At 41.4% G+C, this 121,896-nt stretch overlaps 1 protein-coding gene across 2 annotated transcripts; it reads left to right on the top strand.

Annotated features, from left to right (window-relative positions):
* Positions 1-496: 496 nt before the first annotated feature.
* Positions 497-65,867, top strand: IRS1 (insulin receptor substrate 1; the record flags this gene model as incomplete). 2 transcript variants are annotated; one of them, XR_013996258.1, is made up of 4 exons in its annotated part: positions 497-1,491; positions 3,191-3,303; positions 3,702-3,795; positions 64,841-65,865. XR_013996258.1 is itself a non-coding variant. In XM_081096364.1 (2 exons), one exon carries the CDS (start codon positions 9,183-9,185, stop codon positions 12,876-12,878), a length of 3,696 nt encoding a protein of 1,231 aa, XP_080952490.1. In that variant the 3' UTR covers positions 12,879-12,899; positions 64,841-65,867. The 2 variants fall into 2 exon arrangements, 1 of the variants encoding a protein (XP_080952490.1); XM_081096364.1 differs by lacking the exons at positions 497-1,491; positions 3,191-3,303; positions 3,702-3,795 and adding an exon at positions 9,183-12,899 and having other exon boundaries at positions 64,841-65,867.
* Between the last annotated feature and the right edge of the window lie 56,029 nt (positions 65,868-121,896).

Genomic DNA, 121,896 nt, shown 5'->3' with positions numbered 1-121,896 from the left:
CCACTTCTTATAGTGGCTATTATGATGGTTTCCAGGTTCTGAATGCTTCAGACAGGACACATGTTCCCTCTGCTCCAGTCCACATGGAATACGTGCTTTTCTTCATGACTTCCCCACCATCACTCATATAGTCCCAGGCCTGGAATGGTTTCTTCTTCTTTTTTATATATTTTTTATTGATTTCAGAGAGGAAGGGAGAGCGAAAGAGAGAAGAAACATTAATGATGAGAGAGAATCATGGATCGGCTGCCTCCTGCATGCTCCCTACTGAGGATCAAGCCCACAACCTGGGCAAGTGTCCTGACTGGGAATCAAACTGTGACCTCTGGTTCATGGGTCATCACTCAACCACTGACTCACGCCGGCCGGGCTGGAATGGTTTCTTTCTTTAACACATATTTATTGCTTACCCCAAAGCAGTGGTCAATGTCACATCAATTCTCTTCTTTCTGAGAACAAATGTAAAATGCATCTGGTAATATAAAAAGAATAAAGTAGATTAAGAGGTCAAACTGACTCTTCATTCTTGAAGGATGAAATTTCTGTGCTCCTCACCACTGTATGGACTGTATGCTAGCACCTGTTTTGCAGTGTGGTGGGGGAGATGAGGAGTGAAGGGACTAATACCATTCAAAACACATGGTTGAGAACAACAATCATGATGATGGCTAATATTTATTAAGTGCTCAAAATATAATCAGTATCCATTTAAAACCTTACACTGATTAATGGAGATACTATTATTCCCCTGGTATTGATACTTGAGACATGAGGGAGGTTAAGTTGTCAACATTTGCAGTGATAATATATGGCAGATCCGACTGAACCAAGGCAGTTCAGTTCTAAGGCCTACTAGTAAACCAATCACCATTCCATGATTTGACCCACAGGATACCAAGGTGCACTTAACAAAAGATGGAATAAATGAGTGATGGTTAGATGTCCAACAGATTTTCATGTCAATTACCTCCCTGCCGCCAATCTCTTCTCCTGTAAGTCCATCCTCCAAAAATACACGAGTGATTTATTCAACATGAAAGTCCAACTTTGTCATTATTCTGACTAAATAAGTCAATGGCTCCCACTACTGGAGAGAGAAACCACCATTATACATTGCTTTGCAATGAAATTTATGAGGTGGTGTGTCAGTTTAAGAAATCTTCTACACCACATCTAAACACCTGGTATAGGAGGAAAAGTTTGTTTTGTGAGTTGTTGTATTAGCCATTATGAAGAGAATCCTTATTGGATGTCATTGACAGATGGTTGCATGAATATTTAGTTTTTATGCCCAGAAATCTGCCTTTGGGGAGGCATTACAACGAAGTCAGGGAAGCTCACGGGGGGAGGGGCAAAGGGAGAACGGTTAAACACAAGGGCTTAGGAGCCAGAGTTTGCAGGACTGAGTTCCAGCTGCCTTGCCTACAGCAACCTCAAGTGCAACTGGAGGAAAACATCTTCCTCGCGGGATTGCTGTGAGGACTGAACGAGGTAACGTATTAAAGAGCTTAAAACAATGTCTACACAGAAATTTCTAAGAAAGTGATAATATTTATATATCATTAAAGTTTTCATTGTTCTATACTTTAGTTATATTTATAGTGGTTTACATAGTAATATGTGAATGCAGTTTTCAAAAACAAGAAATATAAGAGAATATGGGAAAAATAAAAGATGATCTTCTCCTAGGGAAAGCATTGCTGAGATTTCTCATTTGCCCTTCTAGGATTTTCTGTGTATATAAAAATATACACGTGCTTTTATTTAAAATAAAAACATAAAAGATAGCATTTATGGTAGTTTCTCAGCTTGCCTTTTTTTCTGTGAAGATTGTTCCATAGATCTACTAAATTATCTTTAATGGCTATGCAGTATGTCAACATGTAAATGTGGTAAACTTACTTAACAAGTTCTCTATTGGTGGACATGTATGTTATTTTCAGTCATTCTCTGTGACAACATTCATTTCTATGAATATGCTTGTATGATTATTTCTATAGAATCCATTTCCAGAAGTGGAATTGCTAGGTACATTGCATATGCATTTGAAAGTTTTATAGCTCTTGTTCAACTGCCTTCTGAAGAGGCGGAGAGAATTTATATTCCTACTCAGTTGTAATATAGAGAAGTTATTTAAATATATATTCTATAAGCCACTCAATTTTCTTAGGCCAATTTTCTCTCTGTCCCAGAAAACTCCAAGCTATGTTCCTGCCTCCTTGCCTATAATCTTGTTTTATTCTGAACCTGAAATTACCCCCTTTTTTTTTCATTTGTCTATCTCCAAGGGTGGGGAACCTTTTTATCTGGCAAGGGCCATTTGGATATTTATAGCATCATTCACGGGCCATATAAAATCATCAACTTAAAAATTAGCCTGATATATTTGGTCAAACATTTAATTAACTCAGCCCTAATGCCTTTGCAGGGGCAGACCAAATGATTTATCGGACCTTACATGGCCCTGATTCTAAGCCCTACCTATCTGCATTAGTAGAACATACTCAACTGCAAGTAAAACTCAAATGAAACTAGCTGAAGGAAAATTAAAAGGGGAATTGAGAATAGTTATTGAAAGGGTTCTAGGTAATCATAGAATTGAAAGATGAGCTACAGATTCCATGGCAGTTCTAAGGACCTAGGACTGGAACCCACACATACACCTTCCAATTCCCTATTTCCAACTCTTCATATCTCTATATGACCTAATTCTCTTATGTGCTAGATTGATAGGTCCCAAAGCTGTCAAAAATGTGAAAGTTTACATAAAAGGTATCAAATTATAAACATGAAATGTGTTTTGCACCGGCAACGTCTAGCTGTCCCTACTTTTGTTGTCGTCTCATGCGTCATTACATGGAATTCAATGAAGATCAGAAAGCACTGGCTGAATGTCCAGAAAAATCATTCCTTCCAAATACCAGGGAGTCAAAATTCCACTGTTATTCTTTATAATTATATCCTTTAAGTGGAAATTGTCCAGCAACAATTCTGGGGCCATCTCTTCCCTACCTCCCTGACTAGAATGCTTTGGAAGTGCCCCTTCCTCGCGCTCTCCGTGGTCCTGAACCACCCCCTAGTAGTGCCTCTAGTAGTGGCAGAGAAAATGTGATGGGGTGGGAGGGCGAGGATTAGGGAATCTGTTCAGGGAACAAAGAAAAGATTTTATTCTTAAACCTTTATTTTTCAGTACTCTCAGTTGCCAACAACAACAACAACAAACCAAAAACAACACAATCAACCTTGGCCAACAGAGAGAGCAAGAAATTTTGTGGGAGGCAAATGTTCCTGTGTACAAACAAGGTCAGTTGGGGGAGTGGACAGGTCACCACTGGGCAGAGACAGAATGGGTCATCTGCCATTTGCAGTTGACATGCAAAAAATTGTACATGGATTTTATTTATTGTAACTTATATCATGATGGAAAAATTTCTAAATTAAAGCAATAATAAAATCTCACAGTTCATAGAGACATGCTTAAGTATATTTTGTAGTTCTAGAAATATTCCAAGAGTTACAGTTTTCACTCTTTGGCAAATTGTGTATCTACTAATGATGTAGCCATTTCTATTTTACATAATTATGCTGTTGGGTGTTGATTTATTTTACATAAGATTTTATTTCTTGTTTTCTAGCTTAAGACTAAGTGAGTAGTATGGATATTTGTCCTTTGAATGCACTCAGCTACTTTCCATTCACAGAGTTTAAGAAAAAAACAGCTCTTCACACTTGTCAGAAGAGAGATTTGATACCTGTGATTGAAAAGAGAGAAGTCCCAATGCAAGGATGCCTCAGGTAAGTAGAGCTTTTATTGCTGCTCTTCTCATTGTATGTACACATGTAACACTAAAATGTACAGACCCTGCTTGTGTGTCACAGCACCATCTTACTCTGCCTTTGAACTAATCTAGAGCTCTGCTACTGATGGTGGTCCCCACCCCCACCCAGCAGATTCAGCATCACCTGATATGTGTTAAAAATGCAGACCCTCCGCCTGCCCTAGGTCTTGGGAACCAGAATCTGAATGTTAACAAGATCTGCAGATCTAAGAAGCATTGACCAAGCAGATTCTCAAGCCAAATGTGACATCCTAGCTCATTTTTAATTTCATTATTTCACATTTTTTAATCTAAAAGCAAGAAAAATTTAATCACAAGGGGAAACAAGGTTATCAGAGGGAAAGACATCTTTGGGCTCTCCTATTGTACTGTCTGTGATCAATGATTTTAAATCAGAAGGAAGTTGATTGTTTTGGGGTCTCATTTGCCTTGTGCCTACTTTTCTCATCAAAGAGATCACAGCACTCTGTATTATCTAGTCTTACATCTTGACTGAAAGCTTCCTGTGGGCAGGGCCGTGTCTTAGATATCGAAATCCTCAGTGTCTAACCTAATGCCTAACACAAGAAGGTGCTCCAAAACACTGGAATGGCAACACATAAGCAAATAGATAACCAATCACTTACCTGGGTTACATCCACCCTTCAAGTTCAAGCTTACAACTCCTCTCCTTCATAAATATTTCTTCAGTTATTTCATCCACCATGCTCTCCACCTGCATAAGTAAATATCACTTATTTGAGATTTAACACACACACACACACATACACACACACACACAAATGACTTTAATTGTCAATTATCTTTATTTTGTATCTCTCTTATTACCCCATCCAAGCTGTAAAAAGGTATCTCTTTTGATATATTTTATATTGCCTTGCAGAGTAGGCATTTGAATATTTGTTATGCTTGAACTATCTTAAAATAAAAATAGACATTAACATGAGAAAATCTACAAGCTTTGATTTTCCTTCAAGCATAATTCTCAATTGCCAAAATTAATTCTAGAGATGACAATATTTAAACAGCTCCTCCAGCTGTGACCTATTTATCTTAAGTAAAGCATCTGTTTTGATATATGAAATACTTTCTAATTTTTAAATGGTTGGTTACATCTTTAGCCAACTCAATTCTTATTTCTGTTATGACAGTAGTTTATGATTCTCTATGCTTCTCTATGTTGACCATAGTTAAATTGGTTAATAAAAGTTTATAACTAGAGATCATTTTAAAGATATATGTAATAATTTATAAAGTTTGCATGATGTCCCTGATGGCACCACACAGACCGATATTTCCATTTTGAAACTAACTGTAGAGATATTGCTCAATAGTGCACCCATGGCATGGAAGGTTTTAATGCCTGGAATTATAACTACATTTGTGAATATCAACATAGCTGCTCCGGTACACCTTAGTCTATTACACAAATCATCTCTAAGTGTCCTATAGATGGCAGCATTGAGCAATATATTTGGTACTAGGTGGCATTTTGGTTTCTGTAAATTTTCAGTTAGGAGTAAATTTTTCAAATAGTGTATATCATTATAGTATACCACAAGACTAATTTAGTGTAAGGTGACAGGATGATACTTGTACTTGCTTAAATTACTTCACTTAGATTCCACAAAAAACATCTCTTTCTATTTGTATATAAAATGCAGCAATGTTTATTTCCAGAATTATCACAACCCATTAATAAAAAAAAAAATGTAGAGAACAAATGGATTTACTATTGTACAATTATAATAAATTTTAACCACCTTTAACATTGATAGTAAAACATCAGCAACCAGGAAGAAATGGCAGTACCTAGTATCTGATGATCAGTGATTATCTTCCACATGAAACCCATTGGTCTGACCAGAATTTGTCATAGCAATCTGGCTTATTTCATGATTTCTAGCCAATAAGTTAGCCACTGACGTTGAGTTTTTAAAGCAGAAACCCTTTCCCACTGAGACATTTTTTAAAAACCTTTTTAATAATTTTTCTTATATGATCAAAATCCTAACCTTTCTGTGAAGGTTATTGTAGAATATTTGAAAATTAAATTGATCTTCCTGCCCTCTCCTTTTAGGAAAGAGTTCAATATTTTGTTTTCCATAGAGGTGTGTTCCTTTTATTTAGCTTTTCCTTATTTCTTTTTTTTTTTGGAGGGGGGGGGGTCATTTAAAAAGTAAAATTCTTGGGATTTAGATAGTCTTCCTATAAAATATGAAATAACCCCACCCTGCGCTAAACGTCAAAACCGTAAAAAGCCCTTTGGCCTTAGATTACATTGTTACTAGTAAACAACCCTTTATCTTTTTTCTTGCCAAGGGTGAAACCCCATTCAGTTACACTTTACTACTAACTTCATGCTTCCCTGCTCCACCCACCCCTCCCCTGCTCCGCATCAAGCAAGCTATACCCTCAGAATCTCGGCCACTGTTATTGCCGCCTATTACCAGTTCCAAATACGTATATGCTATTTATAGCTCTGCCGTAGTGGGCACGTGTGCCCACATAGCCAAGCTGTCAGAAGGAAAGAGGGCGGGCTTTCAATTCAACAGTGTGTACACAAATTACAGATTAACCAGGTTCAGATGAGGCTGCATGATGGCAGGGAACAAAAAGGTGAAAGGAGAAATGAGAAGCTCCCGGGCTTCGCTTGGGATCGCCCTTTTGCAGATGCCGAGTCCCCGGAATTCACGTATCACACGCTGCTGAATGGCGTTTACCGTTCTTTAAAAAAAAAAAAAAAAAAAAATTTCCCCTACGCTTCGCAACCTACCTTGGTACCCCTACCATCTCTCCCTACCTCCCCTCCTGTCAGGCAAAACTTGAAAGACAGGGAACCCCACCAATCAGCAGGCTTCTCCGAGAAACTCCCCCCACCCCTCACCCTGCCTGAAGGCCCAGCGCCTCGACGCTGCGTTTTCCCCGCCAGCATCCCGCAGTGCCTGAGAGCTGGCAGCAGACCAGCGTCTCCCGCGGAAAGAGGAGACGGAAACCCCGAGCGGACCAGGAATGGGGTGTAAAAATAAGACAGCATTAAACCGAAGGCCAAACGTCATCTGCGTAGGGTCTTTAATACCAGCGGGGCAAGTAGGGGACAAGCTGCCCGTTTACAGGTCAGCTTAAAAATACATAGAAACTTCGGGGAGCGTTTGCTTGTGGTGACTGATCCCGCAAGGTCAACTAAGAGTCTCTCGAAGTAGACCCAGGCTGCTGACCTGTTCTCGCGAAGTACCCATGTTCCTGTACAGTCGAGCTGGCACCATCCTTGTTTTCTCCCCATTATCCCTGCGGTCAAGGGTAAAGATTTTATGGGGTAGTTCAATGGGTGTGGAAGCTATGTGTGAAACAAACACTTCAGCCAATGTTTACACAGTAGGCCTCAGGAGTCCTCTGTAGGTCCCTAACATATTTTTTTTTTTAAATCGCAAATAGATTTCGGAATATGATAAGGGGCATCTCATTTTCTCCCCTTGCCTTCACCTCTAAATGTGAATCCCCGCCCCTCGCTAGGATGGGGGAAGAGGAGAAGCCGAGAGATTTAAATGTTCTTCCTAATTAATCAGCAGCTAACCTCACTGCGACGGGCACAGGGTGCTTCCCAGGAATTCCCTCTTCCCCTTTTTGGAGTGACCAGAGGGCCCCATCTCTGCCCTTGGGCGACCCTCTGCTCCTTCGAGATAGCTCCCAGCCGCAAATGCGGTGTTTGCGAGGAGCAGGCTGGCCCACAAGTTCCTTAGAAAATCGTATAAAAATCCAGATCTCACCACAGCCTATCACCCCGAAACTGAAATGCAGCTTTTCTATTCCCTGGAGAAGAAAGCCCTGACCAGAAACCTACCTCCCGAGGGGTTCATTTTACCTGTTAGGTAAGATGCAGCCCGGCTCCGGCGCCCCCTCCTCTCCCGGCGGCCCTCCCACTCCGGGCTCTCCAGCCGCAGTGCACCCCCGCCGCCCCCCACCCTCACTCCTGCGTCTTCCCGAACTCGCCCCCACCCCGCGCCGTTTTCCCAGACTCCCTTCGTGCTTTCGGGTGACCACCCAAACACCCCAGCCCGCGCCCGCGCCGGGGATTCCTGCGGGCCGGGGGCGCCCTGGGTGGCGCGCGGGGAGGAAGGCGCTGCGCCCAGGCTGGCGGCCGCGCAGGGGCGCTGGCTGAGCGCAGCGCGGAGGCCTGGAGCGGGCGCCGCTGCGGCACTGCCGGAGGGAGAGGGGGGCGGAGAGGGGCGGGCGCGGGGCGGGCTCGGCCGGGAATGTAGGGACCCAGGCGGGAGCCTCCCGGCGGCGGCGGCGGCAGCCGGGCTGCGGAGCGCGGAGGCTCCGTCACGTGTTTTTCTCCTCCGAGTGAGACGGCGGCGCGGTCGGTCGGAGGGGGCCGGCGCGCGGAGCCAGACGCCGCCGCTTGTTTTGGTTGGGGCTCTCGGCAACTCTCCGAGGAGGAGGAGGGAGGAGGGGAGAAGTAACTGCAGAGGCAGCGCCTCCCGGGAAGAGGCGTCTTCCCCGACTCCTTCCCAAACCTCCTCCCTCGCCGCCCGCCCTTGTCCCCTCCTCTCCTCCCCTGCCGACTGGAGCGAGGGGCAGGGATGTGCCTGTCCCTCCGGCGCGTCCCCAGCTCTCCCGGTTGCCTAGTAGCGTTTCGCGTGGAAAAGCCACTTTCTCCGCCTGCCGAGATGGGCCCGAATGGGGGCTGCAGAGGACGCGACTGCGGGTGGCGGCAGCAGCAGCAACAGCCGCAGCGCCGCGGTCTCTGCGATTGAGCTGGTATTTGGGCGGCTGGTGGCGGCGGGGACTGTTGGGGGGTGGGAGGAGGCGGAGGAGGAGGCGGAGGAGGAGGAGGAGGGAGAACCCCGTGCAACGTTGAGACTTGGCAGCTCGCCTCCCCCTGCCCAAGGATATTTAATTTGCCTCGGGAATCGCTACTTCCAGAGGGGAACTCGGGAGGGAAGGCGCGCGCGCCTGGAGGGGCAACCTGGGGACGCCTGGCCGCTGTCGCCTGCCTGCTCGGGACTCCGGCTCGGGCGGGGAGAGATGCATCTACACTCCTTCCCAGAGACTTGGCTCTGTGAGGATCCGGGCTGCACACCCGCCGGACGCACTGCCTCTCCCCCGGGTGTTTGCATGAAACGCCCGTAAACTCTGGCCGGGGCTCTCTCCTCGTCGTAGCCGCAGCGTCCTGCTTGGGCTGCCCTTTCCCAGCGCGGGGGGGCGGCGTGGATTTCGGAGTCGGGGTTTTGGCCGCCTCCAGCCCTGTTTGCATGCGCGGGGCCTCGGCGAGGAGCCTCCGCCCCCCACCGGGTGGCTTTTCGGCGCCTCCCTCCGCTCGGCGGAGGTGGTGGCGGCAGCATGGCGAGCCCTACGGAGACCGAGGGCTTCTCGGACGTGCGCAAGGTGGGCTACCTGCGCAAACCCAAGAGCATGCACAAGCGCTTCTTCGTGCTGCGGGCGGCCAGCGAGGCGGGGGGCCCGGCGCGCCTGGAGTACTACGAGAACGAGAAGAAGTGGCGGCACAAGTCGAGCGCCCCCAAACGCTCGATCCCCCTCGAGAGCTGTTTCAACATCAACAAGCGGGCTGACTCCAAGAATAAGCACCTGGTGGCCCTCTACACCCGGGACGAGCACTTTGCGATCGCAGCGGACAGCGAGGCCGAGCAGGACAGCTGGTACCAGGCCCTCCTGCAGCTGCATAACCGCGCCAAGAGCCACCACGACGGGGCTTCGGCCCCCGGGACAGGAGGCGGCGGGGGCAGCTGCAGTGGCAGCTCTGGCGTTGGCGAGGCTGGGGAGGACCTGAGCTTCGGGGACAGCAACCCAGGGCCCGCCTTCAAAGAGGTCTGGCAGGTGGTCTTGAAACCCAAGGGCCTGGGTCAGACAAAGAACCTGATTGGTATCTACCGCCTCTGCCTGACCAGCAAGACCATCAGCTTCGTGAAGCTGAACACAGACGCGGCCGCAGTGGTGCTGCAGCTGATGAACATCCGGCGCTGTGGCCACTCGGAGAACTTCTTCTTCATCGAAGTGGGCCGTTCCGCAGTGACCGGCCCCGGGGAGTTCTGGATGCAGGTGGAGGACTCGGTGGTGGCCCAGAGCATGCACGAGACCATCCTGGAGGCCATGCGGGCGATGAGCGATGAATTCCGGCCTCGCAGCAAGAGCCAGTCTTCCTCCAACTGCTCCAACCCCATCAGCGTCCCGCTGCGCCGGCACCACCTCAACAACCCTCCGCCCAGCCAGGTGGGGCTGACCCGCCGCTCACGCACCGAGAGCATCACGGCCACCTCTCCCGCCAGCCTGGTGGGCGGGAAGCAGGGCTCCTTCCGTGTCCGCGCCTCCAGCGACGGGGAAGGCACCATGTCCCGCCCGGCCTCGGTGGACGGCAGCCCCGTGAGTCCTAGCACCAACAGGACCCACGCCCACCGGCATCGGGGCTGCTCGCGGCTGCACCCCCCACTCAACCACAGCCGATCCATCCCCATGCCTTCTTCTCGCTGCTCGCCTTCGGCCACTAGCCCTGTCAGTCTGTCGTCCAGCAGCACCAGTGGCCATGGCTCCACCTCTGACTGTCTTTTCCCGCGGAGATCTAGTGCTTCTGTGTCTGGTTCCCCTAGTGATGGCGGCTTCATCTCTTCCGATGAGTATGGCTCCAGTCCCTGCGATTTCCGAAGTTCCTTCCGCAGTGTCACCCCAGATTCCCTGGGCCACACCCCACCGGCCCGCGGGGAGGAGGAGCTGAGCAACTACATCTGCATGGGAGGCAAGGGGGCCTCCACTCTCGCCGCCCCCAATGGTCACTACATTTTGCCTCGGGGTGGCAATGGTCACCGCTACCTCCCAGCCACGGGCTTGGGCACGAACTCGGCTCTGGCCGGGGATGAAGCAGCCAGCGCTGCAGATCTGGATAATCGGTTTCGCAAGCGGACTCACTCAGCTGGCACCTCCCCCACCATTTCCCACCAGAAGACGCCATCGCAGTCCTCCGTGGCTTCCATTGAGGAATATACAGAGATGATGCCTGCCTGCCCACCAGGAGGTGGCAGTGGAGGCCGACTGCCCGGCTACCGCCACTCCGCCTTCCTGCCCACCCAGTCCTACCCTGAGGAGGGTCTGGAAATGCACCCCCTGGAGCGCCGCGGAGGCCACAGCCGCCCAGACTCCTCCACCCTCCACACGGATGATGGCTACATGCCCATGACCCCAGGAGTGGCCCCAGTGCCTGGCAGCCGGAAAGGCAGTGGGGACTACATGCCTATGAGCCCCAAGAGTGTGTCTTCCCCGCAGCAGATCATCAACCCCCTCAGACGCCATCCCCAGAGAGTGGACCCCAATGGCTACATGATGATGTCCCCAAGTGGCAGCAGCTCCCCCGATACTGGGGGTGGGCCCAGCAGCAGCAACAGTGCTGCCCCTTCTAGGAATAGCTATGGGAAGCTGTGGACAAATGGGGTTGGGGGCCACCACTCCCACCCCCTGCCACCCTCCAAACCACCCTCGGAGAGCAGTGGTGGGAAGCTCTTGCCTTGTACAGGTGACTACATGAACATGTCACCGGTGGGGGACTCCAACACCAGCAGCCCCTCTGACTGCTACTGCGGCCCTGAGGACCCCCAGCACAAGTCAGTTCTCTCCTACTGCTCATTGCCAAGGTCCTTTAAGCACACCCAGCGCCCGGGGGACCTGGAGGAGACCGCCCGGCACCAGCACCTCCGCCTTTCCTCCAGCTCTGGTCGCCTTCTCTATGCTGCAGCAGCCGAAGATTCCTCCTCCTCCACCAGCAACGACAGCCTGGGTGGGGGATACTGTGGGGTGAGGCCCGAGCCCAGCCTCCCGCATCATCTCCACCATCAGGTCCTGCAGTCCCATCTGCCTCGAAAGGTGGACTCAGCTGCGCAGACCAACAGCCGCCTGGCTCGGCCCACGAGGCTTTCCCTGGGGGACCCCAAGGCCAGCACCTTACCTCGGGCTCGAGAGCAGCAGCAGCCGGCCCTACTGCTTCCTCCAGAGCCCAAGAGCCCAGGGGAATATGTGAATATCGAATTTGGGAGTGATCAGCCTGGCTACTTATCTGGTCCCGTGGCATCCCACAGCTTGCCTTCTGTCAGGTGTCCATCCCAGCTCCAGCCAGCTCCCAGGGAGGAAGAGTCTGGCACTGAAGAGTACATGAACATGGACCTGGGGCCTGGCCGGAGGGCTACCTGGCAGGAGAGCCCCGTGGTCCAGCCGAGCAGAGTGGGTCCTGCACCTCCAGGGACTGCCAGCACATGCAGGCCTACCCGGGCAGTGCCCAGCACTAGCACTCGGGGTGACTACATGACCATGCAGATGGGTTGTCCCCATCAGAGCTACGTGGACACCTCTCCAGTTGCCCCCGTCAGCTATGCTGATATTCGGACAGGCATTGTGGAGGAGGCGAGCCTTCCCGGGGCTATAGCGGCTGCTCCCTCCTCATCCTCCACAGCCTCTGCTCCCCCCACTGCGCCTCAAGGAGCAGGGGAGCTGGTGGCCCCGCAGGGGTCCGGGGGCACGAGTGCCTTCACCCGGGTGAACCTCAGTCCCAGTGGCAACCAGAGTGCCAAAGTGATCCGTGCAGACCCGCAAGGGTGCCGGAGGCGGCATAGCTCCGAGACCTTCTCCTCCATGTCTAGTACCCCCCGGGCCGGCAACACGGTGCCCTCAGGGGGGGCTGCAGTAGGGGGCGGCAGTGGTGGCAGCAGCAGCATTGAGGATGTGAAACGTCACAGCTCTGCTTCATTTGAGAACGTGTGGCTGAGGCCTGGGGAGCTCGGGGGAGCACCCAAAGAGCAGGCTCAAGTGTGTGGGGCTGCAGGGGGTTTGGAGAATGGTCTGAACTACATAGACCTGGATTTGGTCAAGGACTTCAAACAGCACCTCCAGGAGCACCCCCCTCAAGTGCAGCATCCCCAGCCCCCAACCCTTCGTCATCCTCCGGGCAGCAGTGAGAACAGCTCTACCAGCCGCTCCAGGGAGGATGTAAGCGCCTATGCCAGCATCAGTTTTCAGAAGCAGCCAGAGGACCTCCAGTAGCTCAACTGAACATCACAGCAGGTGCGTTTCATGGTGACAAAGTCAGAGACAAATGTACTCTAACCTTGTGCTTGAATTCTGTTTCTCTTTGCTTCTGCCCCTTCCCTCTCTTTCATGTTTCTTCCTTAAGGAGTGCACTCAGGAGGGGGGTGGGAGAGGTTAGGGCACATAAGATGCTCACCCCACAGTGACACCTGGCTGATAGTCTCTAGTCAGTTATATAAACCGGTAGGAGCAGCCACACAGGAGAGCTGTTTCATTGGAGGTTCCTGACTGTAGTATTTCTAAGACATGTATTCTATCATGGCAGTTCTGAGGTTTGTGAAGTTCATATATAAGAACTTTTATCTCCTCATAGAAGTTTACTTTTGACTGTATATTTTGACTGGAACAGACAATTCTTCTACAAAAATAGTTGTTAGAACAGGGCTAAACCTTCGTTTAAAATCATTTCTCAGAGCTCTTAGTTTGATCTTGATAAGTTGTTCTGTATACTTTAGTTCTGTGATTACACAATACCAAGGTAACAAGAATAGCAGTAGGAAACATCAGTTTTTATTCACGCTCTCCTAAAATGATTCAGGAGTAAGAGATTGTTTAGGCTTACATATTTAGAAAGAAATACCTCTCTACCTGTGACCCTTTAGAAAGTAATCATGGGTGATGCTTCCTTTTGGTTCCTGAACCAGGATTTATGAAATATTCACACACGGACCCACCACCTCACAGGCATGGCTGCTTTTATACAGGGTATACAGTGAAGTCTGCAGACGTCTGGGACCCATTATTAGTTAAGAGTTATGGTAATTCAACCCAGTGTGTCTGCCTCACAGTTGTTTATTCTTGCAAAGGCCTGCACAGAGACATCACACAGATCATTTGGGGGCTCCTGTGCATCGTCTGTAAAATTACTTAACATTTTTATGTTGAAAGAAGGCGTACTAAGTCAGGGAAATGGAGGGGTTTATCCTGTACTCTTCATTTTTTGGCTATTTATTGTTTGCCTTTAAGTTCCAGAATAGATAACCTCATGAAATGTTGAAAGGTGGCTTTCGGTCTTCTGTGGGTAAAGCTGTATTGAAAATGAAAAGCACTTGTAATAGAAATTAGCTCGCCCTTCCTTCTGTTGAGCCTATTTTCTGGTGGTCATCATTGTGGGAAGAAGAGAGGAGTATAATTCACAAATAATGTGATGAGTTGGCAAATGCAGAAGTTTCCAGCATTTGGAAGCACTTTATTCTGACAAAGAGTTTATCTTGTGATAGTCTTTTTATATATGCCTCACAGAATGAGCTTTTAGAGTATTATTCTTAATATGTGTCCATTCATAAGAAATTAATTTGTGCATTGGGTTCCTAGTGATAGGTATTTATGTGGTCACAGCTCCTTGGTTCTAACAGTTTCCAGTATTTGAGCCATATTATTTTCTGTTTTGTACAACAAGGTGTAAGTATATGAACAAATTAAGATTTTTGGTGATAGCATATAATATAAAAAGCAGCTGTTTGATCAATATTCAGTATTTCTTTTCATGATTCACTAGAAGAGACTTAATTTTGTTTATCAACATGAGCAATAAAAATCTTTGAAGGTTTTTTGAGGAATGTGAATCCTTCTAACACTTTAATCATTTGCGGTGCAAAGTCTTTCATTTATAAAGTAATGACCGTTTGAAGAAAAAATCCCCAGCAGAACTTAAATTTTTGTTGTAAAGGAGATGAAAGAAGAGGCTAAGAAAAAAGTTTTCCTCACCTTTTTCTTAATTTGAAGTTTTCTTTTTATAGAGTAAAATAAATAATATTTGCTCTGAAGGAAATTTATGATCAAATTGAGTTTTCATTTTTAAAAAGGACTTAAATTCCTCCATTATGTGGAAGATACATCAAAAACCAACCAAACAAACAAAATAACCTTCTATTCTTAGTTTTCTTAGGGAAAATATAACATTCTGAAATAATCATAGAATCATTTCCCTAATAATCCTGGGATAGCAGTAGACCATGCTTTAACAGACCATGCCAGACAGTTCTACAATGTTTATTTGTAAGATGTAAATGGAGAGAGATGAGGGGTGTGTGTGTGTGTGTGTGTGTGTGTGTGTGTACCAAATGCTACTTGGCTCATGTACACCCTGAATTGTGCTCGCTTGCCTTTGCCCTGTTGAGCTTAAAGATGTGATTTGATAGTCATTTACATACTGAAACAAAAAGAAATCAAACCTGCCCTTGGCAAACAACTTTTCCTAGAAATACGTCACTTTGTGAAAACATTGTCTTTGTAACTTCCTGAGCAACTACTGTCTTTGCCTCTCGTTCCCATTTCGCAGGTAAAACCTGAAACAGGGAAGGGAACGAGGTGCTTGCTCTGGGGAGTGTGCTCATGTCTCCTAACCCCTCATCTTAAACATCTGCGCTTGTCTAATGATTTTTGCTGTCTATGAAAGGAGAACATTTGTGAGGCATTTTGCTCAGGTGCCCTTTGCTTCACCTCCCGTGCAGCCAGCCACCTTTCTGGTAGGCCTGTGTGTGTCTCTCTAACTTGGCTCTGACCTGATAGCCCCTCTTCCATTCCCTTTGTTTCCTGCCTATGTTCCTGGCATTGCCTCCCCCCCCCCCCCCTTTTTTCTCCATTCTAGAATTCCACAGTACTTGTGGCCTACTCTCTGCAGAGAGTAAATTGAGGGCCCAAGGAGGGCAAAAAGGACACAGCAGCCCAGCTGCCTTTAACCAGCGTTTACCCCAAATTCTCTTTTTCGTTTTGAAACTGCAGCTGGGCAGATAGAGCAGGCTTTGGCAAAGGCACAGACCCAAGCCATCTTTTTAGGTCCTTTTTTTTTTTTTTTTTTTTTGGTCAAAGATTCTCTACACCCATCTCCCTCCTTACAGGTCCCCTCGCTGTCTGTGTGACCTTTTTGTCTGGCTCAAACCGTGTAGGCTCTGGCACTTTCCCTTTTCCAGGGTCACCTCCGCTTCCTGCATTCCTCCCTATTTATTTGGCGCTTGGCTCCCTCTCTCTCCTAGCCCCCTTTTGCCCAGACTTGAGGATTTGGCCTCAGCCGCCCTCGGAAGTCTGCCACCCCGCCCATCCCCAGTGGCCCCAGGGCACCGATGTGGCCTGGGCCCCTTCCGCAGCCCCAGTGGTGGGCGAGCCCATGCCCTTGAGGCCTCGGGGAGCACAGACTGGCTCTGAGGGGGCGGGGCGGACGCGAGTTGATTGGTCTCCCGCCAGAGCCAATCAGCGGGAGGATCAGCCTAGTTGTGCGGGTGGGAGGTGGGGCCAGGGATGGCCGGGGTCCCGCAGTGACCCGGGGGCCTGGGGCCCAGGGCGGCCTTTCCCCACCCCTCTCCCTCCACCCCTCCCCTCCAGAGCGGGCAGAACTGAGCCAAACGCGCGGCCCTCCCTCCCCCTCCCAGAGGATGCGCGCATTCAGACTGGAATCCTAAGAATGAGAAATTCCAAGCAGCCCACTTGACCGAGACACACACTTCCTCTTATTTTTAATTGAGAAAAATCCGGGCCCTGGCCATGTGACGTGCCCCATTTTGTTTCCCTCCTCTGGATACTACAGTTTACTAAGAGGCCGTGTTCCTTCATCTTCCTGTCTTAAAATCTGGGAGCTGGAGGGAGCTACAGCACATGGTTGTGGGATTGATGGGGTTGGCTCCGGTCTCACATTTACATCCCTAACTAAGGGGAGGGAAGAGAAAAAAGGACAGAGAAGGGTTAGGGACAATGGGGAAAAAATAACTTGTCTAGAAATTGTATTAGGGTCAACACTGTATTGAGTGCCCACAGTTTGCAAGGCATGGACAAAAGCTGACCCTTCTAGGCCAAAGGAGCTCACAGTGAAATGAAAATGTCTGATAGGAGCTTGCAAATCTTGAGTATTTAGCGATCCATTGCAAGGGCTCGGATCAGATTCCTTTCTGAGGTTGAAGGAAATAGTGCTTAAGCTCTCAAAACCAGATTTTATTTTTGACCACTGACCGCCCACGTGAAAGCCCCTGGGGACAGCCTGGGCGACCCGGTGTTTGAAACCTGCTAGATTTGTGTTGTGCTCCCTCAAATAATCAAAATGATGTAAGACATGTTACTAGATGGGGCGGAAACTTTGATGAAATTTGTCCTTCCTAAAATAAAGAAGGAAAATGAGAAAGGGAAATACGATGGAAGTATTTTTTCCTCCCCCTCACCTCAGCCCTCTCAACTATGCATTTCTTACCAGCAAAGTCCCTGAATCATAAGCAAAGGCCACAGTTTTCCTTAGGTGATGATAAAAACATCCCAAGTGAACTTGTAAGAAAGAAGGACTGCCCTGGTGTAAGTGCTATGCCCTGATACTGCTTCTGAGCTGTGGAAAAGACTTTCTCTGTTGTTCCAGAAAACTTTGGACATCTAACAATCTTCTTTATTTCTGCCATTGTTTAGATGGCTTTATAGTAAATAAATAAATAAATAAATCCATAAAAATTTCCATATATAATTTATCTGATTGCACCCTCCCCCCCCGCGCCCCCCCCCCCAATAAATACTGTCTCCAGTATTGCCATACAGTAAGGGACTTAGAATTCAAAAGTATATGTGTCTCCTCCCCTCCGCCCCCCCTTTTTTTCCCTTTTTTGGTTTATTAAGATTCCTGGAAATGGCTTTATGCTATCTTTTTTTTTTTTAAATATATTTTATTGAGTTTTTTACAGAGAGGAAGGGAGAGGGATAGAGAGTTAGGAACATCGATCAGCTGCCTTCTGCACACCCCCTACTGGGGATGTGCCCGAAACCAAGGTACATGCCCTTGACCGGAATCGAACCTGGGACCCTGCAGTCTGCAGGCTGACGCTCTATCCACTGAGCCAAACCGGTTAGGGCGGCTTTATGCTATCTTGACTGATGCAATGGAAAAGCAGCTCCTTGGAGCCAGAGACCTTGCTTTGTAACAGCCAGTGCCCTTCATTAGCTGAGTGACCTTGGACAAGTCACTTAAGTTCTCTGGACCTATTTCTTCATGGGTAACTTGAGAATTTTGTTCTAAATTATTCTAACCTCCTTTGCAGCTCTAAACATAGGACTGTTTTGTCAAAAATGACTGATAGTATTTAATGGGTCAGTTGTCATGAGGATTCATTTTGAGGAAGCTGCTGATGGGGTCACAGTGAAGTGCATTAGAATATTCTGTTTTGTACTATCCCGCAGACACTCTTTATGGTTTGATTAAGGACGATTTTAACCTTTCTTGTTTGGAGGGAGCATATGCAGGTTTTAACACACTTTAAGACAGACCCTCCTGACTGAACAGGTCTAAATTTTTGGAACTTAATCTAGATTGGATTAGGCTCCTCCTCCCCCCACCCCCCTTCCTTTTTAAATTGGAATGTGTGAGGGAATTCAAGTCACCTGCTGGTCCTGCATTCTAAGGTCAACTATTGGAAGCATCCCTCCCCAACCCACAGGTCAAGCTTTAACCAATCCATTTCTATGACATTATTCTGCTTATTCTGTTGGAAATCGCTTCTTGAACTGGTGGTCTGTTTATGGATAATGTTTTTTATTTGTACCATCAGCATCCTACAGTGAGGTGTCCACTTGAGTGAATGGGAAAGATATCTGAGAGGTCAATTGGGGACTATAGGAAATCTTCCATAATTTTTTGTTTAGTTTCCATCTTCTCTGTTAGATGTGTGAAAAAGCTCAACATTTTTCCTGCTGGCAAAATGATTGTCATCCAGCTTTTTTGTGCTTTGGATTTTCGATTAGTTGAGCTATACACGGCTTTGCTGACCCAGTGTTATCTTGGCTGTTGAGTTGGCAGTGTATTCAGAAGTTCCGATCCTTTGGGCATCTCCATGTGGATTTCATAAATCATTAGAATAGTTTGTTGACTCTTTAATTCAGAACATCATTGACTTATCTTTTCCTCCTGCTATAATCAGACTAGAGGCCCAGTGCGCAAAAATTTGTGCTCTCGGAGGGGGGTCCCTCAGCCCGGCCTGTGCCCCCTCGCAGTCTGGGACCCCTTGGGGGATGACCACCTGCTGGCTGAGGCCTGCTCCCCGGGGGAATGGGCCTAAGCTGGCAATCAGACATCCCTCTGGCAGCCCGGCAGCCCTCGGGGGATGTCCACTTGCCAGTGGGGAGCAGACCTAAGCTGCAGTCGGACATCCTTAGCGCTGCTGAGGAGGCAGGAGAGGCTTCCACCACCACCGCTGTACTGGCAGCCATCAGCCTGGCTTGTGGCTGAGCAGAGCTCCTCCCATGTGAGAGCGCCCTGACCACAAGAGGGCAGCTCCTGCATTGAGCGTCTGCCCCCTGGTGGTCAGTGTGTGTCATAGTGACCAGTCATTCCCAGTCTTCCTGCTGTTAGGGTCAGTTTGCATATTGCCCTTTTACTATATAGAATAGAGGCCTGGTGCATGGGTGGGGCCAGCTGGTTTGCCCTGAAGGGTGTCCCGGATCAGGGTGGGTGTCCCGCTGGGGTGCCTGGCCAGCCTGGGTGAGGGGCTGATGGCTGTTTGCAGCTGGTCACACCCCCTTCAGGGTGGGAGTCCCCACTGGGGTGCCTGGCCAGTCTGGGTGAGGGAATGAGGGCCATTTTCAGGCTGGCCGGCGACTGAAGCTCCCAGCCTCTCCTTTTTTTCTTTTCTTTTTTTATCCTGGGATTTATTTACCTTCTATAGTTGAAACTTTGTTGCCATCACTGGAACTGAGAGCCGGGCTCCTGCTCACTCCAGCTCTGTGGCCACGGCCGGCTGAAAGCAGGTATCTGGGGTTTGTTTAGCTTCTATAATTGAAACTTTGTTGCTTTCGGAGCTCAGAGCCAGGCCGCGGCAGGCGGGGAACCTTGGCTTTCTCCATCACTGGAGCAAGCAAGCCTCCTGCTTGCTTCAGCTGCGTGGCTGCCGGCCACCCTCTTGGTTGGGTTAATTTGCGTATCTCGCTGATTAGCCAATGGGAGGCATAGTGAAGGTATAGTCAATTACCATGTTTGTCTATTATTAGATAGGATATATTTCTTAGCTGTATAGGATATAAATGGTTCTTTTTATTTAGTGGGTTGGTAATTTAGGATAATGGAACATTTCACAATGTTAAGGTTTTGTTTTGCTTTGTTTTAAAGGAAGCCATTTCCTCAATTATTTCCTCATGTTGCAGAGTTACTAGAAATTGTATTCAAGGAAAATAGCTTCTTGTGAATTCAGTTTGAAGTCAGTTTCACACTAAAGATTCCGTAACTTGTTTTTATTAATACATTTTGTGTTTAATAGATACTCTCTCTACCACATTTATAATTGTGTAATTATTTTATTTCATTACCTTATGAGTCCATAACTATGTGGCAAACTTCATACTCTGTTTTTAATGTTATTGCAATATGTTCAGAAGTTGTAATCACACTGAATGTTAAATTAACAGAATTATATTTTAATATTAGTATGGCATAATAGCATACAAATTTCATACTAATTTCAAACTAATATGAAAGAAATAGTTACAAAAAGTTACCGTAAAGCTTTCTAAAATATCATCAATTTACTTCTAATCTTGTTTTACATTATGGAATAAATCTCTCTCATTCTTAATTGACAGAAAAGGGGGGGCCTGGATTAGATAAATGTACAAAGGGCAAAGGAAACTTTTCCATTTTACTAATATCTTGCTGCAGGCTCTGCTATAATCTGTTCAAGTAAATTTGGTTGGATGTTATTTGTGCTTCTTCAATGAGTTGGTAATCTTTGAATAACAGAGCTTTTAAAAATAATGTGTTTGTGTTGAAAGGCTGCTTTTCTTTTTCAACTCCTTTCTGCATTTTCATGAATGATGGCAGCAGAATTGGATTTGTGGGTCAGACTGTAACTCCAATCATTTCTATCTTCAAGCGGAGAGGAGATTTTGTGGCTCTTGCCCCTCCCTGAATGTTTTATTTAGTAAGCTGAGCTGCGTGCCTTGTTTTTTCCTTTTGTCATTCCCTGTTTGTTTTCCCCACTCTGTGTCACCTTTTCACCATACCATCTACCCCTGACCTGGCCCAGCTAGTGAGCAGTAATTGGTTGGCCTGAAGAAGATACCAGAGAAACCTCAGTTGTGGTAAGGGAAAAAGACGGATAAACTCCCCTCCCCCCCTTTTTTTTTCTGTTGACCAAAATATACTTTGATGTCAGTTTTCTGATCCTCCTTGACACATTTAGGTCATGTTGCTGAACAGTATCACTTAATCTTGAGAAGTTGATAGTTATATTTGTTGAAATGATCAAGGAGGCATTCTTTTATTTTTCTTTATTTTTTTTCGTCTTCAAATATATATTTCGTTGGGTGGCAAACAAACTATACTTTGTAAAGAAAGTCATGATTCTTTTAAGAAGGTTGTGATTTAAGTGAGCCAGGCAAAATTTTAAAAATATATGAAAACATAGCAGTTAATGGAAAGTGAAATATTCAGTAATTACGATGTCTTCAACCATTACTCACTTGATATTCTTTAATGATCACTTCCCTGTTCATTTAAAATTTGTTTGAAGGGCTCTATGGGATATGATAAGTAATCACACTTACCCTTGAATGTCAGGGATTGTGGGAAAAATAAGAAGAACTTAAGCATCTCCAGTGCAGGTTTAGAAGCCACCCACCTCCCAACCCCAACATAGATGATCTGACCTTGACTGCTAAACCACTGGTTCCCTCAACCCCCTTTCCTCTGTAAACATCATGGAGCACCTGTTGTGTTCCAAATGGCACATATTTTGTTGAAAGAGGATGGGGGTGGATATGTGGAGGAAAAAAAATGGGAGTGAGGAAGGTTCATCCAAGAGATTACCAAATTTCTTATGGCACAATTTATCTGGATTCAGATAAATCAAGATTCAGAGCATGCAATCCATGGAAGTCAGCATGTTCATGCTCTGACAGGGCAAAAGTGCCTCCCCCCACAGCATCATCCTAACCGTGCTGCTTGCCTCGCAGTGACACAGGTGCACTTACACAGTTTATAAGTCAGTTGAGACTCTCACTGGGGAGAGTGGTCTATTTTCAGATATTCAGCTTGTAAACACAATATTGGCAAGAAGCTAGAAAAAGATATCTTTTGGATCTTTTGTCCAAGGGAAGCAGCCAGGAGAGGGGTCCAGGTGTTAGATGAGCAGGAGTTCAGTGAGTATTTGTTAAGGGTTGATCAGGGTTAGGAAACGTGGGGAGAGGGGGCCTGCAAAAGAAAGTGTCAAGTCTTTTCTTTTGGTTTTAGAAGCTCCATTCTTCAAGGACTCCCCTACCCCCTCACCCCCCTGTTCAGTGGGTGGCTTTTCTTTTAGTGGTGAAAGGCTCTAACCCTCCGACCTCTGGTTCCTGCGCTTGCTTCTGGCTGGAAGTCGAAGCTCCTTTGAGAATATGTCATTGCTCTCTCTTAAGTGTGCGCACACACTCTCTTTCTCTCTGTTTTGATGATGTGAGTCATGTTTATTTTGAAGTTTATACTAGTTCCATCCAGAAACATAAAAAGCATTTTGTTAAGAGCACCACGTTTTGTGATTGCTTGCTGGGCCAATCATACTAATTTTTTCCCTTAAATTTTTCTAGTATAGGCAATAGATGTGCATCCTATAAATTTCAAGTAATTTAAAACTTTTTTTTAAAATGTAGAGAGTGAAAAAGTGGTCCCCTCTCACTGTTGTCGCCCAGCTTCTCTTCTCATAGGCCACCATCAATGCTGGGTTTTTTGTTTTTGTTTTGTTTATCTTTCCAGAGATGAACTGCTTGTAATTTTTGAAGCTTAGTAATAAAAAGTTGATTAAATGTCCTTTGCTCAAAGTCCCAAGTTTCTGCACTAAAGGAACACAGCATACAGTATACCTCTTACAATAGACTCACTGCTTTTTCTGTTAAAAGGAAGAAGAAATGTACTCTTTACTTTCCATGCCTCTTTTGAGTTTTGTGTTTGTACAAACTGATTTTTTTCCCCCTGTTCACTTCCATAGTAGTACTCAGGCTCACCTTTTCCCCCCTCCTCTCCCTTCCTCACTTAATGAATAACTAGTTCTTAATATAGTATAGTAGGATTAAATATAAAGGTTAAGGATCCTTTTAAAGACTTTCTGAACACCAACTTCTCATGGTTTTGAGAGTTCAAAAGAATTAATGCTTTTTATTGGAGTGGCCTTTCACCATTTCCAACTTTGGGAGCAGTTTATTTTAACATAATATTACATAGAGTAATAAAATAAATTCCTTTACTCTCATTTTCTTCAAAGTTATTAATACTTTGGAGAAAATGAGTGGAATATAGAGAACCTATTACATCTCCTAAGGAAGATATATGTATTACTGAGAGCATTTCTCCTTTGAACCAAAGAGAAACTCTCTAATGTTTAAAAAAAATTACGACTGATGCCCTGGTGTTCTTGCTAATTGTGGTCCAGGTAGAGTCTGAATAGAATGGGATTAGTTCTTGTTACAAAACAGAATATGATATTCAAGAATATGATAACAGATAACATTTAAATCAGGATGATCAGCATTTTATCATTTTTGATGACTTGTCCATAAGAATATGCTAAAAGTAAAAATATCAATTTTCTTCCAGATCATTTAGAGTAAGGAGGAATGAAATTCACTAACCTGAAGGAACTTTTTAAAAACCTGTTAAAAAGTTTAGTCTATGAACAGTAGTTCTCAACCTTCCTAATGCCGCAACCCTTTAATACAGTTCCTCATGTTGTGGTGACCCCCAATTTCATTGTTACAAATTGAACATAATTAAAGCATAGTGATTAATCACAAAAACAATATGTAATTATATATGTGTTTTCCGATGGTCTTAGGCGACCCCTGTGAAAGGGTCGTTCAAGCCCCCAAAGGGCTCGCGACCCACAGGTTGAGAACCGCTGGTCTATGAAGCTATGTAGTTTTTTAGGTGTGTGCATTGTTTAGCTTTGAAGTGTGATAAACCATCCCAAAACGGATTGCCTCACTGGGGTGGGAGAGAGAGAGAGAGAGAGAGAGAGAGAGAGAGAGAGAGAGAGAGAGAGAGAAACATGGATCGGTTGCTTCCCATATACGCCCTGACCTAGAATCGAACCTGCAACCTTTTGGTGCATGGGCCCATGCTCCAACCAACTGAGCAACAGTGGCCAGAGCCTCTCAATACATCTTTCATTTGTATTTGATGAGTGAGGGCTGGAAGCTCACCTCTAGGAAAAATGTAAAAAATGATACTGAGGCTTCTGGTACCCATGGATGAAGTGCCACTGGTGGTTGGCAGCACTACTTATGCTGTTTGTTCTAGACTAGAGGATTATACCCTCTAACACCCTCAGGTGCACCCTTAGGCTTAGAGATCAGTGAGTACTGGAGGGAACCCAGAGCCAGAGGACATTAGGCATCTTGTACTATCCTGTTCTGCCCCGTAACCAAGACTGCCCTTTCCCCAGGTTCATGAGCTGGGAACTCTCTCAGAGATCTAGACCCTTCCTGGGTGAGGTGGGAGCACTGGCCCGAAATGGAGTCACAGACTTTTTGGTGGTTTGAAAGAAGTTTTCCCACAGGAGCACAAATCCAGATCTTGGTGATGCAGAGTTGTTAATGATGGGAAAACAAATGTGAACGGTTGTGTGGATGCATCCCAGTCAAAGGCCAGGCCATACTTTTTGTTAACTCCTTGCCGCAGATCTCCTACCTGGCAGTTGACAGTTTTCTTTTACCAGAATCTTGAATGCCTTAAACATTCCTGAGGTTACAGGACAAAATCACAGGGGCACAGAATAAAATATGTTGTGGTAGGGGCAGGGGAGGGAGGCCCCTCGCATCTTTTGAGGGGTTGGTAGAGTGTGTATTTTTATCCTGATCTGGACAATTTCCCCCCGACTCCTCCCTCGCTTTCCCTCGCTGCCCTCCCTTCCCAATTCCAGCGCACACTTTGATCCACAGCTAAACAATAACTTCCTTTCAAAAGCTGATCCATTCCCTCTGGTTGGATTAAGGAATATAAATATTACATTTGTTTAAAGAATGGGTAATGACTTAATTTCTGAAAATATTTTACTTCCACTAGTTAGGTACCCTGGAAGTTATTGAGATTACAGTGAAAACTTCCTCTTTTGCCTAACTTGACCACTTTACTCTGTGTGTGTGTGTGTGTGTGTGTGTGTGTGTGTGTGTGTGTTTGGAGGAGGTGGGACAGCAGAGGGTTAGGGGGTGGAAACTACAGTCCAATAAAAAGGGTTATATTCCTAACACTAGGTCTTTAAAAATATTTTGCAGCCTGAGCCGTTGGTCCCTCACAAGCCCCTACAAGGGACGACCTTCAGAAAGTGTGCAGGCTTATTGTTTCTCAGGTCTTTGAACTGGGTGAGGAATGTGGCTCAATAGGGAAAAATGAATGGCTGGTGCTTTTAGCCTCCAGCCTGAAACTCGCTGGAGGAATGTGATTGTGTCTTCAAAGCCTGCGTCCCACCAGGCTGTATTTGATGGGCTCTTGAAAAGCGCCTTAGCATTATCAAGTACACAACAAAAACCCTGCCACCCAATTCGATCTAATTCACTGGCTACTTTACACAGATTTTAAATTAATGTCCCTTCTCTAAGAATAGAGTCCCCATGCACCCTTCCCTCCGACCCCAACTGAGATGATTCATTTTTTCTCACTAGATAGGAAACTCCAGGCTTTTTGGGGAATAGCGTGGGGGGCAGGGTGTTGGGGAATATTATTTTTAAAAATAGTGGCAGGAGGTATTTAGGAAGGTAGAAGAGTTCAGAATGGATTCCCACTATAAGTTAGTAACATTGCATTTGCAGTGTAAAATCAATGCTTTTAAATGATCAGAGGAAATAAAAGTATTTTGTTTATTGGGTATAGTGTACCTAGCGCCCTGCCTCTCTTCTTTCAGAGAGTTTACCCCTTCCTGAGAGATGGTGGAGACCCCTGTTCTGGTTCCAGTTACTGTTTTCATATCACTCTCTCCCACTGACAATTGTGAGCTATTTCAGAGTAGGCCTACTATTTGTTCATCAAGGCTCCAGTATCTGAGGAGGTACTCCTAAAACGCGTGCCACGTGGCAGACTTGTTTATCAATAGTTCAGGAGAAAGTTGTTGAATCAGGGGAGAGAATGGCTTTAGAAATATCCCAAACAAAAGCCATACTGTGGGGAGATTATATTTACATACATATATATATATAATTTTTTTTTTACTACCTCAAGCCATTTCGTTTGCCAAATATTAATTACAATTGCATCATCCCTATTTCTGAAATCCTTGGATGCTTCCTCTGTTCCCCAAACTGTTCTTTTAAAGATTGACAGAAACTTTGCTTTATTTTGACAAGATTTATTTCTCTGCTTTCAACAGTAGTTCATCAACTTTCATTCTACTAATAAAGTTCTTCTGATGTTAATTGTAGCTTACTGATCTAGGTCATAGCATAGCATTTTTACTGAGGTTTAAAAATATCAAAAGCAATGAGAAAATTATCTGAAAAACAATTATTATATTATAGTTACCTCTATTTTTAAAAGGAGGTCAGTTATTAAGTATGTGATTCATAGAGTCCCCTTCAAATTTGTCCCTATGCTCTTTCCTTTTCTTCATCTTGGGTTTATTGTTGCTAATTAATCCCTCTGTTAAAAGAGGGGTAAGGTCTGAGAAGAGGAATGAAAGTTAAACAAGACCATTTTTGCTGGCATGGTGCTTGTTAGCTACTCTGCTAAAAAGGTAGCTTGGCCTGGAAAATTGAACCTAATTACCACGATATGAGATTTTCCCCTTTCATTTTGTTTCCACTACTAGATTGAGGCTGGGCTAGTTTGATGACCATCATAATAGAACTAGAGGCCCAGTGCACAAATTCGTGCACAGGTGGGGTCTGGCCAGCCCGCCCTGATTGATCGGGGCTGATCAGGCTGGGCCAGCCGGGGGGAGGGGCTGCAGGCAGTTGGCCAGCTGACCAGCCCCCCCTGGTCGAACTCCTGGTCAAACTCCTGGGCGAGGGGACAATTTACATATTAGCTTTTTATTATATGGGATGTGTACTCTAGTTTGTCAGCTACTATAGCAATCCGTTATACACATTGCTTGAGATTTCAAGTATTAAGCTAAAATGTGAATTCAAGCAATTTTACATAGAGCAAAACATGTATCATACTTCAATATAAAACCCTGCAACTCCTCAAGATCTGTAATATAAATGTATTCTGTTTTATTGTAAATAGGACTTCATTTTCCTTGGCACTGCATAGTCATTTGACACTCATGTTACTTTCCAACAGGTATGTGTCTGGTATTGAGCAAGGAGGCTGTTTCTCTCTCTGCCAGTGTGGTTGACCAGGTTCAGATGTGTAGTGCAATGAGCCTGGCATTTGGTAGATACTATTTGTTGTAGATACTGAGTGAATGGATGTGAGACCATATGTTTGTAAACCACAGTATGGGAAATATGCCAGCGTCTCCTATATCTGTAGACCAGAATCATATTCTAATCAGGAGGTCAGAGTTTTTCTTTTTCTTTTTTTTTTTTAAAACATGTTGAATTAGGCAATGCGTTTATTTATTTATTTTTTAATATATATTTCTTTATTGATTTCAGAGAGGGAGACATAGAGAGATAGAAACATCAATGATGAGGGAGAATCACCGATTGGCTGCCTCCTGCATGCCCCTTCTAGGGGGGATTGGGTCTGCAACCTAGGCATGTGCCCTTGGTGGGAATCGAACCTGGGACCCGTTAGTTCCCAGACCAACCCTCTACTAACTGAGCCAAACAGGTGAGGGCAAGACAGAGTTTTTCTTAACTCCTTTACTACTACCTGGCACTTGTCTTAAAGTTTTCTATCCATTCCATAATTAAGTTGTAGTAATTACTGAACCTGGACATTTGAAGAAATAATAACTGGTCATGAAGATAGCAGTGGGGAATTGCTGAAGAATCAAATGTTTGTAGACCAGACAGGAGAGAATGCTCTGGTTAAATTAATACAGCAAGGAATTAGTGAGTTTCTACTGAGTGGCAGCATTTTCCTATGTTCTTGAGTTACAACTGTAGAGAAAAACAGATAAATATTCAGGCCTTTGCAGAGCTTTTTTTCTTGAGGACAAGTTGAGTGAGTCAGCTTCCCCTAGGCCAGTGGTTCTCAACCTTCTGGCCCTTTAAATACAGTTCCTCATGTTGTGACTCAACCATAAAATTATTTTTGTTGCTACTTCATAACTGTAATGTTGCTACTGTTATGAATCATAATGTAAATATCTGATATGAATCATAATGTAAATATCTGATATGCAGGATGGTCTTAGGTGACCCCTGTGAAAGGGTCGTTTGACCGCCAAAGGGGTCGCGACCCACAGGCTGAGAACCGCTGCCCTAGGGGGACAAATGAGACCCTCTGAGAGAAGTAACTGGACTTCTGGCTCCTTTTATGGACTTGAGGGGTTGACAGCGTTGATTTGTACATGGAGTTTCACTAAAATCTCATGATGTCCTTTTGCCTAGATGTAAGTATATGGCTGACACTCCTTGTGGCATCTGAGGTTACCCTGTGAACTCACAAATGAAGCAAAGTCAGATTTTTCTGATGTAGTAGGGCAGGATATGAAAGAAAAGAAAGGAAGAAAGGAAGAGTTGAAGTTGATGTGCGTCTGCTTGGGAGAGATTGTCTTACACATAAGGCAAGATCTGGCACAGGCGGCAACCAGGGGAAGGATGTGAGAAGTGTGTGACATCAATGGAGGGCCCTGGGGAAAGACTGGGACTGGCCAGTGTGCCCACCAATGTGTATTGGGTCACGTGCAAGTGCTGATGTCATGAACCATAGCCTGTGTTGTAGGGTTGGCTGCTAGTACTTTTCATTGGGGATTCAGAGTTTCCTTTTTAAGACTATTATGCAAAACTGGTAATGTATGTATATGCTAACCCTTCTTTTCTGAAATTATGTTTGAAAATCCTGTTGGAAAAATATTTAATATGTTTACTTTTATCTACATTTATTCTTTGTATAAAATGTTTGGGAGGAAAAGACTAATGTCTTGAAACTCTTTATTAAAAAAGCTGTTATTGTGATATTATTATGTATTTTACAAGTAAGGATCTTTGGGCATATTCCTGTTAGATCCACACATCACAGGAGGAAATCTCACAGTTTTGAGATAACCTTTTCACATGGTGAACAGCTTTTGTGGTGAGGAAATTCCTTTATAGCTAACTTAAATCCACCATTCTCAAATGAGCACATTTTCTTCATTCTGAATTTGGCAGTGGTGACAAGGTATGGCCCCTGTCTTTTTTTTTTTTTTTTTAATTGAGGGTATAAATTTCATTTTTATCAGAAGATTTAAGCTGATATAATACAAAAATCTACAGTAGGGCCCAGGAAGATTATAAAAACACATTAAAAATAAAACACAATGAATGCACTTAAGTGTGCAGAAGATAAACCAGAACATCCTAACAACCTTGGTACTGTACCTAATTAGTTTGCTAAAGAGGGACTAAAACTGGAAATGAATTTAAACAGAAATTCTTAGAAGAAAATAGTCATAAACAAAGTGTTTCATAAGTGATTAGTCAATGCTAATTAAACTGAATATGACTTTCTGGGTTTCTAATATAATATATATTCATTTGCTGAAATTTAATTATAGAGTCAATTTCCTCTGAAAGAAATTTTGCATCCAACTTTTTAATAAAAAAAACAGTAATTCATCAAATACAGTTTACAGTTTGGAGGTCTTTAAAGAGGCCAGGGGATTTAAAGGTACGTATTTGAAAACCATTTAGAGAGCAGAATACATCAATCTATATATATAAAAGCCCAGTGACCATTATGGCTGAACGACTGGAGCAACCAGAATGACTGGTTGCTATGACGTGCACTGACCACCAGAGGGCAGATGCTCAATGCAGGAGCTGCCCCCTGGTAGTCAGTGTGCTCCCACAGCAAGAGTGCCACTCAGCCAGAAGCTGGGCTACTGCTGCTGCGCTCCCCGGTAGCTGGCCCCTCTCCCGCCTCTGCGGCAGCGCTAAGGAGCGGCGAGCCAAGCTGTAAGGAGAGAGCAGGCAGATGGTAAGGTGCAAGCAGGCAGGCGGTTAGGAGCGAGGGGTCCCAGATTGAGAGAGAGCACAGGCTGGGCTGAGGGACCCTTCCTGCGCCCCCCCCCCCATGCACTAATTTCATGCATCGTGCCTCTAGTATTTAAATAATTACCTAAATCTGTCTTATCACTCATTTTTAATCCAGTAGCTTTTTTAAAAAAAGTGCCGCCTTACTTTCTGACACTGCAGATGCCACAGGATCATCTTGTTTAATTCCTGCCCCCGTCCTAGAATCACTGGTCCTCCAAGGAGCCCTGGTTCCTTTTGTTGGAAAATCACATTACAAACCCCAGAATATTGGCACTGGATGAGTTTGTTGTACGGGGGTGTCATTTCTTTTATGCCTTCTTGGCTTTCAGAGCAAGGAAATGCATGTGTTTATACTAATCCATATATATAAACATTTCGATAAATATTTCTATATGTAGCTGTTTGTATACCAAGCTAAGCATGAGTTCGTACTGATGTCTCTTAGTACTAATCAATTTCCATATGGATCATGGTAGCCTCTTCCCCTGCTTATCTGTCACTTCCTACTCCAGCAGTGAGAAAACTGGCTGTCACCATCCTTCATCCATCTACTTGTTCCATTCCACTACATATATGTACACAACAGTGTCAGAATCATTAATTCATGCCACTACAGGAAACAACTTTATCAACCAAAGTACAGTGCTTATGTACAGTTTTAGTTTGCTTTGTTTTTGCCTGTAGTCTTATAGACTCACTCACTCCATTTCCAAAGTTACTCAGGTCATTTCCCCACCCCCTGCAATGAGATTTTTGTGTGCATGTGTAATACATTTAGATTCTTTTAGATTCTTCTGCCACATTCTGAATTCACCCGGGTTAACTGATCTCTTAAGGAATTTTTTAAAATTTGCATATATTAAGGTTTACTATTGATGCTATGAAGTTCTATGGGTTTTGACAAATGCTTGATATCATGTATTTATTAATAGTGTCATGCAGAATAGTTTCACTGTCCTAAAAATCCCCTGTGCTTCCCTATTCAACCATCTTCTTCCTCTCCCCAATTTCTGGCAACCACTCATCTGTTTATCTTGGTAATTTTGCCTCTTCCAGAATGTCATATAATTAGAATCGTATAATACGTACAATTATCTGATTGGCTTCTTTTACTTAGCAGATGCACTTAATATTCACCCATGTCTTTTTTGTGGCTTGATATTTTATTTCTCTTTATTACTGAATAATATTCCCTTGTATGGATATACCACTGTTTGGATATCCAGCCCATAGACCTTTTATGGGATACTTCCCCACATGTCTTTGAAGACCTTTCCGAAGTCAGCTCTCAGTCTTCCCTTAATATTAACCATTTTCGAGAACCAAGATGGCGGCATAGGTTAACGCTGGAGTTTGCTGCTTTGAACAACTACTTCAAAAGTGAAACTAAAAGACGGATCGGACATCACCCAAAACCACTGGAACGCTGGCTGAATGGAAGTCCTACAACTAGGAGGAAAGAGAAACGCATACGGACACTCAGAGGAGGCGCAGTGCTGAAGTCAAATTCTGAGGTGCGGAGTGCGCGGAGCGGGCTGGCGGCAGAGGGCGAGGTTGGCGTTTTCAATCGGGAGGGAGTCACAGACTCTGAGCTCCAGATCCGGGCGAGTCTTTAGGCACCCAGACTCAAACGGGAGAAGCGGGACTGCCTGGTTTCGGTCAGAGCCAGAGCAGCTTTCTCTCTGAGCTTTGCAGCGGGTGCTGGGACTCAGAGAGGCAGAGCCCCTGGGGACAGGATTGAGAGTCGCCATAACTGCTCTCTCCGGCCCACCCTGTTGATCCTGTGCGACCCGCCCCGCCCAAGCCCTGCACAGAGGCATTTGCCGGATAGCCTCAGGCAAAGGTCAGATTAGCACCTCCCTAGAGGACAGAAGTTCTCTCACTGCTGACACAGCTGATTCTCATAGCCACTTGGCCTGGAGGTCAAACCCTCCCTGGAATTAGCTACAACAATCAAGATTTAACTATAAAACCACGAACAAAGACCACTAGGGGGTGCACCAAGGAAGCATAACAAAATGCGGAGACAAAGAAACAGGACAAAATTGTCAATGGAAGATCTAGAGTTCAGAACCACACTTTTAAGGTCTCTCAAGAACTGTTTAGAAGCCGCCGATAAACTTAATGAGATCTACAAGAAAACTAATGAGACCCTCGATGTTATATTGGGGAACCAACTAGAAATTAAGCATACACTGACTGAAATAAAGAATATTATACAGACTCCCGACAGCAGAACAGAGGAGCTCAAGAATCAAGTCAATGATTTGAAATGCGAGGAAGCAAAAAACACCCAACCGGAAAAGCAAAATGAAAAAAGAATCCAAAAATGCGAGGATAGTGTAAGGAGCCTCTGGGACAGCTTCAGGCGTACCAACATCAGAATTATAGCGGTGCCAGAAGATGAGAGAGAGCAAGATATTGAAAACCTATTTGAAGAAATAATGACAGAAAACTTCCCTCACCTGGTGAAAGAAATGGACTTACAGGTCCAAGAAGCGCGGAGAACCCCAAACAAAAGGAATCCAAAGAGGACCACACCAAGACACATCATAATTAAAATGCCAAGAGCAAAAGATAAAGAGAGAATCTTAAAAACAGCAAGAGAAAGAAACTCAGTTACCTACAAGGGAATACCCATACGACTGTCAGCTGATTTCTCAACAGAAACTTTGCAGGCCAGGAGGGAGTGGCAAGAAATATTCAAAGTGATGAATACCAAGAACCTACAACCAAGATTACTTTATCCAGCAAAGCTATCATTCAGAATTGAAGGTCAGATAAAGAGCTTCACAGATAAGGAAAAGCTAAAGGAGTTCATCACCACCAAACCAGGATTATATGAAATGCTGAAAGGTATCCTTTAAGAAGAGGAAGAGGAAGAAAAAGGTAAAGATACAAAATATGAACAACAAATATGCATCTATCAACAAGTGAATCTAAGAATCGAGTGAATAAATAATCCGATGAACAGAATGAACTGGTGATTATAATAGAATCAGGGACATAGAAAGGGAATGGACTGACTATTCTTGCGGGGGAAAGGGGTGTGGGAGATGCGGGAAGAGACTGGACAAAAATCGTGCACCTATGGATGAGGACAGTGGGTGGGGAGTGAGGGCGGATGGTGGGGCGGGAACTGGGAGGAGGGGAGTAATGGGGGAAAAAAGAGGAACAAATGTAATAATCTGAACAATAAAGATTTAATTTAAAAAAAAAATATTAACCATTTTCACATTTTTTCATCATTCTGATTTCTCAAACCTGCAATCAATTTTTTGGTTCTTTCCAAAACCTATAAAGAATTTCACATCTTTTTCCTGCCCAGAATTGGCCAACATTCTCCATGTTCTCCCCATTTTAATCTGCTTTGTGTCTGTGTTTATTTGTTCAATGACAGCAGAATATTATAGATTTTTGTACCACCTTGGAGCCACTGTGATCATCAGAGCCTTCTTAAACTCTCTTCTTTGAAGGACCTAGCTATTTGGATTTTTGAACAGTTATTTGAAACCTTCTACTGGTAGTCTTAAAACAAACTTCATAGGCCCTGGCCAAGTAGCTCAGTTGATTAGAGCATTGTCCTGAAACATCAAGCTTGCGGGTTTGATCCTCGGTTGGGGCAAGTATAAGAATCAACCAATGAATGCATAAATAAGTGGAACAAATTGATGTGTTGTTGTTTTTTTCTTCTCTCCCTTCCTCTTTCTCTCTAAAATTAATTTAAAAAACTAAAATAAGTACTTTATAATTTGGACTCAGTATAGGTATTTATAAAATCTTCATTTTTTCCCCCCTTATATAATTGGTTCCCAGGTCTCAGGAAATCAAGTTAAGTTAATTTGAAGTTGGTCGTCATCAATTCTGGGTGTCCACTGGGAACCTGGAACTGGCCACATACTTCTGCCTGGTCTGGGCATGGAATGGTTCCTGCAAGGCAGCCACGAGGTCCATCCCAGTCTGGATTCATAGTCTGGGGACAAACTTTCCCTGCTGGACTGCAAGGGGCTTGTTCCTGGCCTTATGAAGGGACCACTCTGTGGTGGGTGAATGGGAGCTAGTCATCCTCGTGTGAAGAAATTCAGCTACTTAGTAACTGGCTAAAGGGCTTGAAGATCATATTTATACAGTCTTTCAACACTCAACAAATTAGTTTTGAGCATTTACTACATACAGAGCGGAATCACCCTAAGGCTACTCTTCTGGGTTGGGTGCCTTTGACCAAGTTAAACCTCTTATCCCCGAAGGTGCTGTGGGGCAGGTAATCAGAGCAGGGAGTGATAGGGGGCCACAAAGGCACAGATGCTTTGTTCAAATACCAGGACACAGAAGAAAAATAATAAAATACCAGGCCGTTTATGCTCTGTAGTCCCATTCCATCCCCCCCCCGCCCCCCCCGCTTTAAAAACACAGGCATTGATTTTTTTTTCTCTCTCTCTCTCTCTGAAATTGTCTCAGCTTGTTGTGTAATTCTGGCAATAGAATTCCTGACATACTAGATCATAAAGATTAGAGCTAGGCGTCTTTTATACTTCTCTGTGTGTGTGTTTTCTCCATATATTTAACCTTGGGTTACATGTGTAATTTTTCAAACACATTCCCTTATAATCAGTTTTGTTGTCTGTACTTGTTGACAATGAAAGCATGTGGAAGAGTTGTTTAAAATATAAGACCCAGGGGTTTCTTTAAACATGCCCTTTTCACCAAAATGAATCTCTGAATAAAAGTTGTTTTTCTTTTTTCTTTTATATCAATATATTTTTATTGATTTCAGAGAGAGGAAGGGAGAGGGAGAGAGAAACATCAATGATAAAAATCATTGATTTGCTGCCTGCTGCACGCCCCCTACTGGGGATTGAGCCTGAAACCAGGGCATGTGCCCTGACCAGGAGTCAAACTGGGACCTCTTGGTTCATAGGTTGACACTCAACTACAAGCCACACTGGCTCAGAAAAGTTGTTTTTAAAACTGTGTAAAAAGTAATTGACCAGAAATAAATCTCACATTCTCTTGTGAACCGTATATTAAAAATAGAAATATATATTTGGTAATGGCTTTTGTTTCCAAATTTCCAGATATATCCAAATTGAGTTCTTAGGTCATGGACTAGAGACATTCACAGTATCCTCTATAGAATACTGGAGCTGTTTAATTCTGCACATTTCAGATTGTCACCTAAGTCTAGAAGGAATGGGTATGACTGGACTGTATTTGCATTTAGAGTGTTAGCGAACCCTCCAGAGTGCATATGCTGGGCTATTTATGAAACAACTTCAGCTGACAGCTGAAGATCAGAAGATTCTATTTTGGGAAGTGTCCTAAATGTGAGGTTCTGTGGTTAAAAAAAATTTAGAGTCCTACAGATAAGAATACTTAAAACAGGAAGCAGTGGTAATTTATTGCTTCCTGTAGAAGTATTCTTATCAGTATGATAAGCTTTAGGTTTTAGTTCTGCTTTCCTGCTCTGCTTTTCTTTTTTTTTGTACTCAGCTTCTGTAAGAGGATTAAAAATTGAAAAAAATTATATATATATATATATTTTAGGGAGAAAAAAAGAATTTACTGGCATCACTTTTTTCTGTCTTGATAAGATTCTCTCATTTCCTACAACTCCAATGGTATTTGCTCAACTAAGAGAAAAACTATGCTACTGTTCACTCATTCCATTGGTATATCTATTGTGTGTGTACATATAGTTGATTCTATATGTATTGTAATTCAAGGCTAGGTTGACTATTATACGTGAAGGGTCAAATGATAAAATAGAACCAGCATGGACAGAAAAGAACTGTGAATTTTTTTCCTGATTTTGTCACTTCCTGGAATCCATCATTCTTCAACCTAATTTTCTGGTCCATTAAATTGGAGTTAGTGCTATTTCCCCAATGGCTCCTATAGTGTTGTTCTGAGGATCAAGTGAAAGAATAGATGGAAGTGCAGTTGTCAACTATGAATTGCCTTTCAAATCTAAGGTTTGTCTTGGGTTAAGTCCCATCACCCCTTTTGTCCTTAGAACACAGGGGCTTTTGGTTTATGTCCCTTCCTTATTAAAAATAGTTTCCAAACTCAGTCAGCTTCCTAGATTACTTGGCTGGAAGAGTGTGTCATGGTTGAATGCTTGAAAAGATGCATCAACATTGATCCTGTAGCTCAGATATTTGTTTCATGAAGTATGAGTATTGTACAGTTAAATTCTAGGAAACTGGGTTGCATTTATTAGCTTGGCAGAGAACAAACAAAGTTCTACATGTGGCCTAAATTATTTTATAAGCTATAAGTATAAATCAGGATTAAAGACTGAAATGTATTTATTAAATTTTAAAAGGCAATACATACATGCATTTTGTAATTCCTATGGATTTAATTATATACTAAGTGTGGAAAGTAAAAGTATTACTGGATAGCACTGAATGTTTTCTTCAACCAAACCCTTGTTGATACATATCTCTGCTCTTGAGTGTCAGTACTCTTTGCCAGAGGAGTCTGGTGTTACGCGCTGAGCCAGGCAGAAGAGATGATCAGCTTGAAGAGATGGGTAAAGGAAAAACAGCAGCCTGACTCAGAAGTAGTACGGGAATTAGACCAACTCTTTGAGGTTGGTAATAGGTCCTAATTGATGCAATTTATTTGTCCCAAAGAAAGGAAGCTCTGGAGAGTGAGAACTAGCTAACTCTTTTCTTGACTTTTCACACTTGCTATTCTAGAATGACTTTGGTAGTGTTGGCGGTGTTGTGATTTTAAAGGTTACCATGTTTTTATGGGGAACAGTGGATATTTAGATGTGAGCTCATTCTTGGCCCTCACTTGTCTTTGTCAAGATCACAGATTTGTGAGAAGGATAATGTCGATAAGGTACATGGGGCTGTAGAGGAGTTTACAGCTGGGTTCCTGTGCTTGAGTGCATGGTATTAGTCAGCTATCCAGAACAATAATTTCAGTGGCTCACTAGACTCATTTATGTTCCCAGATAATTTCAGAGTATTTGGCTCCATCAATCAAGGACAAAGAAAACAGAAAATGAGAAGAACAAAGGGGTAGGTTAAAGGAGGGGTTAAATTCATATGACAGTTTTATATATAGCCATTGATCATAGCTAGTGATTTATAATTACCCAGGGATCAGGAGTTAGAATTTCAGTTACTTGCTATTTTGTTTTCCATGTAGAGTAGATTATGGAAACTGTTATGAGTCTCTTGAATTTATTGAGAAAAATATTAGGGCTGAAAGTAACCTTAAAGGTGATAAAGCTTAAAATGTTCATTCTATAGCCCTAGCTGGTTTGGCTCAGTGGATAGAGTGTCGGACTGTGGACCAAAGGGTCCCGGGTTCGATTCCGGTCAGGGGCACATGCCTGGGTTTCTGGCTCGATCCCCAGTTGGGGGTGTGCGGGAGGCAGCCAATCAATGATTCTCTCTCATCATGTCTCTCTCCCTCTCCCTTCCTCTCTGAAATCAATAAAAATATATTAAAAAAAAGTTCATTCTATAGATAAACTCAGGCCCAGAGAAGTTAAGTCACACAAGGTAATACAGCTGTCTCATGGTAAAGTCAGCAACCCCCTTCCCATGTATTATCTTCATGATGCTTTCCCCCTATGCCAGTGGTTCTCAACCTTCCTAATGCCCTTTAATACAGTTCCTCATGTTGTGGTGACCCCCAATTTCATTGTTACAAATTGAACATAATTAAAGCATAGTGATTAATCACAAAAACAATATGTAATTATATATGTGTTTTCCGATGGTCTTAGGCGACCCCTGTGAAAGGGTCGTTCGACCCCCAAAGGGGTCGCGACCCACAGGTTGAGAACCACTGCCCTATACTACACTACATAAAGATGTACATGTGTATAACGCTTTGTCTATAATATATATTATATGTTACATGTTACATATTCACATATGTATAGTGTTTTAGATTTAATTGTTCTTTTATTAGTTTCTCATATGTTTATAATTGGGAAATAAGACTTAATTTTTGCACTCATAGAATTTATATGTTAGTAGGAGAAACAGAAAATAAGCATAAAAACTTATTTCAGATAGTGGTAAGTACTCTTAAGAAACATCAACTAGTGTAGAGGAGTTTATGGCACAATACATGATCATAAATTTATCAAAGAATCTAAGTAGACCACTCTCAAATTTAGTTTTAACTTATTATTTATGAAGTTTGTTTTGTTTTGTTTTGTTTTTTAAATTCTATTGGGCAAGAAACATTCTGATTTTTGAAGATATGTTTGGGAAAAATTGTGATTAATGAAAATAATTAAAGGATTTAAAAGATAGCTTGTTATATGAAGTTTCCTTTTTATATTGATTGATTATTTGCCCTACTTGAAAATCATTTATGAACATTGGTAATGAACTGTCTGTATCTATGACTCAGTGAACCCTTACCATAGAGTTTTAAAAATGAATTTATGACTGCTTGAACTTTATTAGTGCTTTTTAAAAAAACCTCCTATTTCTTTTCTGGGAAAGGAATGGATTTCCCAGCACCTGCAGTGCTCATCAAGTAGGAGAGCCCTGAAACTGTGATGCTGTATTTTATATTACTTGAAAGGCCACACCTTATTAATAGTAAGACCATCAGTGGATGCTATGTCTTAACTAAGATAAACCTATGCTTGTTATCAATGAATGGACCAGGTTCATTCAGAGAAGTTGAAGAACTTCAGTCCATAGATTTGTGGCTTATTTTTATATGTTCCTGTTTTCTCAGAATCATAGATACAAAGTCTTGGGGAAATAATGACCAGAGGAATGCTCCCTCATTATTTCCCTTATTTCCACTAAAATGATAACTTTGTTAAACTATAGTTCACTCTTGACAATGTGGTGGTTTGGGGCTCCAACCCCCATGCAATAGAAAATCCATGTATATCTTTTGATTCTCCAAAAATTTAACTACTAATAGCCTACTGTTGACTAGAAGACTTACTGATAACGTAGTCGGTAACATATTTGGTATGCTATATGTATTATGTACTGTATTCTTACAATATAGTAAGTGAGAGAAAAGAAAATGTTATTAAGAAAATTTGAAGGGAGAGAAAATATATTTACAGTATTTTTAACCCACATATAAATAGCTCCTTGCAGTTTAAACCCATATTGTTTTAGGGCCAATGGTGCTTTGATGTTATAATGATGAGCTGATAAGTTTCTGCCTTTAAAATGGAAGGAAAGTCTCTAGCCTCCTGTGAAACTCTTTAGAAGCCTAAAATGACAGGTCATGCATGCCTAGGTCTTCCATTCATGGACTGGTTGGCTAGGAGGACAGGCCCAGAAATGCCTCTCTGGTTCCTTACAAGGTACACCTAATCTGGTTTCTTTAAAGCCAGATCACAATTATTCTATAAAGAATGGCAAAGGGCACAGCTGGAATGGCTTAGTTGGTTGAGCATCATCCTGTGCACGGAAACATTGCAGGTTCAATTCCCAGTCAGGACACATACCTAAATTTCAGGTTTAATCCTCACTTGGGATACATATGGAATGCAACCGATTGACGTTCCTCTCTCATATTGATGTCCTCCCCCCTCTTCCTGTCTCTAAGCAGGTCCGTGGGTAAGGATTAAAAAAAAAAAGAAAAGAATGGCAAAGGCCCTTCCCTCTGGGTAGGAATCTTGATTTAAGCCTCCAACAAGCATTCTAGCTGTAAATAATTTAATCCAGGTTTTATACATCTTGATTTGGTCATTTTTGTTTTGGAATCCATGTCACCTGACATGACCCGTTTTCACATTGGCCCTATTAGTCCTTGAACTTATTTCAGCACTCTTTTCATCTTAAGTGGTTTTTTTAGGTTATGAGATCCAAATTTAGACTTGCTGATAACACTTGGCTGCTAGTTGACTGGCACTGGGTGGAAGTCTGTATGTTTTAGGAAGTATAGTATTAGGTCATTTTAATCCTTTAATCTTCCTGTATGCTAGATACTGGTCTGCTCTAACACCTACCTTTCAGAGCATTGTTTTCTGTGACTTTTAAAACCAATAATGGGAACATATGGCACCAATCAAGTGTAGAGGGTTAGATTTAACTTTCATTGCCATTTAAAAGATTGGACCTTACCTACTTCCTGGAAAATGTTGGCCGAGTTAACTTTTAGTGATGTTTTGGATATGCCATTTGCTTCTAGGTGTTAATTCTGTGATCATTCTTGTTTTGAGCTGCTCTGGACAGCTGTCTCTAGTGGTTTCATGGGGACATGCTAGTGGGTTGATGAAAACCTAGATAGGTGGGTGGCGGGGAGGATGGTGTTGAGAGAGTGATCTTCATTATCTGAGTTCCTGCAATGATAAGGTTTTAGTAGGGAAGTAGAAGCTATAAAAATATTCACTAATGAACTAACCACTTCTATGCTCCCTCCTAGCTATTATCTCTTTATACTTAATACCAGGGACTGCTCCTCCATCAGTTTTATTCAACATTGAAAATGAACATATTGCAAAAGCTGTAGGATTTCATGAAATTAGTGAAAGTGATGTGGAAGAACTACTGAGGTTCACAAGGAGTCAATGGCAAGGGAGGATCTGGCAGGATTAGATGAAGGAACTGTTGAAGAAACCAAATATAATGACTCCTTTAGTGCTTCTAAAGTCCAAAATAAAAATACCTGATTAAGAGCGGCCCTTGGGGAAATTGATGGAGCCTTGGGATATTTTTATAAAAGTGATCCTTTTTATGATTGTTCTGTGGAAACCAAACAGAAGTCAGAAATGAAACACGAAGAAAAAAAATATCGATCACATTTAGTTCATTCTAACACTTGGCCAGTAGAAGCAACTAAGACATATTTGGTTTAACATAAGGTAAAATGGCTTTCCCCCATATATTTTCATTTCAACCTTTCCAATATTTTTATTTTCCAATATGAAATTCCATTTAAATAGTTGCTTGCTATAAAAATTAGATCTCTGTTGTAATTGGATTTTACTTTCTGAAGTGGTCTTCTGGTTCCAGTTATGTTCAGCCTGTATAGATGTCTTGAATGTTGTAGTAAAACCAGTTAGGCAGCTGCTTGGTTTCTGATATGCTCACGTGTAGATGAGCACTGAGACCTTGACAAAGCAGATGAACCGCAGGGGCAGTCCTGTACAGAGATGGTGCTGAGATCGACACCTCCGTGATCTGCTTTTACTCTTTTTTCTAGGATTCAAAACTGCATCCTCATTTAATCTCTCTTTTTCCTGGTCTTCATGTACTTTCCATAGCAATTTTAAATCCACATTTCAAAATCTGACTCTTTGTCACATTCCTTTGGCGATCCTTTGTTATTGCCAAAGGTACTCTTTTATTAGTGCAGTAAAAGCAAAAGCAAAATATTATTTAGAAAATGTGGTGTGGGGAGAAATCATAAAACTTATTTTCAGATGGAATAGACATGGTATTGGAGTGTGTGCTGTTAAAGGTTACCCAGTTTTCATCATTTGACAAGAAGTACAGAGTTATATATAGGGATTTTCACTTTATTCGTATTTGGAGTTCATTTACTGCGTACCATTGATACAAACGAAGTTATTAAGTGATTGCTTAGTGATTGGCACAGAGATTGTTATAATGAGTAGGCCATTGTAATACCCTGAGAGTCGTTGTTGGTATTGACAGTGAAGAAAGGGTAGTTTTAGCATGGCTAAAGAGAAATTTGATTCAAAAGTCAAAGTTTTTGTGAATGGAGGATTTATGTAGGGTGTTTTTTGTTGGCATTTAAAGTTTATTTGGAACTGTTGTGAGGATAATAAATAATTCCTGCTGTAATAAAGCTTATATAGTAGAAACCAAGAGAGCAAGAACACAAAAAATGTTGACATGTTGGCCATTGCAAATCACATGCACTATAATCTAATATTTTGGATTGCTGGTGCTAGAAAAGGAGAAAATGCTATCTGCTGCTGTTTTGTGTTTGGAAAGCAGATGGCATCTTTTTAAAAATACCCTTGAAATTTAAGCTCTCCGGGTTGGTCATTTCATTCTCATGTTGGTATTCAGAGGGGGTAACCACCAGGATCTGAGATGTGGCATCCATGACACTTTTTGTGGATTTTGTTTGTAATATTTTTGTCATAAATGTAGACAGTAGTCTTCCCAGAGAACCTTAATACAGGACTCTCCGAATCTTGCATAATTTCAGGATTGAAGAAACCACAACATGGTATAAAAAGAAAAAACCCCAAAAATGTAGTAGTTTGAATAAAAAGAAACCCAAAATAGGATGGCAGGGAAATGTTTAGGGAATGGTAAGGTAAAACTAATGAGACCCTCCAGTATAAGGCTGTCAGCAATGCATTCTCTCCAGTTTTTCTGTTCCTTCTACTCATAATCTTTCCTCTTGACTTTGAAGGTAACTGTGAGCAGATTTTTTTCTCTCCTCTTATGTTTTCATTCAGAAAATTACTGTACATCTATAATAATAAAAGCATAATGTGCAAATCGACCAAATGGCTGAACAGCAGACCGACCATCCGGCTGACCACGCTATGACACGCACTGGTGCCAGGCCAGCCAAGGCGGGTGCAATGCAATTGGTTGGGAGCCTACCATCACCCCACGATCTCCCCACAGAGGGAGGCCAGGCCATCCGCTGCGGGGCAATCAATCAGGAGGCTCCGTGGAACCAGGTGGGGGAGGGTGTGTGGTACCAGGCCAAGACTGGTACAGGTGGGGGGCGGGGCTGAGAGGTAGCAGGGGCTGTGAGGGCCCACCCTGGCACAAATTTCATGCATCAGGCCTCTAGTTTTTATTATAAAAGCACTTACAGGTAGATAATGATAGAATGTTCTGAAATTAGTCTTGTTTTCTTCTGAATGCCCAAAATAGTATAATATTTTGTAAGAATAACAAATGCATATTTATATACTTTGATAAACCACTTGTTTGCTATTTTCTTTACTGGATACCATGCATTAGAAAAGTATTTTCTATATGGAGGGTTGTTATTCTTAGCTGTTGTGGTTTTCATATTCTTTCCCTTCTGTATTCTTATTCCTAATTTCCAATGAAATGTGTAGTTTTGCTCTATCACACTAGATCAGGAGTCCACAAACTGGAGCCCATGGCCCTATATCTGGCTGTCACCTGTTTCTATAATTTCATGGGGACATAACCACACCCATTTAAAAATTTATGTTTTTATTGATATGAAAGAGGGAAAGAAGAAGAAGAGAAAGAGAGAGAGAGAGAGAGAGAGAGAGAGAGAGAGAGAGAGAGAGAGACATCAATGTGAGAGAGAGAGACATTGATCTGTTGCCTCTCGTACACACTCCACACTCCAACTGGGGATTGAGCCCTTAACCTGGGTATATTCCCTGACCAGGAATTGAACCGGCAACCTTTTGGTGCATGGGATGATGCTCAACCAACTGAGCCACACTGGCCAGGGCCATCCATTTCTTGATATAATGTCTGCAGCTGTTTTTGAGCTATAAAAGCAGAGTTGAGTCACTGCTGTAGAGGTTGGAGGTAGAGATGGGAGGTAACACTGTGTCTTTTTGCTCTTTGTCTTTTTTTTTTTTTTTTACATTTCTATGGTCTCAGAGCATTTTAGATGGTTATATCACAGGAGGCATGAGTTGTATCTTCAGCTGTCAGTACAATATAACATATATAATGACCTCCCAAAGAATTCTGGGCCGTGATTCTAATGCAGGAGGCCACATTTACATGGTGATGGTGAATATTTATATTCATTAAGAGCAAGATTTTTGAAACATAACTAAATTAATACATCAAACTATTTGAATTATGTTTTTCTGGAAAACGATTGCCAGTTATTGGAGGAAAGTGAACCTTAGGGAGCCTTTTAATTTTATTTAGAATGCTTCTGTAATGAGCAAGGCCTGTGTACAGGTTAGTCACTTGAGCCCTGTCTTACATGCTTTTCGGGTAATAAGAATGAAGTACCCACCTATGCATCTAGTAACCAGGGGTCTTAGCTGAAAATAATGAGAAACTTTAATTTTCGTACAGTTTACAATGGAAAGTAATGCCACTTGGCAACTGCTGTTACCCATGAACATGCTTATGGCTTTGTCATGATTTCCAAAGTACATTCATGAAGCAGTCATTCACGTTTCAAGATTCACAATCTGTGGCTTCCTTGGGTGGATTGGAGCATTTCAGGGTTATTGAAGTACCTATAAAATCCTAGGTCTGTTCAAATGTTGGAACCTGTATTATTTATAATCTAGGATTCTTGTTGGGAAGAAGAAAGCTCTTTGAAACTTCAGCTAGCCTTTATTCAGTATGAGGTTTGATAAAAAGCAAAATTTTGTCACTGTGAATGACAGTTGGCCGGCGTGGAAAAGGTGGCTAGGAAGAATTACATAGGAAGATATCAGGGATAAATGAATATTTCCCTAGCATTTTTCTGAGGTACAGTTCTTGGTAACTGAATTAGAATGACTTAGCAAAACCCACAACCATGGGATTATGTTCACACAGGCAATGGTGTAAATAGCGCCCCCTGTGGTTGTCCTGTGAAACCTCAGTTATAACAAAAGCCAAATTTAATACCAAAACACATTCCAGAGTAATTATATGTTGTTGCTGTCGTAAATTATCTAGAGAGTTGGATTTTATTGCTCTGCTTTGCTCGTTAAAACCAATAGTTCAGAAATGGAATTGTCTCTCTTTTCACATTCCTGCCCACAGAGAGTTAGGGGGTGTAGCTCAATATAGAACCCAGCTTGATGTCTAAGTTTAGCTTCACATCATGAGCCAGCAGTGAAACCCAGAAGTATTGGTTTTCATGGCAGCAGCGTGGAAAACCTCAGCAATCCCTGAGTCTGCTGAAACGCACATGGGCGAGTCTGCTGCTCTGAGCAGAGTTGCGGGGTTAGGTTTCGCAATGCTACTTTCACAAGATTGGCTTTAGCATTACGCACATTTGCTCCCAAGGCTTCGGGTGACGGTAAAAGACAGCACCTTGGACTTCAGACAGCTTTGATGGCAGGTTTTCAAGCTTTGTTCTTGCAATATCTTTTCAACAAGGAATTGTTTGATATCTGATAATAGTACAGAATTCAATTGAAAAAGCACACAACTCATTTCCTTGCTAGCTTCATATAAAAAGTGGAAAGAAGAGGGTGCTGGAGGTTAGCCATGTGTATGCACACACATAAGTGGGCTCCTTTATACGTGCTTGGATCCCCACCAGCTGTGTACTTGTTCATCTTCCACAGGGGATGAGGGCTCTCTCCTGACGTGGAGACATTCCAGATGGACAAGAGTGTAAATGCCAGGTTGCATTTGTAGGGGCTTACTAATGGAGCCACAGCAGATTAAGATGGGGTGAGGGGGGGGAGTACAGCAGCATATATAGGGTGTCCCCCAAAAATGTATACACACTTGAACAGCTGATAGCTTAATTTTGAAAATGAAATGTATTTTAATAAACACTGCCCTTATAATTATTCAGAATATGTGTATACATTTTTTGGGGACACCCTATATTTGTAGTGTGGCCCAGACACCATTAGATGTGCCATTCATGAGCTCCTCTCTTGACATATTTTATTAAACTAATTGGGTATTTTCACCTCTTTCGAAGGAGTAGAAAGGAGATCCTTAATGGCTCCTTTTGTTAAAATAATATTTCAGGCAACATTTTAGTAAAGCCACTTACTGGATCTTGGTTTTAAAATTAATTTTTAATCTTGTTTTAGGGCAAACAATGCCAAAAAAAAAAAACACCCACCCAAATTTAATTTATGCACATAAAAAAAAAACTTGTTTGGAGGGTGGGCTTATTCTATGTGTGATTTTTCTTTCTCACCTAAGCCTGTGCACATGTTTTAGCAGAGTTCTTGAAGACAAAGCATTTTGTTTCACAAACGATTGGATTTTTGTGACTTCGTTATTCATGGCACTGGTGCAATGTGTGTGTTTTATTGTGACTTTTGATTCTGTTTCATTTTCTTTAGTGTAAAGAAAGGGCCATGTTTGAAATTATTTCCAAAAAGTCTTTTTTATTTGTCTTCGCATGAATTTTGGAAACAAAAAAAGGTTTCTGTGTTGTTTTACATTCAGTTTTTACATACACATGAAAGTATATATTTGGTTTGGTCCTAACAGCTCTTCTCTGCTCATATGATCTTCATTCGGCCTCTGTGAAGGAACACATTTCACTGCATGTCAACATTTTACTGTATTATAGGGACTGCTGCACATTTCTGAAAGGCGACTTGCTTCGGCTGCTGTTTGGTGGGTCATGGTCCAGGACATGTGCCAGCTGCCATGCTTTGCTGGCCGTGTCAAACCTTTGTAACATCAGACTCAAGAAACCGGTACTTATTTGCCCCTTTATTAAATGCAGGTACCGTGTTTAGAAGTTCATTGGCTCCAGACCTGCATAAAAGTTTTTTTCTGGACAAAATGTTTTGCTTTGTAGAAAGGACTTTTTCATTTACCAACATGGCATCATAAAAATACAGAGACTCTATCTCACATTTATAAACAAGCATTTGGATTTGGCTTTCAAAACCACGTGGATGCCTAATGACTATTACTTGGTAGTTGTGACTTTTATTTGTGCTTTGAGTGTTGCATAATGTTCGTGTCCCCCCGACACAGGCAGATTTGGATAGCAGGACTTATTCTTTTTATTATCCCCCATTGGGCCTCTGTGAGTCATATTCTGGGCATGAACAGAAGTAAACGTATAATGGCACAGCCTCTCTTTGTCCACAGTAACTGGACAAAATAATTTGTAACATGCATTGAACATTTTTGCTAAAGGATTTGCAAAATTGCCTGCAAAACCAGTCCCTGGCCCTAGCTGGTGTGGTTGGAGCATCGCCCTGGGCACCAAAAGGTTGTGGGTTTGATTCCCGGTCGGGGCACATATGGGAGGCAACTGATCTCTCTCTCTCTCTCTCTCTCTCTCTCTCTCTCTCTCTCTCTCTCTCTCTCTCTCTCTCTCCTTCTCTCCCTCTCCCTTCCTGTCTCTCTAAAAAAACCCCAAAAGATAAAAATTCCCTATATCTATTTATAGATCCTCAAAAATTCTAGTTCCTTGCATATTATAGGAATATTAGGTCGGATTGTGTTCTATCTGGCTAATTGTGAGTTTCTTACCATTTGCATCTGATGATTTAACTTCATCTCTTCCCTAATTTATGTTTACACCCTATAAAAATGATGCTCTTTATGTCTTATTAGAGGCCTGGTGCACGAATTTGTGCACGGATGGGGTCCCTCAGGGTGGACTGCAGGGATGGGGCCGAAACCTGCAGTCCAACGCTGCTTGCTGCTCCCGCTCATCCCAGTCCTGCTGCACATACCGAGGCTCGCACTGCCACAGAGACGCTCGCCAGCCATGAGCCCTGCATCTGGCGCCCATGCGATCTGCCCTGCAGGCTGGTGGTGGTGGGATGCCCTTGATGGTTGGCCAGGGATCTGGATCCATTCCGCTGACATTGGCGCTGTGTTTCGGGAGCCACCTGGCGGTTGCTTTTATATCGTTTCTTCCTTGCAGAGCGAGTAGGGAGGGAAAGTGGCCAAGGTGCCCCAGGCTGATTTCCAGGAAGGCAGGGGGGGGGGGTGGGGGCACTGTTGGGATTGTGCTGGGGGCACCAGTTCATTGGTGCCTGGCCCATTCTCCAGAGATTGGACCTGCAGGACTACTGAGGAAGTGAGTGGCTGCCTCCGGGCTGGTGGGCTGCCCTGACTGGTCGGTCAGCTGAGCAATGCTCCCGCTGTGGGAGCGCACTGACCACCGGGGGCAGCTTCTGTGTTGAGCATCTGCCCCCTGGTGGTCAGTGTGCATCATAGCGACTGGTCCTTCAGTTGTTCGGTCACTTAGGCTTTTACATATATAGATTTCTGTATTTCTGTCACTACATAAATTATATGCATGAAGATATCTTAGAAAATTTTGGAAAACAAGAAAAGAATCAAAGTAATAGTCTGATTGGTTATTTCTATATTACATCAAATTATTTTTATATTTCTATATTACATCAAAGTTTAAGCACATTATGATGTTAGGAGGGGGAGATTCATGCTCTTATGATCAGTTTGTATTGGATTAGTGTTTTATGTTTGAAGACAACAATAGAAATAAATGGTTGTTGAGTTGGGACCACCCAGTTTTCTAAGCCTGCATATAAATAACCATGCTGACAAGTATTTATGGGTGGCATTAATTGCTAGAGAGAGAGGTATTCAGGGCAAGGAAAAGGAAGGAAGGGGGAAAGATGGGAATGAAGGGACAGAGTGCCCCACCCCCAGGAATTGCATCCAGTGTCATCCAGGCCTGGAGCCACCCAAGTTCACCTTGAAAAAGCTTGTTTGGATTATATTGATTTATTAAACCAGTTGCATCCTGTATCTTACAATAGGGAAGGTTCACTCAAACTGCATAGCATGTTGAAGGTTAAGTATATATTTTAGAGTTTTCTGAAGACTCTGAGATGAACAGAATTAGAGTTCCCCATTTGAGCCATTCAGATCCTTTGGCAGCCAACTAGAACAGTGCACATAACTCAGCTCTGTTTCTGTGTACACTGTATAATATCTTAAAGCTAACGTCATTGTTTTCGCCTCCTCAGAGTTCAGCCTGTTTTGATCTACAGAGCGAGTATTTTTAAAAAGTGGATGTCTAAGAATGTAAACAATTGGGAAGGGTGAGGCCACTGCGTATGGTTGGCTTTTAATCTTCTGTTCTCTCCTGACTTCTAATGGCCAAGCACTTCTCTCCACCTATTATAGCACATGGCTCAGGACTCCGTAAGTGGACTTCTTCTGGGTTTTATTTTGGCTTTCTAAATTAAGGGCGGAAAGAAAAGTTGCTGGGTAAAAATATCCCGGAGCGTACAAGATCTTGCCCTGGTCCTAGAGCGAAAGGGTTTCTGTTTTATGGGGCCAATAAATGTCAGGCCTCCTGCTTTACCTTTTGGCTCAGTTTGTGTTTGTTTGTCAGAATCTATTAGTCACACCCAGTTGCCTGACTCTTCAAGAAATGACAGATTTCACATTTAGTGTTTTTGCAGGAGGGCACACAATAAGGGATAAGAGGGGGCTTTTATGATGGCAATCTCTTTTGCAGGCTGTTTCCAGAAGGGAAGGCATTTCTGATAGCCAGGTGCCTATTCTGTGAAATGTTGTTTTAGCTGAGTTAGTTTAGATTTATCAGAATGGCATTTCACTGTGTAATTTCTCATTACCCTTTGTAAACATGAAGCTTACCCCCTGTTTCCTTTTATAAAAAGAACTTTGTATATGCCAGTGGGCTCTATTTAGATGAGAGGTTTAACAGCACTTCCACCCCTGCTTTTTATAGCATTGTCTGTACATTGTGGTCAAGAGCATGGGTTTTGAATCCCATTTGCCATATTTACTAGTTTTGAGATCCTTGGGAATTTACTCATCCTTTCTGAACCGTGGTGTCCTGGTCTTTAAAACAGGAATACTAAGAAAATCTCAAGGTGGTTATGAGGATTAAATGAAATAATGCACATTAAAACCTGTAAGTAGAACCTGACATGTAACAACTGTTGGCATTATTATTGATGGAGAATGTGTGTGTGTGTGTGTGTGTGTGTGTGTGTGTGTGTGTGTGTGAGAGAGAGAGAGAGAGAGAGAGAGAGAGAGAGAGAGATTGACATCAGGAGTGGAGGACACAAATATTATTTGAAAACAATTAAAATCAGTATTAAAATGGCTTTATTTTGTTAGTCATGTTATTGAATCTGTAGCATTAAAAATTAGGTTGAGTTTTCTTTTTATATTTATCAAAAGGAGGAGATAACACTTTTAAAAGGTTAGCGAATGTCCTCTACTTCACTCACTGCCCAGTGTGAGAAAAACTTCACAAAAACTTAAGAGCCCATTTTCTGTGTGGTTGAAATTACCCTTCATCAAGCCGTTTGGGCCTTAGAATATGTGCATGAATACATACAATTTTCGTATAGACACTTTTTGAGACAGTATAAACAGTTTTTATTGAGAGCCAATTATGTCTAAAACACTATGATAAACTGAGTTGAAAGTTAGAAATAAGAAACCTCAAGAACTATTGGGTAAGGGATGTTCATCAAATGAAAATTCCATCTCATGAAATTAAATTTCATGGCATAGAGTATGGCATGATTCATGCCTAGTTATAATTTTACCTTTCAGTGAATGAAGTTTAAAAATTCAGATGACAGAAATTTAGGGTGCTTTATAATTGCTAAGAATGATCCATTTTAAACAATGGATCAACTATTAAAATGATAAGTTCAAAGCAAAGTAGGAAGCACTGTCATACCCAGGGATAAAATAGTGACTCGGACGGAATTCCACGTGATGAGTGTCATTGTTGGGGTTTTTATGACACCATTTTTGGGGTGCTCCTTTCTGCAGACACATCAGCAGTATTGCAAAGAGCAGAGAGCATTAATGTCAAGCACCTTCCTTCCCCTTTCAGTTCCCCTTTCTGCCTGTCTCCTCCCATTATGGTTTCTGGTGGCTACCGAATACAGTGAATTAATTGTTCTATAAATGCTTAATTGTGGGAGCCTGTGCCTTGAGTTTTACAGTCACTATCTCGTTTAATCTTCATGCCAACCCAATGAGTTGGGCACTTTTAGCACCATTTTACCAGGAAACTTCAGCTCAGTGCCAGTAAGTGGTGCTGGGGGAGCAAGGGTCTCACCACTGTCTGGTGGCCGCATGGATCCCACAGTTAGTGTCTGGCGGGTGATTTCCATTCCTGTTGCATCCCATAGCCCTTGATGAAATGTGTTCTCACTCTGTCCCAACTGGTTAGGAAATCAACTCATGTGAATTGAGTGTGAATTGCACTGCACAGGGGTTTGGGAATTGGCTCTTGGGGAGTATCTCTGGCCACATCATCATTTTCCTATCATTTTCTAAAATGATTAGCAAGGTATGCTTGCCTTGCCTGGGCTTCTTTTCCAGACAAGTAATGCTGCAGCTCCTGGTCAGAGCATAGGGTCAGGCCTACTAGTGAATGAAATTTCCATCAAATAGTAAGGCCTGTGCACTGCTGCAACACTTCATTGATAGAGAAAATGGAGTCTGGTATTTTTTTCAATGAATACTGTCAATGTATTTTCTCTTTCTTACGATTTTTTAAATAATATTTTCTTTTCTCTAGCTTACTTTATTGTAATAACACAGTACAATACACATAATATACAGAATATGTGTTAATCAATTGTTTATGTTATTGGTAAGGCTTCAAGTCAACAATAGGCTACTAATAGTTAACATTTTGGGCAGTCAAAAGTTGTATGTGAACTTCGGACTGCATGGGGGTCGGTGCCCCTAACTCCCGGGTTGTTCAAGGGTCAACTGTAAATGATGTATATTCCTTATTTACAATGAATTTGTAGTCGGCAGAAACTTCTGGGAGTCTTTGTTTGCTCTTTGTTTACCCCATCACCTATAGAGGCCCCCATTTTGTAGTGGAATGAGTTGGCTGCTAGAACCTTTGCATTTATACTGAATATCACCCTGTTTTTCTTTTATTAGGATCATTTTACTTTTCTAAATAGTTGGGGCCATTAAGATTTTAAAGACTCATGGTTAGAAAGAATGTTACTTTGGGGTGAGGTGACCTCCTGGTCTCACCTCAGTGCTACTACTAACTAGTTTCATGAGCTTAGAATGATGATTCTAACCCTAAACAATAACCGGATGATCAAGGAAGTTCTAATACCAGGCCTGGTTCTGCTTTGGTTGTTCTGTTCATAGTCATCCATGAACTCTTTCTGTGGTAACTTGGTCTTATAGTGGAGGTCACTTATAAAAACGAGAATGGAGCATCTAAAACAGAAATTGGAATAATTATCATCCAGATGTATATTTTGGTTAGCCATTGTACCATCATCCTTACCACTTTCATAGACTCTCAGGTGGAAAAAACTTCCTGTGCTGAATTTTGGTTAAGTTCTCTTTTCATTTCTTGGGTCTCTCCCTGGAAGAAATGCCAGTAAACCACTAAATGGCCAATGCCAGGGACAAAGGCCACCATGGTGAAGGGTCTCTGCTTATTTACTTAAGTCAAATGTTCTCAAGTCACCTTCCTATTGACTTTCTCTGGGTCTGCATTAGAATGAGAAATTGACAAGGATCTGGTTGCTTTCAATCCTCAGACCCCTGTTTGAAAGACTTTGTTTCTACTGAAGTCCTCTAGGGAGGCTCTGAGAAGAAATGATGTGGAACAACTCAGTGGCTATGTGTATCGGCCCCATTGGGTACTGCGAATGGTTTGGGAGTGAGGAGGACTCTGAGAGTCGGGGACAGGAAGACGGAGGAGCCTCTCAGAAGAACTAAGGTCTGACGTGAACATTTTGTAGTCACGCTGTGCCTTATATTGTTATGGCAGGAAAGAATGGAGAGACCAAATGAACAGGTAGGCAGGCCATTGCCCATTTGTGACATGGCTTTACGGGAAAAATCTAAGGCAATTTTTTTTTTTTTAGTATAATTAAACAAAGTTCATCATAGGGCTGCTGATTAAGTGTTAATTATAGTCTGTCTCTGTTAGATAGTAATGGTGAAATTGTGTGGTTGGGTTTTATTTTGAAGGCATTTTGTCAGCATCTCAGGCTATGGTGTAGAACGAATAGAACCTATTGTTTTCTTTGTGTAGTTTAGGGCCACAACAGCTTCCGTAGTTATATTTAAGGAGGTTCTGTTCTTATTGCCATTACATTAGGGTTCAATCTGCAAATTTTGTTTCTAACCACCAGGAAATCAACTTGTTTTTTCTGTTCATTGCCTGATTTTTAGAATTTAGAACACTGTGTACTCTCATTGATGATAGTATATGAGCCCTTCCCCCTACCCTGCTATTTTTCTTTAAGTTTAAGTTTAGGGAGAACAGACCTAAAAGTGTCTTCCTGAGAAGACATCTTATATTTAGAAACAGCAACTGGAATTTCTATCTTAGTCTCTGTTTTCTGTTGTTGTTGTTGTTGTTTTGTTTTGTGGTATTTTGTTTTGTTTTTTTTGTAATAAATTGGGTATTTCATAGAGTAAAAACAAAACAAAACAAAACAAAAAACACCTCTAGGAAACAGTATTCTGACTTAGGAGTAACCACTTAGAGAGCAAAGTTAGTGCAATAATTGTTAAAATTTGACTAATTCTGGAACAGAAGAGACCTGTTTCTTGATTTTTAAATTTATTTCCACTCCCAGATATTTGAGGGCAATGAGCATGACTAACAGTCACTAGTAATATCAGTAAAGTGTTTCTTATTCATAGTGTCCTTTTTTCACTGAGTTTAAGGATCTTGAATACTAGATATTTTCTCCATTTTATTAAATTGTGCAGGCAAATGAGGTCAAATGACTTGTCCAAGACCATATGGAAACTACTGGCTGCATTGGGTGAAGATACCAACCTGGGAGCAATTAAATGCATTCTCCATGGAACTGCTTTTTTTCATGGTCCAGACAAAGGCAGCATCTCCATGCTACTCTTCCTCAGATGAGTGCCTGATAGTCTCTGCTTTCTAGTAATTGCTTTTCCACTGCATCCAGAAGGTTCCTGTTTTCCTTTGCAGGGGTGACATATGAAAATACAGGCCAGGACTGGTTCACCACATTGACTGAACACTGCAGAGGGAAAGGCTGTGAGCCTGGGGAGGCGCCCACTAGGATTCTGAACCCATGGGTGACAGTTAGAAATCAAGGATAACCTCAGAACAGGAATGCCTCTCCCCTCACTCCTCCCTGGAACTATCATGAACCCCAGAAACAGTGGACAAGCATGTTGGGTGGCTTCAGTGGACAAGCATGTTGGGTGGCTTCAGTGGACAAGCATGTTGGGTGGCTTCAGTGGACAAGCATGTTTTAGTGGCTTCTTCTATTTCTTCAGCTGAAGGCATGGTTTCCCAACCTTAGCACCATGGATACTTTGGGGCCAGATAATTCCTTGTTGCAGGTGGCCTTCTGTGCATTGTAGGATGCAGTGGTATCCCTGGTCTCTACCCACTGGGTGCCAGTAACATCCCTCCCCCCTCACTCCAACCCTGGTTGTGACAACCAAAAATGTTTCCAGGCATTGCCTTGAGGGGAGACATTGTTGTTACACCTGCAAATTGAGATTTAGTGAAATCCTCTAGAGCAGCGGTTCTCAACCTGTGGGTTGCGACCCCTTTGGTGGTCGAACGACCCTTTCACAGGGGTCGCCTAAGACCATCCTGCATATAAGATATTTACATTATGATTCATAACAGTAGCAACATTACATTCATTCATATGAAGTAGCAATGAAAATAATTTTATGGTTGGGTCACAACATGAGGAACTGTATTTAAAGGGCCAGAAGGTTGAGAATCACTGCTCTAGAGATTTAGTGAAATGCTTGGAGGCGGGATGAGCACTGTTCAGCTGAGATCCAGGTGGCTCCTGCCTGGCGCTCCAGTGAGCCTGAGGGTCACCTTCACAGTTCCCATTTCTTTCCCTGGGGACTGTGATGCCCTCAGGATCATTGATAAATATTCCCAGTAAGGATCCCTTGGTTAAGAGTTGTCACCACCTCTAGATTAAGAATTTAGCACAACTGTCTTCAGCTGCTTCTAGGGAAGCCAGGCAACCTGCTCAGCACCCGACAACATGATGCATTTTAATTCAGTATGCTTAATTCAGTAAATTAGGGAACTTTCCAGAAAATGCCACTCTTCAAATTAAAACGTAAAGGTCTGAGATGGTAGATAATGGAGAAGAGAGAGAAGAACAAGAGTAAAGTAAAAATGAGACTTGAACCAGCTGGTGTGGCTCAATAGTTGTCCCATGCAATAAGAGGTCACCCGGTTCCATTCCTGGTCAGGGCACATGCCCGGGTTGTGGGCAGGAGCCCCAGTAGGGGGCTTGCAGAAGGCAGCCAATTGATGTTTCTCTCTCATCAATGTTTCTATCTCCCTCTCCCTTCCTCTCTAAAATCAATAAAAACATACTTAAAGAAGAAATAAAGAAAGTGAGACTTGAGAGATGAAAGCAAGGGACCAAGAGCTTTGGGGTCAGCAGGTGAAAGGTCAAGCCCCTTTGTCAACTAGAAGAATTTTGACTCCTTACTTGAGACAATAAAGAAGTGTTTGCAGTTAGTTAGAAATCTACCCCATTGTCTGCTTCAAAGACCTTAGAAATGCATGCAGTGTATACATTGTCTATTATTTCAGATTATCTTTGCGATTTTTCCCCTCCTTATCCAGCTGCCAACCATTAGACGTGTGCATCTGGCAGCAATTTCAGTATTTCGTCAAGTTACTTAGGCGGCATTGACTGGCTGTGTCACACTCCTGTTCAGTTTCTTCAGATGAGAGATTGGGAAAAGAATTCGGAAACAAAAGCCACCCAGTTCCTCCCCCAACAATTAGAAACATGCTTTAGAGCTTGGAAATGGTGCACAAGAATCTCATTGAACTTCCATTTAAGCCTAGTCATGAGAATTCTTTGTAAATTATTTCATGTAGCATCATAAGTCTTTCGTTAGCTACTTAGAAAGGGTGTGTGGGGAGGGGGGCTTCAAGCATCTAATTTCTTCTGGGAAAGCAATCGAAATGGCTTTTCCACGGTGCCTCTGTAGAAAGCATACATTTAAGAGCTGCACAAAGATATGCTCATGCTGTCTATCCTAATAGTCAATTCGTGCTGGTTTCTTTGTAGTTAGGTAAATCTTTTTCTAAAATTGTATCACACGATTATATTTTTAGCTTTGTTAACCACCACTTTTTCTTTTTGTTCTGGCATTTTCTCCATACCTACTTTCTCTCTGAAATAACTTTGTCTCTCTTCCCAAGTCATGGTCTCATCTTGACTTCAGCTTCAGTCATCTGGTTTGTGGTGTTCTTTTTGCTTGCTAGTTCTACCAGGGCATTTTTGGCTGGTATGTATTCAGGTATCCAGAGAAGATAGGAGATCTAAGGATTTCTCCTTTTTTAAAAAAATATATTTTTATTGATTTTAGAGAGGAAGGGAGAAGGAGAGGAAGACAGAAACATCAATGATGGGAGAGGATCATTGATTGGCTGCCTCCTGCAAACCCCCACTGGGGGGTTGAGCCCAACCTGGGCAGGTGCCCTGACCTTGAATTGAACTGTGACCTCCTGGTTCACAGGTCGACACTCAACTACTGAGACACACTGTCTGGGCAGGATTTCTCCTTAATAAGTATAGTTACAATAAGAGCTGATGCTTGAGGACTTGTTATTTATCAAGCACGATGACAAGAACTTTTCATGTATTTCACCTCAGTGATAACCCCATGAAATGGATACTTTTACCCCCACATAACAAATGAAAACATTGAAATTTAGTAAGGTTAGTCACTTGCCTAAAATGACAAAGAAGAAAACAGTGAGAGGAGAGATCGTCTAATTATCTTAGTCTCATTTTAAATTCTCACTTGGAAATAAGTTTTGAGTCAAAATTGATCAGTCTTTATAAAGCATAACAACCATGAAATAGTTCCATCTTCATTCTCAAAAATAACATGTGTTGGGTTGTTTTCTAAATTGCATTTTAGAAATCAAAATTGCATACAGGTTACTCATATATCACTTGGGTAGTGGCAACTCAAGGGAAGCACACATTTATTGCAATACTTTATTGCAAGCAACATTATAGCTTGTCTTTAATGTAACCCAGTTAAATAGAGGTCCCACCTGTAATATAGGATGGTTGGTACAGTTTTTCATCCTATTTAACATTGACTTTTGTTTAAGAATTGCTCTCATAGACCAGAAATCTTTATGACTTGCATTTCTTTAACAAGAATTCTTAAGGCAAAACAAATGAATCCTGTGGGTTGAATACATTTGAAACATACTACCCTATACTTATCTATTTGTGAGCAGTTTCAGTTGGTTTCAAAGAGTGTTCTTTTATTATTTAGACAATTTACAAATAAAAGAAAGAACTTAACTTCAAAGACTCCTGGATTAAAATTTTTCCCAACATTTTCCTCTTGGTAACTCAAAGCAAGAAGAAAGAAATAGGCTAAAACGTTTTTGTTTGTGATTTATGATAATGGTTTCCAGGAGAAGTTAATTAGGTGTGTGTAGTAGGGAACGTCTTCTACTGAGCTTGAACTTCCTAGGAACAATTGGGAATGATTCTATCCTCTGTTAAGCCAGTTTAATGACCAAAAAACCTACAGCAGGGTGAGCAGGGCCACACTGCTGAGGTACCTCGTGATTCCTTGTAAAGATGCTTGTTCAGTTCAGTACATTTTTCTTGCATTACCAAATTCTTCCATAAAGTCAACCACAGCCCATATTATCTGTGACTCCAGCTAAAACTTGTGGTGAGTAGGAAATAGATTAAACATAGGTTTTCCCTTTTCCCCAGCTGCCAAAAGTGATGTCAGTGGTGTTAACGATCCTTACCTCAGCCTGCTGCAGACCCTGGGCCTCTGTGCAAATGCTGTTCTCTCCTGTAGTTCCCGTGCCATCACTGAAAAGTTGTTGATAGTTGATAAGAAACGATTGGATAGCAAGACCATTACTCAAATGTAAAGTCAGGCACTTGCTTTCTTGAAGCAATTTGTGATATGACTCCAGGGAGTGGGCAAAGAATGCAAAACCTCTTTAGTGTTTAACAGAAAAAGTAAAGGCAGTGGTCGCAGATCTGCTGGGTTACCTTTTGCCTAATTACAGAATCGGTGTTGCAAACACTTTTTACCATCTTGACATCCCATTGTAAACTAAGTTGTGATCTGAATTTCAATCCACTGGTTTGTATCCAAGCCAGACCGATAAAAACCTGTATCCTGTATTGCTGAACATTACAATAAAAAACTGATGTGAAATGACAATATAAACCTTCAGAAATGGAATGTAATTCCTCTGAGGGAAAATACTACAGAAATAGCTGCCGTGAAAGCAGAAGAAACACTGACTTTTATGACTTTCTTACTCAGGTAGGGAAGATCATATCTTATTATCTTCGTGTCTTTGAGTAACAGGTTTATTTGGGTTGAGCTCTGTGAAAACTAAAGCTCCCTGTCCCACAGCGCATGTGGTCTGACTTGAAGTGTGGAGGGATTGTTTTTCCGAGTTCCTCTACCTTGACCATTGTGTACATGGGGATATATGATCATTTTGATAGAAGAGAGATTTGATCTATTTTGATTTACCTCTGGAGGGGCTGTTATGGTGTTGAACCCTATCTGCTTTATCTTTAAATTATCTTCTGCTTGATCAGCATGCTCTCAGTTAATAAAAAGAATGGGCAACTAACGTGAATATTCTTTGGCTTAAAAGATTTCTGGATGTTTGCTCAGGTTTCCTTAATCTATCATTGACAGAATACATTTAGTTGTTGAGAACCATATGTTGTTGTTGCTGTTGTAATCTGCCTTCTCCATAAGCCCCTAACCCTCTTGAAACGTTTCCAGACCCTCCCCCTGCCCTCGGTTGCCGAGGAAGGAGAAACACACATGCTGACAGAAGTCACCCCAGTGGACCACAGCGGGAGCCCACAAGCTTGGTGTTGATGGTCTCTCTTCGGTCACTCCCTCTCTTTTTTCTTTTCCATAATACGTGTGCCTTTCTTCATTGGTGGTCTCCTGAAGTCACCAGCCCTGCCAGAAGGTCTTTCAGTGGGACAAAGGAGGAACTGGAGCGAGATGGCCTCTCACATGTTGGCAGCTCTGTCTGAATTTTCTTCCTTGGCAACCCTGCACGCTGGAGGGGCCGGCCAGCAACCTTGTTATTTCCACCGTTCCCCTCCCATGTGACTCGCACCAGGCAAAAGTGCTATTTAAGCAGCTCTGCTGGCTTGGCTGGTCTGTTAGCCTTTGCCATTTACGACCATGAAACCAAGTCTTTCCAGCTCAGTTCTGGCCTGTTTTTTTTTTTTTTTTAAAAAAAATGTTGGTTTCCTTTCGTTAGCTAAAATGACTTTCTCCTTTCAACAGAAGTAGCAAACATGTTGGTCTCACCTCTAACTTTAGGTCTTTAGTTCAATCCTATATATATATATATATATGTAAAAACTTATATATATAAAATTGTGAGTGGTTATGGTCTTAAGGCCCTAAATCAGAATGCTTTAAAAAAAGAAAGCAATGCTTTTTCAGGATTTAGGTCTGTCCTTTCCCAAAGTCTCAGCTTCTCACACCTCCCAGCTGTACCTTGTGTAAAGCAGAGATTCTCCCCTTGTCCCAAACTTGAAGCTCTTCTTTCCCTTCACCTTGGTTGATGTCCACAGCTACCTGAGTTGTGCTGATCATGCTGCTTTCTCCCTAGGTGCTATCATCCAATCCACATGGTGGAACCCAAGTTCTTAGCCAGGAATTCCTTTAATAAGGGGTTTCACAGTCCATCAGATGGATCAGTGGTCTGGTTTGTCCACCTGAGATTGCAAGGCTGTGAATGTTAAAATGAGGAACACCTTTGCACTCCCAAATCATACATATATTTTTAATAAGATGATTTAAAATAAAAACAAACCAACTGGGCCCATTGGCCAGATTTCAGGTATGCTTAAAAAACAGAGTACTTTTGCAGTGTTTAACAAGGTGTTTTATTAATATGTAAGCATTCCAAAATACTTGATCAGCTCTAAATGAGTGGTACCATGAATTAATTGCATCGGCATCAGTGAGGGAGCTGGAGAAATGAATTGTGGTCATGGTACCAGTTTGCAGTTGATTATAATTGTGTGAAATAAGAAATAAGCAGACCTGGGAAGATAAGCTATAGAGAGATGTCCCAGGTGCCATGCTCAGCACCCTGCAAAGGACAGAGTGACCCATGGACGTCTGCTCTCATTCCTTCCCACTTTTTCTCCCCTCCTGGTTCTTGCAAATACGAAGCCTGTGCCATTCCCCTAAGGACTTAGGCTCTTGGAAACTAAAGCCAGGAAGCCAAAGGCTGTATCTACTGTCAATCACCATACTTCTGCCCCTGCACAATGGATTGGGAGCATGAGAAAGGGATAGACTACCTAGAGGACTTAAAAAGTTGGTTAACATTCCATAGATTTTCTCATCACAGAATTCTTTTTTAAGAATGGGAAAGACCTAAACATGATCAAAATATTATTTTCCTCCCTATTTAAACATTTATTATTATGCTATAACTTATACTCAAGAATTTTTCTGTATTATACTCAAGAATGTTGTTTAAGTCACAGCTGTTTATATTAAGAAAAAAGAAATATGCTGCTTTAACACATTTCTTTAAGAGGAGGAATTTATACTAATTTTTCTGGTTGAATCAACAATGTAAAATTTCAAACAATGATCTCCTTTGAAGAAAAGTCTTTACTGTAGTCATCTTTTTTCAAGCACAGTTGGATGATGAAGAGTTACTTTCTGATTAAATTTTAGTATATGACAATAGCCAAGTAGCTTATAATATTTTACTCCATTTTCGTGGTAAAAGTAGAAACTGTTAGTAATGCTCTAACCAGGTATTTGTAACAGTGTTACACTTGACCCAGCAAATTGGCAGGATGTTTCAATACATCTAAATACAAGATAAAAGCTGTTAATCAATGGCTTTGACTAAAAATGCATTGATGAAAGAAGGCTGATCACTCCATTGTACTTATAGGCATAACCTTGAGCTGTTTTCAGCTGCTTTCACAGTGAAGACTCATGGGTAGGCTGACAGTGTGAAAGGCAGCTGAGGCTTTGTTTGTTTTTCAGCTGTAGTAGGCATGGTTGAAGTGGGTCCGTCCAGAATATGTAAATTCCTACCGGATGCACTAATGCAATAAGCCATAGGTCTCAAGTAGCATTGCTCAAGTGTTGACTTATTTGATCATACTTCAGAAATTACATTTTTCATTACTGGCAATAGGATTGAGTGGGTTTTATCTTACAAGAAGACACACGGAAGGATACAGTCGATGCTGGCGTGGTTGTCAGAATGTAATTTCCAGCCACTAAATCTCATGACAGGTGCTTCATATTTCTGGGCTCCCGAGTTATTCCCCAATGATGTAACTAGAGAGGATGTATCATAGGAGCATCACCATTTGCTATTTGCACAGCTCTTCTGCAAGGAAACATTTTGCTTTTTTATGTCCAGTTTATGAGTGTCACAAATGAGTTTTTGGATTTGTAAAACGTCGTGGTGATATTTGCCTTGTATGGTTGGTGTGAGTCAGTTGGGGTTGTATATATAAAGTGCATTAAATATACACATACCAATATTTTGCTTTTTAGTATATATCATCATCCTTATCATTGCATTTTTATTTATCACACAACAGATGTTTGCTGAATTAAATGACTGCAGGAGCCTAGTATGGGTATTGTGTGTGTGTGTTTTCTTTTTAAGCAAATTCCTAAATTACAAAAATGCATGATCTACATGTTTGCCTCTGTTCAAGTGAGTTCCTTTAGTCAAGCTCAGCCCTTCTTGATTACGTGTGTGTAGGGCCAGGGATATCGGCAGCTGAATTTAAGTCCGTGAAGCACATGCTAAGGTCTGCCTGTAATGTTATGAGAGTTCCTTTCCAACAAAACTATCAGGGCAATTGTGAACAGCTCTGTTTTGGGAACTTCAGTTTTGGAGTCCTTTGGCTTTAGATAATACCTCTCTGGGAACCATTACCCAGCTTAATCAGCCCCTTTATTCACAATATTTGGCTCTCAAAGCTTTTTGGCTGTCTCCAAAGATCAAATAGGCCTTTGAAGGACAAGACTGGCTGCTATAGAGACCATTCAAAAGAATATACCCAAGGCTGAGAAGGCAGTCGCAGAAAAAGAAATGGGAACTTGAGAAGGCATTCCAAAAATGCCCCGAACAATGGCTGCTTGATTGAAATAAGTATGACCCGAAGGTGGCCGCAGTGAAAGGCAGTTCCCACTGAGGGATGTCTGTTAAAAATCCATGTCTTTACTCTGTAGCTAAACTTTATGTATATTTACACACACACACACACACACACACACACACACACACACACACACCCTTGTACGAAGATAAACAGATGTGAACTTCAGACATTCCCTGTAATGTCTCCTGATCTCTATGGCCTGTTTATAGCCCTCCATTCCCCTTCCCTCCTAGTCAGGATTACCTGTCAGGTGCTTTCACTTTTACATAGACTCCTGAGTTGATGGCACCAGTAGGTACCATTAGTGACTGAGACATGTGTTCAGGATTCATGATAAAGGGCTTTGAAAACAGTATGCTAAGACTTTGGAGGAAAGGAAGATAGTGGAATTGATATATCCTTTTATTTCCTGTTCTTTGAACAGACACGCTGGTGGGAAATTACAGGGATGGGTTCAGAGTGCCCCAAAGCAGCAGATTCCCACCGCTGGTGATGCTGTAGATTTCTCTCTTCTCATCGGGCTCCCAGTCTCCTCCTTTCTGCATCCATGCAAATATGGCCCATGTGATGATAAGACTGGATGGATACATTTTGTTCCTGTGCTAAACTGTTCATTCAGCCATTCTGGAGGAGAGCCAGATATAAAAGCAACACATGACCTTCACTTGTCCTTCATTTCACACACTTTAATAAATTGTGGCCTTCCTACCTCATTTTCAGCCCAGCACTGTGAAACTGTGTTAGTTAAGCTGTACCTAGATACTCTGGTAGGAACAATCTGATAGATCACAATATAAGTTCAGGAGAGACTTGAAACTAACTAAGAGATCTGTAGACCATTCTCTGAGGGTTGTGAGAGGATGGGTTAGCCTTTCACTTGTAGAAACCATGCAAAGTCAATCCTGTTTCTCTGGCAATTAATGGATACCCTGGAATGCCTTTTTGTCATGTGTTGTCTGCTTGTCAAGTCTTTATAATAGGCCATTTCCCTATTGTTTAGGGGTAGAGTTAATATTTTAAAATAAATAGAAATCTCATAATACTGAGGTCTCATTTGGTAAATTTCAACCTACCTGAGCCACTATATAAATAGTGAATGCTGACTGATCTCAGCCATACCCTCCTTCAAGAGGAAAGAGAAAAAAACAAAACAGCTATATTGCTCAACATTTTCATTGTGTGAGTTTTAAAAGCCATTACTGTCCTTGCAGCTGACATTGGTTATCACCCCTGCACTTTGATCATATCACAGAGTATGTCCTTGTTATCCATAGACTTAGATAAAGGTGTCTTGACCTGCCAATCAAGGCTCTTCCCCATCTATCCCAATCTGCATTTGTAGACTTAACTCCTTCTACCCCTTTTCAGGTGCCTCGTGCTCCAATGAAGTCACATTCTTGACTGGACCTGTCGATCCATGGCTGGGCCTTGTTTCATTATGTGCTTTCAATAGAGTGTGCTTTGTCTCTATCATTCATTCAGCTCATATTTAGTGAGTACCTGATATGTGCCAGCCCTTGTGCTAAGCTCTGGAGGTGCAACTGGAAGCAACATAAACATAATCCCTCTGTCCACATCCCCAAAATGTTTTTGTCTTCCAAACCAAACCAAGTGTGTTAACGAGGTACTTACCTTCTATTCCTAGCTAAAGCATTCTTTCCCTCCTCGGTGCACCTAGAGCTTTCTTCCTGTGCATCTACTGTGGAATTCACCCCTTTCTACTCTGCATTCTATCTCTTTGTGAATGGAGCTTCCTTTCTAGAATTTCTAGAAAGCAGGGCCTGTAGCACAATTCAGCTTTGTAGTCTCCATAGTATTTAATGCAACCATTTTACTAATTCAACAAGTTTTTATTAATTAACTGCTCTATTTAGGACATTCTATAAATGTTGATATTTATAGAGAACTTTAGAATAATTAAAAATATATATGCCAGAAAGACTCTCTAATGTTGATACCTGAGAACCTAAGAAACTTTTATGAGGTTGAAAAGGTGGATCCACTCACTGGAGGGGAGGGGATAATGCCCCTTGGGGTCTGCCTTCTTGAATTGCAGAAAAGAAATGTGCTTCCACCAGAATAATTTATTCTATTCGACCTAAATCAGAATCTTTTTTTAAAATTTAATGATTAACTTGGTCTGTTTTGCTTGGGTTTCCTTTTGTGTCTAAAATGCTCATGTCAAACAACAGCAAGTTAAAACCTGATTTCAGATTTTGTAATGTTAAGCCTTGTGATTTCAAACTCTAAAATTTGCAGGTGACTTTTAACCAAAAGAAGATTCAGCATAGCCTCACTGTTACCTGCTTGCCCTATTTTGTTGTAGTTTTCCACAATAACTGTAGTGTACATTTTTGTTTTGATCATAAGAACATCAAAGCACTGTGTATTTTTGTGTTGCTAAGCCTCTGGAACCTCCAAATCACATTGATTTGTTTGCTGACTTAATATTGACTACTTTGAGTTTGTGATTGCTTTGGACTCTTGCATTTTGAGAGAAAAAAAGAAGTTAAATACAGTTTGTTGATTTTATTTAAGCACACAGTACTGTTTGTGCCTGTGACTTCAGTTCATCTGATATGATAGGCCTTCTTTTTAAAGCAAAACCCTAACAACTGCAGGGTTTCATAGGACAATCCTAAAAGACCAGATGAGCTGGCTCCTTAACATGTACTGCAAAGGATGAGAATGGGACCCTGCAGGCCCGACACGTCACCAATGGGTGGTGTGGCAGTGGAGCAGGTGGTTTTTTAAGCTTGGCTTGGTGGTGGTGGTGGTGGTGGGGGGGCGGGGGCGGTAAAAAGAAACTGATCTCCAGAGTATGATGTTACAGAGAAAAGAGAAATGATTTGGCCTTATTTGTATTCCCAGGTTTCTCCCAATAAGTCATCCCAGATTTATCCCAACCACCCTGGAGCTGAGTGTTCGGCCAAGGTGAAGGGAACCATTAGCATGGTCTCCTGGAAAGAGCTCTGGGCCTTGGAAATAGGAACCCGAGTTCTAGGGTTGATTGTGACTGACTTTGCCTCTCTATCCAGGTTGACTTATTCTCTAGTAGTAAGTGATGTCCAGGTGCCCAGGTGATGAATTCTTTTCTTTTCCTTTTCAGAATGAAGACCTAAATGACCTCAGCAAATCCTCCTCTAACTCATGGGTACCCAGACTCGAACTATTTCATGATTCACAACCAGGACCTCACATCTTCCTCCTCTGTAGATGGTACGATGCATCCATTTCAGTTTGTTTACTTTCCAAATCCTCAGGAGTCCGTTGACTGAACTGCACGTTCTTTATTGTGCCAAGCAAAAAAAGCACTGTGACACCGGGACAATGAGTCTGCATAAATTTCATCTTCAACCTTCAGGACTTAGCTGGCCACATGAGCTGCTGTGCCCCGCACCATGCTGCGAGAGAATGGGTTTCCTCTCATCACCATCTACACGATACATTTCATCTGCTGCTGAAACTGTGCGACAGAGCATCGTTGTAAATTATTTCACACAAAACGGTTCACGTTGGGTGGAGAGAGTGTTAAATATTTAACATAGGTTTTGATTTATATGTGTAATTTTTTTAATTAAAATGTAACTTTTCTTACAGCGCACATTTTTTTTTTTTTGGATGTGGAACTGAGGTATGCAATGTTCTGTTGTAAAGAGTGGAGCAAACGCTTAAAACAAGGCTAACAAGAGTAGACTAGGGTACAGCCCTTGTTTTAAGATTGTAACTCAGAAAAATAATATAAGAATCATAGTGCCATAGGTGGTTCTCAATTGTATAGTTATATTTGCTGATACTATCTCTTGTATTATAGCCCTGGTGTTGAGTTGAGATCCTTACAAGAATTGATCTTAATTTTATATTTTTCCTGTAAGGCAATAGGCCATGTTAATTGAACTGAAGAAGGGTATATAGTCTACTGGGTATTTTCGAGTGTCAGCTTAACATTGGCAATTGAATGGAAGCCGAAAGATAAGAAAAGGAAATCAAAGTCTTCCATTGTACATACTGTACAGAGAAGGAGACATGGGCAATCCCTTCAAATCAAAAGCTTTCTTTGGAATGAACAATGTGGGTGTTTGTAAATTCTGGAAATTTCTGTCTATTCATAATAAACTAGAGACTGTTGATCTTTTCTTCTCCCCTCCCCCCACTTCTGTAAGCTTCCTGCTACATTGCACCATTTTCTTCTGTGCACACATTAGGATGTTTCATTTCCTATACTGTCTCAAGAAAGATACTAAGACAAGTGAGTACTTGTCTTTAATTTCTAACCAGAAATTAAAATTCCAGAAACTTTTATTTTTTAATTTTTTTTGTCATGACCAGAGCTACATGTCACTTTCTTTAAGAGCTTATCTCATGCTTTCTGAGAACTTCCAGTGTTTCATGACTTAATTGAATGTAATTTGGCCCATTTGCCCTTGTGGGTACTAGGCTATTAGTGATTAGTTAATAAAACCCAGTGTACAGAGAGCCCATCAAAGCTGAATGACCAGCTATTGAAATATCTAGCCAGCAGTGAAAATGTTAATCCTTTTCTTCTTTGGAAAGTACTCATATCTTGGAATTTTTCCTTTGGAAATAGAAAATGGCAATGAACTTAAAGGTATTGCCTACAAAGTTTTTAACCTTTTTACCAGGAAACTTCCTACAAGTTAAGTGAGTAATGCCAATATCAGGCTCCCTCGGCGTCTATGTAAACTCCATATCAGAAATTCCCAGCCCTACTGTTGATGGAGCAACATTTTATTTTTCTGTAGGATTGTGCTCCCTGGGCAGGGGTGGGCTAAAGGAAGGGGCCAGGGTTGGGGGTACTGTACTCAAAAGGAAGGGGCGATAAATGGAACCCCTCACACTGTTGAGGCCCCATGTTACTGCTAATTCAACTGGATGGCCTGTACCTCACAGACTGTTGTACAATGTTCATTGTTGCAGATTCTAATCATTTGCATGCTCATCAATTTCTAAGATAAATAGGTCTGTAGTCATAAGAATCCATTGTTTTCAAGGAACTTGCTGAATTACATCATTTCCTATTAGGAGAAAACACTACCAATTATAAAAATCTGATAAGAGCTTTTTTTTAACTCTTTTATGAAAAACACTTTGTTGGTCAAACTAACTTTCATTTTTCAAGTATTCTGACTCATAGTCTTACTAGTGTAGGAGACGTGTTGGCTATCCTGCTCCTTCCAAACAGAAACCAATGAACTAAGTCAGCCCCGATCGTTTTCCTGTCAAGCTAGTTATTTCTCAAGGAACCTAAACTTTGATTATTACCGAGATACCTCTGCATGTGGAATTATCAACCAATTCTGGGTCAGAATAGAAATGAACAGACTGGAAAACTCCATCTCGTGGTGTCTAGTTCTCTGTTTTGTTCAGTTAAATAGCATAAAGGTAGACATTCTTATCTAAGGTGCTCCTAGTGGTCCCTAAGCTGGGTTTGAAAGTGGTATCGAATTTCACTGTTTTGAAACTGGAAGTTGCTGGTATTTGAGGGGGGGGGGGGGGGAGAAGGGTTGATCTTGAGCAGCTGCTGAGTCCCTGTGTTCAGTTCCTGTTGGGGAGACTTGACTTTTATCCGTTTCAAAGTATTTGTAGGCCAGCTAGGGGCTCACGTTAATGGGGATTCAGGTGGCCTCTGTTTAACTCTAAGTTACTGGCTTTTTCTTCATGAGACCACTTTCATAGCATTCTTTTTTAGAGACTTTGGCAGAGTTTTAAAATTTTTCCTTTGTGGACAGAACAAATGTATTTCATGACTTTGATGATATCTTCGTTCTGGGCAACAATAAAAAAGAAAAGGTCCTAGAACCAGCTAGAAGTGAAGAGAATCCATTAATAATCAACCGCCTGAGTCAATACTGTACTGATGTTACATTGGTGGCTATTTCTTGCTCACTTTCAAAGGTCAGGGACTCTCTTGACTAATCTAGGTTGGCTGCAAATGTTCATTTACTAAAAATCATCTAGCCAGAGGTGAAGTAAAAATCATCTAGCCAGAGGTGGAGTAAAAATCATCTAGCCAGAGGTAGAGATTTCTAACTTCTCCTTCCCTGACTATTGTCTCCTAGCCAGTTATCTTGTAAGTGTGAGACAGAGCGTTAAGAAACAACTGTACTATACTGTAAGAAGCAGGAGTGCGCAATCCTGAAGCTCTGTTATGTTCCTGAATGCAATGTGCCATGTAGTTGAAAATTTTAGTTTTATTTACTAGGGGTGGTTGAAGTCGGGGGAAAAGAGCTCATTGTCCACTGACACAAAAGAGCCATGAGAAATGGGATGGCTGTGAAGTGCTCCAAATGCTTTGGCAGAGCTCTGTGGGTCAGTCCATCACATGAGGAGGTGTTGAAGCCCCAGACACTGTGGGAATTAAGACCTTGATTGGGGAGAGACAGAACCCTTTGGAAGGCATGTGAAGGAGGATGGATGGAAGCCAAATATGAAATCGCTTCTTTGCAATGACTTGACAGGGGAGTTGAGTGTTCCTAGGACACGGCGAACGTTGGTTGGCGGTGATGCTGCATTCACATAGGCTGCTGAGAAACTGGAGAGAAAAAAGCATGAGCTGCTAGGGATAGGAAGAAATGTGACATTGCCAATACCAAGGAAAGACCTCTAGTCTGTGAGCTTTGCTCTGGAGAGCATAAACAACCTTCTTGTAGTTAGGAGAACATCAAGGGTTAAATGCTGGTGCCTGTGGTCATTTCCAAAACCAAGACAGAGAAGACCTTGGAGGTCCTCCCATAGCTCCATAATCCAGCCCCCCAATTGCAGATAGAGAAAATGTGCATCAGGTGGCATGTTGAGGTGTCCCTCACTCCTTGTAACCAGAACATCATGTAAGTGCTGGGAGGAAGTAGGATATTGAAGGTGTTTCACCCTAATCTTAAGGAATTTCAGTAATAAGGAGCTTATTATCAGCTTATAAGATTAGAAAACGTATGACTTAGCTGGGGAGTTGTCTTCCTTTCCTGGTTTGTTGATGACTTGGCATGTGTGATGTATATTCCAAGAGATCTGGTGTTTTAGACTTTTGCCATTCACCCTGCATTTCAGTTTCTCTCTTTGCTTAAGTGATTAATTTCCCCAATGTTAACCAATATACCACATGATAGGACAAATACGGTGAACAGGAAAACTTGCCTGTATTTGTATAGACATTTTTAGTGCTAGGGCTTTTGTTATTGTTTTAGAACTTTTCTACTGGATTAAGAATGTAGTTCCTGGGACAATTTTTCTTGCAAAGCTCTTTCCTTACACCTCTTGGCTACAGGGTGGGCCAAATTAAATACATATATATTTTTTTCATTTCATGTATGTGCAGTTTGGTTTATCATCTGAAGATGGTGGTGCTGCTCATGGTGCTACTTCATCTGTGTACAAAAGGACCAAGCATGGTCTGTATTGCTACCAAAACATTTATTGTATATATGTGTATAACATGCATTATGTATATATGTAACGGGTACCAGGCCAGGTATATATTTTTATTTAGAAGTGTTTCACTTTTCCAAGTTTTCTTTAGAGTGTTATGCTTATTTTCAGTCCCCCCCCGCCCCCTCCCCGATTCTGTCTGGTACTTAGAACTGTAGTGTCTTCATCGTTAATTAAAGAAAACTGTCTAAATGAATTCTCAGATGTGAATGCTAGTGATCCTTAATGTCTTTGATTATGGGACATAAAACAGAAACTGCCAATTACATGTTGCTGGGGTGTTTGGGTCAGAGCAGTGTACACTGTTAACATACTTTAATAAATGATTTTGAAACAGATAGGTTGCCTTCACCCTATCCCTCTTCAGTTGGCTTTCAGTGGCCAACAGTATAAAGAAAATGACCCTGAAAATACGTGAAGCTACTTGTGTTGCTGGTGGTGCAATGGGAAGAGGGAGGGGGAGGAAAGATGTGTTCTGTTGAGAGGCACTAGAAAGACCTTGTCGACCTTCAATGTGCAGAGATCCCCAAGAATTGATCAAACACAGATGGCCACTGAGGGGACCTGGGGTGGGCGGGGCCTACCTTTCTGACCCTCTCTCAGGTCCCCAGTGCTGCTCATCCATGTCAGCTGATGGCACTGAGTAGCAAGGCAGGGAAACAGCATTGCTCAGCCCTGGCTATGTGTCTGCGTCGTCTGGGTAGCTTTAAAGAATTCAGTGGCCAGGCGACTTCAGAGATGCTGATTTACTTTGGGGTGGGGCCTGGGCATCCATCATTGCTGCTGCCCTTGGTGCCTCTAGAAGATTCTAGTACAAGCCCAGGGCTGAGAACCACTGCTAGGAAGCATTGCCCTGTCTGATTACTAGAGCCACTTACTAGAAATGCTGGTTCCCTGAGCTGTCTGAGAACGGGTATTTCTACAGCTGACTCAAGGTATGGTTGGAAAATTTGGATAATTCTGATTTCTGTACAAGGGGAGCCTTTTAGATTCTGTCACCATTAAAAGGTATAAGATATCTCTAATTTTTTAAATTTAATTTACTGGGGCGATGATTTTTGAAAATAATCAACCATGTTGGAGCCAATTCCGGAGCCCACTCCTCCCAAATTGTGCTTTCTTGCCTAAATAATTTAAAAGAGATGATTGACAAATCCTAAGTTGTTCAGACAAATGCAACTGATTGAACGTTTTGGAAACATTCAAGATTTTTTTTATGTGCTTCATGCCCCACTCTTTTCCACCCTAATCTGGCAGAGATCTTCCTTCTGCCTGGCATCATGGATGAGTTTCTCATTGTTAAGAAGCAGCACATAACGTGACTGAATAACACTTGAAGTAAATATTTCATCTTCACTTTCTATTAGCTTCCTCCATTTTTATTCTTAAAAAAACAACACTTGACTTTCTTCCCCCCAGTGGTATTACAAAGCAAACATGCTAACCTCTATTGAAATGACACATAAACATCATTAATTAGTATTAATTTGAGGGCAGTCTAGTTGAAATGAATTAATGGTATAATTTATAACATAATTGTCTTATTACCTTTACAGAATACAGAAACAAACTAGAGCAAGTACAACACTGTCAATAAAAGGTCTGCGAGAATTTAATAGTCATCTAGAGTTGTAATTACCTTCCTGGTTCTATCATAAACAACAGCAACACTCACTCTGCATTCGTTCCAGGTTCGCCACCAGGATTTACATCAATGATCTCAGTGTATCCTTCCAGCAACTCAGAGGTAGACTATCATTACCCCTGTTTCCCAGATGTGCAAGCAGAGGAGAGAAGGGGTTTGTCTGCGGCCAAGTTTGTATTCTCACAGACACCACTGCAAGTCTCTGATTTCTAAGTACTTTTAAAAAATTATGGCCTCTACATTAAAAACTATCACCCCAGCTGCCTTATGTTATTCATTTGCTGAGCAAATATGACTAATCTCCCATGAGCCTGAGAGTAAATCTCTGTCCAACTGGTAACTTCCACCCTGCAAAGTATCAGGGCCTTATTCCATTTGTTTCCATTCTTTATATTTCTGTCTAACTTAGATCATTCGGGTCCAAAGTCATGTTCTGGTTCCCTATTGTTTTTTTCAGTAAGTGCATCTTGCTTTAGCAACAGACTAGAAAGAGCTTTATTTTAGGAACACACAAGGGTAGTGGGTGAAATGGGAAAGCCACTCTAAATCCAAATGCCTGTGTTTTTAGACATCAGGTTTTACACTTTAATTATCTCCTGTAAACTCTTGGAAAGCAGAACTTACATTCTCTGTTCGAGATACTATTGATTAGACAAATGACCAAATTGGCAATAACAAAAATGTGGAAGGCAGGGACATTGTTGTCTAGTTGGAGCATGAGCCTTCACATGGAGTGAAAGGATATATAGGAATCTCCTATCTGATACACTGCCCTGTAGGGGAGGGAGAAGTGTTTGCCACCCTCTTAGGGTGCCTGACTGGGTCTGAAAATTAAACTGACCAACAGATTCACAGGAGAAAAGCATATCAAGGTATTGAGCATAAAATTTACATGACACAGGAGCCTCGTGAAGAAATGAAGGTCTGAAGAAATAGTTGGACATGAGTATTCTCATGCGAAGTTGGATCAAGAGGGGACACACGTGTACAGGCATGCTAGGTTAAGGAGCATGAGGTAAGTGTAGTCAACTGGGGGAAACTTAGCAAGTCATGTTTGTTGTTTGTTCAGATTCTTTGTCTTCCGAGATAAGGATGCTCATTTCCTCTGGGTGTGGGGAGGACGGTTCTCACATCATGGTTTTATGACCTGTGTCTGGGGGAAGGGGAAGGGGAAGGGGAAGGGGAAGGGAAAGGTCAGCTGTGACCTCCCTCCTTCTGCTATTTTCTCAAATTCCTTAGCTGAAAGTATTCAAAAGTCAAGGCACCATATTTTGGTGTAGCATTTCCTGAGACCTGCCAACCTCCAGGGCTGCTCAAAGCTTGGACTGTGCATGAACCATACAGAATTTCCCGAAGGGCTTGTATGGGTTTTAACAGGGGCCTAAGGAAATTATATCAGTAACAAGTTTGTTTCCCCAACACACACACACACACACACACACCTGCTCTCCAGGGTTATTACACACCCTGACCTGTGAGAAACGAGCTGGTGGGGTTCACTCCCTTATGTAAGTTCCTTCAGATCGCAAGCACCAGAGAGAAGAGATTATATTACTGAAGCTCCTCACGGGTCCTGAAAAAAAAATAATCAAACAATCTACTAGAAATTGGTAAAATTAAGTCAAACTTATGTTGCAAATAGCATAAAAATATGAGAATTAAGTAAATTTGCACTTACAATAATATACAGCATTGCCCTGACTCTATAAAACAAAAGCCCAAACAAAACAAAATACTAAGAAGGAGTATGTCTGATGGCATTATGAATAATTTGTATTTTTTCTATTTTTCTCTACATTTTTACAATGACCATATCTTATTTTCATAATGAGAGAGAAAACAAAATATAAAAAGCACAAAGGGGATTGATGGGAATCTTAGTAAGTTCCTACATGTTGACGTTACCAAGTATCACACCACTCCATGGTTGATAAATCAGGGGTCAGCCAACTATGGCCTGTGAGCCAAACTCAGCCTAGCTGCCTGTTTTTGTAAATAAAGTTTTATTGGCACATGGCTGTGCTCATGCATTCAGGTATTGCCTGTGGCACCACAACAACAGAGTTGAGTAGCTGTTGCAAAGACCAATGGCTCCAAGAGTTAAATACCTACTAGGGATCCTTTATAGGAAATGTTTGCTGACATCCCACTCCCCCAGTGATAGATGTTTTTTAAGGGAAAGTTTTGGCAGAGGCAAAGTCCCTTGCCCTGGGCTTCTGAATTCTGGACCTGCTAAAGGAGCATCTTGGAACTCTGTGGCCACCATTATCATGCTGTTGGGCAGAGTTTACAGTCTTTTAATTCCTGTGCACTGATTATTGAAGTGCTCAAAGGACTTCTTTCAGTTTTGTCTACAAACATTAAAATACTTTTATAGATAGGCATGTAGAGCTGAATTAGAGTGCTACATCTAGGGTGACAATTCTTTTCTTGGCACTTCAGTTTTTCTAGATTAAATGCCAAAAAAAGGTAGTAGAAAACAGTAACAGGTTGTCTTGTTCAAATAGGGGTTGGATTTTCTCAAGAAATTCCAAAGGAAGCCGAGACCATGGACAGGCATCCTTCTGCAGCTCCTTTTCTGACTTCTCATCAATGCAGTGCTGATAATGAGCACCAGTGGCATGTGGAAGTTCTTGGTTTAAAGTCCTAATATTCCAAATACTACCTGTATCCCCTCCCCCACTGCCACCTCCCCAGTCCAACTTTCTTCTCTAGTGCTTTTAGGGAATTCTGGGTAAGCTGGGGGTGACAGTGCTGCTTCACTGTCTCATTAACCTTTGAAAGCTCAACTGTTAACTAAGGGCTTTTCCTCACCGGGTCAAATGCTGCTTCCCATTTGCTTTTCACAGAAGATAGCAGCCAAATGCACATACACATACACACATGCACACACACACCACTTCACCCATCCATACACATGCACACATACCACATTACCCATACATACCCATGTACACTCATACCACATCACCCATATGTACACACATGTACACACATATGCACATCCCACCACTCATCTGCATAGACATATATATTCATATCACAGCACAACATCCTACCTACACAATTCAAGGAGGAAATGTTAATGATGCATCTAAGACAGCCAACACCGGTTTTTTGGTGTGTGTGTTTTTTTCACATCAGCAGCATGTTTCTGGTTTAAGTTCAAATTGTTCATTTAATTTGGCATTCCCCTCTCACCCCACCACACACTGACTCCTATTAGCAGAGTTCCATGCCCCATATGTTAAAAAAAATGGTAGAGTTCTGAATCTGGTTTACTTCATCTGTTGAAAAATATAATAAGTTTGGCTGAACTAAACAAACTTCTTCCTGAAGAGAGCAACCGACTATTTGTGTTTGCTGAAATGTTTGACAGATGGGAATCTGATGGGGGTCGGGGGATTATTTCTCTTAATGATTGTGTGACTGCTTCAGTTCTCATCTTTGCTTTGTCACCAACTAAGAAACTTTGCACAAAACAAGCCTCTCTGGCCTTCTGCTTCTTTGTTTATAAAATACGAAGGTTATCTGATCTTAACCTGGGGTCTAGAAATGTGTCAACCCTAACATTTCATGCACTGTTTTCCATGGAGAGAGAAAAAAAGTGACTTTAGTGAATTCGACAAAGCCTCCAAACAGAGAGAAATAGCTTCTTATAATAATAGAATTTCATGATTTTTATGATTCCCTGGCAAGTTTTATAGAATTAGGGACTGGCCTAGGGCAAAACTATTAGGTCAGCAAAATTTGTCCTAACTTTTGTACACATTCGTTGAGGTTGGTATTTCCCTTTGCAAATGCTTCTATAGGACCCAGGATCTTTCTGTTGTGGAGAAAACACATATGATAACTAATTATCTCCCCCAGAGGGATATAAAACTAATGTGTTCGCTCCCAGGGTATTTACCTCAAGAAAGAAAACCTACCCAGAAGAAAGAGAACACTTTTTAGCAAATGAACTTACTGCTAAAAAATGGAATTTCAGGTATCCGTATGGGTAAATGTTTAAGGGGAGATTTTTAGTTTAGTTGGGGTAGATTTTTGTAGGCACTGAATCTCAAACAACAAAACAAAACACCTTTTCTTTGACAATGACATAAAACTTGCATAAATTAAAATAGCTAAATTAAAATAGCTTCTTCCTAGATTTCTGAATAATTTCAATTTTGTATATATTCATGAAAGATACACTTATTTTCTACTTTATTTTTTTTTTTGTGGGGGGGGGGGGAGTGCTCTCAAGTCCTGCTTGGGTTCAGCACCCTGGTCCTCACATCTCTGAAGGCATCTCTTATAGGTAACCATAGACTCCACCCATGCATGAAGTTGGCTCTCACTCACTCTACAATGAACCTGGCTTAACTGTTGGCAGAAAAAGAACTAAAGCAGGAAAAGAATGAAAGAATTTCCTTCTGGCTGACAAACAACAGCTACTTGTTGCTACTAATGGGAAATCTATTTTTACTCTTCCCTGCCCCAGTAATGGAATTGATCTTCATGACACAAAGACACCCAAGCCAAAAATCTAAAAAGAGCATTTCTCTTTGGAGGATATAAACTCAAAATGTCTTCTCTAGGAAACTACAGTACAGTATTCAGGAGAGAAGACCTACTGTGTATGTTCTATAACAATGTTGACCCCTCTTCACCCTACTCCCCAGCCAATGAAAAAACAATCAACTATCAAAGATTTTCATGGAAGATGACCACACAGTTGAAATCTGCCATTCAATGCCCCTATTTTGGTCATGGAGAGATGACTTTCTATTCCCGCATTGGAATTAGACAGTCCTAGGCCAACCTGGAAATCCTGTTTACTGGCTAAGAGACCGTGGGAAAATTCCTTAACTTCTCAGAGCCATAGTTTTACCATCTGTAACATGGGGAGGAGGATATTGACTTTGTAGAGGTTTGGTGACATTAAAGGCACCCGTGCCACGGGCAGAGCATTGGGCACCCCAGCCATGGTAGACATGGTAAGATTACTGAAATTCTAAAGGTCGTTACAGCTTTTGGATAAAATCCCTTCCTTTGTGTCAGAACAGTTTGATTTACCTTTTCAGAAATGTGAAGTTTGAAAGGCCTTAGGCACCAGAAGCATATCCTTGCTTAAAGGCTTCCTCCCGCCTTTCTGGTGAAGAAGGCCTGTGTTCCAAGGAACCGTGATGACGAAGCCACAGGTGGCATCTTGCCATCATGACTCCACGTCTCAGAAATGTATCCGTGTAGCTTTCTGGGCACAGAGCTGGCACCCATGAGGAAACTGGTCATTCAGAATAATAAGCATGCCAGCTGGTTCTACCTTTAATTCCAACCGGTGCATTTCCTCAAGGTGCAAACTGAGACAAGCAAATCTCACCCAATCCTGGCTTGGCCAACCTTCACGTTCACTCACATGTGGCCCCCGAGTCTCATCCGCTCACATTTCTTGCTCTTCCAAACCCTGTTGCTTTGTCCTGAACCAGGAGCCCTCTTTTGGAAACGTCTGTCTATTAGCAAATACCCCTGGCACCAGTGGGGTTGGCCAAGCTTGAATTCAGTTCCTTTTACACTTAAGACCAAAATTAACTTTAAAAACATTTACTATTCAGATGATGGATTATAGTTGTACCTCTGAAAGCTGTATAATTTTATGGACCAATATCACCCCAATAAAGTCAATAAAAAAAAGTAAGTTATAACAAAAGTTTTTAAAAATTTAAAAAAAACATTGAAGAGGAGGCTGTGGTCCTTTGTTTGTAGTCTGGTTTCTCCTCACCAGGGTGCTCTTAGCAGGAGGGTGTCCAGGGGCCCTGCCAAGGCCGGTTCAGCTACCCTGCGGCTGTAAGGGATGTGTTGTCTGCAAGACAGAGGGGCAGGCTGTGCCCAGCAGCCCACCTCCCGCCCCTCTTCTCATCTTGTCTCCTGTCTTCTGCCTTTCATTTCCCTTTCTCTCCATTTTTGGGCCCGGCCAGCCTTTCGCGGCATTCGTTTTAGTTTTGAGTGGCAGCCCTGACTTGCTCCCGTGGTTTCTTTTTCCTTTTCCTGAGGATGGAGGGTTCTTTTTTTCTGCTGGTGCGCCCAGGGCGTGGGGAACAGTGTGTGCTCAGGGCGAACCCCTTGCATTTCCCCGAGGTGCTTTGCTCAGTTGCTCGCGAACTTTTAATTTTTTCCAGGCTTGTGTGTTTTGTCCAGATCCGCTTCTCTGGAGCTGGGCTGGCCTCTTTGTTTTGGGGAAGCTTATTGCTGCACAGTAAGACCATCTGACAGTTGTTATCTGCGACCTGAGAGCCAGAGCTGCCAGCAACGAGAGCCAGAGGCAGCGATGAGCTGCTCTCTTAGCAGACCTCCCGGCTCCCGGCCCCCAGCGCCATCTGGGACCACCCGAGGACGAGACCAGCGTGAACCAAATGTTCACTTGTTCACGGGAGGATGGAAAATCTCTCCGCCCACCAAGGCCGCCCAGTCTGTCCCGAGTCCCTGACAATGGTGAGAACCATCAGATTCGTCTGTATGGGTGTCTATTGTGACCTTCTCTCTATCCCTTTCTCCCCTCCTCTCCTCCTTCCTTCCTTTCATCTCTCTATTGCGCAAAAATCTGTGGATTGGCGGGGGGGTAACAGCTCTCCAAGGGGCAAACAGCATGGCAGGTAAGATACTGAGTACAAGCCAGTGACCTATATCCTCCAGGAGGTAGCCAATAATATTGGGAATAAAATCCACGCCCTTCATCAGGACCAACACAGTCCTGAGGGATTGGCCTCTGCCTGTCTCTTCCCATCCACCCTCTACCATGCTTTCCTTCATTCATTCACTTTGCTGTCAGCCCAGTCCCCCTCAGAGCCTTCTCGTCACTGTCCCCAACTTCTGACATGCTGTGGCTCTGGGACTGCTGGAGGGGGCTAACCTCTTGTCCAGATCTCAGGCCAAACTCTCTCTTCCCGGAGTGGCCTTTGCTTATTCTCTCTCTCTCTCTCTCTCTCTCTCTCTCTCCCTCTCTCTCTCTTGCACGTGTTATTTTACTTTCTTCACAGTGCTGTCTTATCTGCAATCATCTCTGTATTTATTTGTTTGCTTGTTTATTCACTGCCTTAACCCACCCTCCCACCCCAAACCTTCTGTCTTTTTCTCCATGTGGTCCCCAGTGCCGGACACATAGTTTGTCCTCAATAAATATCTGTTAAGTGAATGGATAAATACATACTTCAAAGGGGACATAAAAAATAGCATCATAAATAATGATAATAATAATGGACTTTTTTGGTATTTTACCAAGAACTGTGTTTTATGTATACCATCTCCAATCTTCAAAAATGATGAGGACAGAGGATATTATTTATATATTTTGCCAAAAAAGGAGGCTCCCAAGGCTTTGGAATTTTCCCAAGGCCACCCACCTAGCGAGGGATGGACCTGGGATCCATCCTCAGACAGGTCTGGTTCTGAAGCCAACAGCCATTCTTTCATCCTGACCGTGATGTCTAGTGCATGTAAACAACGGGAATGGAAGCCAGAAAGTGATAAACTCCATGAGAGGGGCAGATAAAACCCCCCGGGAATTCGACGGAGGGAGAAGTGGCCTCTCTGCGAGGGGAACAGGAAACGGTTGTGACAAGGTGATTTTGTTTTTCTGGACCTGTGCCCTGGAGACTCTAGGTAGGGAGGGAGGACAATTTGGACACTTGAAAGGGAACTGTGAACTCCCAGGCGTGTTGAACAAGAACACCAGAAGGCTACCCTGAGTGTGTGTGTGTGTGTGTGTGTGTGCGTGTGTGTGATTATAACAGGGGTAAAAAGGCAAGAACAACAAGATGAGTTAAAATTCTATTCAGAGAAGGGTACTGGCTGGTTGTAGGAGGGAGTATTTTTTTTAATCCAGGTCTATCTTTGATTCTTATTTAAAGACAAAAGTACACATCTGTATCAATTACAGGAAAAGCTTCATATGAACACATCTATAATCTCACATTTTTGTTTAATCAGACCTCACTATTTATCTATAAAAAGTGTATTTTCTTATTAAATCATATTTTACTTTCAGATTTCATCTGACTGTTCCCAGGCCTGGTGGGGAGGGAGGGGCGTGTCACATGTGAGCACTTTACCACTTAAACCCAATTTTTCATGATTCAGTGTCCCCCTCTACTCAAGTAGGACTCATGTCCCCTGCAAAGTCTCTGCCCAGATGTTCCTGAGTCTTCAGGGCCACATCAGCTGTGTTCGCAGACAAGCCCCTCTTGCTTGCCCTGCTTTGCCCTCTCTCTACTGTTGGGCACTGCAATCTCCACAGGCTCTTAGACTCTGTGCTTTGGATCAAGTCCCCACCCATGGCTCCAAACCTGAAGAGTTCCAAATAGTTCTCCCGGGGCTTTACATTGTGGTTCTCAAAGTCCACAAAGGCCTTTCTTGTCTGAGGGCTAAGACCTGTTGGGGAGGGCTGGGAACTAGAATGGAAAGGCCTGGCAGTTAGAATAGATTTCGGCTGATACCAGTATGTTGTTAGGAACTGAACATAAATGTTATAAACCCTGATGAGGTCAATGTGATAGTAATAGTAGAACGTAGTGGAGATCATGTCAGTGCACTGATTTCCTGATCTTTCAGGTGAACAGACAAACATCTATAATTTAGAGCTGATAAAGCAAATGGTAGAAGTACAGGTATATTTAAAGTGTAAAGATGAATATTACAAACTGAAGTTGAATAGTAGAAGAAAGAGCAGTGAGGAGGAAACAGAACAATAATAATTCTGACTTACTGGTTGCCTTTACAAGTATAGGGAGTCCCCCCAAAATGTATACACACACTTTGAATAACTATAAAGGTAGGGTTTATTAAAATACATTTCATTTTCAAAACTGAACTATCAGCTGTGAAAGTGGGTATACTTTTGGGACACCTTGTATAACTACATCACAATTTAGCATGATAAAGAGTATAATTCAGAACAAGGATCTAATCGTTTTGAGTGTACATAAGCCTAAAAACATAGCATCAGTGTGCACAAAGAAAAACTTCAGTACAATGAGATGTAGGCAGAAATACTTTATAGGGAGAGACTTTGGTGCTTTTCTTAGTCTATGACAGATAAAGTCACCAAGAAGTAATAAAAACAGTAGAAAACCTAAATAACAAAATTAACAAGGGAAATCCAATTTATATATATCATACTCTGTTCCAATAAAACAGAGTATACATCTTTCCCCAAGTGTCCAAGGGACATTCACACACACACACAAATGACCATCTATTAGGACACAGAGAAAACAAAGTGAAGCCCTAAACATAGAATATAAACATGTTAATTAACTTAAAGAATTTAAGGAGCAACAGAGCAAATCCAAAGAAACAAGGAGGAAGAAAACACCAAAACACCATTAACAGCAAAATAAAAATAAATGTTAACAAGAGCAAAATTCTTAGAAAATATTAACAAGAGAGAAAAGACTCCTGGCAAGACTGCTCAAAAAAACAAACAAACAAACAAACAAAAAATAAACGAGAGAAGATACAAATAAACATAGAATTCAGAGTGGGGAGAGGAATGAATGGGAGGAAAATAGCTATGAACAGAAGGGGAAATTTTAAAAAATTAAGAATAATACATTTATTTGATAATAAGCTTGAAAACCCAGATGACATGCATACACACAATGAAATGTTCGGTCCCTATGAGAGAGACATTGAGGAAAACCTTTGTTATTGGTGTGCAAAGCTCTCCAAGATGTATTGTTAAGTACAGAAAGCAAGGTGTGAAAGAGAGAGCATTAGATATATTATCAGTATGTAGGAAAGGAGTAAACAAAGATCTATTTGTGTTGCCTTGTATATATAAATGTATAAACAATATACGGAAGGGTAATTGTGGTTACTGGTGTGTGTGTGTGTGTGTGTGTGTGTGTGTGTGTGTGTGTGCGCGCGCACCGTGCGCGCGCACATATGTGCTGATGGGGAACAGTTGGAACCAAATGGGTGAAAGAAGGCTTTTCTAGGTATACATTTTTGTACTTTTTGTAGTTTAAATTATATGAATCTATTACCTATTCATATAGGTGGCTTCAAAAAGAAATTAAAAATTTGTGTTACTATGGTTATATGTGTTCTGTAAGTAATAGTCCTTTAAATATTGCTTTCTGATACAGTCTTGGATTACACGGGAAATAAATGAGTGTCACAATTTTATTTTGGAAGTATAACCATAGACTTTTAAGATCTGAAATGGACTTTAATGATCATCTGATGAAATTTAAAACCTCATTTGCCAAATCACAAGGGTGAACCCCAGAGAACTTAGGTGGTCTGTTTTATCTACTGTCTGAGTGAAGATGGAACTAAGGTGCCTTGGATTTTTTTATTGATTCATTGGCAACTTTAGTTATCATTTGTATAATTCATTTTAGGCTATTTTCTCTCTCTTGTTCTTACTTAGCTGGCTCTTTTGTAGAGAAAAATTCTGTAATAACTACTTCACAGTTCTTCCAAGCTCATTTTCCCAGAGGGGAAGATTGGATCCCTGAAATTCATGGCTGAAGACTGAAATGACAATCAAGTTCCCCTGTCTGCTGAAACATTTTGCTGGGGTCTTACTCAGATGTTATGTATGATATAATAACTTCAAGGAATAGGAATTTAATTCTGGAAGCCATGAATTTTCAGTCATTTGGAGGCTCTGTGCAAGTTTTCTGTCTGTTGGAATAATAATACTAAATAATAAAGCTAATACCTATTAGCTTCTCTCTATAATCAAGGAACTGAACTAGGTGCTATACCTGAATGAACTCCTTTAACTTTCATGACAATCTTATGAGACAGATACTGTCATGAAACCCATTATAGAGAGGAAGAATCTGAGGCTTACGGAGTTAATTTGGTTAAGTTCATGGAACTGGTCCGTAGTGGAACTGAGTTGCAGATATAAGAAGTCTAACTACAAAATCACATCATTGTTTCTCAGTCATAAAGATTATTTTTTTTTTACACATCTCTGATTCTAGTTTCATTCCCCACTTCTCTCCCACCCGCTGAGTTAGAACTGTCTTCTCTTTGTGTTTTCATGAATTTCTGAGTGCAATGAAATCTGATGGCAGACTACCAACAATTCCATTTCTTGACACTTCATCTTACCAAAGACTTCATTTAAGAAGAGATCAGAATGCTGAAATGCTGCGGTTTGTTTCTCTGTGTCAGGCACATGCATTTTAGCAAGAACAATTTGAGTAGTAATATTTTGTTAACATGTGCCTAATGTAGTCTATAGCCATGAAAGTAATATGTTAATTTGTAAAGATGTTTTTTCTTAGAGAAATTAGTGATTGAGTATTATAATAACTCAAATGCATTAAAAGTTTGCTGCTTGCATTGCTTTTAAGTAAAAATAATAAGACAAATAAAGTTAATAATTTTTTGCCTAATATGGACCATAAGAAATCTCTTTTAATACAAAAGGATGATTTATAACATACATACCAATAAATATCTTAATGTTTACAACAAATACATATTTTATAGTGCTTAAAATATTTTCCTTTAATGGCATAGATATTTTTGTCGCCTCTTATTTTTTAAAAAAAACATAGTATTGATTTACTTACATAACAGGATGCCGGATTTAATGTGATGCTAAGATACAATAAATGCTCATACCATATAACAAAATTAACCCCAATTTAAACAAAGACCTTAATGTAACAGCTAAAATGATAGAACTCTTAAAAGAAAACATAGCTGTAAATCTTCATGACCTTGGGTTAGGTCATTTAGATATGTCACCTAAAACACAAGCAAATAAAAAAATATATAAATTGAACTTCATCACAATTTAAAACCTTTATGTTTCAAAGAACACTATCAAGAAAATAAAAGGACAACCCACAAAATGGGAGAACATATCTGCAAATCATATATCTGATAAGAATCTAGAATTAAAAATAAAAAACTCTTACAAGTCAACAATAAAAAGACAAATTACCCAATTGAAAAATGAACAAAGGATTTGAATAGACATTTCTTTAAAGAAGATATGCAAATGGCCAATAAGCATATGAAAAGATGGCCAACATTATTAGTCATTAGAGAAAATGCTAACAAAATTATGAGATACCATTTCACACCCACTAGGTAGTTATATTAAAAGAGAAACAATAACAAGTGTTGGCAAGGATGTAGAGAAATCAGAACTCTCGTACATTTGAGATTGTAAAATGGTGCAGCCATCTGAAAAATAGTCTGGCAGTTCCTGAAACATTTCAAACAGAATTACTATGTAACCCAACAATTTCACTCCTAGGTGAAAACATATATCCACACAAAAACTTGTACAAATTATTCTTAATAGCTCCAAAATAAAAACAACCTTAATGCCCATCAACTGTTGAATGGATAAACAAAATGTGGTGTTCACAATGATATTATCCAGCCATAAAAGGGATGAAATACTGATGTGTGCTGCAATATGGATGAACCTTTAACTCATTATGCTAAGTGAAAAAAACCACACATCCTATGATTTCATGTATATGAAATGGCCAGAATATGCAAATCTATAGAGACAGAAAGTAGATTAGTAGTTGCCAGGGTGTGGAGTGGGGAGAATGGAGAGTGACTGCTAATGGATATGGGTTTCTTTCTTCTTTTTTTTTTTAATATATTTTATTGGTTTTTTACAGAGAGGAAGGGAGAGGGATAGAGAGTAAGAAACATCGATGAGAGAGAAACATCGATCAGCTGCCTCCTGCACATCTCCTACTGGGGATGTGCCTGCAACCAAGGTACATGCCCTTGACCGGAATCGAACCTGGGACCTTTCAGTCCACAGGCCGATCGATGCTCTATCCACTGAGCCAAACCAGTTAGGCGATATGGGTTTCTTTTGGGGATGATGGGAATGTTCTTAATTGGATTGTGGTGATGGTCGCACAACCTTTTGAAAATATTAAAATCCACTGAATTGTACACTTTAAACAATGAATTTGATGGCTTATAAATTATAACCCATTTTTTGAAAAAATTGTGATTAATGTCAGATATCACATTTACTTATGAGATCATCCATAGGCACATTTCAAGAGATCTATTCTAGTTCCATCTCTGGATTCCTTACCTAAGTGAGTCTCACCCAGATGAAAGATATAAAGAGTCAAGAACAAGGAAATTAGGAAGTGATTTGTCAGGAGGAATTTTGTGGAGAGAGCTTCTCCCAGGGCTGGGGTGGGGAGTACTTCCCTCTTTGAGCTAAGTCTCCTCTTACTTGGAGATCCGAGGCCCAGAAGTTAAAGGGCAGAATGGCGAGGGGCCTGATGCAAACCTAAGCAACCCAGTGTGGCTGTGCCAGCAGGTCCAGAGTCACACTGGGAACTACTGGCCCCGCCTTCTGATGGGAGGTCAGGGAGGGGGCACGATTCCAAGGTCCAGCTGTGGAGCCTTTGGCTGGAATATTGTCCTGTCGATCCCAGCTGTGGACTCCTTCTGGAGGGATTGAGTGGGGCCTGATGAAGAAGGCTCTCTGCTCCTGACAATGTCACATTCGTAGTGTCCCAGGAGCAGGTCTCCAGAGAACCCATAAAAGCACTCACCAGACAAAGTGTCAGCTTGAAACACCTCTTAGTGCCAGAGGGCATGAGACCATTTTTCGACAGTAGTAAAAAAAGGTTTCCAGGTTACCTCTCCTTTCCTGCTTGGATCTCGGTGAGGCCAGAAGCTGCAGTTGGTAAGTCGGGGAGGTATCAAGGGGGAAGAGAGAAATAAGGGTCTCCCACTCCCCCATGTCAAGTGGTCCCAGCCAAGACTTAGGGAGGGTAAGTGTTTGTTCAATGCCACACATTGTTGTTGTTGGAGCTGGGTTCCTGTTTCAAGGCCCATAGCCATGCTGTTGTACTTAGAGAGAAGACGAACATCTGTGCAGTAGACACAGACATTTTTGATTCCTAGTGGTAAATTTAGAGCAGTCAAAGGCAGGGCAGTGATGTAATACAGAAGGAAGAGCAACTGTGTGAAGGGTTTGGGAAGGAAGTATGGCCATACGCAGAACTACAGAATCACTCTACTCTCCAGGTTGCCCAGTAAATATCCATTGGTGCACAGGGTCTCTCGAACCTTTCAGCATTGCCTTCCAGCGAGATACACGCTTCTCTCTGCACAAATGAGAAAACCCTTGCAAAGTAAATAACAGAATTCACAGCCTGATGAGCTGCACATGCATTTTCTTAGCAGGTTTGTGACTGTGGAAAATATTCACCCATAAGCACTTTCTCACCTATGGCACCTGTGGTACCGCATCAATTAATTTCTTTAACAGGTAAAGCTCAGCACTTTTATAGATTGATTTTAGAGACTACATCCATTTATTTCAGGAGGTTCTTATGTTGTGATAGCTCCTACAAGTTTATATCATTCACTAAAGTTCAGGATAGTATCTAACAGCGCTGACACATGTTTATACCTAGGGGCAGATGAGGGCCTTTGAAATATGACATTTGGTCAAATGTTTGGACTTGACCATAGGACTTGACCATCACAAATACAATAGTTATAGCACTGGCATTATTTTGATTGCTCTCTTGAAATACTCCCTTCAAAAATAGTCACCTCTATTTAGAATTTCTAAAGATGCAGCTTATTCTACACATTTTTCATTTATAGAGGAAAAACAATTTTCATTGCATTTATATTTTATAAAAGCAGCACTATTTCTAAGCTATACACAGAACAATGATGTTTCAACTAGTTTGAAATTGAAGGTCAATGAAATTAGTAAATAAGAGATTCTGGTGTGCAAGCCCCGATCTAATCCAATCCTTCCATTTTACAGATGAGGACATGCAGGCCCAGATGGGAAGTGTCAAAGGTGAGGCTGTTTAAGACCAGCCTACTTTCTACCAGCCAGTGCTGCCAGAAGATCAGAAGTGCCTGGAAAGTAGCCAAACCCCACTTGTCAAATGTCTTGAACAATTTCCTCAAAGCTCTTACTCCAGGTCAACTTGACCCAAACGACAGGAACTGCGTTACAGTGGCTCAGTCCCCTTTGTATTGCCCTCCTATCGAGGATGAGAGGAAGTTCCCACGTTGCCCTTGACCTGCAGACATCACCACGACACTGATTTCAGCTTCTCTGCTCGTACGTGGACGAGGTTGCAGGGAAGCAGTGGTCCAGGACTGGGGCCTCGGGATGGCAGGTGTGAGTTTGCAGTGTTTTACCTTCCTATCTGTTGGTGAGGAAAAGCAGTTGATCTTAATGGGCTTTGGGACACAGGGATCCCGTTGAAGCTGCCCTGTTCTTATACCTGCCTACAAGCCAGCACACCAAAGGTCAGAAGAAATGGGAAGCAGCCAACAGGGGCATTGGGTTGACCAGCTGTTGCCATTCTTTGTTCACAAAGCTGCTAGTGATCGGGTTTGTTATGTATGTAATAAAAAGGAAAGCAGGAATACGAAATAATGAAGAATAAATCGGTCATTCATAAATAGGCATGAGACTGTGTAGTAGTTTCCTATGGTTACTGAAACAAAGGACCACGAATTTGGTGGTTTAAAAACACACACATTTGTTTTCTTACAGCTCTGGATATCAGAAGCCCAGGATCGGCCCCCCTGGGCCAAAATCAAGGTGTCAGCAGGATGTGTTCCCTCTGAGCCTCTAACGAGGGATTCCATTTTAAGTTTAGCTGGGTAATTCAGGATAATCTCCTCATCTCAAGATCCTTAATTTAATCGCACCTGCAACGTTTCTTTTGCCATATAAGCTAACACTTACAGGTTCCCATTCTCAATGTCTTTTGGGGCAGCAGCACTATTCAGCTGACCACAATCTGAAAGGTCAATAAGCTTCCTTGTAGGTAAATTCAAGGGCATTCACAGGATGGCATTGCATACAGCCATTCAAAATCGCTTTTTAAAAGAGCATTAAAAGACATTGCCAAACGATCAGGAGATTATTTAAAATTTAAGAGGCAGGTTACAAAGCAGTATGGTCATAATGATCCCCAACTTTAAAAGGCCAAACAATGTTAGACATGAAAAAAAAAAGATAGCTGGATGAATATGTGTCAGAGCGTTAAAGTTGAGTATCTCTGAGAAATGAGATTACAGGTGGTATTTATTACTACTTTTGTGTTATTCTGCAGATATAGATTTCCACAATAATGTATTAATATGTATTGCCATTATATTAAAAAATCAGCCCCCAAAAGCAAAGACAAAGAGAAAAATGAACACAATAGGAAGTACTAATCTGAGTCCCTGTCTCTTCTCTTCTCATGGTGTTCCTTGCATGGCACAGGCTCATGCTATTTAGAGAATGGAATCCACTCCCCTGGACCATTGCCCTCTTCCTACTTGTGTCCTCAGAACCGAAGCCCGGTTGGCACTGGTTCACAGACTCTCTGACCCCCCACAGGGATTCTTAAAGCCTGGCTTATTCACATGTCATAGTGGGGAAACCCTCTGGACCTTGGAGGTGAAAGAGATTGCTTTTCTTTTAGCTACCAATTTAGAACAAAATTCAAACAGGTTTTTGTATTGCTTTTCTATCCTTCCAGAGTGGGTCCTTCCTGCAGGTCACGTGGTTGGGAGGGCAGCAATAAGTTGTCACTACTCTTTATATAAGGGCTATAAGACTTGTACCTCCTGAAATCAGCTGAGCCTGACATTCTTTCCTCTCATGGAGTCATTAGCTTTACTCTAAAAGCGAATATTTTGCTTAGGCAGATAATCTTGAACTTCTTTTGCTTTGGGTATTGATAAAATATTTGAGGCCTTTTTTCTTCAGAAAAATTCAACACCAGACTCTTCCTTTATCCCATATACCCTCCCCCACACCAATCCACTCACCAGAGCTGAGATGCTATAATTTCTGATCCTGCTATCATTCATTGTTTCTATCACTCACTGTCACCTTGTTAGTTATGCCTTCAAAGCTCCTTCCTCCTGTTCAGCTTAGTTTCTTTCTCAATTTCATTTGTGTGTGTATGTGTGTGTGTGTGTGCACGCGCGCATGACGTGCGTGACGCAGACATTCAGGAAAATGACAGTAGAGCAATGAGATGTGTTTGCACATATTTGATAACCTGTTTGGGATTAAAAATGTAAGTCTCTCCTTTTAGGTTACTCCATCAGCATTTATGTACTGCTCTTTTGTTTAGGTGACCTTAGATTCTGAAACAAGAATTAGAGCACATGGTCTGATAAAGTACTTTTGTCTTTAAATATCTATTTGGCCAAAGTCTTACAAAAGGGTAAAAATGAATGCTTAGCTTGAAAGTCACATGTATTGATAATTATAAAGTTCTATGATATTAGAACTGTTTTAGAAAATTTTCTGCACCTGCTTACTATTGTATTGCTGACCTTTGGTGTGTGTGTGTGTGTGTGTGTGTGTGTGTGTGTAATCTACTTTGTATACAAGTAGCATTCTATAAATAATTCCATGGTATTAGAATATGTAATATCTCAAAACTCAGTTTACATTGACCCATCAACTTGTTAACTTACCAGCCCCAAACGCATTTAACACTAATCAGCAATTGCTCATGGCAGGTTACTGCTTGCTCTTCTCAGCTGCCAGGTGAAGGAATGCTAAAAAGGGCTCTGTAGATTGGGAAACTTATACTTAAAAATAGTGTATTACTCATAAGGAACATAGTGTAGGAGTTTTTAGAACAAGAGCTCCAGATTCCTATAGCTCAGGCAAAAGTGTTACACACTATCCTACCTACTTCATTCTTTATCTGACTCTAAACATTGCTTATTGAAAATAATATTGTAAATAGAAAAATATATTTAAATATAGAAAAGCTTAGAGTAAAATAAAGCTTAGAGAAAAATAACTCACAATTTCAACACTCAGAGACGTCTGTTAAGATTTTGAATTAAAGTAATTTTCTGTGTATAAATGAATATATAAGAGATCATGTTGAATATATAATTTCACATCCTGCTTTTTTTATTTCACATCATATGCTAAGCATTTCTCTATGTAACTAAAATTATTGAAAACATATTTTTAAAAATTATTCAAACTCCACTATGGCAGAGATCTTTGTCTGATTTGCTGACCAGTGTCTATCAGCTGTCTGGGATAGTGCCTGGACATAGTAGGCACTTAATGGATAGTTATTGAATAGTTCTATATATGTTATGAATGTACCCTAGTTGACTTGTTCACACTCTAGTCATGGACAGTCTTTTTCTTTTATAAATTACATTTCTACAAATGCTTTTGGACACATTTATAAATCACCTACCTTGGCAGTTATTTCCTAAAATTTGATTTCCTAAAAGTATAACTATCATGTCAAACAGCGCAAACATTTTTATATCTCTTGATGCAAATTATTTTTAAATATGGTGCCCAACTTCAAGGAGATAAGATTATGTAGAGAGTATATATGAAAATAATTTCTCCATAGATAAGCAGTTAATAGGGTCATCAAATCATGATTTTCATGAAATAATTTAACAAAGATACTTATTAATCAGAGGTGATAGGGAAACAGTTAAGTCAATATATCTAATTGTCAAGTTCCCCCTCCCCTCTAGTTAACACTAGGAGGATTTATTATTTATTCGATAATTGCATATTGAGTGCTAAAAAGGAATTGGGTGCTAAAACTCTGGGAAAACCATAGTCTCTGCCTTTATGGGGCTTATAGTTGATTGAGAAAGACAGAGGCTTAGCAAGGTATAGCATCACTTGGGAGTGCTGAGTCAGAGAGAGACCTCAGAGTTCATTTTTTTCAGTAACTTGAAGGAAAGTTTATGTGGAAGGGATAGTCACCATCATTAGACAGAGTTTGGGAAGAGATGAGGCTTACAGGGACCCATGCATGAGCTCAGTTAAAGTATTAGGAACAAAGGTTTAAATAGATTCAGTAGGAAAGCCCCAACAGAGGTCTTGGGATCACCATTTCACCTCCAATAACCTTAGGGCTTCACCTGTAAAATAGTTATAATTTCAAAATCAAGCTTTAGCCTTCTTTGAAATCTAAGCATCAATGGTCTCTGCTTACCAGTTTAGAGGTGATCTCTAGGCTACCCCACAATAGGGACAGGACTTTGTGTTCTTAAACAAACAGAAGGTTTAGGGAGCTTCCTGAGGTAGCCCATGACTAGCTTTTTCAAACAAAAAATTTTATAATAAAAATTGGCTAAACTCAATCCTCATTCACTGTGAGCCTGCTCATTGGGACATATCTTTTTCTTGCTGATGTGTTGATCATACACAGAGCCCAGAACATCTAGGAGCACATGTTGGTTTTCCTTGCACTGCTCCTTGGCTTAAAGTTTGCCTTGGAACAATAGAATGCCAGATTTATATTATTGCACAGATACTGACTACAATTCCTATTATTTCATTTGTTGTTTTGGTTGTTATTTTATTTTGTTTGGTATGGGATCATGGATGATAGTCCACCTATGTTCTCTTCCTAGATGAGCAGTAGGCTGGGACACTTGTTGGATGCTTTTAAGGGAGTCAGGAACGACCGTCCCATGCCCTTTGGTGGTAATACTCAGTCACTGAAGGAACAGCTCTGAGAGACAGCTTCCGGGCTAGAAAGAGAAAATAAAATCAGATGAAACCATCCAGCTGGTTTGTCGACCCATGCAGAGAAAGCATTTAGTCAATGGGAAGGAAACCAGATGAGACAAGAGGATTAGGAGTGGAAGAGAGATGGAGCTTGAACTGTGAGAGTGGGTATAGCAGGTTATCATAGGTACATCATCACCTCTGAGGATGGTAAAAGTTACCATTAAGAGTGACAACAGCCCTGACCGGTTTGGCTCAGTGGATAGAGTGTCGGCCTGTGGACTCAAAGGTCCCGGGTTCGATTCCGGCCAAGGGCATGTACCTTGGTTGCAGGCACATCCCCAGTAGGGAGTGTGCAGGAGGCAGCTGATCGATGTTTCTCTCTCATCGATGTTTCTAACTCTCTGTCCCTCTCCCTTCCTCTCTGTAAAAAAATCAATAAAATACTAAAAAAAAAAAAAAGAGTGACAACCAAACCTGGCCAACTATTAAACAGGGCTAGTAAACAGTCTGCTGGCTGGCCAGAAGCTAGTAGCAGATTTCACTGGAACTGCCACACTAGCTCAGGGCCAAGGATCATATGCAGGACCCCCGAGTCATCTGTGCTGTCTCTGAACCCTTCAAGAGACACTGTGGGATGCTCAAGCTTGGGTATTGAGTGATATCAAATGACTTTAGTTTGTAGTATCAACTATGGTTACAATAGATTTTATATGATTGGAATAAACTTCCTGATGATGCTTTGTTGCCAAGAACCTCATTTATAGAAGAATTGATGGAATTGATGTTAGCCTTCAGGGCTGCTCAATAGATGGCCTTTTTCAGTCAAAGAGTCATTCTGGACAGATGATGAGATGACAGAGCGATGGATTTCTCTGCTTTGGGGACTCTAATCATCAAGAAGTGTGTGTGTGTGTGTGTGGGGGGGGGGGAGCTGAAGATGAGCTAAAAGATAAAGAAAGAAAACTTCTCTTCCATAAGAAGAAATTGGAGTTCCTCACATCCCCTTTCTCAACTTGAAAGCCAGCAAGAAAGTTGTCTCTACACAACCGTGATTATGCTGAGGAGACTGTGTGGTCACCTTATTTGTCCTTGTGTGTTTGCATGGCTTGAACTTTTTACTCTTGCCTCATGTTAATAACTCTACAGCTAAGTTAGTACTCTGTACTAGTTTAAAATTTTCCTTTGGGAACCTATACCATCTCTTCTTGTACTAGCTGTTACTCTTTTATTGAATAGTAGCAACTGTGCTACCCAGTTTTAAATCCATACTTGGCGAGTTCTCCATGCAGGCAGAAAGGCCAAAGGAGGTGATAGGGTCAGATTTACTTGACTTTTTATAAGAAATTTAATTCTTTATTTTAAAAGAAGTTTGCCAAGTGCTTACATTAAAAGTAAATATATCTACACTAACATCTTTTGACTGAAATTAGGATAAGCTATGCTTTGAATTTAGATGAGATGAATTGTTGAACTGAATAAAGATTTATTCAATATTCAACAAGCATTTATTGATTTTTCACCGTCGGCCAAAAATTGTGTTAAATACTATGAGGCTTATATTTATAAACGAGGTAATGCCTGCCTTCAAATTACTCACAGTCTCTTGAGGGAGACATATAATAAAAGATTAATGCCACATTGTAATTAATATTTAGGTATAAGTAAGCACAGGAGGCTATGAAGCTATTTTGGGGACTCCAGACTGGGAACATCAGGCTCAGAAGATCACCCATTGAAATGCCAAAGACTTCTATGATCCTTAGTTCTTTGAGCATCCCAAACACTCTTTATACATTGCAAGGTTTGATACCTCTGTCTTCAGGTCTTTTCTCAAAAATCACTTTCCTACTGAGATCTTCCCTAATCATCCTATTCAAATTTATACCTTGTGTCTGCTCCCCATTCCTTACTCGTCTTTCTTTCTTTCTTTCTTTCTTTCTTTCTTTCTTTCTTTCTTTCTTTCTTTCTTTCTTTCTTTCTTTCTTTTTCTTTCTTTCACCAGAATAATTAGTTATGACATTTTTGTTATTATTATTATTATTATTATTATTAATCACCTATCTCCTTCTCCCTTTATTGGAAATGTGAGTTTCATTCTAATAGAGTGGTATTTTCAGCACCTAGAATGCTGGCTTTCATATAGGAGGTGCTCAGTAAGTATTTGTTGACCAAAAGCAAGGATGAGGAGTCTTATCATTTCACAAAGTTATAGATATATCTAATGCCCTATCCATTTTAACTTTATTCTTTACTTAGCCAACCAATATTAAGGAAAAATATTAGACAAAAGTTGATGGAAAAAGAGTCATCTTGCAATTACTTAAATAATATTTGGTGAATGCCTATTACATACTAGGCACAGTGTTGTATGATTTTGTGCATACAGTGAAGCTCAAGAGAGATCTTTGCCTTCAAATGTCTTATACTGTAATTGGTGAAAGAGATATGAAACAATGTATAAAAATAACACATATGAAAATAATAGGAGATGTCTCAAGCAGAAAAAGAGGAAGAGCTACAGGAATGTCTAAGCAACCTTGGCTGAGATGACTGAGGGTAGGGTGGTTGGTCAGGGAAAGATTCCTGGAAAATATAAAACTTGACTTTGGGTATAGTATTTAAGGAGGAAGAAATGAAATGTATGGGGCAGGGGTGATGGTGGTAGAGAAATGTAAGCTGCAGGGCATCTCACTTATGGGGAAGACTTGCAAATAATGGCACTGGGAGGTATGCTACAACATGAAACAGTCCTGAGATATTTACATGAGGCTTCTTTAGAGGAGTTATCTTGGGAAGCAGTGAACTTACTCTAACAAGACTACCTTTGTTCCAGCCATTGTGAAATTCCCCCTTTGAAAATGATCTTCAGAGACTTTCTCTTTTGAATTTTCTCCCAGGGGCATCCTGAATTATTGGAGAACATATTTAATAGTTTGAGAAAAGCCAATAGTAGTTCAGGGTCAAGTTGAATACTATGGACTGAATGCTTGTGTGTCTCCTTTCACCCTAGTTCACATATGAAATCCGAATGCCCAAGGTGATAGCTTTTGGAGGTGGGGCCTTTGGAAGGTGATTAGGTCATGAAGGCTCTCATGGGATTAATAATGAGATTAGTGTCCTCATAAAAGAGACCTCAGAGAGCTCTCACACTTTCTGTCAGATAAGGATACAATAAAAAGAGAGCTATCTATGAATTAGGAAGTGGGCTCTTACCAGACATACAATCTGCTGGTACCTTGATCTTGGACTTCCCAGCCTCCAGAACTGTGAGAAATAAATGTTTGTTGTTTATAAACTACTAGTCTATGGTATTTTGTGATAACAACCTGAGACACTGGGTTAAGAAAGTGACTGATCAAACCAAGCAATACTGTTTGGGACTCAACTGAAGTGTGATTTTAAATAAATGGGCTAGATTTCCAGATGTGCCTCAATACATTAGAACTGAAGGCAACTTCAAAGTCAGGATTTAAAAACACGTGGAGGAGAACTGTGTCTTTGGCATAAGTCACCTTTTAAATAAAAATTTTAAATCCTTTTAATTACAGTTGACATACAATATTATATTATTTCAGGTGTACAACATAGTGATTAGACATTTACATAACTTACAAAGTGATCACCTCAATAAGTCTAGTATCCATCTGACACCCTACATGGTTATTAAAATATTATTGACTATATTTCCTAGGCTGTACTTTACAGCCCATGATAAGTCATTTTCCAAGATGATTGTTTTGAGAACCATTGCTCATTTGGTTGAATAATTGTTTAAAAACAACAATGACAAAAACCCAGCATCACTCCTTAATAAGTCACTCTTGACAAATGTGAATATGGGTTTCTATATTCTCTGCATTCCTTCTATGGGACCTTTGCATGTGGAAATGTTTTCCCTGCATCTATGTTTATTGGAATTGAACCAATTAGCTGTGATGATGAAAAATGACCTTTCTTGACTCAAGAACAACATAGACTCTATGTTGAGCAAAAATTCAGCTCCTATTTAATTACTAGTTGAATAATATTGGTGTGGTCAAAGGAGGTAATTAACTTTGACTTTGTCCTTAATAAAAGAGAAAAGTCAGGCAATGGCTATATCATAGAACAAGAGATGTGAGGACACAGAGTAACCCATTCCATTTCTCCTATTCCTTTATGCTCTGCTGTACTCCCCAAACAGACTTTGGCTTTGGGCCTGAATCCTGAAATACTCAGATGACTGGCTCGCTATATTATTGATAATCTCTAAACTTTGCCTCAGCTTTCCTGGGTAGATGTCATTTCCATGTCCTTCAGCATTGAATTTTTTTTTTTTTTTTTTTGTGGTAGAGGGATTATAATCACCAACCATTTCTACTTTATATATAAATGGAGAGACCAATAATCAAATTAAACATTTGGAATCCATATAATTTATTCAGTTATAAGATCATGCATAAGCTTTTGACAGGACCAAGAGCTAATGGATAATATTAAAAAGGCAGACCTGGTTACTAGAAAGTAATTTACCTCCATGTGTCCATCCCATTGTGCACCATCAGAGAGAGGAGAGGTAAGTATAGATATCAACCAGGCTAGAGTTTCACTAGCTTCTGACAAATAGATCCTAAGTGCCAGGGATCACTTGGTAAGAACCAGCCTTATTAAAAGTGGCAAGGTCAAGTTTCAGGAATGGCAGTTCAATTGTCACATCGGTTTTAACATCCACAGGACTTATGGCCTATATGGCATAATGGAGCCTCCTAGTTATAGGGTCCTGGAACTCACATGGCATTAAAGTAGAAAGGGGCCAGGAAGGGTAATTCATTTGCTCAAATTCACATTTAATTAATGTACAATTTTTCATTATTTCTTAAGGTGGGTTAGACTTATCTCCAACACAAGAATTCGTGTTCCTTGGATATAGTACAGAATATTTACACTTAGACTGTTTCTACTTGGGTTAGAAAATGAGGGACTCACTGGAGACACAGTTGATTATCTGTTGAGCTATTGTAGGAACTAACCATTTGTAATTATTACTGGGTGTCCCAATATCTGCAGAAATAAAAGGAGTTGTGGGGGGAGGGAGGGAGATAAAGTGCCTATTGCTTCAGGCAAAGTGCCAAGAGACAAATTATTTCACAGCAGACATTTCTACCATCCATAGCTCTCAGAGCTGCGTAAGACATTTAGCTGCATGGTTTTAGCTTTTTATTTGTGATTGCTGTCAGATCTGTAATTTTAAAGGCAATGTACTAACTGGTATTTAAGTAGGAAAAGAGAGGCTGTGTATTTGCAATGAAGCGCAGGAAGAGCAGGAAAACACGAGCAAGTTGGCACTTTGTAGATCATTATTGCCCTTGCTTAATAAAGCAGTAGATGCTTCCAAATTGCTTTGAAGTGGTTGCCAACTTCCTCACAGCCCTGTGAAACCTGATACTTCTGCCTTTAAACAGTGTGTGAAAGTGCAAATGGTAGTACTTGCAAATTCATTCAGGGACTTCCAAACCCGTCTAAGCAGGAAATGGGAACAAGGAGACTGAGAAAGGAGGGGGAAAACAGCCTCTGCAAGATTCCGTGGTTGGACGTCAGATTTGGCTGACTTTTATGCAGACTTGAACTTTACAGAGATAAACACTGGTTTCCTCAAAGGATCTAAAGGGATTAAAGGAAGGAACTTTGGTCTTCTTAATCTATATTTTTTAATGTAATAAGCTTATGGCAGAGTTAAGTGAGAGCCAGCTCAACCCACATTTAATAAAAACACTTATTGGGCTACCAAATTTAATAGATCCATTTTAGAAGGTGGTAATTAGTGTCCAAATAATAAAGGCGAATAGGTCAGAAGAATATTTTCCATGCTTGAACTGAGATGACTCTTGCAACAGACCAGCTCAGCCCTAAGGTTGAAATTTTCTGTTATTGGCCTTTCCTTACTGGGCAGGGGATCCATGTGTTGAGGTTCTTGAAAATGTCCAGTCATTTTATTAGTGCTACACAGGAAAATAAGGAAGCCTTATTTCCAGACCTGAATTAGGGCCTTGGCGATGCACTCACAATCTCTGTTGCCCTGGCAGAGAATAAGGTAACCAGATTGTTGTCTTTGCTTCATTTGCTTTTTAACCAAGTGGTTTAGAACAAAGGTTGACCTTTTGGCTGCTCATTGCCTGCTGAATTGTGTAGGAGAGTCAGAAGTGAGCTATTTCTGAAGCAACAAGCCACTAAGTCAGAAGAGCAGAAAGATGACTTTCTTGTGCTACACACAGGGAGGTACAAAAGAGTTTTTATTTGAACACCAGTCTAACAGCAGCAAAAATCCTTTCCATATATTCGTCATCTGGGTATAGGGCCGATCTCCAACTCTGTTCTACCATGAAAAAACAACACACCCATATTCTGCAGCAGCATTGCTCAATAAACTTACTACACTGAAGGAAACGTGCTATATCTGCACTATCCAAGATGGTAGCCACAAACCATGTGTGGCTGCTGAGACTGAGGAACTGGTTTAGTTTTACTTATTTTTAATTCACTTTAAGTGGCCACGTGGGCCTTGTGGATTTTATATTGGACAGCCCAGTTCTAGAGGGACGAGTGGCAGGGATGTGAGCACCTGTTTCCTGTGCAATTTAAACTTGATGAGGTATGTATGTTTTTAAAGTTGGGAGCTTCCATTTATTTTTCTCATGAAACTGCAATGCCGATCATAAAAATAAGACATGTCCCTGCAGTATGATAAGGCTCTTATTAAAAACAAGGAGAGCAATGAAAATTATATATATAGCTCTATAGATGTGGTTCCAGGTGTTCCTAGAGAATGACTGATGATTATTTCTTGGCCAAATCTTTGCTGTGATGAGAATTGGTGATGTCTCAGCAAGCACACCACTCTCCTACTGTCTGTCATTCGTGCTTGGATGCAGGGTTCCTGCACTTTTATCTGTGTTGGGGAGCTGTCTAACTCCTTTCCAAGCCATCTCTCTGAAAAACAAAGCAAAACAAAAGCAATAAAACAGAGAGAGGAAGATGTGCTAGGTGTGGGAAAATGCTTTAATGACACAGGTTTCAACTTGCTACCAAGTTATTCCATACATGACAGTAACTCACTCATTTGGAATTTTGAATAAGCTCTCAGTGGAAGCACTTTTATAATTTGCTAGTTTTCAAGACTAATCTCTAATAGTCTGTCTTACCTATAATGGAGTTGATATACAGTATGTTTGCAATAAAAATATTAGAAAATATTTCTAATTGTTAATGGAAACACACATCAAAAATCAGCAATATGGCCCTGGCTGGTGTGACTCAGTTAGTTGAAGCATCATCCCATATGCTGAAAGGTCACAGGTTCAATTCCTGGTCATGGCACATATCCAAATTACAGTGTGATCCCTGATTGGGGTGCTTGCAAGAGACAACTGACCTGTGTTTCTCTCTTATATTGATGTTTTTCTCTCTCTCTTTCTCTTCTTCCCTCTCTCTCTCAGATCAATTTTTAAAAATCAGAAATATTAATTATTTAATGGTGCTCTCCAAAAATATGTATTAAGTTTGAAAAATTGAGTAAGAGAGAATTTTTAGTTTCATTTTATTTTGAAGAGTTGAATACACAAAAAAGCAGATTAAACTTTGAAGGAGAGGGAGAATGAAGAAGATATTTTGGGTATTCTGGATTTATTTTTCAGGATGTATGTACTTATTAACCCTAGTCCTATATTTCACTTCAAATATTTCATATCAAAGAAAATGTCTTCCCTTTTCTTGTCTCTATGCATATCAATAGGGCTGCTCTTAGAATCACCACGTAGTCTTGTTTTGATTTGAGTGGAACAAAGAGCAGGCGAGAAAGAAAAATTGGGAGCGAAAAAGAGACTTGTGTAATGGGCAGGAGTTGAAAGAAAGAGAAAAAGAAGTAGTCAAGGTTTAAGATGATTGCTGAAGTGAAATTTACACACTTGTGAAAAATGATCATCCTCATTTATAGAGCATTTCTATTCACTACCAGGTACTGAACTAGATTTTAACATTAATTATTTCATGCAATTCTTATGACACCCCTATGAAGTAGGTCTTTCCCCCCATGCCTCCAATGGGGGAACCAAAGTTTAGAGGTGAAACAACTCACTCAAGGTACTCTCTCACCACATTGAGATAAAAGTGGATGGTCTATATTTAAATGCAAAAGCTGAGTGCCAAATCTTCTGCCCCTTCCATTGCAACAGGTCCGAGACTGCACTGAGCATGGTGAAAATGGAAGACCTGGGTGGTCATGATGAATATGAGCCTTTGAGAAGGATAAAAAGAGGTGCTGAAGAGGGCATTGGATGGTTCCTGATGCTTGACACCAGGACCCCAAGAGAACTTAGGAAAAGAGTTATGAGTTTCTGAGAAGTGAGATGGGATTGATCATGGGGCAGCTGGCTAGCAGCAGGCATCATAATTTTATTTTATTTCTTTTAAAAAAATATTTGTATTGATTTCAGAGAGGAAGGGAGAGGGAGAGAGAGATAGAAACATCAATGATGAGAGCGAATTATTAGTTGGCTGCCTCCTGCACACCCCACATTAAGGATCAAGCCCACAACCTGGGTATGTGCCCCGATCAGGAGTCAAACCATGACCTCCTGGTTCATAGGTCAACGCTCAACCCCTGAGCCATGCTAGCTGGGCACGTCAGAATTTTAATAAACCAGCAATTCCTAATGCAGGAACACCTCCTGTTGCATCTGTGTTAATGAAAGTTCATTATCACAGAGGAAGAAGTTGAGATAACTTGCAAACTTGGACTGTTGGAACCATCGCTGGGAATGTGTTGGATAGTGGGTGGGTTTGCAAAGCTTACCTTTCCAGGGACTTTACTTTGGAGAATGCTTTCTCTGATCTCAAGGGGTAAACTATGCAAAAAGATATATTCATTCATGCAATCAACCTTTTTAAAAAATATGAATCTTTATCATTGAAAGTATTACATGTCCCCTTTATTCCCCCATTGACCTCTTCTAGCCTGCCCCTGCAGTCCCCTCCCTAACCCCAGGCCTTCACCTCCCTATTGACTGTGTCCATGGGTTTTGCATATTCAACCTTTTTTGGATACCTGCCACACATCGTCAATCCTTCCACATTCCACAAATATTGAATGAGTGCCTACTATGTCTCAGGCGCTCTTCGAGGCCACAACTGTGAAACCAACTTGACATATTGGACAATGCCTTCAAAAAGTTAAATTTTAATTTATTTAACCTCTTATTTTAATACAAACTCCTCTCTACCCTTTGTCCCATAATACTGTGTGATATTAAAATGCTACTTGAAGAAACTGAGAACATTTTCCTGTAGTGTATTTATAACTTCTTTGGATTTAGGGCTTGACATGGCTGAATAGAAAACTAAATATAACCAGCATTTGTGTTTTCCCTCCTAAGCCTGTTGGGCATTGGAAAGGAAGGAGAGAACACAGGCTTTGTGAAAAAGACTTCCAGTGCTAATAAACAGCTGTATGTATCTCAGGGAAACCATTTGTAACTAAAAATAGAGTCTATCTAACTATAGCAACTCAGAGTATTTAATACCCAGATTCTTCATGGGCAGAAATAAATTCTAAAAGGGTATATGAGTAAGGAGGGTGAAGTGGTAGTGTTGAAGGGGTCAGAAGAGCTGTGGCCTGGAATCCAGGGTTTCATTAATCTGCATGTGAGCTTCAATCAAATATGCCTATTGCATCCACAGGAGATTTTTTGTCTCAAAGACAATTAGAAATCAGTGGGTAGCAATGCAGTTAAAAGGAAAAACAGTGCACATGGGCTATTTTTAGCACACTGAGCCACATCGTTAAGAATAAAAAACAAATGAACTGGGGAGAGTAAGTAGAAAAAAAAAGGAAATCTAAATACTCAAAGGAAAAGAGAATATATACTTATTTGTGCATAACCATAGTTCCTAAAGATGCGAGATATATCCAGAATATAGAGGTTATTAATCTTTAAATGGCTATTTTTGTATTTTATTAATATTTGTTAAATTCAGATGTATAGAAGGCTGCTTTCTAAGATGAATTATAACTTTAATTTCTTTTTGTTGGCTAGTGTTTTGGACTCAACTCTGTCTCTCTCCTCTTAAATTCACATGTTGAAGCTGTAACCCCCAATAGGATGGCATTTAGAGGTGAGGCCTTTGGGAGGTAATTAGATTTAGATGAGGCCATGAGGGTGGGTCTTGGCAGTGGAAGATGACCTGTTTTCATATATATATAGGTAAACACATTGAGGAGCAACAATGTCCCAAACTGACAGATTCTGAGCCTGGTAATACTTATTTATAATGTATTTGGTGACTGCCCTCCTTGCAACAGCAACACTCTGATTAACTTGAGAAATTAAAACATAATTATTTTTTGAGGAATGGAATCATTCATCTAAATCCCTCACCCATACTATCTCATTTTCATTTGTATTTTGAGGTCAAATTATAGTGGCGGGTTTAACAGTACTGTGTTGCTGATGGAAAAACTCAGTAAGAGAAGGTTAAGTAAAGAGATAATTTATTTCTTTCTGTCAAATGCTTCCTCAGAAACTTAAAAATAATTACCTTTTATTTTTAGAGGACTCAGACCAACCATTCTTAAATTCTGTTGAAGCACTGTCGTTGATGTTGTGTTTGTTCTTTTTGCAGTGATGAGGACACCAGAGCTGAGAAAGAAATTCCATTGCTGGCCTCAGATGTATATATCCAAACGTGGGTAAAAACAAGGAAGCATTTATAGCACTGTGTATCATTGAAGTCTTCTTGGTTTACAATGGAATGAAACAAAACAAAAGAGAACAAAATTAACGCATTGTGGCCAACCTCCATTCCAGGACTGCAGAACCATCAGGTAGAATTGGATGATTTTTGTTGTTCTGCTTTCTAGGTTGTTTTAATGCAATGTGAATAATATTAAGTTGAACCATATGAAATTGCCACATTTGTGGATCAAAAATGGTCAAATGTTGGCAATGTCTTATGGTCATACTGAGAATGCCTATTTCTAGGTTTATATTGCACAGGTTGATTGTAAAACTCATCAGTAGTAATAGCTCAGGTATTTTCTTTTAAAATTTATTTATTGTCTAAAGTTTTAAATATGTCTCCTTCCTCCCCCCACCCCGCCCCACTTGACCCACCCCCAAAGCTATTCCCACCTCGGGCAAGCCCCCACCAGCCCAGTTCTGTGTCCATTGATTATGCTAATATGCATGCATACAAGTCCTTTGGTTGCTCTCTAACCGCCCCCCCCCCCCATTTGTCTCTGGATCTATTCTTGTTCATCAAATTGTGTTGATCATTATATCCCACATATGAGTGAGATCATATGATATTTATCTTTCTCCAACTGGCTTATTTCACTTAGCATAATGCTCTCCAGTTCCATGCATGCTGTTGCAAATGGTAAAAGTTCCTTCTTTTTATAGCGGCATAGTATTCCATTGTGTAGATATACCATAGTTTTTTAATCCACTCATCTGCTGACAGGCACTTAGGTTGTTTCCAAATCTTAGCTATTATAAATTGTGCTGAATAGCTAGACATTTTCAACCTTCTTCTCCCCCCTCTTATTCTATTGCTATGATTAATTGACATTTCCATATGATACAAGCTTCCTGAATGTACTCAGATTTTCCTGAAATACCAAAAATGGGAGGCGGATAAAGAGAGAGGCCATTTATAATAACAGTTTTTTATCATCACGAGTATTAAGAGCCTGTGGCACAGATTAATTCAGCCTTGGGCCGTGTGCAGATGTCCACAGCTCTCTCCCTCACAAGAGGAAGGGTGAGTGGAGTTGTCACAATTGCAGGAATGACCAGGAATCAGCTCTGACTTATTGAAGAAGTCAATCATTTTCCAATTGCAGTAATGAATTATTTCTAATATCCATGGAGCCCTGACCCTATAGTTGGGAAGACTCGATGCTGCCTGTTAGACTATGGTGACAAAGGAGTTAAATTCTAAAGATTTAAGGATGGGCTCTAGGGACCATATACAATGGGGCTGTCCAGGGACTGCCAAAAAGTCCATGAATTCCACACGTCTGGGAAACCCTTTACAGTTCAGGTCCAATCTGTAAGTTAAAGTCATTTGCTTAAAAAACCCTCCCAAACTCTGGACAGGGCCTTGGTGGCTGAGATCACTCACTCACGGTGCAGCATCAAGTCTGAGCTAGAATGTCTCATAAGCAGGACCACCAGGCCCGTTGTCTCATAAGCAGGACCACCAGGCCCGTTGCCAGCATTTCAGAGAGCATCAAATGAAAGCAATTATAGAAGGCTATGGCTGATAAAGACTGTACATCTAAAACTGCCACTTAAAGCAACTGCAGACTGAGAACCATTTGCAGCTGATAGAAAATACCTTGCTGCAAAGAAACAGCCTGAGACCCCCCGGAAATGGGTCTTCAGGGAACAGAATCGGGACTCTGGCAGCAGGAGAGGATGCCAATAGGTTAGGACAGGGACAGGATACTTAGCCCTACGTGGCTAAGAATTTCCACCAATTCATTAGTGAGAAAGGCTTGGGAGTGAATACCAGAACTTTACAGAATGGCATTGTAGTTTGTCTTTTAGATGTGATGGTGGTGCTGTGGTTCTGCTGGGGTGTGTGTGTGTGTGTGTGTGTGTGTGTGTGTGCGTGTGAGTGTGCACACACACATATGCTTATGTTAATTAGTAATCTCTAGTTTTTTATTTCAGAGCATGGGTTTCATCATTTTCAGTGGACTCTTTATAAAGGCTCAAGTCTTTATAAAATAAAAGAGTTTGTTAAAATTTTAATATACGTATTTGTACCAGGTGGAATCAACTGTTAAGTTCTTATGTGATTCAGATCTTTGGAGGAAGCCGACCAGACAGAATTCTCCCCAGAGTGTGCCAGGGCAAGGCCCCTGCCACCTGGGCGGGTCCCCTGATATGTTAGGACAACAGCATACTTGCTTGTGCTCACGTACTCATTGCTCATATTTGGCAGAGGTAGGCAGGGAAGCACATTTACATATTCTTTTTATTTTTTTTAAAAGCAGAGTTTGAGGAGGAAGAGAATTAAATTGGAAAGGCTTTCAAAATAGCTGTATAAATGAATGCAGCCAATTGGATGACATGATATATTGAAAAAGGGAAAAATACTTGAATTTTAGGAACAAATACTTGGATTATTACTTAAATTACCCCCCCCCCCCCAAAAAAAAAGCGGGGGAGGAAACAGAAGACCTATAAAATGCAGGTGAAGACTTTAATACCAGGTCAGCATTAAATGACCAGGATATGTTTTATCATACTTTGAATTTCTTGGTTGGACAACGAGAAAGTATGATGACAGAAAGAGAGCATGAACTCTATTGCTTGTGAACACTCAGAGTCAAGTGCCAATAAGACTTCTATAACCTTCAGCAGGTGAGACACACACTCTGAGCAGCTCAAATATAATTCTGGAGCATGAATTTCTAGTCTGTTTGCTGTCTGTTAGAGATGATGGATCCTTTCATTGTTGGTGTCTGCCATGTCTTAGCTGTTTCCCTGGGAAGAAATGCCACCTGTGCCCATATTAAAAGTTGAACTTGAACAAGGAGTCGAGAGCCAGGCGCTAGTTACAGCTGTGGGCTGCAGGATTGCCAGTCACTATAATTAACAATATTGTCGTGCCATGATCCTAAAAGTCACATATTTTAATAATACCTAAAAATATTTGTGGAACAAGGCAGGATCTATATAACAAAATTATATATTTTGCACCATTTAAGCAATTTGTGAAAAAACTCTCAACCTACCAGACTGAAATTAGACATTTCCACTTGGCAGCCTTGATTTTTTTAGGGCTCCACTGGAAAGATGTGAATAGATTCATAAAAAAGGGGGAGGAGATATTGAATTTAAAGAAACAAGCTGACTTAGTTATTGTTCATTAACATCTCTTAGGGCAGGGCAGAAGTGGGCAGGATTCCATTTCTATGGCCTCTTATTTGAAAATAGGCATTGACCAAAAAAATTTATTCATTTCTGTAGATTCTTTTAAAATTTGAAATGAACTCTATGTTAATAAACACTGCCTTTATAACAATTCAAAGTGTGTTCATTTTTTTTTTTGGCCACCCTGTGTTTCTTTTTTTAAAAAAATATTTTTTTACTGATTTCAGAGAGGAAGGGAGAGGGAAAGAGAGATGGAAACATCAACAATGAAAGACAACCATTGATTGGCAGCCTCCTGCACACCCCCTACTGGGGATGGAGCCTGCAACCAGAGCATGTGCCCTTGGCTGGAATTGAACCTGGGACCCTTCAGTCTGCAGGCCAACACTCTATCCACTGAACTAAACCGACTAGGGCTATATGTGTTTCTTAATGCACTAGATGACAGGGCCTAGCAACAGGGCACACAGCGATGCACACAGCAAGCTCTGGGCCTCCGCACAGTTGTAACGTGCCATGGAAACATCTGAGAAGGTTACTGCTGACGAGTCACATGTGCAGCACTTATTAGTCTGGCTTATTGCCTCCTTTCATAACTGAAGGAAATGCTAAATTTCAGCTCAAGGTTAGTAGGTCAGGTACAGGTCAATGATAATAAAGAAGTAATATTTTCCCTTCTCCAGTTTCATAGCCCCCTGAATTCTCTCCAGGGACCTCTTGTTAAGAACCCCTGGCCATGCTTTCCTTGGTTGTTTTCACAGGAGGAGGGGTGGGTTATTTGCCTGATGACTTTGGGAAAAGAAGCAAGGCCCTTTCAGCTCCGCTCTGCTCTGCTCTGCCTCTTGCTGGCTTCTTTCTTTTTCATGCAGCTTGTCTACACAACGCATACCTTCCTGCTACTCTCTGTCCTGCAGAGTGGCCTGCTCCTATAAGGGGAACTGCAGTTTTAAATTGTGTCAGACACTAAGTGGGCAAATCTATCCCTCTTAGGGGTCACTGTTCACAGCCCTTTGGGGTGGTACTAAGTGGCCCAATCCAGTTTTTATCAGAAATAATGCTGCCAGAGATCTCCCAATGTCTGCCTCCTCTGTGGACCTCCCATTGGATCTCCAGGCAACTTGAGGGTGTGACTGAAGGGCATAGACTCTGGAGGCAGACAGCTTGGGTATATCCTACTTGGGACTTTGTGAAAGCAATGGGTTTCTTGGTTTCAGTTTTTCCATTTGTAAAATGGGATGATAATAGAACTTACCCCATACTGTTATAGGAGAATGTAAGGAATTTATCCACATAAAGGTGTTAGAAAGATATTGAGAAGGGGGTGCATGCTCAATAAACGCTAGCTGTTAGAATTCTGCATGGGGTGTGGGGAAAGGTATGCTATTGATTGAGCCCCCAACCCTAGCAACTTTTTCCTGGAAACTAAAATATCTGTCCTGCATGGATTAAGTTAACTAGGTACCTACAGATCATATCTGCCTGTGCTGGATAAATACCAAGTGTCCCACTAGGGCCTATTTTGGGAGAGACATCATCCCAGAATATGTACTGATTATTAAATTAGTGAGACATAAGTCTGACCTCTTTGAAATTGACAGTTTTGTAAGCTAAAAACTGAGTCCATATCAATAATTCCATGTGATTGAGCCTGATACATCCATCTGGTTGTTAAGTAGCCATTGTCTCCCAGACCCCAAAGGACCCCCCCCTTCCCCCAGAATTCCCTAGAGCTCTCCAACCAAAGGAATCCCCAAGATCTTTTTGTGGTGCTGAAACTGATATTCTTTCTGACTATTTGGTGCCTTATAGTTATTCAGGGGAGGGCTTTTAAGAGTTTCTTACTTGCTGAGGATCTGATGACATATGTTAGGTGTTGAGACCATATAAGACCCTCAACTCATGGTTTGGACTTCAATTTTCTTAAGCAATCACTTAAACAAACAAAGAATTCAAGGCCTCCAGTGGTTTAATTTGGAACATCAGGCATCCATGACATTGCTTATCTCCATGCTGTGCCCCTGTAAGTCAATGATCTCAGATCTCAAACATGTTAAGATTTAATGTCTAGTTCTCTTAGGAGAAGCATAGTATGAGGACTGATTGAGCAGAGGCCCCTAAAAGGATTATCAGCAGGCACATGGCCCCATGCCCGCCAGCTGAGGACAGCCTCCTGGGCTGTGAAGTCCCTGTGCCAGGGTTGATGGGGATAAACACTAGTTGAGCTCCTGTTATGAATCAAACACTTCTGAGAACTACTCTTTGATCATTCATAGGGCAAATATTTATGTGCTAGGCACTGGTGATAAGCAAGACCCAGTTCCTAAACTACACTTAAAATCTAGATCTTTCTATTTATGAAGTAAAAGTTTTAGTAAGGTTGTTTGCTACTCTCTCTTTTGTGAGATCATGTACACAAACACAAATACATACCGAATGAGAACTAGATATATTTGCTCCATTGTAAACATCTCTCCTTCTCCAAATAGGGAATTGTAATCACCATTCTTCCACCTCAACCTCTAACACACTAGTATAAAATATAAGGGCCAGAGAAACAAACTGAAATAAAAAGGCCCAGGATACATGTGCCTATTTTCCCTTGTGACTTAAGACCAATTGACTTCTCCCATGTCTCAGTGGACTTTGGTGTGCAAGACCCACGATAACACCAAACATTTGTCACCGGGCTGCAAAGGCTGCGCGTAGGCAAGCCAGGCCACCTGCTTGGAGAGGCCTGCTTCATTTCCCAGCCAGCATGTGCAGATACGGAGAGGTCCAGACTGAACTCAGCAGTGAGCTCATGCTCAGATAAGCAAGGTCAGGCGTCCCTGGGGACACAGGCAATTACAGAAAAGGCAGCTCATTGCAGGCCCACAAATAGGCTGCCATTTGCTTCTTGCTTTCTTTGGGCTTGGGGCCAATGTTGTTCAGGGAGAATTATATTGTAATATTCAGCTACCAAAACAAAACAAAACAAAAGCCTGTGCTTATCTTATTGTGAATATAATAAATAATCTTATTAATGTAAGCCATCTTGAGTTTTACAGATCCAGGGGCCTCATTTTTTCACTTTTAAAAAAAAAATACCTTTTTTATTGATTTTTTTTACAGAGAGGAAGAGAGAGGGTTAGAGAATTAGAAACATCGATCAGCTGCCTCCTGCACACCTACTGGGGATGTGCCTGCAACCAAGGTACATGCCCTGGACCAGAATCAAACCTGGGACCTTTCAGTCCTCAGGCCGACACTCTATCCACTGAGCCAAACCAGTCAGGGCTCATTTTTTCACTTTTAAAGCAAATAGTTTTTTTTTAATTGTCTAAAGTTTTACATATGTCTCCTTTTTCCCCAGTTGGCACCACCACCCCCCCCCCGCCCCCCGCAAGCAATTCTCACCCTGGGCAAGCCCCCACCACCCCAGTGTCTGTGTCTAAAGCAAATAGTTTTTTAAAAAGTGTTTGCTTTTTGTTTATTTTAAAACCATTTTGTGTATATTTTATATGTGTGGTCCACTGTTGCACATAAGTAAGCACAGTTTTTTTTTTTTAATCGAAAGTAATGTAACTGCTAATATTACCAGGTCACTACATTATATATATGAAGTGTTCTTTAGATCTTTATGCCCAAAGATACTTTTGATTGGAAGTTTCTCAGAGGCGCTAGTTTTGAGGTTCATATTGGGATGAGGATATTTACAAAGAGCTATGCATATTCATGTAGTAATTTCTAATGAGCAAAATGACTTTCCAATAACCACTCTAGCTCTGTGTCCAAGGAGCAATGTCCCTAATTGCACTGTGATAAACTATGAACAAAACTCACAGCTGGATAACAGATAGTGGTACAATCTGTCAATAAAACCAATACTGTTATGCCTCACCAGCTCTGCTCACTTGTTAGAGTGCTGAAAGCAGAATTTTAATGGAGAATTATTTGAAAGACCAGCACGCTGGAACACATCTCGGCTTGTATGGTATGATGTGGTCAAATTTGTTATCCTTCAAAGCTAATCATAAAGGAGCAAGAGCGCATACAAAAATATTTAGGTAAAAAGTTTTCTCCTTTGAAGACTTATGTGTCTTAAAGGAGGACCTGGCCAGGATTATCGGGTCTCAGATCAAACATTTATTGTGCCTGTTTCTTATGCAGGGACACTGTGTACCAGAGCAGTGCGATTACCATTTAAATAGGCTAACCTTCACTTCAGGTTGGTAAACACTTTCATCACAGAAGTATTCTCTGTCTGCTTTATGATGTTTATTATTAAACATTTTGTTGTATTAAATTTGCTGAATTCCTAAATAATTTATTAGGTGATTTAAAAAATATTACTCTGATTTGTGTAGGTGGAAATTGCCATGATTTTGTATTCAAGGTGAGTAATTGAGCATATTGAAATTACTTTTCAGGAAGCCAGGAAGTAATGAGATTAAGACCCAGACAGTGGGTGAGACTGGTAACCGTGGACTCTCACTGCCCCACAGGCTTTTTCTTTTTGTTAACCCCTCACCCAAGGATTTTTTCATTGATTTTTAGAGAAAGTGGAAGGGAGGGGGATAGACATGGAGAAACATGAATGTGAAAGATACATCAATTGCCTCCTGCACATGCTCTGACCAGGACCAGGGACAAAGCCTGTAACCAGGGTATGTGCCCTTGACCAGAATCCAGCCCAGGATACTCTATCCACTGAGCCAAACAGACTAAGGCCCTACATGGTTTTTCAATGTCCTTCTGAGAACAGCCCCTTGTTTTCCTTTTGCTGCTAACCCTGACCATTGCACGTGAACTTGGTGAGGCTGGCAGTCACAGTGACCTGCACTCTCTTGACCACAAGAGCCAGGCACATGACTGAAGGTACCCCTTTGTCTTGGCATCAGTGATTGGTTCAGAGGTTGGCACATGGCCAAAAGTGAGCCACTCACTGACAGCATCCTCTAAAAATTTTCTGTCAGAGTTAATTTTTGTCTGGAGTTGCTAAGCTGAAAGCCACCAGGGGACATCTTGGAGAGACACAGGTTGAAGAACAGAGTTGAACGAGGTTGAGAGAAAGATGAGAAATGGAGAGCTGGAGTGCTGAAGACATGCTTTAGGCCCTGACACCAATTGTGTCTGAAACCAGTGATGATTCCAGACGTTCCGGAAAAATGGGATTACCTTTTTTGCAAGGCTAGTTTGAGTTGAGTTTTCAACATTTAAAACTCAAAGAATCATGATAAATACCGAGGATTACCTGTTTGTTTAGGAAACATCCAAAGCAGATTTATCTTGATCAGAAAGCCTAAATATAATTACTACTTACAAATCCCACCCAAACAGGGGTCCCTCCAGTTAGGGTGGAAGACACAGTTTGGAAGATAGTCCTGCTAATTTGACAAACTATATTGTTATTAGAGACTCCTAAAAAGCCATTTTACACTCTTTCCACATGATTTCTTTTTCAGTTAAATATTGTACATTTATAGAGGGTGTCCTCTTTCTGAGATAATTCATTCCGTTTGTTGAGTTATATATCAAAGTGATATAGAAAGTAATAAAAGAACATTGCACAATAAAAGCAAAAGACAGCATACTGGGAGAGAGAGAGAGAAACAACAATGATGAGAGAGAATCATTGATTGGCTGCCTCCAGCATACCCCCTACTGAGGATCAAACCCTCAAATAAGGCATGTGTCCCTTGATCAGAATCGAACCCCAGACCCTTCAATCCCTAGGCTGATGCTCTATCCACTAAGCCAAACCAGCTAGGGCAGCATCCTTCCTTTTCATTTGGTAGTTATAAACACTACCTCAGAATTGACCACATCTCATCTCCATGGTTGTTCTAAGAATATATTACTACTGTGAGACCTTTCCCGAAGACCCTACATCCAGCTCTTTCTGATTTAATTTTCAAATTTTCTGATCCAACTGTCTGACCCTCACCCTCTGTGTCTGATTAACATTCACACCTTCATCTTGTCTTTATTTAGCTATCTCTTAGCTTTGATATGATTTCCAAGTTCCACTGTCCTCACCTCCAAACTTGCCATGCCTTCTTCTGAGCTATGTGTATTGAACACAGTCGTTTAGGTAAAAACTCCTCCTGGATGGACCTACACTTTAGGACTCTTCCATCCCTCACACTGATATTGATAAGTCTTCTTGCCTCCCAACTCTGGTCTGTCATTTCTAGGATGTGACATTAGAGTCCTTAAGGGAGCCTTTCCCAATCAGGTCTCTGAAATCTAAAATTTCAGAGGTTCATTCCCTTGTCCGCTTTCCTCCTTTGATAAGATGCTGGTATCTCTGGGAGAAGTGATACAGGAAGCCTCATTAATAATGTTTTGCTTTGGCATCTGCTAGACATTCTGAATGACTCTACAATATTCACTCGCTCCCCCACAACCACCACCTGTTGCCCCCCCTCCCTGGCAGCAATGGGGATTGGGGTGATGATCCAACTCTAGGGAGGGAGAGACCCTAAGTCTCAGCCAATTATGGCAATTTTCTTCCCCTACCAGCCATTGGTTCAGGAATTCAGACGAAGCACACTTTTCCATGTAGGGCAACTCCATATGTAAATGGCATATGATGTGCAGTCAGACAGAGAGAAGACCTTGATTCAGTGTCTGGGGAAGGCATTTTTCTCTTCCTCCCTCCCCTGTCCCCATTCACATGCCTCTCTGTGGATATGAATGAAGAAGCATAGGTCTCAGTGATTGGTACGTGAGGCTCAAACCACAGAGAAAACAGCCTTAGGAGGCAGCTGACACTGTATTGAGCAGAGCAGGTAGACAGAACGAACTTGAGTGTCCCGTGGATTGTCCAGTCACTCCATTGTCCAACCCTTATCAAGACCTCCACATAAGTGAGTCCTACATTCTGTGTTCAAACTCTTAGATTTAAAAAACCTAATGCGACTAAGATGATGGGTTTATTTGTGTTCTTTTCTGCGGTCAGGTTTTGAGTCCAGGAGAATAAATAGAGCAAGGAAGGAGGTAAGAGGAAAATATTTCTCAGAAGGGGACAGACTCAGGTAGAATATAAAGAAAGGGAGTGAAAAACACCAGAAAATAAGCCTTTTATACTGTGAAACATGCCGGAGGGTAAGCATTCTATCCAAGTAGCCTGGAGATACGATTATTTTTTCCCCATTAGTCTGGGATAAAGGCTCCCCTCCCCCCCCCCCCAAAAAAAAAATTATCCTTGAAACCCTCTAAATTATGCTACACAGATGGAAAGACTTGTCCAGTATTTGCAGGCAAAGGTCATAAGGTTGGGCCACAAGTCGAGCCCATAATAATAAGAGCTAACATTAATATTTATAAACCACTTTACACTTTACAAAGGGCTGCCATGACTTGATTTCATTTGAGCCTGAAAACAATTCTCTGGAGTAAATTTTTACCATTTATTTTGTATAGGTGTGGTAGCTAAGACTCAAGGAGACAGACAGAAAGTCACAGAACCATGTGGCTGGTGGCATGGAGTCCAGGACTGAATGAACACTAGAGTTCTGACATGGGCCTTCACTCCCTCGACCACCCACCAGTGCTTCTCTGTCATTCCACATGGCCTTGCTGGTCCCTGGCAGGCAGCTGCTACTGCTAAGTTCAGAATCAGTTTTCCTTGTTGGCATCTCTTTGGGAAGGCAGCCCCAGGGCCTTCCTTATCGGTTTGTGGTTGCCAGCCTTCTTTTACCATGAAAAGGGCTTTATTTCTTGGCATTTAATCACCTTCCTTATCCAATCCCTCTTCTCCATTACTTCACTGGGCTTCCTGTTGGTTTTATGTTAGGAACATCCTGGGTTGACAACTGGAGTCACTTTCTGCATTTGATTCAAAGGAAACTCAATCGAGTGAATTCTATACAATGGTGAGCTTATTGGCTCATTACATGTTAAGGTAATTCCCAGGAAACATGGTGAAACCAGAGAAAAAGGTATCCTTAATCCTGAATAATATGAGCTGAGAGTGTATAAGCTCTTTGGTTTTTTAATAATACCTGTGAGATGATTGATATCTCACTATTAATATGGAAGAAAGTAAAAGGAATAAGAAACAAAAAGTGAAAAACTAGGAGAGAGGGAGAGAAATAAATGTGCAAACATTGGGAGTCAAAGAGTATGTACAGGCAACAGTTTAGTGCCCTTTACATTTTTTCTCCCATTTTTGAATTAAATTAAGTATTGCTTAGTAAGCATAATTAGCCATCACACTGAGCCTCTTTAGTACTACCTCAGTAACTGGTGTGATGAGATGACAGAGTTAGCAGCTGGCAGAGTGGCAGTTATAGTCAATAGCTTACTGACTCATAAACCAGGTAATTTGGCTCCCAAACACCCATGAACAGAATTCAGATAAATTATAAGCTAGTGTGGATCATATCTATACTTATTTACTTTCCTTCTCCCAATAAGCCCTTACAAATAAAAATGGGAAGTAGAGGTTAGGAATTCAAAGATCAAATTATGTTTTAATCATTTTTCACAGTGCACATTTACATTTATTGATGGCCCAAATCCCTTTCTCCCTGCTATGGTGAGGCATGCAATTGTTTTATTCTGTCTTATAGATATTATGATTCAGCTAAAATGAAACTTGGATGAGGGTCAGGGGTCAGACATGTCAACCAGGACCAAGAGAACTTTCAATCATATTTGTCCTAGACCTTTGGCCCTTGTCTGTGGCTTACGATGTCTTTGCATCCCTTGATGTGGAGATCTGGGTGCTGGGGTGTCTACACTTAAGAAAATAATAGGATGAGTACATATATGCTTCATACATTGTCTTTTATAACCAGGAGTCAGTCAATTTATTTAAAGCACTGATGAATAAGAGGGAACATTTGACTCATCCTTATCTTTACTGTTAGGATGATGATAATACTTGGAACTAGGAACATTAAAATAAACCATGCGATAGTGGATCCATCTGATTAGCTTCATTAGTAGAACAGTGAGATTTATTGGCACTAATTAAATGTTTGATTTGGCACAAATCTTAATTGTTAATATGCAGAAGGTAATATAAGGAAATACTTCAAATATAGCAAATGAGGGTGTTATAGGGTAGATCAGTGGGGGAAAACGTTAGCAAAGCTTATTCTTATAGCATTAAGTTGTCACACAGTACGTTTGTGCAATAAAATGCTTTCAAGAGAGCAGACACCATGGCATGCACACCCTACATGGTGTTTCTCCATGTTGTTAGAGGGGAACTTGGTAACTAGAGCGAAGTCATAAATTATGCAATCATTCTGGAATTCACATTCACTTAAAGAAAGATTTTCAATGTTTTGGCTGGCTTTTACTTTTTTTTGGGGACCCCACGATTCCTACCTCATTGCCTTGGTGTGTGTTTACATAGCATTGTTCAGCTATGCAGGGTGTTCTCTACCCCCCCCGCCCCCCCCCCCCCCCCCACACACACACTTGTTAGTTTCCTATGCAATGCAAAGTGAAGCTTAGATGAGGCATGAATCAGGATAATATTAGCGAGTCACAATTAGGTCAAGGGATATGAGCAAGCTGAGCTGCCACTTCATGCTATTTACAGCTTTCCTCTCTAACGGGTTCTGATCTCTGTAGGTTTGGCAATGCCGAGAGCAGAGGGAGAGGGAGGTCATCTTCCCAGTTCCTATTTTGGAGAGAATAACAGACACAGCAGCCACAGCCAAGAGTCACAGTTATGTAGCACATAATGGAAATGCTTTTCCAGCCATTATCTCATTTAATCCCTTCAATACCTGGGAGGAAGGTGATATTATTGCATTTGACAGATGAGGACAAGGAGAAGCAGGAGAGTTAGGTAATGAGCTCAAACTTGCACTGAATGAAAGCTGCTGAATGAAAGTCACAATTGAAACCCAGATTCCCCCTCCATTCAGCCTGTGCTTTTGTTGCTGCACTCAGCTGCTTTCTTACAAGCACGGTTTCTGGAAGGTAGGGATGAAATGGGAAGCACTGGTTACACAAGTCTTTCTGCACATGTCACATTCTCTTTTCACTGCATTTCCCTCTTGCTTGTCCAATGGGGCCGACCCAAAAGAGACACTTGTTGTCAGTGATTTAGAAGAGAAGCTAGTCTTCTAAAATGGGCTTTATAAAGCTATTCTTCCAAATTCTAAACTCAGAGGTTCATCTTTTCCCATTGAGCAAATTATCAAGGTAATCACTTAGATGGGATGTCCTCTGAAATGTAGATAAATCTTATTTCTGACTTTTGGGTACAAAAGACCCATTATCATTAATATGCATCTCCACCTTTCTCTGTGGTTCTGATCCAGTGGTTCTAACATTGGTGTGACTACAACTCATGCAGTGGTGAATCACTTAGCGTTCTTTGGTTGCTAACAGAAATCTTCTCTTGTTCCTATAAGCAGCAACGATTTGGGCAGCTCTCAGAACTAGAGGGAGGCCTGGAGAACAGGGATAGAAAAAGGAGAGGAACAGGCAGTTCTAGGGGTGTAGGTAGGAGGAACTAATTTTATTTTCTCTCTAGACTCAAATAAATATACTTTAAATAATTATCTAAAGTAGTCAGAATTCTAAGCTGGGCCTCAAGATTCCTACTTTCTATGTATTAGTCAGAGCTCATAGTAAGAGCTCAGCTGATTACATTGGTTCAGAGAAGCGGAACCAAAAGGAGATAGATGGATAGATAAATAGATAGATAGAGATTTATTATGAGAGATTGGTTCAGATAATTATGGAGGCTAAGAAATCCCACAAAGTTGTTTGTGGTACCGGACTAAAGAGGTTTGTTTGCCTGCATGCAACAGAACCCAATTAGACGAGAACAGGAATTTGCAGCCAAGAAAGTAAGGATGTATTAATTGAGGAAGTGGCCTGAGCCTGGAATCACAGGTGAGCCAATGCTCAAAGACCAGGCTTCCCCATGGTTTCCAGGGGATGAGTTATATAGGGGACTAAGGAAGTTAAAGTCATGGTCCAGATCGTGGTCTCTACTGATTGGCTGGTGCTAGTGCAGTGTAGTTGAACATTGCATCTGGTCCTGATATCTGCCAGGGCGTCTGTTCAGCAGTTTTGTTCTATTCAGGGCCTCAATGGATTGGGTGATGCTCACCCTCATTGATATACCCAGAAATAATGTTTACCAGCTATCTGCGCATCCTTTAACCAGTCAAGTTGACATAAAATTAACCATCACAACCCAGTGTACACATCCTGCATAACCCCCACCCCTAGAGTATGGGTGTAACTATGACTATCATGAGGTATTCGTTCTGCGATCAGTTTACTAATCAGTTACTTTGAGTTCATCAGGAATGAGGGTTATCCTAGGTTTGCAATGTAATCAGCTGAGCTCTTAAAAGAGGACTGGGAACGTCCTAGGGTGAGAGATTCTCTTTCTGACCTCAAAGCTGAAAAGTGCCATAGACAAAGCCATGTGGCAGGGAGCTGTGGACAACTCCAGGAACTGAGAGTGACCCTGACCAATAGCCATCCAGAGAGTGGGACCTCAGTTGCAATGAGCTGAATTCTGCTATCAAGCAGCCAGCTTGGAAGAGACGAAAGCCTCATGAAGGCCCCGGCAAGCACCTTGATTCCAGCCTGAGAGAGCCTGAGCAGAGAACCCAGCCATACTGGATTTCTACCTACAGAACCTTTGAGATGAGAAATGAATATTGGTTTAAGCCAGTGATGGCGAACCTTTTGAGCTCGGCATGCCAGCATTTTGAAAAACCCTAACTTAACTCTGGTGCCGTGTCACATATAGAAATTTTTTGATATTTGCAACCATAGTAAAACAAAGACATATTTTTGATATTTATTTTATATATTTAAATGCCATTTAACAAAGAAAAATCAACCAAAAAAATGATTTCGCTTGTCACCTCTGACACACGTGTCATAGGTTCGCCATCACTGGTTAAGCTGATAAACTTGTGGTGATTTGTTACAGAGCAATATAAAATGAACATATACCATCTATATACTGGTGACTCTAAAATTTATGTTTCCAGTCCAGACCTCTACCCTCAACTTCAGTGTGATATCCTACTCCCTACTTGATATCTCTGCTTGGATATCTAATAGATATCACTAGCTTAACATGCTTCAAACTGAGTTTCTCATCTTTTCTTTCTCCCTACTCACTCTGCCTGTAGCCCTTTTATGTCAAAAGTGTCAACTCTTCACTGACAGTTGCTTAACTCAAAAACTTTGAGTCATGTTTCATGTTTGATCCATCAATTTGAAACTTTGGCTCTAGCTTCAAAATATTTCCAGAATTAACCACTTCTCACTTACGCCTCTGCTCTCACTCTGATATATGCCACCAGTGTGTTTCACAAAGAATAATGAAATAGCTTCTAACTGGCCTCCCAGATTTCACGGTGGCTCTCTAACAGTCTATTTTCAACATACCAACGAGAGTGATGTTAAAAAAAGATCAGGCCACGTATCAATGGCTCTCTGGTAGATGGAGTTATTAGTTCCCACTTTCTGTCCCTCTCTTTGACATATGACTTTGTAGTCCCTCTCACTGGAGGTGAAGTAGGCTGCCCCATTTGTTGATTTCAGTTTGGCTGTGTACTTGCTTTGAGTAAGTAGACTTAAGTGGGGAGAGATGTGCAGAAGTGACAATGTCTCAGTGCTGAGTTTGGGCCTTAAACATTATGTTTTTTCCACTTGCCCTCTGCACATCATTGCTGAGAGGACATGTCCTAGCTAGACCGATTTCTCAAGGCGGTTGACAGACACCGCACAGATAAGGACCCAACCTGCCACGTAATGCTGTCCAATTGAGCTCAGCACAGATTTGGTGGTTCTAAGCTGACCTGTAGCAAGATAAAGGCTTATAGTATGCCACAGAGAGTCTGTGGCTATTTCTTTCCAAGCAATAGCTGATAGAGGCAGGCTCAGAAGAGAAGCCACATGCTTCCTACAAGTGTCTGCATGTCCTATGGAGGCAATAGCCCTTCCCTCTTCCCTCTCCTCACCAACTGTGCTCTAGTTGAATTGGCCTCTTTGCTTATCTTTGACCTTTCCAGGCCACTTCTGCTCAGGGCTTTGCATTTGTTTCCTCTGCCTGGAAGTGTCTTTCTTTGAAAGTCTGATTTGCTCACTCACTGCCTTAGGGTTTTTAGTCAAATGTTGTTTTCTCAGCCAGAGCTGAGTTGTTTGCAGTTGTAACCTCATCCATTGCCTGTCTCCCTGCCTTGGTCTATTTTTCTCTACATTGCACTACTACTTATTTTATTTTTTATTATTACCCTTTCCTCCTGAAATGTAAGTTTCATGAGGGTATGGATTTTTTTTTTTTCTGATTTGTTCACTCCTGAATCCCTGGCTCTTAGGATGGTGCTCAACAATGGTTATTAAATAAATACAGGCATAAATGATTCGTTTCTGATAGTTTTTATAGGGAACCAGATTTCTCTTCTCTTTCTTTTCTTTTCTTTTCTTTTCTTTTCTTTTCTTCTTTTCTTTTCTTTTTTTTCTTTTCTTTTTTCTTTTCTTTTCTTTTCTTTTCTTTTCTTCTTCTTCTTCTTCTTCTTCTTCTTCTTCTTCTTCTTCTTCTTCTTCTTCTTCTTCTTCTCTCTCTCTCTCTCTCTCTCTTCTCATTTTGTATCATTCTGCCCAAGAACCAATGTCTCCAGAGGGACTAGGCCTGGCTTGGATGTCAGTCCCACTGCTTGGCCAGGGCAGAGCAGGACACCTTTACTCATAGTGCTCCAGTCGGTTGGGGCATTCTCACAAAGAAACTGGGCACGCTGTGGCCTAAACAAGGGGGAATGATGAAACCAAGGAACAGAGAGGCCCCTGCCTTGAGTTACTGGTGCCCATCCTCACATCATATGCTAAGCTGCCATCTCAGAGGGTCTGCAGCTCACACTTTGAGAAACATCAGGTGATATAAAACACCTCTAAAAAGGCTCGAGAATCTCAAAGAAAGATGGGGAAATTTGAGTCTCTTCTTGTGCAAGGGAAAAAGGAAATCATTTTTGAAGTCCTTCAAGGAAATGAGCCTTGGGGCCTGGAGAAGAGGGGGCAAACACAGAAGAGGAAATGTCCTCAGGAATTTTCAAGAGTCCGGGACTGAGCTTCACCGTCTGTCTGGTCTTTCCTAGCTGAGCTGCTGTCCCCAGCCTCAGGGGCCCAGTGGGCTTCAGCACCTCCATCCTGGTTAGCAGGTCAGAGGTGAAAGGTGGCTTCCACCTGCTGCCAGGGCTGCAGCGTGGGGAATGTTTTCTTGCCGAGCTGGGCTACAATCCCAGCAGCGTTTTCCCACCGCTGTCCATGGTGAGACGTCACTGTGACTACAGTGCACTTTCGCTGCATTGGGCACAGAGCAGGCTACTGTGGGTTGGCCCCAGGACCTGACCGCACCACGTTAATGTGGGAAAGAGCATTCTAAGCGACAGACACCGAGGAGCTGATCCATTTTTGGAAAGCAGATTGTAGGCAAGCTGGAATTTGTCTGTACTTCTAGAAAAAGAAAATTACAGTCTTTCCAAGTAAAGCGACTCCACATTTAATAGCTCGCTGAGACTGACTTCCTTCCTTAATAACTTCTGGGCCATTTTGATGCAAACATTAATTTGAGACTTGTCCGTCATGAAGTTGAAATATGGTCTTTGATTTGTACAATAAGAAACACTTGCCCTTATGGTCCAGACCTTGTTACAGCACCATTCAGTTATCCATCTTTAACATTTTCTGTTTAATGAGAATAAATACACTTCTTATCTAGATAGTTCATGAAAAAAAATGATTAAGGAGGTGAAATTATGTGAATAATTGTGAGCCCTTTGGAGATAGTTTTTATTTAAATTAATTCACCCATTTTGCATTTTGATAATGTGCTTATTGACTTGTCATCTTACCCACTGCTATTAATTTAAGATATGTAACATTTTACTTATAATTTTAACACCATAGGCATTTTTGAATCCTGGAAATCAGGTTTGAAGGGTTAGAGTACTTGAGTAATGATAACAATAATAGTAGTGGAAATGATAGTAAGAATAATAACCAATCATAATAATCCTAAGCTATCATTTTTGAGAATTTATTATATACTTTGGAAAGTGCTAGGCACATATGTTATTTAAGCTTTCACATACCTGATTATTCTTATATCAGTCAAATGGAGGTTCACTTAGGGATTACAAATTTTAAAGTCAGATGAATGTTGATCTGAATACCCTCTCTGCCACTTAACTGGCTGTGTGATGTTGGGCCAGTTACTTAACCTCTCTGTAAAGTGGAGATAGTGATCCCTATTTCACAGGATGTTTGTGAAACTAAAATTAAATGCAATGATATATATAAAAGACTAGGCATGGAGGCAAATAACCATGTCTTAATAGACAGTGGCTCTTAATACTGATAATAAATTTATCACCTGCTACATTTGGTCAAGCTCTTTATCTCTGTGAATAATCAAAAAGGAGCTGAATAAATAGGGAAAACTTTTATCCCTCAGGGCTCAAGGAGACAATACACGGATTTTGATTTTGATTGATCATCACAATTTGCTAACCATTAATAAACATGAAGATTAGGGGCCCTTCCAGGACTCTGCCCTTAAGTACACCCCCAAATCTAAGATGGGCAGATCATCAGTTCTTTCTTCTGAACACTTTATTACCTTTTCACTGAGGTTTCAGTCTTGGAGCTGTGCAAACACCATCAATAAAAAGCAGAGTTCATAGGCAGTGGAGGTTGGGAAGCAGGAAAGACACCCAATAAGAATGACCTTGTCTAAGACAGTTGTTATAAATACTGGAGAATGAAAGGGACAAATCAGCATCATAATCTATGGGAGCAGAAGGCATGGTGATGATTTTCCCATAAGAAATACATCTATTTTGGGATTCTAAGTGGTTTACTACTTTCTGTACCATGGGAGCCAACACAGTTTTGATTTTCTTACGTACTGTCCGTCGACTCATTTTATTTAAACAAAAACAAACCCCCCCCAAAAAAATGGAGATAAAGAATGATAGGAGCCATGCAAGGCAAGAAGGAAAAACAATGAGAAAAAAGAAAACAAAAGAGAAAGAAGAGGTAAGGGAGGGGAAGGAAAAGGAGAGCAGAGGAAGGTGAGAATAAATCAGTGTGCTGTTTACTGAGGCTTAGAGTTAAAATATAACTTCACTTTGTTCTAATTAAGTAAAGTAAATTTAAAAATATTCTGATTATTTCAGCATTATTAAAAGTATCAGTTCAACATTTGAGTGTTCATTTGATTTGTAAGCATCCTGTTTACCTAATTGCAAGTGTTTGTTGAGTGTTTATTGTGTGTCTAACTTGGCCAGATGCTGGGGTGACAAATAGGGTTATCAATGGGTCAGTGTTTCTCCCTCAGTGCCTGTGATATAGTTGGGAATATAAAACAATTAGAAATTTAGATACTCTATAATTAAGAAGCAAAATTCATAGGCAGGTACAGGCTTCTAGAAAGAAAAAAGAGTGGCACAAATACCTTTGGAAAGTCCTGCAACCAGCCTTGTCTAAGAGAATCTCCATGTGTATTAGAGTGGCCAAGTTTCCCTCTTTTATTAGAGGAACTGTCTTAGCTTGGGTTCCCTTAAGGGCAGAGGCAGCCAAAGCTCTGTGCAGGGAGTTTACACTATTAGGGAATGTGAACCTAGACAGCAGCAGCAAGGGGCAAAGGAGAGTGAGGAAGGGAAGGAAGGAGAGGAAGCATGTGTTACTGAGTCTGAGTCAGTCACCTCGAAGCGAACCTGGTGCTCAAGTCTGTGGGACTTTGTGTTGGAAAATGAAACCCAAACAAACATGGTGAAGCAGGGCAAAAAGCAGAGAAGCAGAGAGAAAAATCCTGGGAACCATTATTTTAGTTTAATACTGTAGCCTTAGCAAATATGTGCACCTAGAAGGCAAGAGGGAGAGCATTTATCCATTGGCTCATGAACCACCTTGATCAAGGGCAACCCCCAAGTGGGTTGATTCCCTGTACCTCTGGGTTGCACATATATGATTGGCAAGTGACTCCCATGGGAGAATTGTGCTATACAGCAGTGACCAGAAGAAGCAGTGGGCCTATGAGAATTTGGAGTGGTGCTCAAGGGCTAGCCAATACAGACACTTATTGCAGCTTTAAACATTCTTGTTATCTGTGATCTCATGGAATTATTATTCTGCCGAATACAGTTCAGTAAATACAGGAGCATTTTCTTTGATAGGTTTCTTTGAATTGGTCCAACTTTAGACATGATTCTATCCAGAGGCTCAAATAAAGTTTCTCAACTCTCTCTTTCTCTGCTTTTGTCCTGCTTTGCTATGTTTTGGTTTTATTTTCCATCAGGCTTCTTTTCCACCTTGTAGGAAAAATGGACCATGGAAACTAGTTCCTTTGTCCCACCCCTTCTTCTGTGTACTACTAGCTACACAATTCAACTATTTCCCTCAGCCTCACTTGCAATTAGATGTGCACATGTTGGGTTTTGGCTATTGAAAGGTGGGCAGTCCTGAAGCATGCCACCCTCCCTCATGAACCTTCACTCTCTCTCTTACTCTCCTCAGCTGCCAGTAGACGGCAGGGGATCCTGTGAGTACTCCATGGCCCAGTTCCTCATCCACCACATTTAAGGTCACCTGCCAAATAATCACAGTGGACTGGTAGGGGTGCAAGAAAACAAGTGCCTGTAGTATTCAGCCACTGCAATGTTGGTGTT

The sequence above is a fragment of the Myotis nattereri genome, assembly GCF_964212035.1.
Source record: "Myotis nattereri genome assembly, chromosome: 7".
NCBI classification, from domain to species: domain Eukaryota; kingdom Metazoa; phylum Chordata; class Mammalia; order Chiroptera; family Vespertilionidae; genus Myotis; species Myotis nattereri.
The sequence above is the reverse complement of the archived record's forward strand: the minus strand, read 5'-3'. Positions and strand labels throughout refer to the sequence as shown.